Source organism: Zosterops lateralis (assembly GCF_965231275.1).
Source record: "Zosterops lateralis genome assembly, chromosome: 17".
NCBI classification, from domain to species: Eukaryota; Metazoa; Chordata; class Aves; order Passeriformes; family Zosteropidae; genus Zosterops; species Zosterops lateralis.
The window spans coordinates 9996052-10102725 of record NC_139777.1 but is presented as its reverse complement, the minus strand read 5'-3'; the positions used below and the strand labels follow the sequence as shown (position 1 = coordinate 10102725).

Here is a 106674-nt window from a genome sequence, read left to right as displayed (position 1 = left end):
CCTGCTCCACCGTCTCCTGTATAATCAGCCTCTTGTTAACCGATACAGCCCCATGCGAGGCGCTCGCTGAGGACCAGGGCACTGGTGCAGCCTTAGGTGGTCTTGGCCCCGGCAAAGCTCTGCTGAGCCTCTCCCAGCACAGCCTGGGAAGCGCTGTGATTTTATCTGGTGTGTCCCTTCCACTTCGCACATGCTCACTCAGCTTCCCCAGCCTTTCTCAGTTTACCCAGGAGCTTCCAGGGTTGCCAGAGTGGGACTCCCAAACCATGGTGCTCCACACACTGGGATGGTCCCCTCACCATGACGGTGCCCGTGCCATGGTACCCACACCACGATGCTCCCCATGCCAGGACAATCTCTGCACCACGATGGTCCCTGCACCACAATGGTCCCTACATCATCTCAGCACTTTTGGAAAGCCGGTGAGTGTCAATTTAAACATTTCCCTCCCCGAAAAATGTCAAAAATTATTGAAAAAATACATTTCCAATCAGCCATCCCATAGCAAGTGGGAAGGGTGGAAGGAACAAGGTGACAGGGGACTGTGATCCACAGCGATGCCTTGAGCGGTTTTGGGGCAGCCCCGAGAGTGCTATGGGGGAGCAGAAGTCTCTGAGGATGAGCACAGAAGGGACCAAAGAAGAGCAGTCAAATACAGTCTGTTTCTACTGGTTTATTTTAAAAAAGGTAGGGCAAGAAGTATAAAAAAATAAATATTTAAATAGTACCCCATGAATATATTAGACAAATCTTATTAATAATTATTAATTATTATTAACAATAAAATTATTAAAAGTCAGGTCTCAGTGCACTCTGGGCTTTCCACGGAGGCAATAAACAACCCTCACAGCCCGCTCTGGTGCCAGGAGCGAGCCAGCGCCACCTGCCACCGGCCTGGGGCCCAGCCTTGTGTCCCCAGGTCCCCACGTCCCACATCTATATGTCCTCGTGTCCCTGTGTCCATGTCCCCATGTCCCATGTCCTCATGTCCACTTGTCTCATGCCCCCATGCCAGGGCTGCGTTCAGCCGTGGAAAGCCCAGCTCTTGGTCGTTAGTACATTCAGAATTCTTCCAATGGGAAAAGCGCTCTCCCAAAGAAGAGGACATTCCGTGCCCCGCCGTGCCCGCGCGGGGGGATGATGCTCCACAGTGGGGTGACTCCCACTCAGGTGGCCTTGTCCGAGACAGTGGGACCCAGTCCCAGCCACCAGTACCCTCAGTTTGGCTCCTTGCAGGAGGAGCATGTCCCCATGTCCCCACGTCCCTGCCAGCCACTGCATCCCAATGTCCTTCCTCACAGTCCTTTTTCCAGGGAAGTGACATCTTTCAGACAGTGCTCAGGGACATCTGTCCGGTTGATCTCCATGATGATACCGTCCTTGGGGGACAGAGTCTGGCCCTGCCGCCAGCCTCCACAGCTCCCCACACCCCATGGGAGCACAGGGATGGCACATCCCGGGACCAGCCCATGGCCCGGCATCTCCTCAGGGATGTGCTGCCTAGTCCTGTTGGATGCTGGCTCTGCTCTGCCCGGGACAGTCCAGTCTGCAACGTTCACCCCCTCAAGGGGCAATAAAGTACCAGAGGGCGGATGGGGCCAGCGCAGGGTCCGGGTAATAAATAGGAAGGCAGGAATTGGGGAGGCAGCGGCGTGGGCCGGCCAGCAGCGGAGAGGCAGCGTAGCCAGGCAGGTGCTCATGAGGGGCTGAGATGAGGTAGGAGGACACGTGCCGCCTGCCCGATGACCTGCACGTACTTCCTGAGCACCTGGCAGCCCTGCTGCTTCTTCTTGAAGGCGCTCTTGCCCCTGGAGCTGTCCCCGTACCTGACGTCCACCTGGAAGATGTTGTAGTTCTTGCAGAGGAGGCAGGTGAGGTTGGAGATGAGGCCTCGGGTGGTCTTGGTGGTGTTGTGCAGCCGCTCGAGGAGCTCTTTGGCCATGGGGTTGAGCTCCTCCTGGTCGCGGGTGATGTTGCCCAGCGAGGCGTTGAGGAAGGCGAAGAGTTTGTACATGGCCACCATCACCTCCTTCCTCTCGCTCGTCCGGTTGACGCGGAAAGCGGGGAAGAAGATGCCAGAGGGGTTGCAGAGCTTGTCACTCTCGCTGCTGAACGGTTCTCCCTGGCACTTCAGCTGGGAGGAGAGGCAAGTGTCACCCCACGTCCCTTGTGTCCCCCCCTGCCACCGTCCCCGTGGTGTCCCCAGCCCTCTCGCTTCACGCACTCGAACCCCCTCCCGGGACCCCCGGCCGTCCCCGAGCACCACTTACATAGAGGCTGAAGAGTTCCTGGGCGGTGGCGTTGAGCACGGCCACCTGCCTGCGGGTCTGCTCCTGCACGTTGGAGCGGCACAAGCCGTGGCTGGGGCAGCCGGAGCCCGTCACCAGCAGCGCCCGGCCGGCCACGGGCCGCCGCTGCAGCAGGAGCAGGGCCATGAAGGGCACGACGCCTGTGTGGGGAGAGAGGCCGGGTCACGGCGGGGGCCGGGACGAGGCGGCGGTGGCTGATGCAGAGCATCCACCGAGGGTGACCCCAGTTCCAGGCACCCGAAGGGAGGGTGTCCAGCCGGAGCGGGGACTCAATCCCGCTTGGGTGTGCGTCCGGCTCCGCTGGAACCCCCAGACCCCCCGCTCTGCCGTCCCGGCCGTGCCGCAGCTCCCGTCCCGCTGCCGTCCCCCTCACCTGCCCCCCGGCAGGGGCTCCCCCGCCTCCCTTCCTGGCGGGGGCCCCCGCAGCATTCCCACATTTCGCAACCGGCCCGGTGGCGACCTGGCGGGTTTAATCAAACGTGCGAGAGGCTTTTTCCTCCGTTATCCCGGTCCGGGCGCTTCGGGAGCAAGGCCCCACCCCGGGCGGCTGACTCAGCGGGGCTCCCGCAAGGAAACCTGCTCTCGGCGTGCCCTCCCCTCCTCCCTCCCGCCCCCGGCCCCACCGCCTGCCTCAGTTTCCCCGTCTGACAAGCGGGCGCAGCGCCGAGGAGCCCTGGGGAGAGACGATGCAGCTGCCAGAGGCTCCAGCCAGGAAATCCCTGGACGCGGAACAAGGGGACCCTTGAGCCTCCGGCAGCTGGGTCGCCCCGGCGTGTCCTGAGAGAGGGGCGCTGCAGCCCCAATCCACCGGGACTCCCCCAAAGCGGGATCCATCCCTGCCCGGGGAGGGCAAAGCGCCTCTGGAGCCCGGCCCTGCGCTGGGCATCCTCGGGGAGGGCGGCCCGGGTGTCACCGCTGCCCGGTGACCTGGATGTCACCGGCAGGGCCCCGGCAGGGTGGGGGTCCAGTGCCGGGTGCTGCCAGGCGAGGTCCCCGGGCCGTGACGAGCGCCGAAATGCCCCGCACTTGTCTGCGCCTCGGACGGGTAATCCAAGCCTCGATTTCTTTACCCTGCCCAGGTGGGACAAGACTTACCTGGGCGTGTTCCGATCCCTGACCCGCCGCTCCCCCCCGCGGCCCCGGCTGTTCCCATGGGACGCAGATCCCCTGACCCCCCAGGAGCCCCTCCGGCTGTGTCCCCCCGGCCGCTGCCTCTGCCCGTTTCACAGCTGGGCAGGGACAGGCTCGGCACCCACGTGTGCCAGGGCCCGCCTGGGTGGGGGGTCCCAGTGGGTGCTGCCCCGTGCGACCCCCCAGAGCGGCTTCTGGGGTGGGGGCAGCTCCCCCCAGCCCCCCTCCTGCACTTGGCAGCCTCTCCATCCTTCCAGCGCTCCCGACACGGCAGCGGCTCGCGGCACCGGGAGACCCAGAAGGAGGAAAAGCAGGAGGGGGGGGAAAAAAAGTATTTAAAAGTACAAAAAAAGAAAAAAAAAAAAATCCCCCCCTCCTTGAGATTTTTTTTTCCCCCTCTTGGAAGCATTTCCAGTTATATAAGTGTCCAGATGTTGGCTGCACCGCGCCAGCGCCGCGCTCCGCTCCCGCTGCCAATTCCCAGAGATGCTCCTCCCGGGGGGGACGCAGCGCGGCGGGAGCCTCGCTCCGGCTCCAGCGGCGCCATCCAACCGGGACCCGCCTGCACCCGAGCATCACCGGCAAAAGGAGGGGAGGGGGAGGAAAAAAAGGGGGAGGGAGAGAAGGGGAAATAGTATCTCCAAAGTCTATTTTTTTTTCTTTTTTCTTTTTTTTTTTTTTTTTTTACCTGCCGGCACGAACTTCATTGTGAGTCCCAGGAGCGACTTAATAGGGATTGGTGTTGGCAGAGGAAGTTTTCAGAAATTCATGTTCATACTAGGGGATTTCTCGGGGTTTATATACCGGTCCAGCCTGTGGTGTAAGAGGGTGGAGAAGAGGAGAGGAAAGTCGGGGGAGAGTCGTTATCTTTTTTTCATTCAAACTGGAAATCAGGAAGTCGGAGCGTTTGGAAATCTTGAATGTTTCTTTGAAATAAACTAGTGAAAAAAAATTGATGTCACACGCGGTTTGGTGTCATCTTTTGTTTCACGCGCGGGGTCGGGGTGGTGGGTGGGCTGGAAGGATGAATTGAAGCCCCCCCCCCACGGGAGATGCACGTGGGCTCGGGGGTGTCGAGGCGCGGTGGCCAACGCGCCCTGCTCTGACTCAGGAGCCGCAAGATTCCATCCCCGGGTCCCCTCCCCGGGCCGGGGCTCCCCCGCTGCCTGCCCCAGCAGGCAATGAAACGAAGGAGGTAAAAAAGTCTGGTTTCGGGGTTTTTTTGGGAGTTTTGGAGAGATGGAAGGCGAGGGGAAGTGGTGGCGGGGCACCGCACTCCCCGGTCACCGTGGGGTGACCGCAGTGTCCCCCAGCCCGCCGCGGGCTCATCCCTTTGGGCAAAAGCGTTATCTCTAAAGGGTGGGTTTTCTGCAGGAAAAAGGACAAACCCACCCAGGGGGAGAGGCCGGACCGGCCCCCCCGGGTTAACCCTTCCCTCGGCGGGGCTGTCCCCGGCCCGGAGCGGGCAGAGGGTGCTGGAGCCGACAGGAGGGCTCTGGGTCACCGTCTCCTGGGGATCCCGTGGGATCAGGACACTGCGGGGCCGCTCGCTGCCCGCTTTGGGTGAAAGACATGTTAAATAGATTTTTTTTTTTTTGTCCTTCTCTGTATTTTTTTTCTCACCGGGCCGAACTGAAACTTTAATCAGGTTTAGCAAGTTTGTGCCCCGGCAGGTGAACCGGCGGTGACAGTCCGGGAATGGTGACGCAAGAGCCACCACGAGCCCGGGTGTCGTCCCTTGGCGGGGGGACACAGAGAGGGGGGACACCAAGACACCCCCACCCCCCCACCCCCCTTGTTCTGGCGGAGTTGGGCCACAGCTGCTGCGTGCCTCAGTTTCCCCACGCAAGGACCAGCTGGTTTGCCGGTGGCGTTGGTGCCCCAGCCCAGTTTAGCCCAGTCTGGTCTTAGTGGGACATCAGGGATGAGCTGGGGACTGTGGAGGGCAGGGATGATGAGCTCCATCTCCCGCCCTGCGGCCTCATCCCAAATCTTTTTGGGATATGGAGAGCAGCATCACATATTGATTGGACATCTGATGGCCTGATGCACTTAATTAGCTGAGGAATTTATCGCACTTAATTATTAGCACAGAGAACGTCCTGGGGGTGGGGGGGGGGGGGGGGTTGTGTGCAGGGCTTGACATGGATTTGACCTTTTCCTGGATTTCTCAGGAGTGACCGAGTCCAGGCTGGAGCTGAGCTGGCATCCCCTGAGGGGTGTGGGACGCCTGGTCATGGTGGGATCATCAAGGTCTCCACTGGTGTCCCCACCAGCTCAGCTCTTCTGGCAAAAGCGTTGGGATTAAAGGATGGGTTTTCTCTAGGAAAAGATAAACCCGTGGGAGAGATGCTGGGCCTCTGCAGGGGGGATGCTCGGGTAGGAAAACCCGAATTCCTGGTCCAGACAAGCTGGATAGGGAGATGGCAGAACGGGAGATGGGAGATGCCAGGGTGGAGGTACCGGAAAGGGAGATGATGCCCAGGAATATCCCCTTTCCCAATCCCTTTGGTAACAGGAATATCCCCACACGGATCCTGTGCCGATGCCCCCTGGAGAGGGGCAGCAGGAACGGGGATGCAGGAGCGTGAGGAGACGGTGACAGGGGTGGGGGCTCCCAGTGTGTCCCAAGGAGGGAGTGGGAAGTGGGGACGGGGGGAGCCAGCCCTCTCTCTCAGAAGAGACTGAGGGTCCTGTGAGGGTCTGGGGGCCCCAGGAGGGGCTGGAGCAGGTTGGTCAGGGGACAGTTGTCCCCACTGGCTCCACTGTCCCCTCCATCCCCACCGCCCACCTGCCCAGGGTGTTCCAAGGCCACCGCTGCCGTGCTGCTGCTCTGTGCCCCTCCGAGAGGTCCCCTCTGAACATCCCTGCCCGTAACTGTCCTCAGCTCCATCGCAGACACCCCACCCCGTCCCTGTCCCCTTTCCTGTCCCTATGATGCCTGTCTGCCGCATCCCTGTCCCCTGCTGTTCCCTATTCCCTGTCCCCATGCTGCTCCCTCCTCACCCTGTTCCATGCCCACTCATCCCTGCCCCTTCCCTGTCCCCATTCCTGTCCCCGTGCTGCCCCCTGCTGCCCCAGCCCAGAACTGGCCTCTCCCCATCCCATAATTGCCCCCGCCGCCTCATCCCAACTCAGAACTGATCCATCCCCATCCCTGCTCCGGAGCTTCTCCCTGCCCCTTCCCCACCCCAGACCTCTCCTCTCCCAGCCAGAATCTGTCCCTTCCTGCCCTTCCCCATCCCATAATTGTCCCTCGTGTGCCAGCCCCTCTCAGAACTGCCCCAGCCCCTCTCAGAACTGCCCCAGCTCCCCCCATTACTGCCCCACCCCATAACTGCCCCCCACGCTCCACCCTTACCCCCTCTGGCTCCCCTCCAGGTCCCCGTCCCACGGTGTCCCCGTGCAGAGGGGACATGCAGATTCCAGGGTCACCAAAAGCCCCGGGTGTCCCCCCGGAGCGGGGCTGGGGCTGCGGTGGGATGGGCGTGTCCGGGGGCCCTCCCGGGGGCTGAGCAGGGGCTGAGCGAGGCAGGTGCTCCTGTCCCGGGGAAACCCAGAGCCGAGTAACGGAGGGCACCAAATTCCCCTTTGACTCACGGTGGGGCCCTGCCGGGGCTGTCTCACCCCATCCCTGTCCCTGTGCCCCACCAGTGTCACCCCAGCAGTGCCACCCCACCGGTGCCACCCCATAGATGTCATCCACAGGCCTTTCCCATGAGTGGGCACTGGGGTCCCCTTGGGTGTTCCCCTGAGGATACCAGAGAAGCCACCACCCCCTGAGTGACACTCAACTGGTGTCATGTTTGGGGTCCCCCAGCCCTCCCCACGGCCCCGGGGGTGTCACGTACCTGCACCGTCCCCTCTGAAGCCCTCTCCAGAGCTGGGTGGGCAGCTTGGTGGTGACACAGTCACGGTCACTGTCACTGTCACCCACAGCACGCCAAGCCGGCCCAGGCTGCTTCATGGTGACATTGTCCCAGCAGGAGTGTCCCCAGAGGGCCGTGGTGGCCGTCCTGGTGGCGATGCTCCCGGGACTGACTCAGTGCCGGCGGCAGAGCCGGGCAGTGCGGCGGCACCGCACACGGCACCCACGGGAACGAGTGACTCCATGGGGACACATGACCAGGTCTTAGGATTTTTGACTCAGAGGGACTGGTGGCAGTGGGTGGCCCGGTCCCCATGGTGGCTCTGGCCGGACTGCAGGACACTGCACTCAGCGTGGCTGTGGCCATGGCCCAGACAGGGCTGTGACCTGTGGCACGAGGTGTCGTGTTGCCTGTGCCACACCCTGGCATGGCACATTCCTGGCAGTGCCAGGCCTTGTCATGTCACATGCCCTTTGCCACACTGTGGCATGTGCCACATTCTGTGCCCTGCCATGGGCCACATCCCAACATGTGCCATGCCACTTGTCACACCATGTTGCCCCACATGCCCCACTCCATGTCACATCCCATGTGCCCTGGCAAGGACATCAGGCACAACCTGGCCACCAGAATACCTGCCCACAGCCACCAGGACAGACACAGTGACAAAGGGACCCAGGGACACGATGTCTCAGTGATCCATTGGCCAAAGTCAGTACTTTATTTCCTTCTGTCATCGTACAAAAATAAAGAAGTGCCACGTGGGCGGTGGCACTGCCCTTCTATGTGCACTGCAAATATCAATATACATAAATAAATCCTTGTGATGTTCACAGTTTACACCGTACAAAAAAAAATATAATAAAAAATAGATATTTATATATTACAAATGTCCTTAAATACTTCTCAAGCTGCAGGAGTTAAATTAACCCTAATAATCAATAAATACAATAAACATACAAATATTAATGTATAAATTAGGGGGAAGGCAGTGGGAGCTGTCACCCACTGTCACAGTGCAGCGGCCAGAGCTGAATCCCTGCTGGGTACCGTCAGGATTGTGGTGGCCCCTGTCCCCTCTCTGTCCCCTCCTGGCCTGGGAGCGGGGGGACAGAGGGGACAGGAGTGATGGAAGTATGAGAACACCCAGCGTGCAGCAGTGAGCCTGGGGACACTGGGTGCATGGGGACACGGAGCACAGGAATGTGCAAAGTGACACTGAGTTAAGTACAGAGGGACACACTGTGTAGGGACACAGGATCCCACTCGCAGTTGCTCCCTGGGAGCAGAGCCGGCACAGGGCAGGCAGGGAGTGACAACACCGGTGACAGTCGCCGGTGGCAGCAGCGCTCTCCGTGGCCCGGTGGCGGGTGCTGGGCGAGCAGCTCTTAGTCAGGCTGTGTCACTCGACCCATTGAATCACTGGAAAATCCAGCAGGGCTCGGGGACGGGGAACAGCACCCGGGGGACACCCGGCCCCACTGGGGCTACCTGGACCCACGGGGAAGTGGGGCGGGATGTGGAGAGCCAACCAGGGCTGTTGTGCAGCCGAGGGGCGGCACGGGGACAGCAGGGTCCCCACGAGGAGCCGGGGCGGCGGGAGATGCGGTCAGTGCATCTGAGACCTCTGGGGTGAGAGGGGCTCCGCGGTGCATCCCGGCCATCGGCTGCATCTCCGTCCGTCGCACGGGCTGGAGATGGTGGAGATGATGATGGAGATGATGAAGGTGCAGACGGGATCCCCGGTGCCGGCGGGGCTGCCCTAGGGCCGTGAGTCCCGGTGCGATCTCCGGCGCGTCCGGCGCCTCCCGGCGCCCAGCTCGGCGCTGCGCTCGGCCATGAAGCGGGCGTAGCTCCAGAGGATCCGGCACCCCTGCAGCTTCTGTCGGAAGATGCTGAGGGATGCCGCGGGGCTGGGGAGGGGCCGGCGGCCGGGGCGGGGGCTGGGGGCCGGGAAAAGCCCCGCCAGGTTGTTGAGGAGCGCTCGCACCTGCCAGTGGGTCCTGCTCAGGCGGCGGAGGATTTCGGCCTCGGGGTGGTGGAGGTTGCGCTGCTGCCGGATGATGCCCTGCAGCGCCCGGTCCATGTGGATCATGGGCCTCCTCAGCCTCCGCAGCCCCCAGGGCCCCTTCCCCGGCCTCTGCAGCCACTCGGGGGTATCGTTGGTGCGGCAGATGTTGTGGATGGTCAGGTGCTGCTCCTTCTCCTGCCCAGAGATTGGAGAGGGAGATCAGGGATGTGGAAGCTGCACGGGGACGGCCCCCCAGCTGCCCTGTGGAGGGACAGGCGCGGCCCCTTGCCCGGGAAGGCGACTCACGTAGAAGGTGAAGAGCTGCTGCGCGTCCTCGGCCATGAGCCTCACCAGCGCCTCTGTCTGGGGCACGGTGGGGGCCAGCGAGGGCCTGCCCCCCTGGCCCGGCACTGCCCAGAGGATGAGGAGCCCTTTGGCGACAGCTGGGGAGGAAGAGGAGGGAGTCAGGGGCCGCTGTGGCACCGCTGGGTGCAGGGACACACAGCCCTCTCTCACAGGGTCACCGCCCCCGCCTACACCGCAGTCCCTGTCCCGCTCCAGGCATTACCCAGCCCTGCGCCAAAATCCTGCTGGGCACCCGGCGGGGAGGAGGAGGAGGGTGCTGGAGGTGCTGTGGGGCAGTCAGGATGAGCAGGGAGCTCCAGAAGCTCCCCCTGCCAGCGCGGGCCACCGCAAAGGAGGGACAGCAGCGACACTCCTGGTTCCAGTCCCGCTGTCCAGCTCCGGCCGGTCACTGTCCCAGCCCCGCTGTCACCCACAGGAGTTTGGATATGGCAGCGGGCTGGCACACAGCCTCTGTCCCTCGGGGTAAGCTGCCTCCTGACCTTCTGCCACTGGTCCCCAGACTGTCCCCTCCTGCCTTCCCCTCCCGGCATCCCCTCTCTCCCAGGCTGCCCATTCCCAGTGCTCCCCGTGTGCCACAGCTGGGAACGTCCCCGTCCCCGCCGGCGCCCGAGGGAGGCGACACCGCGGTGGCACAGCCCGGGTGCCATCTGCCACCGCACCGCCATGGGCGCCCCGCGGCCGCGCTCCCACCGCGGCTCCCGGCCGGGGCGAGCGAGAGGGGACAGGGGACAGGGGACACGGGGACACGGCACACACGTACCTGCCAGCACGCCCCAGGGCCGCCCGTCACACCGCATGGCCGGGGCAGGGTGTCCGCCCGGGGCTGCCGGGTGCGCTAAACCACTTCCTTGACTGCTCGGCGAGGGGGAAGCTCGGCTTTTAAGCTCACCCCAGCACAGAAGGGGGAAGCCAGCGAGAAATGAGGGCATGTCCAATGAGCAGGGCAAGAGCAGAGGCGGGAGCAAACGGGGCCGGATGGATGATGGGCATTTCTTCGAATATGTTCCTCGAGGGAGTCCGGGTGGGTCCGGCCTGGAAGGCTGCGCTCCCACAGCCCATCCCGTGGTGGGACCCCGAGTTCTGGATTCTCGGGAAGGAGACTTTTTGATTCACGCTGATGTCACCGCTCAGCACCCGACAGGTTGAACTGAAACCGGCGCCGGCTGCCCCGAAACCCCAATGCAAACGAGGGCAATGGCGGCTGGCAGCGGGGACAGGGATGTCATCCATGTGCCACCACGGGGTGTTTTGCATCCCAAATCCAGCTGTGGAAGGCAAAAATCTACCCTGGCAAGGAGGGATGTGGAAGCGCGGGAAGTGCCGGGCATCCCAGCACTGCCGGATGCTCTGGGAGATGCCCCATCTGCCTGCTCGTACTCACCCACAACTCTGGGTGACAAATTTGGGTGCTGAACCAAGTGAGGGACACCAGGCTCACCCCCTGTGTCCGGCAGTTCTCCTCGTCCCCCCGGCTCCCCCCGGCACCGACAGGGGGTTTTCCCATTCCTGAGAGGTGAATGTCTCCGATCAGCGCTCTGAGTGTGTCGCAATCCCGTTGATTTTGGTGACCCTCGCTGAATTTACGCATTTGGAGAGTTCGGTGGTGGCGCAGGGGGACAACCCAGAAATTGCAGCTCCTTCCAGGAGGAAGGATGCAGTGGTGACTCACTCCTAGAAATGCTTTCTTTTCCCAAAATTTCGCTGCCTCGACCATGCCATGACCTGCCCAGTCTGCTTCCTCCACCAGCTGCCTCTGATGACGACTCCTCTTCCTCCTCCCCGGGGCCTCCCTGGCAGAGGTGGCGGCCGGGATGGGTTCCGTGGGGTGGGCAGGGCTGTGCCCAGGGCAGTCCTGGAGAGGTGGAGGAACCAGGAGAAGATGTTGCTCACAGCAGTTTGTCCATCCCTCAGGCTGCCTAGACAGGTCCACCCATCCATCCACCTGACAATCCACCTGTGTGTACATCCATCCACCTGTCTGTCCACTTGTCCATCCATCATTGGTGCACCCATCCAAAATTCCTACACCTATTCAGCTATGCATTAACCTGTCTGTCCATATGACCGACCATCCATCCATCCATCCATCCATCCATCCATCCATCCATCCATCCATCCATCCATCCATCCATCCATCCCCTTCTCCTTCCCATTCCATTCTTATCCATCCCTCCATGCCCTGCCATGAGGATGGTCAGGGCTCCACCCTCAGCTCTCCCCTGGACACAGGTGGCCCTGGCCCCTCCATATGGCACCGTCACCCCCGGGGCTGGGCCAGCAGGACACCATGGTGGTGGCCACGCCACTGATGGCAAGTGGGTGGCCAGGGCTGTGCAATACCCAAGAGGGACAAAAATAGCTCCAGTGATTGCATGGGCCATTTCTTCACCCTCAGGAGCACGTCACCGGTGTCCCATGACTCGGAGAAGGGACCGCGACAGGAAAGAGAGCACCCAGAGGGCTGGCAGGAAGCTGGTGGCTGCAAGTGTGTGGGGCTGACGTGGGCAAGACTCAGTGTGCCAGGACCAGGGCACAGTCCTGCTGGGAACGTGGGAGAACAGGGGATGGATTTTGGGGACAGGATGGGAGAGAGGTTCCCACCACGCTCGTGCTGGGTCTGGCTGAGGACCAGGCACCCCCTGGAGGCACCCACTGGCTGCAGCAGCCCCGGGCAGGCACAGCCCCCACCCCGTGTACCCCACCTTGCCTCAGAATGCCGTGCTGCCAGCAAGGGAAGAGGACATGGGGACACAGTGGCAGTGTGACAGGGACATCCCCAGGCCTGGGGTCAAGCTCATGCCGCAGTTTCCCCCCAGTCTGACCCAATGTAGGGCAGGAGGAGGGCATAAATGTGGGCCTGGGTTTCCTCAGGGTTGCAGCTTTAATCCATTTTTTTCACCTAAAAGACGCAGCAGAGAAAGTGGCCATGTCCCAGTCACCTCACAGGGGGAATCTGTCTCCCTGTCCCATCCTAGCCCCTGCCACGAACACAGGGACCAGTTCTGGGTGACCTCCCTGGGGTACACAGAAATAAAAATAATAAGAACTTTATTGACTTATCAAAAACTGTGCGAAAATACAACTTGTGAGGGGCTGGGTGTCACTGTCACCCCTCCATGACAGGTGACAGCCAGGGCTGGTGGTGAGTAAGAGCCCCCCTACCGCCCTCCTTGGAGATTTTTGAGGTGCCAGGCCCCAGCTCCAGGAATGCTCTCCCCTCCCTGGGGCTGGTCCAGGGGTGTCCCTGAGCATCGTGGCCACCCCTCCCTTCCCAAGGGGACACACACCATCAGCCCCAGGCTGCCCCCTATAGCACCATGGTGACACTTCATTGCTCTTTGGCATGTCCCCTCTCCATCCCCTACACCTGGACACGCGCACTCTCCCCTGGGCCACCCACCCACACAGGGCTAGAGGGAGAGGATGGCACACAGGGACTGACCCCCCTCCTGTGGGCCAGTGCCCACTGCCACAAGGCCACCGTGTCCCCAAAGCCACCACATCCCCAGCACAGAGGGAGCAATGCTGTGCCCTGTCCCGTGCTGAGGGATCATTAAAATCAAAAATTAATGAACAGGGGTGGGGAGGAGGGGAGACACCACACAGGGACAGTCAGTGTGGGGACAGCCGGCTGCTATCTGCCACTCTCCTGCCGTTGCTGCAGCAGCTGGATGACCTCAGAGATTCCCTCCTCAGGGACCTGCCGGGGATAGAGGGGTGTCAGCCTCAGGGGACACCCCAGGGCTGGCAGGGGTCCTCGGGGAGGGGCAGGGGCTCACCAAGGCGTGATCAAAGTTGAAGGTGCTGATGTAATAGGCTGAGATGTCGGCGGCTGCCAGTGGCTCCGCGATCTGCGCCACGATGCCACACTCGTCTGGGGGGAAAAGGAGGTCTCAGATCCCTGCCATGGGGACAGCAGTGCCCCAGAGCACCCCTTGGGTGGCAGTGGCACAAGAGGGGACACGGCCACCATGGCCACACTCACCGAAGCCAAGGGGCTGTCCCCCGATCCGCACCATCCGCCACAGCTCCCCTGTCGAGCTGGTCAGCAGGAGGTCACTGGGGAAGCTGAGGGGGATGAAGCCAAGTGTCACCCCCTCCCTGAGCCCCCAGGGACAGGGACAGAGGGACAGACAGCCCAGGGATGGCACCTACCGCTTCTGGGTCTCGGCATCCATCACGATGGAGATGTAGCCCTCGATGAGGGAGAAGGAGAAGAAGGTGATGGAGTCGAGGTCCTGACTGCCAGTGGCTCCATCCCATGGGGGACTGCTGAGGGGGAAGGGCACACAGGGAGAGGTCACAACCCCCAGAATGGGGAGGAGGAGGACTTAATGGTGGCACTGGGTGTCTGAGCATCGTGCTGGGGTGCTGCAGGGTGGGGGGAGAGGAGACAGGAGCAGGTGGTCCCCCAGAGGGTCTGCAGCTCACAGGTGACACCAGGTTTTGGGTCATTTTCAAAAGGCCACAGTCACTCTGGAGCAGGAGCATGCCACCAGAAGGGACCCCATCCCAGGGGACACGGGAGGACCCAACCAGGAGCATTCCCTCCCCCCAGCACCATCCCAGTGCCTTTCCCAAATCTACTCTGTCCTGCTTTACAGTCTTTCCCCTGGGATTTGGTACAATGGTGGCTTTGTCCCTTGAGTCACCTCAGGGTTTCTACCCCTCACGGTGCAGCTCCCAGGAAGGCAAAACCAGTTTGGAAAACACACCCAGAGTCTGAAAACCCACTGGGACCAATGGCAGGGACCAATGTCACCGCAGTTCAGGTGGCACCAGGCAAGAGGCCACCCCCATGTCCCCATCCCCGGGATTCACCTGTGGGAGTAGAAGAGGACGTCGATGAGCATGGTGGCGATGGCGGGCAGCGTGTCGGGGGCCACCGTCAGGACACAGAAGCGGGTCTGGGGGCTCTGCACCGGGTGCAGCATGGGGCTGGCGGCTGGCAGGGGAACGGCCGCGCGTCAGGCCTGGGGACAGCTCGGGGACAGTCCCGCAGTGCCACCCCGTGGCCACCGCGCCCACAGCCCGCAGTCTCTCAGGGAGCAGAGGGGTGGCCCGGGGGCCCCAAAGGATGTGGGTACCACTGCTGGGAGCTGGAGCATCTCGGTGGGGACAGGGTGGCCCTGGGGGTCCCCAGACGGGCATCTCCAGTGAGAACTGCAGCATTTGGTGGGGTCTCCCAAATACCTAAGTACCACTGGTGGGAGCATGAGCACCTTGGCAGGGACTTGGGCAGTCCTGGGTGGCCACGGGGGTCCCCCAGGATGTGGGTTCCACTGGTGGAAACTGGATCATCTCGGTGAGGACTGAGTAGCCCTGGGACAGGGTGGCCCTGGAGGTCCCGCAAGGATATGGGTAACACCAGCTCTAACTGGAGCACCTTGGTGGGACTGGGTGGCCCCAGGGGACACAGAGCCCAGCGTCACTCACATGGCTTGGGCTTGAGGAAGCCGTTGCTCACGTCATCTCTGGTGACAGGGACACACTCGCCGCTCTCCTCCTTGTAGATGTCGAACTCCCCGGCCAGCGTGTGGATCACCACGGGCAGGTCCCGCTCCCGCACCTGCCCCAGGAACAGCATCAGGGCCTGCACTGCCACCCCTCCTGCAGGGCACAGAGGGACAGCCAGCCAGGTGTCCCCGTGCCCGGCACTCACCAGGATGAAGTCGGTCTGGTACGTGGAGAGCATCAGCACCGAGACGTGGTGCTCGGCCAGCGGCGCGATGACCGACCGCGCGATCTTGGTGACACCGGTGGCCTGGCAGCCGGGCGGCTCCCGCCCGTTGGAGACGACGCTGAGCACCAGCCACGTGGAATCTGCCACCTGCATGAACTCCGAGGGCGGCAGCTCTGCGAGGGACAAAGGACACTTGAGGCAGGTACTCAGCACAGCCGGACACAGAGCCAGTGCCAGCTCGGGCACTACATGTCACACTGTCCCCTGGGTGATGAGTGGACCCAAGACAGGATCAGCCCCAGGTGTGGGGACACTGGTTTGGGGGGGCAGATGAGCCCCATCCACAGGTGGAAAATGAGCAAGACAGGGCTCAGCTGCCCCACACAGGGATTTGCCTGTAGGGATGAGGGGGGCCAAGGCTACAGCCCCCCAAATCCCAAGATGTGTCTCTACTCCCTGTGCCAGCATCCCAGGTTGGGTGCATGGGGGTGTTGGCATTGCATCCCATAAACAGCACCACCAGGGCCCTGGGGCCGCCCAGCTCATCCTCTGCCCCCCAGGAGCCCCCAGCCCAGCTGGGGATGCTCACGGATGCACATGGGGCACTGGAAGGGACAAGGGGAGGGTCATCTCACTGTCCTGGGGGTCCCAGAACCTGGTGCCAGCCTGGTGGAGAGAGCCCAGGCTGGCAGAGGGCCACAGCTGCTTCCCAAAAACCTGCTGGAGTTGGCAGGTGGGCATATGCCAGCTGTTCCTGCCTCCCATGTTCCTTACTCCCACCCTCCTGCCCAGGAGAGGGGCTGGCACTGCTGGGACACCGCAGGACTCGGCCAGGCTGCCCCCTCCTCTCTGGGCTCCCCTTCCCAGCAAGGGACGGGCCAAGGCACCCAAGGGGTCTCCAATCCACTCCTCCCATCCAGCAAAGGTGGGAGCAGCTCCCATGGGGGATCACACAAACCCTCGGTGGGCATTCAGTGCCCAAGGCCAGCTGAGACCCCAAACTCATCACACCAGTGGTGGAGGAGAGGCCGCACGGGGAGGGTCCGGCGCCCACTGAGGGGGACCCCATCAGGGGACAGGCTCTGTACCCCACTCCCAAACTCGGCCCGGGGCAGGGCGGGAGCGGGGCCGGATCCAGAGCCTCGGCGGGTGTTCCCAGCGCCTGTTCCTGTGCAGGAAGCGCCAGAACGGCCTCGGCTCCGGCCCAGGGCCCAGTGCTGGGAACAGGGGGGCGGGACAGGGACTCCGGGACATGGGGACCTGTCCCAGAGCTCAGCGTTTAATTGCTTTTCAACACCACCCTGGGCAGGGCTAAATGCAACAGGACCCCGCTGTCCCTGTGTCCCCACCCCAGGGCTTAATCCTGATCCCCAAGGGAAAGGGGGGTGCAGTTCTCACCTGCTGGGGGTCCCCTCCAGCCCAGCAGCAGGGGGACATGGCAGCCCCCGGCCAAGGGGCACTGCCAGGCCGCAGGCTCGCAGGACCATTGTTCAGCACTTCCCGCCCTCCCCTCGGGATTGAGGAACATTTGTCCGCAGGCCCCGAAATAAAACAATACATGGGGAACAGCTCTGGCTCCGGGAGCGGGGAGAGCCCGGGACACGGCCCCGCTCCCCAGCAAAAGGAGGTGAGCCTGCGACCTGGCCGTGAGTGCCCGCGGCCGGAGCGCTGACCCTTGTTCCTTGGGTCACGGCCAAGCTCCCGCGGCCCCGGCAGGAAGGTCTGGGCGTGGGAAGCCGGCCCGGGATCCGGGGCCTGTGGCCCAGCCCGCCGGGCCGGTAGCCCCGGTAGGAGCGGCGGGGAGGGCGATGCACGGCCGGGTCACCAGCGCTGGGGACGTCACCAAATCCCTGCGAGAGGGACTGGCTTGGGATCAAACCTCCCAGGACACCCCAAAAACTGGACCCTGCTGCCGGACAGGGCTCAGCCCCGCCAGCCCGGCCGGGCCCGTGCTTTGCCCTCCTCTGCCAAAAGCTCCAGTCGGCCCTGGGCGGGCGGAGGGACGGGATGAAATCGGACACGGGAATGATGACAGGAGAGGAGGGGAGGGGAGGGGAGGAGAGGGGAGGGGAGGGCTGCCAGGGCCTGGAGCGCTGCCCGCGGGCATCCCGGGAGGTCTCTGCGCCCCGCCGGGAGCACCCGGGCTCCGGTGCCGGCTGTGCCCGGGAGGAGCTGCCGGAGCCAGGGCAGCCTCGCCGGGACAGCCTGGGCCGGGCAAGCCCGTACATCCCCGGCGAGGCGCCAGGGGCCGGGCCGGGCATGGCCCAGAGCCCAGCACAAGCCGGGACTCGCCCCTCGGCCCGGGCACAGCCCGCCCTGCCGGGAGCCCCCGCTCGGTACCTTTGAAACCCTCCTCGTCCAGCATGACCGTGTAGTCCTCGGGGGTCTCCGTCAGGCTGAAGAATTTGCATCTGAAGAAGAAGAAATCGGTGCTGCTGATCCCAAAACCGCCGCCGTCTCCCCGGGGAGAAGGAGGAGGAGGGTGGAGTGGGGGAAAGGCCGGTACCGGCAGCGCTGGGGCAGCAGGAGCAGCTTGAGCAGCGGGTGGGTGTAGAGCCAGAGCCCGCGGCGGGCCAGGCTCAGCACCCGCACCCGGTGCTCCAGGATGTGCAGGTCCATGGCGGCCGCGCCGCCCCGGGAACCGCCGCCGCCGCCACTATAAGGGCGGGCACGGGACCGCCCCGGGACCGCCCCGGAACCGCCCCGGGACTGCCCCGGGACCGCCCTGGGACCGCCCCGCATCGCCCCGGGATCGCTCCGGAACCGCCCCGCATCGCTCCGTCAGCGCCCTGTGACCGCCCTCATCGCCCAGGGACCGGTCCGGGAACGCTCCGCATCTCGCTGGGACCGCCCTGTGCCCGCCCGCCCGGCCCGGCACCGCCAGAAAGGCAACGAGCCGGGCCCGGCGCTCCGGAACAGCCGCAGTTCAAAGCCCCAGGGTGCTCGCACTGGAGACCCGGGATAGCCGCACCGGAGGCTCAGAACCAGCCCCAATACAGAGCTCCATGGTGCCCGAACCAGCCCAGTTTCAGCGCCCCGGGGTACCTGGAGCAGCTTCAACTCAGAGTGCCGGGGTTACCCCCGAACTGCAGCCCTGGGGGTGCCCAAACCAGCCTCAATTAAACAAGCCCGGGTGTCCAACCAAGGGAGACCCTCTGGGAGCCACTGCCAATCCCACCCTACCCCCCACCCCAGCACCCAACCGGGTCCTACACGCTCAGCCCCAACACCAGGCCTGGGGAGGGGATTCACCAAACCAGGGCCACCCCTAGCAGAAAGGGGTTTCTGGTGGGAGGAATGGAGGTTTGGGCAAAATTCCTGCCTGCAGGAAGCAGGAGAGAGATGGCCTGGGCACCATTTTGGGGTGGGAAGTTGAGCTCTGGGGTGTCATGGGATTAATTAGGCGCCCTCCGGGTCTGTTAAAGCCACAGGAGCTGTGACAGTGGGAGAGGGGAAGGGCCTGGGTGCTGGGATGGGAATGCTCCCCATGGCACCCACCAGGGCCTGGCAGCCACCACTATCACAAGCTGGGGCAGGTCTCAGCCTCCTCCCATTCCACTTCAAACGGGCAGCCCCAAGGCTGGGTGAGACAGCAGGGCTGGGCCACTCTCTGCGGTGACAGAGCAGTGACAACAACATGGCCCTTCCCAGGACACTGCCCAGCACCTGCCCTCCAGGACAAGGGCAGCCAGGGGAGATGGGTGCATGCCAGGTTCAGTGTCCAGTGTAAATAGGATGCAGGGAGTGCTCCCTAATGATAGAGAACCATGGGTAGGGTCCAGGTCAGTGTGTCCCCCAAAGGGGGTACTGGTGCAGCAAGTGGGACGTGACACCCTTGCCTCCTGCCACCCTCCACCCCCATCCCAGCCCAAGAGAGGTGGGAGCCAGGGCTGCGCCTTTACACACTCGCTTTATTGACCCCTTTGTACAAAACTGCTTTTCCCGCTATATTTTACAAACCCACCACCCACCCTCGGGGAGGGCAGGGGGGGCAGAGGGGACCCCACAACCAGGGAGCACCTGGCTGCTGCTCACCCACCCCATCTCACCTGCACTGGGGCCTGGGGGGGGTGGCAGTGGTGGGGTGAGCCCTGGCAGGGTAAACACTCCCCCTGAGCTGTGGGGAGTTTGGGGATGGGAGGGGATGGGATGGGGGGGCTTTAGCCCCAAAACTCGGCATCAAATCCCACTGCCTCTAGCACATCCTGCCTCGGTCCCTGTCCTGCCTGGGAGGAATAATAAATAGGCTCAGTGAGTAGGTAAGTTGGGTACTACATATAGGGCTACAGCTTGATATATCCTCACTAGATGAGAGGGGGCGAGGGGTCTCCCGGCTCCTCGTGTACCCCCAGTGCCCTGCGCCAGGCCTAAGTGCTCGGGAACTGGGGCTGGGGCTGCCCGGCTGGCGCAGGGTGGGGTCTACAGGAGGGACCCGGGGGGTGATGGGTCGAGGGGCTCTGGGAAGGGGAGAAGGGCCCGAGGGGCAGCCCAGCCCCCCAGTGTGGGGAGGGAGCTCGGGTGGCTCAGCCACCCCCTGCCCGGGGGCTCCCACCGCTCGTGGTGCCAGCACCCTGCGGGGTGGGCACCCAGCGCAGACCCACGGTGTCCCCTTTGGTCACCACACCTGGCCAAGCCCCACGGATGCCCAGAGAGGGCCACGCTGTTCTCACGGAGCCGCACAGCCCCCCTGTCCCATCCCTCCAGCTCAGAGCCCCCAGCGCCGGGTGCCAGGGGTCCCCCTCGGTGTCCTCGCGCCCGGGTCCGTGCGCAGCCCCGCTGAGCCCGGCCGCCCGGGGTGTGGGCCGGGCCCTACAAGTACGTGTCCTCGCTCTCCCGGGAGCTCAGGCTCTCCTTGGACTGGTGGTGGGGGGAGACCTGGGGGTGCAGCAGCTCCCGGGTCGTGCCGGGCGCCCCGTTGCCCTCAGCCCCGGGGCCGTTGGCAGGACTGGCCGAGCCCTTTTCCCGGCTCTTCTCCTTGCTCTTTCGGGCCTTGGGCACGGGGGCGGGCCCGGGGGAGACGATGATGGAGGGGACGGGCTCCAGCGCCTTGCGCGGCGCGGGCTCCGCCTCGCTGATGGCCTTGGCACCGTGCAGGCGCGGGGGGGACTTGCACTGCAGCTCCCCGTGCGTCTCCCGCCACTTCTTCAGCTGGATCAGGTGCTCCCGCTCGATCTGACGCTCCGTCACCGGCAGCTCGATGACCTGCGGGGACACTTGTGCCATTAGTGACAGTACCACAGGGGCTGGGTGTGGGATCCCCCTCAGGGCAGAGGACAGTGCTAACCAAGCTTTTAGGGGGCTGCTCCCCATGCTCTGCCCACCCAGGGACAGCCCAGTCTGGCAGCACTGGCCAGCTGGGTGGCACTGGGCCCCCAGACCGTCCCCAGCACCTCACCTCCTGCACCAGGAAGGCCTCTTGCATGATTTTGGGGCTGAGGGCCCTCAGCCTCTCCATGGTCTCATACTGGCCCTGGCAGGATTTGAGCTTGTCTGAGGAGCCCAGGGTGTGTTTGAGCAGCACCAGGCCCACCCGGAAGATGATCTTCACTCCTGCAAGAGGAGACATGAGGCAGTGAGTACCAGGCAGGACAGGGTGACACTCCCACCATGTCCCTCAAACACTTTGGGGCAGCAGATCCCAGTCCCACTAACAGTCAGGACATGCAAGAAAGAGGGTGAATTTGGGACGCACATGCCTCCTAACCCTCAGGAAAACAGCCCATCTCCACCCCAGGCATGTGGCTGCCCCAAACTTGCCTGGTTACAGGTCCCATGGCCATGGGGAGTGCAGTCACCCCGGGAGGAGGAGGATGGTGGGGAGCTCCTACCTTCACAGAAGAACATGTCCCAGACGCGCAGGACGGAGCTCCAGGGCAGCGTGCGGGAGAAGGCGCACATGAACCACTCTGTCATGTACAGGATGGGGTCAATCTTCTGCTTGCTCAGGTGCTTGTAGGCCACAGGAGAGACCTTGTGCAGCAGTGAGAAGAGGATCTGTCCATCCAGTTGGATGGCTTCCTGCAGGGACAGGGACCAGCACCTCAGTGAATACCCCAGCCCTGGGATCAGCCCCCAGTGCCTGGCCCCGGCAGGGACAGCCAACCCTCTACACCTGATATGAGAGCAGAGCTGTGTCCCATGGATACTACACTGAAGCCACCCAACCCTCAATGTGAAATGCTTTTGGGAGCCACAGAACAACAGGGAGACTGTGGGAATACCCAGCACCTCCCCAGACCCCTTCTTTCCACTGGGTGAGGAGCTGGACAAGTTTTCAGCCTGGATATGCAGAACTGTGGAATGGCCTGGGTTGGAAGGGATCTTAAAACTCATCTCATTCCACTCCATTGCCATGTGGCACCTTCCACTATCCCAGGTTGCTTCAAGCCCTGTCTAACCTGGCCTGGAACACTCTAGGGATAGGGTAGCCACAACTGCTCTGGGCACCCTGTGCCAGGGCCTCATCACTCTCACAGGGAAGAAATTTTTTCCAGTATCCCATCTATCCCTGCCCTCTAGCAGTGGGAAGCCATTATCCCTTGTTCTGGCACTCCACGCCCTTGTCCCAAGTCCCTTTGCAGCTCTCTCTCCTGGAGCCCCTTTAGGCCCTGGAAGGGGCTCTGAGCTCTCTCTCCCTGGAGCCTTCTGTTCTCCAGGTGAGCACCCCCAGCTCTCCCAGCCTGGCTCCAGAGCAGAGGGGCTCCAGCCCTCAGAGCAGCTCCATGGTTTCCTCTGGACTCTCTCCAGCTCCTTCCGGTGCTGCTGCCCCAGGGCTGGGGCAGCTCTGCAGATGGGGTCTCACCTGAGCGGGGCAGAATCCCCCCTCCCTCGCTATCCATGGTTTGGGATCAACCCAGGACACTCAGCCAGGGCATGGCCAACCCTCACCAACCAGCATCCCTGAATCCTTCTACCCAGAACTGCTCTTGATCCCTTCATCCCTAACCCAGATTGATCCTGGGGTTGCCCCAACCCAGGTGCAGGACCTTGCAGGTCCCTGCCACTGCTGAAAGCACCATGAGCTCACCAGTTTCTCGCTGTAGTAGCCAGGGAGGTACTTCTCACAGATCTGCACCAGGCACCAGAACGCTTGCTGCAAGCCAAGGGACAGCAGGTGAGCACCTAGAAAACATCACTGTGGCCTCCTCCCAGGGGCCATAGGAGAGGGTGGGAAGCAGCAGAGCACCCCTGGGGCACTTTGGATTGCCCTGAGGTGGACACCCCACTCATCAGCACCCCAAAGGGCCCCACACCCTCGAGGAGGTGCCAGTCTGTCCCCTGAGCCGTGTGCCCGTACCTCGGCCGGCATGTGCATGAGCAGGACAGCGGCGATGGGCGCCTGCGCCTGGCAGTATCCCTCCTCTGGGCGGTACAGCGTGTACGCCTTCAGCACCCGGAACAGGTCCTGCTGCCTGCGGAGACACCCGGCACGCACCGCTGGGCATGGCTGTGGCCTGCAGCCTGCCCGGGCATCCCAGGCATGATGAGCCTGCGTCAATCCCCGGCAGGCATCCCTTTTCCACACAAACCCAGAGCTCTAGGAAGCTCTGCCCACAGAGCACACATCCTGCCTGGATCTGGGAGGGGAGGCATGGAGACAAGCATCCCGCCCAGAGGGAGCCACGGACAGGCAGGGACCCAGCTGCAAGCACAGGGGCACAGATGCTCCCCGACACATTGGGAGCAGCATTTTCCTGGTGAAACAGAGGCCGCAGGCTGCCACCTGCTCCCTCTGCCCTCCTGCCATGGCAATTCCCACCCCACTCCATGTGAGAGCTTGTCTGAGCCAACCAGTGGATGCTCTGTGACCCTGGGAATGTTGGAGGAATGGGGAGGACACTGGGGACATGAGTGTGGCTCCATGAGCTGGGATAGACAGTGCCCACCCCATCCATGGCTGCTGAGGGCTGGACACACAGTAGCTCCACGTACCCATGGCCTCCACGTGAAACAAACATCTCATGGAAAGGGAACTGCCGATGGAGATCCCGCTCGATCACATCCAGCCACTTCGGATCTCCTGTGAGGAGGTCCAGTTCCTGGGGAGGGGAAGATTGGGGTGAGTAACACCCTTGACACCCCCACAAGATGTCTGAGATCCCAACATACACCCAAGCCTGAGCAGGAGCCCAGCACTGCCCCCTCCCTGGTGGTGCAGGAGGGTCCCCGCAGGACTCACATCAAACTTGCCCATGTTCTGCTCCAGTTTGACCTTGCTCCCAGAGAGGTACTGCCAGGCACGGCCCCGCAGCGAGGGCGGGATCCCCTTCTGGCACCGCAGCCGGATCTGCAGGAGAGACACAGCCATGACGGGAAAATCACGGAGCACTGGGAAACAAAGAGACTCCGGGGGCAAGGTGAGAGCCAGGCCAGCACCACGGCCACAGGCTGGTCCCCTGCTGCTTCCCAAACAAGGAAAAGTGTCCCTGAGCCCCTGGGATGCAGGAATGGCAGTCAAGGCTGCACGGGGGAGCTGCCAGAAGCCCAGCAGAGGCTTTGTGGCTTGCAAACAGCTCCAAACAAGCCTGGCACTGCCTCAAAGCCAGATCCTGCTGGGAGCTGGAAAAGCAAACATTGGAGCCAAGGTGGGAAGCAGGTGGCTCTGTCCACATGAGAAACACTGAGGACACAAGGGAGGCACCCCAGCCCCCAGCCCAGCCCCCTACTCCCTCATGGGGACATGGAAAGCAGGGATGTGCACCCTAAAGAGTGTCTCAGCCTTTCCACCTGCTCATCCTGGGCAGAAGAGTAGGTCTGGTCCTATCTCCATGCATGGCCAGATCCTGAGGCCCCTGGGGCCAGCTCCATGCCCACAGTTTCCTGTGCCCCTGGTTTCCTTGGCACTGGGCACCAGCCAGGACCAAAGTCCAGGCGAGGCAGTCGGTGCCTACCCTGTGTGGGGAGCTGAGCCAGCTTAGCCCTGGTGCCTCCTGCACCAGCAGGAACCAAACCAGAGCCCCCAAATCCCACTCCAACTCCTCATCACAGCAGCAGCTCCAAATCACAGAACGATGGAATGCTTTGGGTTGGCAGGGACATTAAAGATCATCTCATTCCATGGGCAGGGACACCTCCCACTGTCCCAGGCTGCTCCAAGCCCCATCCAGCCTGGCCTTGGACACTGCCAGGGATCCAGGGGCAGCCACAGCTGCTCTGGGCACCCTGTGCCAGGGCCTCCTCACCCCCCCAGGGAAAAATTCCTTCCAAATATCCCATCTCTCCCTGCCCTCTGGCAGTGGGTAAGCCATTCCCTGTGTCCTCCATCCCTTGTCCCCAGTCCCTCTCCAGCTCTCCTGGAGCCCCTTTAGGCCCTGGCAGGGGCTCTCAGCTCTCCCTGGAGCCTTCTCCAGGTGAACAGCCCCAGCTCTCCCAGCCTGGCTCCAGAGCAGAGGGGCTCCAGCCCTTGGAGCCTCCATGGCCTCCTGTGGACTTGCTCCAGCAGCTCCACATCCTAACGTGTCCTTCTCCCCACAGTCCTCAGCCAGGGCATGCAGCAAAGTGGGCCGCACAAGCCTGGTGCTTTCAGCACAGTCACCTCCTACAACACCCTGCAAAACCTCAGCACAGCCTCCACTCCTCATGTCCCTGCTCAGGTGGCACATGCCAACTGTGCCAGGGCTCTGAGAGCAGCAGCCAACACTCCCAAATCTTCCCCAGGCCTCTCCTGCCTGCCCAGGGCTGTGTTTCAGTGTTTGCTGGAGGAACTGCAGAGCAGGTGGTTGTTTCCAAGCACAGTACCATCATCTCCCCAGGGGGTTTGCTGCTCCCTCACTGGTTGTTTACATGGTCCCTTTGTGCTGGCAGGAAACACAGTGGATGATGCCCAGGGCTGCTGTGGGCAGCTCCATGGCTGCTGAGAGCTCCCATTTCCAGCCAGCTCCCCTTCCTGCTGACTGAGCTGCCAGGAAGGAAACCACCTCACTGGGTTTTGGTTCGGCAGCCCCCCCAGCTGCCTGGGCCCAAGCAGCTCATCCCTTTGGTCCCACATGGGGTCCTGCCATCACCCCTGCAATCCCACTGTGATCTTCCAGGGACTGGGAGTGTGTCTGGGCTGAGGGATGCTGAAAACAAGCTGAAGTTAGAGTGCTGCCCACACTGGGAGAGCAATGGGAGCTGCCCACCCACACGTCTGCCCTCCATGCAGCACGTGGTGCTGGCACCGCTCAGCACCATGAAGGATGTGGGGTCAGACACCGCTGGGATCTGGGCCAGGCAGGGAGTTTTGGGATGCTGGAGTGCTGCAGGTGTGAGCAAGCCCAGCAGGAGCTGGCCCAGGGATCCTTGGGCTGCCTGCCAGCCCTGGTGAGGCAGCCAGAAAAGTACTGGGGTTTTTCAGAGGCTCAGGGAGCTCCCCCAGAACAGCAGGGACCTGCATCAAGCAGGCTCCTGCCAGACCAAGGATAATTGACAGCATCCAAGGCCAGGCCTGGCAGCCTTCCCTGAGCAGCCCCAGGGATCGTCACTGAGCAGCATTCTGGAGCAGCTTCTCCAAAGCTCCAGGCATGGATTTTTGCTGCAGGACAGATTATACAGCACATCAGTCCCATGGAGACTCCAAGAGGCTCAGCCCAAGCACAAGGGAGCTGCTGTGGCAGGCGCAGGGCTGCTGGAGCACTCACCCCATCCTGGAGGGCACCCTGTGGCACACGGCCGGAGAGTGGCAGAAATTGCCTGTGGAACAAAGCGCCCGCCTGCCGTGGCCCAGAAAACTCTCCCAAATCCTTTAAGAGCAGCCAAGAAATAGATGAGGGATTCCGGTGTCATTCACCAGGCACTGAGTAGAGACAGCACTCTGGCACACTGAGGGGTGCCAGGAGACTCTGCCAGCATGGAGGAGAAGGAGGAGAAGAATGCTGTTCAGACACTCTCTGGCACTGCTGTCCCATGCCAGCAGCCTCACTTTTCCCAGCAGACACACAGCAGCAACCCTGGACTTGCTGCATCCCAATTCCCACCTCATCTGTAGGCTCAGGGGATCAAGGAGCACCACAAACTAAGCCATGGAGCCAGCACACCAGGGACCCCAGTTCACAGACCAGTGTCACGCGCATCAGGCTCAAATATTTCCTACATGGAGCTTTTTTTGGTCTGCAAGACGCTCAGAACAGAAGTTTCCATGACCAAAAAATTCCCATGGCTGCCTGCAGGCAGCCAAAGAAGCCCTAGGAAAGCTCCAGCCCGGCAGGGAAGAGTTGGAGGCAGAAGTGGGCTGGCATGGGACCACTCAGCCCTCCCAGGCTCCAGTTTCCAAGGGGAATGAACAGCCTATTTAAGCCAACAGAATCATCCAAAGGTATACAGACTTTGGGGAGGGAGTCAGTGACACCAGGCTGCCCCAAAGGGACACCACTGTGCCTGGCTGTCCCTCGCTGCCATCTCTCAGAGGGGACACGGCTGTAACTTACCTTTTTATGTTTCTTGGCCATCCACTTGTCCCAGTTGTTGAGCATATCCAGCCACTTGGACTCTCGCTGCCGGAGCACCTCCAAGGGCACCTCCTCCAGCCTGTGGGACCGGGAGGAAGAGGCCGGTCAGTGGGTGCCTGGCCTTCCATATGGTGCTGAGCCCCCTGGCCTCCTGAGCACCCTGGGTGCCCCCCATGCCCAGGTGGCTGCACCCCTCAAGGCGCAGGGCTCAAGACACACTCGGCAGCACCGGTGTCTTGGCAGCTGCCGGAAGCACTCGCCACCCATGAGTGAAGTCACTGCGCCAGCACAGCAGCTCAAACCTCTCCAGAGCAGCCTGCACTGCACACACCACGTGCTGCAGCATCCCCAGAGACATGCCAGGAAGGTGAGGGATGAGCGAGATCTGATCCCTGTGGCAGGGGCTGGCTGCACACGGAGAGAACCGGGGCCATAAGCATCATGTCATCCACACAGCTCCAGCCACACTGTGCTCCCAATGCCTGGCGCTGCTCCAGGCCCGGCGCCGAGCCCAGACCAGGGTCCTTTAGGAGGGAGGGGAGTGTTTTCCAGAAACGGCTCAGCCTAGGCAGGGAATCTGATTTAACCCTGCTGAGGCAGGAGGGATGCTGCTGCGATGCCGAAGCTGGCACTACAACCTCCAACCCCTCATGGCACTGCATCGGTGCAGAGATGGGTGACAGGCAGCTGGGGCAGGCCCAGGCAGGGACACCCAAGGAGAGCAGACACTCCTTCAAGCCACCAGCGAAGACTCAATGCCTCCCCAGGCTCTGCTCCACACTGTCCTGTGGCCACACCAATCTCAGGAAGAGTCAGGGACTGTCCCCTTCCTGAGGACCTGAGGACAGTGGCCTGGTGCTAAGCATCCTCCAGCAGCCAGCCCCACTACAGGACATGCAGGCCCTGCCTCCTCTCTCCACATTCTGAGCCGGAAAGCGAACGGCACGGCGAGTCCAGGGCCGCATCCAGCTGGCAGCACTGCCCTGCGCCCTGCCCAGCCCTTCCCCGCCGAGTCCCACCCACCGCAGCGGGTCGGACGGGGCGAGCGCGATTGTTCTGAGAGCAAACTCGCTCCCAAAGGATCTGCTTTGCTTGGCTCCCCACCCTCCCCAGCACGGCCAGGCATGGCCGGCAGCTCCCCAGCCCGGCACGGGGATGGAGGCAGCGCTGGCCTCCAGCCGGGGCTCCGCGAGGCGTGGGAAGCTCGGGAGCGCGGGACGCTGGATACAGGAGCTGGCTGTGGGCCGGCTGGAGCCCTGCCAGCACAGACTGGAAGCTGCTCCCAGCTGATGGCTGCTTGGCAGCGGGCAGGGAGCGAGGACCGGCTGCACTGCATATGGCCCAGGCGGGAGGGTGGGGGCACTCCAGGCGGGGAAGTGACAGGATGCCCTATGCCAGGAATGTGCTCCTCTGCATCCATGCTGTGGGTGACATCCCCACAGCTCGGTCCTTCGCGGTGCCCCCAGACTCTCCATGGATGCTGGGATGCCCTGCCTGCCCTTCCTGTGCTTCCCCTCCCAGTAGGGCAACCCCAACTCTGCCAGCCACAGCAGCAAGTCATGTATTCTTCATCTGCTCCTGGACAGACAGTGAGCCAATAAACCCCTTGAGCAGGACATGACTGGGCCCCAGCACACCTGTGGGGTGCTGCAGGAGGCTAAGTCCCCAGAGACTGCAGCCACCACACTGTCAGCACCCTTGGGAGCAGCCACCAGCCTCCAGCACCACGACCTTCATTCAGAGTTGCTGCTGCCTGCTGCAGGGCCAGGGACACTCACCCCGGGGACAGCCACAGGAATGACATCCAGGACGAGTGTCCCCTAAATGAGGTGTGTGGCCAGGACAGGGTGCAGCACCATGGGAAGGAGAGGTCATACCACTCCCACAGTGCCGAGAGACAAGGTTTATCACCCGGAGTGATGCACCTTGCCCAGCGCCAACATTCCAACCTCCGGCACCTTTTCACCCCACAGACCCACCCAGTAACACCCACAGGCTATGGGGGATGAACATTCTGCTCCTCACAGACAGGGAAACTGAGGCACAGCTGGTACCAGAGCACTCAGGTGGGCAAAACTCAGGGAGCCCGCCCCAGGTGATGTCCCAGCAGGAGAGGAGCTGCCATACGCTGTCCCCACTGCCATCCTGACTTTCTCTGGGCGTTGCTGTGAAAGCAGGGCCAGGAAGGCAAACACCAAACACGCTGCTGAACCAGCTTGACAGCAACAGCACATTCCTGGGTGTCAGCACCGCCCTGGGGCCCAGCGCCTCGGGTTAGCCTCACTTCCTCCAAGGGTTTCCTCCGCGGAGTCGGTGACCACGGCACCTTTGCCAGCACTACCAACAAGGGGTCCTTGGCATGACAACACGGCCTGGCCTCCTTGGCTTGACAGAGGCCCAAAGTCCACTGGAATCAGCGCCTGGAGCTGACCAGACACTGACCTCGGTGTGCTGGCAGCTCCCGGATGGGGTGGACACCACTTCCCAGCCATTCCCCCTCTTCAGAGGGAGATGAGAGAGCTGGAGCAGCTTTTAGGGCTCTTCATAGAGCCATCAAAAACATCATGGAATGGTTTGGGGTGGAAGGCATCTTAAAGCTTATCCAGTGCCACCCTGTGCCATGGGAAGGGACACCTTCCACTATCCCAGGCTGCTCCAAGTCCTGTCTAGCCTGGCCTTGGGCACTGCCAGGGATCCAGGGGCAGCCACAGCTTCTCTGGGCAACCTGTGCCAGGGCCTCAGCACCCTCAAAAGGAACGATTTCTCCCCAGTATCCCATCTATCCCTGCCTTCTGACAGAAGGAAACCATTCCTCCTTATCCTGTCACTCCAGGTCCTTGTCCAAAGTCAGGAGTCCAGTTTCCCTTGCAGCCCCTTTAGGCACTGGAAAGGGCTCTAAGCTCTGCTCGGAGCCTTCTCTTCTCCAGGCTGAACACCCGCAGGTCTCCCATCCTTACTCCCTTGTTCACATCCCGACCGCTGCGGCCTCCGCCGCGGGCACGAACGATGCCTGACACTGGTCCCGGGCAGACCCCCGCCCAGGCCGGGGGCGGCGGAGACAAACCCCCCGGGGCGGGGAGAGCCGCGGCCGGCCCGGCCCAGCCCCAGGCCCGGCCCTGCGGGGGCCGAGCGGCCGGAGCGGACTGGGCCGGGCCCGGGGCGGCTCCTCTGCGCCTCGGTGCCCCAGTCCCCCCCCGGCCCCTCACGGCCACGGCCCCGGCCCCCCCTCACGGCCCCCACTCACGTCCCCTCGGCGCCGCGGCTGCCCACGATGAAGCCGAACTTATCGACGCGCCGCTCCTCGGGGCCGCCGCCGTTGATCTCGGAGTCGGAGCCGAGCGAACTAAGCTCATCGCCGCCAGGGTCGGCGAGGCTCTCGCGAGTCCCCGCCAGGCTGCGCCCGCCGGGCGAGCTGGGCCCGCCGCCCCCGCGGCTCTTGGCCATGGCGGCGCCTCAGCGGCGCGGCCGCTCCGCCATGCCGGGACACGGCGGCGGCAACGCCCCGCCCCGGCCACGCCTCCCTCTGCACAGCCATTGGGCGGGAGCAGGGACTCGGCCAATCAGCCTCCAGCATTGCGGAAAGGAGAGTCCGCCCCCGGAGCTGATTGGTCGAGAGGACGAGGCGAGCTGTCCGTCAAGCATCGGCGGGTGTCGGTGGGGGGCGGGGCTCCGTGCGCCGGCAGTGGGGCAGCGCCGGGTGGGAGGTACTGGGACCGGTAGGAGACATAACGGGATGGACTGGGACCAGTAGGAGATAGAAAGGAGGCTGTGCTGGGACGAGTACGAGATATAACGGCATGGACTGGGACCAGTAGGAGATAGAAAGGGGCTGTACTAGGTTCTGCATGAGATATAAGGAGCTCCCTTCGGGCCAGTATCTGCCATAATGAGCTGTACTGGGACCAGTACAGGCCATAACACGCTGTACTGGGTTCTGTGTGAGATACAACACAGCTGTACTATGGGGCTGTAGTGGGACCAGTGTGAGATAACATGGCCTATACTGGGACTGGTATGGGCGATAGCAGAGCTGTACTGGGACCTTTATAAGGGCGCTGTAGCAGGACCAGACTGAGCCACAGTAGGGCTGTGCTGGGGCTGTACTGGGATGGCACTGGCATTCCAGGAAGGCTGGATACTGGGACTGCAGGAGGGTTGTGCTGGGAAGCACTGGGGCATACACCAGGATGGGACAGTGGTGGGATGTTTCCCTCTCTAAAGCTGTCCCTGCCCTGCAGATCCCACAGCCAGACCACTGCTGCATCACCCCGAAGTCCTCATCCACAGCACCTCAGACAGGTAAAACCAGCCTGGCTCTCCCAAAAACAAACACCAAAGGATCTGCAGGAGACTGGGATGTGCTGGGACCTGTCTCAGTAAAACCAGGGGCAGGTCCTCCCCAGGGGCAGGTCCATCCCACCTTCAGACGCTTCTCCAGAGCCCAGCTCTCCATTTCCTCCCTCTTACAGCACAGAACAGGGGGTTACTGGAAGGATCCCTCTCAAGGTGGTACCATGCCAAAGGAAGAGGGAATGAGGCTCCTTAAAATCAGCAACTCAACCTACTTCCAGATTTTTCTGGCAGCCAAGCCCTGTCAGTCCTTGCCACTGAAGTGGAAGGCTCCGATGGCGCTTGTTTTGTACCAGATCTCCACACACACAGTCTGTTGCAGCATTCATCCCTTGGATTTAGATGGAAACAGGCTGGCAAGGCTCCATGCAAGTGATTTCCGGGGGTAAGTTTTCTTGCTGGAGTGCCGGTAAAGGGGCTTGGCTGAAAATGTTACCGAGGGAATAGAGGGAACAGCTCCCACTGGGAAGCTCCGTGGGCACCACGCTTCGAGCACGGCAGGAGGAGGAACACAGGGTGACCTTCAGCACAGCCCAGCACAGCCGGGCCCGGCCCCGGATACAAACACAACTTCTCCATTTTCTTGGCAGTTTTTTTCTATCCGCTCTGGAAAACCCCGCTCACTGCCTGTTTTCTCCAGGATTGTACCTATTGTCTGGTTTTGAAGGGTAAAGGGAAGTGATTATCCCGCCTTCCTGCGGGGCAGGAGCACCCTGCATCCACCATCCAGCCACACACTCCAGATTCCTGCAGCAGGGAGGGGAGCAGGCTGTGACAGGGACATGTGGGGACCTGTCAGACAACAGATGGACACTGTGGCCAGGGAACACTGGCCACCTGGGCTGGGCCAGTGCCAGCCATCTTCCCCACAGCCACAGGGCTTCCTCAGGATCCCAGGGGAGCACACCAGAGGCAGGAGGATGACGGCTCTTCCCTCCTGCTTCATCCCTCTCTCCTCTCCTACATATGGACTAAGGTAAACAGGATGTTCCTGCACTGCCTGACCATGACTAAAAATATATCTATAATAATAAATCTATGGCTTTGGGTTACCCAAAAAAACAGAGGTACCCAAATGCCAGACACCTGCCTCTTCCTGGGCACCTAATTCCATGGATTAACTTTGCTGTGTTGTTTTTCTATGAAACTCTGACTGAAGGCCCAGGAATCATCTGTTTTCCAGACCCAGGACCAAGAGATTCCAGCTGCAGGATATAATTGTAAATCACATTTTCCAATAAAATTCTTGCTAAGTTCAGTGTATTTTCCACCCCCACCCCCCCACAAATAGACATAAGCATTCCTTCAAGAATGACTGAAGAGCACCAGGGAAACTTCAACAAGCCCCTTTTCTTGTAGCTTTTCCCTGAAAATAAGAGGATTTCATATTGTAAACTGCTTAATTACAAATCCTGATGGTATTTCCCCATCTGAGCACTACGAAACCAGGCACATCTCCATTGAAAAGCCCAAATCCAAGGAAGGAGAGTTGCATGTTTATTAAAACAAATATCAGTCTGTCCAGAGCAGACCCAGACCTCCTTTATCACAGGAACAGCAACACAAACCCATGCCGAGGGAGGAAAAACCTCCAAGTCAGGGTCAGTACAAGATCCAAGACAGGGAAAGAACAAGAACAAGGGGGTTAATAAGTGTGTGGAGAAGTAGTTTTCAATTAGCAGAAGGTTAAATGAAGCAGTGAGTGCTGAGGGCAGACAGATGATGCTGCTGGCCACTATAAATCCCTCAAAGATGGATCTAAACTAAGCTGGGCGTGACCTTGATGATGTCTTTTCCCGAGGGGATTCAAGGGAGTGCCTGCACTCTAGCAAAGCATTGATCACTACAGACTACTCACTACACAGACACATTTCTCCTCTTTCATCAGTGGGGGTCAGGGTCTCTGTTCAAACTACTGCTGGGGGGCAGTGGGTGCAGCCACAAAAGGCCAGAATTGAAATAGGATTGGGAGTGTTGGGGTTACAACACGGACACGTTACGTCTCAGGGCTCCACACCTCCTATTTCTTCCTGCCTCCTCTCTCTTTGAGGGCCAGGTGAATCAGAGAGCCACTCGTCATGTTGTAATAAGCCAAGGAGTTGGAATCCTTGATGAAGATGCCCTGAGGGGAGGAGAAAAGGAAAAAAAGGCACAAAAGAGCAGTCAGAGCACAAACCTCAGTGTTGCCTTCCCACAGAATCCCACCCAGATCCCAACCAATCTGGCTGTACACTCAGAGCAGGGCGATGACAGAACACTGCAGGCTTTGAAGACCCCAGAGAGATTCCAGTGTCCAAGATGAACACTGGAGGTGGGTACAGAATCCTAGAATGGTTTGAGTTGTGAGGGACCCTAAAGATCCCCCCATTCCACGCCCCTTGCCATGGGCAGGGACACTTTTAACTAGACCAGCCAATATCGACAATGTGGCTCCTACAACACACAGATAAAGAGTCACCACAAGAGGAGTTATTCAGGCTCCACTCTCCCCCCACCTCTTTTTTTTCCCCTTAAAAATAATCATCTCAGCTCCCTTTCTCATTAAGCGTTAACACAGTATCTGCCCACAGATGAACTCTGAGGAGGTAAGTGCACAAAGTTCACTGCTTAGGCAGCAGGTTGTGCCTGCCTGGGCACATGCATGACTGGAAATAAGTCATTAAAAAGGAACGGGGCCTTTCTCACAGCTCTAGCTTCGAGAGGAAGAGAGAGAACAGAGAGTAAGCTCTTCCCCTCCCTGTTCTGAAGAAAGCCTTCCCAGAGCTGCCAGGGTTCCAAAGCATGCTCGCCCACCTCCCAGAGCACATAGCAGAGTTGTGGGAGCTGGCTGCTGCAGTTAAATGTCAAAAAACCCCAAACTAATAAAACAACAGGCTGATTTCAGACAAAGCCACATTAAGTTTGGAGGACTCATCTGCAGCAGCAACCATGTGAAAATGCACTGATTTAATCACCTACTAAAAGCCTGTCCTGCTGTAACAGAGGACAGTTCTGTCACAGCTGTGCTGTACAGGCAGGAAAAATAATCCCTTTGCTCTTCCAGTATCTCATTGTGCATTAAATTATACATTATAATTTTTCTTTGTAAAAAAGTCGTGTGAGAGAATGCACTGAAGAAACAACCAGCATTTGAAGGGCTTATACCCACCTCATACTGCAGCTTCTGCTTCCCAGCTGGCATCCCTGTGGCCTCGTGGATCTTAACCTTTATAACAGACACCTGGAAGGATCAAAGGGCTCCTTTAGTGCTTTTGTCCCAGTCCTGCTCCCCAGCCCCGTGGGCAGTGTGGGGGGCAGGCTGAGCTCCCAGCTGCTGCTCTCACAGGCAGCACGTGGAGCAGGGCAGGATGGGACAGGAGGATGAGGTACATGCCTGGTCTGAGAGGGGCAGGGTGAACACCAGCACTTGGCCATTCAGCTTCCATTCCGTCTTGTCCTGCATGTTGGGAACCTGGACTTTGACTGTGACTGGGCCCTGTGGGAAAACACAGATAAAGTCTCTCAGGGCTGTGATAATACAGCACCAGATGAAGTATTTATTTCCATATCTTGGCTCCTCAGTAAACACACTGAAATGTGTTTACCAGTTACTCCACTGCCCTGACAATAAAACATTTAGTTGGATTTCTCTTCCTTTTGTGTGCCATCTATCGAGCACCGTGTGCACTGACAGTGTCACAGGGTGAAGGTGTGAAGCACTCAACAAGAGATTGCTTCTCTGTGCACAAGAAATCACAGACTGGTTTGGGCTGGAAACAACCTTAAAGTCCAACCAGCCCCACCCCTTGCCATGAGCAGGGACACTTTCCACTATCCCAGGCTGCTCCAAGCCCTGTCCAACTTGGCCTTGGACACTTCCAAGGACACGGCAGCCACAGCTTATCCAGGCACCCTGTGCCAGGGCCTCTCCACCATCACAGATAACAATTCCTTCCCAGCATCCCATGTAAATCTCCTCTTTTACTTTAAATATTCCCACAAAAACCATACAGCCCTTCCTAAGGATTTAAAACTCCTCCTGTGACACTGGCACTCCTCAAGAAGGAACTGCAGCTCACATTTAGTTCACCTTGTTATGGATACACCACATTACCCTACTATCATGCTGGCATTGATACTCTAATCTCTTTGCATCTCCAGCTTAGCCCTCCTCTCCTTAAAAGCTCATTAGCAACTTTAGTTCTTCTCTGCATTATAACCTACCTCTCACTGCCCTTAATTACAGAAAAGCACTATCCCACTCTGTGTAGCTTTTCCCAATGAGAGACAAAGGGGTTTGGTTTGCTCAGGAATGACAAAAGAAAGGAGACACTTCAGGAAGTCCCTTTCTTGCCAGGTATTTTTGCACCTCTGTGCAGGAATTGGTTTTACAGCCCCTTTGGAGCTGGAGTGGAGCAGTCCAGGACTCTGACCCACACATGTACCTTGTTCCTGCGCAAAAATTCCTCCTCTGGAATCAGGCTGTCCTCACTCTTCAGTTTCTTGGAGACTGGCTCATCCTCCATGGGTGGCGGGGGGTGAACAGGAGGCATCGGCGCCGGCGACGGGACCGGAGCCACGGGAGGAGCAGGGACAAAGGCTGGAACAGATTGGGGACACACAACACAACCACAGTCACCCCCTGAGTGCACAGCAAACACCCCCTCACAACAAAAACGCTTTGAGCAGAGCAGCACAGGCTGAAAATAAATGCCACAATACATGGAGGAAGTTACAACCAACAGCAACATGCAAACTTCAAACATTGAGAGCTCTTATATTGGGGAGCATTCCAGGAAGAGATAACAAGGCATGAGAGCTTCCTGCAGATCTTGCAAAAAAAGAACATGCTCTCAGTTTGGCAGGCAGCAGTGCCAGCTCCTCCAGTTAGGGAAGAAAAAAAGATGAAAAAAAGGAAGAATTGCTTCTTACATCATGGTTTTTAACTTCAAAGCACCTAATGAGGAAAAGGGCCAGCAAACAGCTTTTCCTCCAGCAGCAGCAGCTTCTGTAAGGAGCTGTGACACCCACTGAGGTGCTGGCAGCTTCTCTTTACCCTGCATTCTTAATTCTCACCTGGGCAGGCTCCTGGGGCCACAGGATTCCCTGCATTTCATGGTGCAGGAAGAGCCTTGAGCCCAAAAGCAGGACTAGATAAGCCATACCAAACACTCCCCAAACTCTTAACAACACAACTTAGGGCCTGAAGTCCCAGTTACACACCAGTACCAGGGCGCAGGAGAAAAAAAGACTCCAAGAAGTCCACTATAAAGGAATTACCCAACAATTTCCCAGGAAAAGCTGAAGTCACTGACCTGTGGGGACTATCATGGGGGGCGGGCGGGGGCTCATGATGGGGGGAGCAGAGGGGGGCATGGGGACCACGTTGATCCGTGGGGTGTGGATTATGGGGGGCATGGGGGTGGCGATGACGGATCCCGGGGGCAGCCGCACCACGGAAGTCATGGGGGGACGAGGCATGACCGGAACTGCAGAAACCACGGCAGCACGGACAGGAGGAGGCATCTGGGGAAACAAGGTGAATTTCCTTAGCAGGAATGCCTAGGGCTGGCCACAATCCCAGCTAAAATAACAAGGAAACACAGAACCACGTGTTCTGCTGCCCAAAGACTCGCAGAGAGCCTTAGTGGCCCCACCATATGGGCAACCCAGGCTGCTCTGAACAGGCACAAAAGCCTGATTAACCAATTAAAGGGGTCTTCTTTCCCTCCCCCTTCGGGATCAGACATCCAAGCACTTAGTTCCTTTGCTAAATTGCTGTTTGGGACTCATAGCAGATCCCTTCTTACCTTGGGGTGCTTTTGTCCAATATCACTCTACATATACAACAGCCCCCAGCCATCCCTTTTTTAGCCATATTCTCTGCCTCCAAGATCCCACTGCCCAGCTGATCCCAGTCTTTTTGATACCCCTAAGGTTAAAACTCCACCTAAGTTTTGTAATCCATTTTGAACAGCAAGTTCAATAAGGTTCTTCTAATATTTCCAAACTACTCATAACATAAAAACTTCCCACAAAATCCTCTTCCATGCCAGCACCTTTGCCCTCCATCAGGACTCCTCCTAATTAACTACAGCCCCAGTAATTGGCTTCTGAGAGCCCGGACACTCACAGTGGGGGGACGAGGTACAGATGTGATGGGCTGGGCACTGGCAGGGGGGTTGGAGGCTGAGGAAGGAGGGGGTGGCTGGGGTATCTCATTGGGTTTGCTGGGCCCGATCTTCTCCTTGCTGTCATCCTCTGGCACCAGTCCCTTGGCCTTATGGATGGCTTCAATTTGCTCTTGCAGAGTGATATTGGCCTGAGCAGCCTGCTGTGTGCGGGCCATGCTGCCTGAGTGGCCATCCCAGGTCACCTGAGAGAGTAAAATAAATCAGATTAACCCAACCTGGCCAGACTGCTGAGAAATCCAGAGAGTAGCTTGATAGAAATAAAAAAATTCAAGACTCAAGTCTCTGTAGCATTCACAATGCTACAAGGACCTATTATTAAAAAAAACCCAACTAATCAAACAAAAATTCCCAATTTCTACTCTACCTTTTCCTCTGGTTTCTGAATCTCTTCTTCACCAATCTTTTTACCAATGGCAGTCTCTTCTACACCAAAGATATCAGTACGACGCTCTGCCAGCTGCTTCAGGCTGCTCTCAATATCCAAACCTGAGGGAAAAAGAGCAATTCTTATTTCAAGGAATATAACCAAGCCTCTTACTGATCTATTATTTGACACCTAGTGGCTAGAGTCATGCATCACCTAGATTGATGCTCTTTTACACAGAATATTCTGAGTTGAAAGGGACCACAAGGACCATCAAAGTCCCACTCCTGTCCCCTATTTTTTTTTTTTTTTTTTGAAAGATATTGGGCAGCAACAGCTGACAAACATACCCATCTCATGATCACAGAAAGGGCATCACACAGAGCTACATTTCAGAATGCCCTGATCAGTGGGGCCGTGAGGGGCTGTGCAATCAATGCTCAAGCTGACCTGGGGCATAGACCTCGTCATCACTCTGCTTCTCCCGGATGGATCGATCCCGCTGCTCCAGCCACCGTGGATCCAGGAGCCCAATCCTCATGTGTTCCTGCATTTTACTGGCGGGAATCTTTTCTCCAGTGATGGGAGACACAAGGTACTCATCCGGAGCCGGGGCGGGTGGTAATGGTTTTGAGGCTAGGAGAATAAAACCACAATGTTGGTTCAGCCTAGAAACAAATGGTTTGGGATTCTTCAGGAAGAAATAAAAGCGGTTTTTTGGTTTGATTTACCTTTGGGATCATAATCTTTCCGCACAATGACCTGATCTGGTGTGGGAGGGAGTGGGGGTGGCATCGGGGTTTCTGGAGGAGGAGGAACCTTCTGACCTTCATCTTCATCATCTGATCCCTTATTGAAAAGGAAACAAAAATCATAACCAAGTGGTCAAATTCCTTTGAGAGAGACATAAAATCCTACACAGTGCTGGAAGAACAATTATGCAGCTTCAAAGCAACGGAGCTGTTTTGGACACCTAAGGCATAGTGGTTCCTCTGGACCATGATTCAGAAATTTAGCAGTCCCAGAAAGGAAGCAAATATTCCTCAGCTTCCACATTACAGCAGCTTTGCACACAGGGGCTTACAGTTAACCACACTCTTGTTCCCTGTTACCAAAAAAAACAGCTTACAGTGGGCAGAGCCTAAGATGAGTCATCTTTCAGGGCTCCAGACTCTGGGCACAAAAAAAGCCTGAAAGACTTAAAACCACAGAAATATAAAACCCACACCACTGGGTGCCAAAATTACTGAATTTCTCTCTTGGAACTAGCATTATCACAGAAAACATTAATAAAAACAACTATATTCCAGCAGTAACAGGTTGTTTGGAGATTTCAGCAGAGGGAAATTTCATTTCCTCAAAAAACTGAAGAACTATTTACAGTGAAATTGGGACTATCATAAACCATATGAACTTTAGGGAACAAAATCCTATTGTCCAGTTACCTCATCCATATCCTGCACTTGAGTGTCCTGATCCAGCTGGGCTGGAGGCTCATCTGTTTTCTCTTGCTTTTCATCTTCCTCATCTGATTCCACCTCCATCTCCACCTCCTCACTTTCCCCAAACTTCTCGTAACGCTCCTGGATCAGGATTCGAGCTCCCAGCTCTTCTGGAGTGGTGGGAGGAGGGAAATTCCCTACAATGCAGAAAACAGAGCTCCTGTTTCTCTATCCCATTTCATTACTCAACACACACTGACAGAAATACCAATTCTTGAACAAAAAGCAGTGGCAACAAAATCCTTGGCAGCCAGAGGATATGGAAGGGAATGGATGAGTCTGTACAAACACCAGCATGACATACGAAGATAAAGTGACTTATAAATGGAAGCACTGCTAGAAAGTGGGACAAACTCTGCTGTCCTGGTGGAAGTGGAAAAGTGGACACTACTGCTGTCCTGGATTTCCTTCAAGGACAACATCAGTGACTGCAGAAAAACACAACAGCCCTGCAAAATGTCAGTGTAAGGCTCTTCTCTTCAACTCTGAAGGATAAAAGGCTGTAAACTCCAATGTCTGCCTTAAAACGGCACTTCAGGACACATTTTCTGCACAAAGGGGGCAGTTCCATAGAGGTGACAACATTTAACATCAGTACCTTGCTCATTGGGCTGGAAGTCAACTGTTTCCACAACCACAAAGTCATGCCAGTCAATCTGGGCATAAGCAACACGCTCCTTCTCCTTCTCCTCCTCTTCCTTCTTTCTCTCTCGCTCCTGGAACTTGGCCCACTCCACTCTGTAATAGACCTGCAGGAGCAGAGCAGTGTCAGGCAAGGAACAGCACGGTCATCTCACAGTTGGTTTGCAAATGAAAGGAAGAACAGCTGGAGCAGCATCAGGCTGGAGATCAGGAAAGGCTCTTCCCCCAGAGGGTGCTGGCACTGCCCAGGCTCCCCAGGGAATGGGCACGGCCCCGAGGCTGCCAGAGCTCCAGGAGCCTTTGGACAGCACTGCCAGGGGTGCCCAGGGTGGGATTGTTGGGGGGTCTGGGCAGGGACAGGGGCTGGGCTGGATGGTAGGAACCTTCCCATTCAGGATATTCCAGGATTCCACTGTGTAAGCACCTGGAAATGGGGTTGTGCAGTATCTCTGTGCTGCCACAAACTACTCTCAATACAAACACCAGCTGCTGTTTGAATCAACTTTGAGCCCCCTGTACTCATGTGACAGCAAGTGACACATCCATTTTATTCCCTATTTGCTGCCAACTTGCCAAGAACATGCAAAGAGGAAAAAATTCAAAACATAACCAAAATGCTGCAGCATTTTTGGATTTTTTTTCTGGAATACCTGATCCAGGACTTCTTTGGGATTTTCAGCTTCCTTCTTGAGCTTGAGGAGTAAGCCCTTCGGTGGGATCAAGATCTGAAACACATTTTACATGACAGTTGGTGACGATTCTTTGTACCAAAGCCTCTTTCAGAGCAATTATTCTCCTTCCACACAGCTAAAAATACCAGCAGACCCCCAGGGCTATATCCCATTAATTCTACTGCAGCCTTCTCGCTACTTACTGCTCATCCCTGCCCTTCAAAATATTCACTTGTGGCCTTCCAATTATCCTCTGGATTAAAAAGAAACAAACCTTAACTGAGATTACAATAGTGTGCAGTACATTTAGGTGACAGCCCACTGTGTACAGCACAATATAAACTCCGAAGAGTAGGGTTTAAAGGATGGATTCCTGGATCTATATTTCCAGCCTGGCTGGTTTACAGGGCTTCATCAGCCCTCCAAACCCATTCCTGCTGTGGAAGAAATCAGCCTGGAGTACCTTTGTGTACTGCTCCACCAGCTTGGTGAAATAGTTGAAGAGGCTGTGCTGGGGGCGAAGGAAATCAAACTGGTAATTCCTCTGCTCCTTCTGCATGAGCTGGGTGAGGAACTGCCTCCCGTTGCGGGCCACGAACTGCGCCGTGAGCTTCACCACGTCCAGGTCGAAGGCCGAGATGGACGGAGGGTCGGCGATGAACTCGAACTCGGGCGGGGGCTCCTTGGGCACCACGGTCTCCTGGATCACCTGGGCCTGCACCTGCAGGGGACAGACACAGCTCAGAGACCTCCTGCAAGGAACAGTCACCAACACCCAGGAGAGTCTTGTTTTCCTCCAGCTGCTGCAGGAAAGCAATGCCAGCTGCCATTCTGACAGGTGAAAGGATGAGAAACCATAATTTAATACTACTAAAAATGTTGCTCCAACAGCAAACAAATCTGGAAAATATCAGGACTTGGCTGCAGCCCTCCTAGGGCCACCAACACCACAGCGTGGCTGCTGGCATGCCAAGCATGGAAAAGCCCTGGATTCACTCCATGCCCTTTCCCCAGCCAGTATGTTTAAAGGCAGAGCTGAACAAGGTGAGCAGCATTTTGTACCCCTTCTTTTAAAGAGGAGGTCGATTCTTCTGGGAGGAAAAGTTTCTACAAACAGTGCATGGCCAAACAGAACTCCAAAGGATTCCCAAGGCTGGCCTCTGCCATATCCAGTCCAAGTGATCCCTAGTGTAAATATTTTGTCAGTCAATACGAAGCTAAACTTAATTAAAATAGACCAATTAAACTGTATATTGGCAGTTTCAAACAACCCTCAGTTACCAGCACCTGAGAGATGCACATCTGCACCAACACAAAGCCCCAGACACTGCTGGCATTTTGACAAATGTATAACCAACTGCTCCTTCTTGACTTTTGAGCCTCCTTCCTTCTCAACCCCAGGCTGTGACACCATTCCAAAGTGGACAAATTCTTCCCCAAAGTGATGAAAAGGAGCACTCACCTTCTGTGGGAGCTGCTGCTGGGCACTCTGCTGCTGCTGCATGACCTTGGGGATGGCAGCCGAGGGCTCCTGGGCTTTGCCCTCCTTGAACTCGCTGACCTTGTGCCGGTAGTAGGCATGGTAAGGGTCGTTGGGGTTCAAAAAGTTGAACTTGGGGTTATTTATTTCATTCTGACGAATTCGGGCTTCAAATTCTGGACCATTTCTGAGGAGCAGCAAGAAAAATTCTTTAGGTCATCAACTTAAGTGGAAATGTTTCTTTCAGACTAGGACGTGTTGAGGCCTCAGCCCCTTGGAAGATCATTTTCCCTCTCACATGGGAGGAGTTTCTCTCCCAGCAGCTCACACCCAGCTGGACACGCACAAGTTAGAGGCAACTGTCCCCCTAACTTTGTCCTTAATGTGAATATTAAAAATTCACATACACACAAGAGTTCCACTGTCACATCTGTCTGCACTCACAGGTCATTTCCACCACTGACTGAAGTTTACAGTTATGAAGCATGAAGTTTACAAGTTCCTTACTACATCAATTTTATCTGCTCTATTAACATGTTTTCAAGACTAATTTCATTCCAGAACAATCATATAAAGAAAAAAAACCAGGTAACCATCAGCCTGTGCAGGGACTGACCAGCCCAGAGTGCTGAATTTAGGAGCCCCAGTCCAGGTAACACTCCCTCCTTCCACCTAAAGCACAAGCCAGTTATTTCAGGGCAGTTTGAGAAAATTCCCAGCTGCCACAGGGTGTTCCTCTTCATATTGTCTGGATATCTCCCAGTCTCATTGGAACATTCCACCTCCTCCAAAAGAGGAGGTCTCTACAATCCCAAAGGATAAACACAGTCCCTTCCTTATGCTCAGAAGCAGCCAACACTCCTTGGCAGCACTTTAGAGATGAGTTACTCAATAAGGTTTTGACTGGAGCAGTATTTAGTAATTTCATGAAACCAAAACCCACCACATCTTAGCCCTAAAACACAGCCATGATTCCTGTACCAAGGCTCCCTTTGCACCTGGAATTTGGTTTCCCCTTCAGATGATTCAGAACAGGCCCTGTTACCCAGTTATTGCAGCATCCACTGCACATTTGAAAAAGGACTTTATTTATTTACTACCAGTTTCTCTAGCAAAGGGTGTCTTACACCCTCTTCACTAGAATATTGTTGTTTCTTTTCCAGTCTCACTGGTACAGCCTCAATCCTTAAAATCCTTCATGCAAAACCACAAAACTGGGACCTTCTTGAGCTTCTGGAGCTGCACTGAACAGCAGAAACATGAAAATCCCAGGAAAAAGAGACACCAGCAGTGCCACTTACCTGGCTACGAAGCTGGCAGTCTTGTCCACAATATTCCTGACCTCTGGTGGAGGGTAAATAATTCCCACCACAGGCTTGGCCGGTGCTGCTTCCTCTTTAGGCTCCTCTTCTGGCTGTAATAAAGACTTGTTTCATTACAAAAGGTGAAGGGGTGTCAGGATTAGGCATTCCAAACACAATCCCAATGGCTCACAGGAACATTTATCCATCCTCCTCCTCAGCACCTCAGCCACTGAATTGGTTGAACATTTGGATGATCCATCCCACCAATTCCTTGGCTTTTCAGGGTGAGACACAACCTTTTTCTGCCTCTCAGGGGCACCTGCTGCAGGGGCAGGGACAGCAGGACAACAGGGAAGGTGCTTCCATGGGAACCAAAACAATCTTCACTAAATCAGCCTTGACCCCAAAGATGTTTTTAAATGCTGAGCCAAGAGGCTCTAGTAACATTTCCAGGAATATTTCATCATTGCTCACTAGGTGTGGAAGTTCTGGATGTTTCTAGGGGCCTGTGGGACCTGACTTATTGACTCCACATAAATAAAACACAGATTTAATGCCATTGTAGTTGCAACAGAAGCTGTTTTGAAGAGAAAATCTCCAACAGTGTTTTTTTTCACTCATATTACAGGAGGATCCAAACCAAAATCCCAGAACCCTCCCTGTGGATGGCTCTGTACTCCAGTAAAACCAGAAGTTGTTTTTGCAGGACACTAAAGATGCTGGTTTTCTTTCCTCACCAAGCAGCTTCCAAGAAAAAGGTGTTATAAACCAGGAGAGATCTGCTGGAAATGTTTATAATCCTAACAGGGACAGGGATAACTTAAAATCCAGGTAAAGCTCCCAGATCTGCCAAATCCATGGAGAATCAAAGGCAGAAAATGTTCTCAAGTCAGACTGATCCCTGGCAGTGCCCAAGGCCAGGCTGGACAAGGCTTGGAGCACCTTGGGGCAGTGGAAGGTGTTCCTGCCCATGGCAGGGGTGGGATGAGATGGGCTTTATGGTCTCTTCCAATGCAAACCATTCCATAAAATACAACCTTAATAAAGTGTGTTAAAAACACCAAGAACACTTTTAGGTTTTATTCTCACTCCCTCAGAACATCACCTTGAGGAGCTGAAGGATGAGGCAACATTACACTTGAGATGTTTTATTTAACAGTGATGCAGAGTTGCCTTGGTAACATCTGTGCATGAAAGTCACTTTTTTGGGGGAAATCACAATTTTCCAAGGTTCTCAGTGAGATCAGCTCCCTGTCAGCTCCAGGAGTGCTGATGGTGCTGTGTGAGAGTCAGGACAGCAGCTCCAGCTCTGTGGGAGCTCTATTCCCATCTCGGGAAGGCTGCAAAGAACCTGAATATGGCCAAGAGAGAAAGGATCTGGGAGGGTACTGGGATACACTGCAGGCACTGCAACTGCCCTCAAACTTTTAATCCTTCCACACATCATTCCTGGAGCCAGGGCGGCTCCCACAGCTCCTGGTAACCCCCATAATCACTGGAATCACAGCCCTGGGGCACTGCCAGGGAAAGGCTCGGCTCCTGCCCAGCCCCAGCAGGAACCTGCTGTCGCAAAGAAATCCTGGAATGGCTTGGGTGGGAACAAAACCGAAAGCTCATCTCATCCTGCCCCCTGCCATGGGCAGGGACACCTCCCACTGTCCCAGGCTGCTCCAAGCCCTGTCTAACCTGGCCTTGGGCACTGCCAGGGATCCAGGGGCAGCCACAGCTGCTCTGGGCACCCTGTGCCAGGGCCTGCCCACCCTCCCAGGGAACAATTCCTGCCCAAGATCCCATCCAGCCCTGTCCTCTGGCAGTGGGAAGCCATTCCCTGTGTCCTGTCCCTCCATCCCTTGTCCCCAGTCCCTCTCCAGCTCTCCTGGAGCCCCTTTAGGCCCTGGCAGGGGCTCTGAGCTCTCCCTGGAGCCTTCTGTTCTCCAGGTGAGCACCCCCAGCTCTCCCAGCCTGGCTCCAGAGCAGAGGGGCTTCAGCCCTTGGAGCATCTCTGTGGCCTCCTCTGGAGTCTCTCCAGCAGCTCCAGGTCCTTCCTGTGCTGGGCCCCAGGGCTGGGGCAGCTCTGCAGGTGCGGTCTCACCTGAGCGGGCACAGGGGTCAGTGCCGCGCCCCGGACGAAAGTGCAGCTCCCCCAAGCCCAGCCCAGCCCGGCCCGTGAGGGGCACACTCCCAAACCCCCGCGGTTCGCGCCATTCATCACTTCCCTCCCCTCCCTCACCGCCCCCCCTCCCGAGCCCGCACCGGTTTGCTCTCGGCGGGGGGCGCGGGCTGCGCCGGAGGCACAGCCTGCACGGGTCCGGCGGGCATGGCGCTGCCGGGGCCGGGGGCTCCGCGCCGGGCGGGGCCGATCGAGGGGCGGGCGGGGTTCGGTCCGGACCAGACGCGGCGCTGGCACCGACTGGGGCGAAATGGCGACGGCGGGCGCCGTGCCGCGCGTGCGCGCCGGAAGTGACGCAGCGCAGGCGGGGGCGCAGGCGCAGATTCCCGGGGAGTGTGTGGGCACAGAGCGCGCGCGCCCTCTGTGGCATGTACCATTAGCGCCCCCCGCGGGGGGAGGGGAGGCAAAGCAGGAATGCACCACTGCGGAGCGGGAGGGGCGCAGTTGCCACAGCGACAGGGCTGGGACGCCGAGGCCTTGCACAGGCCCCGGGCCCGGCGCTTCTTCTCCGCGGCTGCTGCTGATTGTTCCGATCTCCCCGGTTCCCTCCGCTTCCCCAGCACTCCTGCGGACCGCCGTGGCGGCCCCTCTCCAGCAGCCTCTCCCTGCAGGGCGTTCCCTCCATCCCAGGCTCCGTGACCCCATCGGTGCCCGGCCTGGTGGCCCCGTTGTTCCCAGGCCGTGTCCCCCCGCCCCGCACCATGGCGCACCTGCTGGGCCACCGCGGCTGCATGGAGAGCCTGCGGGCCGACCTGCGGGACCTGCAGGCCGCCATCGCCGACGTGGGCTCCCGGGCCGGCGCCGTGCGCTTCCCCTCCTGGAAGTTCCCCGACAAGGTGTCCTGCGAGCTGAACATCCCGCTGCTGCTGCAGCGCTACAGGCACAGCGACAGCGAGCCCGAGTTCAGCCAGCACGCCCATGTGGTGCTGCTGGAGCTGCTCATTGACAGGTGAGAGGCCCCAGCACCCCCGGAGCGGCTCCTGCCCCGCGGGGAAAGGGGAGCTGTGTCTGACGGGCTGAGCTTATCCAAGTCCTGGTGAAAGTTTGGGCACCTCAGCACAGGAAGAACTTAAAGCTGTTAGAGAGTGTCCAAATGAGGGCTGAGAGGGTGATGAAGGGCTGAGGGTGACAGCACTTGGGTCTGTGCAGCTGGAACAGAGAAGACTGAGGTCAGACCTCACCAGGGCCGCAGCTCCTCCTGCGGGACAGCTCTGGTGTCTGTGATCAGGGGTGGGATTCAAAGGAATGGCTGGAGCTGTGCCAGGGAGCTTTAGGCTGGATATCAGGAAAAGGTTCTTCCCCTAGAGGGTGCTCAGGCACTGAATAGGTTCCCCAGGGAATGATCACAGAATCAGCTGGATTGGAAAAGACCTTGGAGATCATCATGTCCAACCTATGCCATAACAGCACCTTATCAATTAAACCGTGGCACCAAGCGCCTCATCATGCCCCCCAAGGCTGCCAGAGCTCCAGGAGCCTTTGGACAACGCTCTCAGGCACAGGATGGGATTGTTGGGGTGTCTGTGCAGGGCCAGGAGTTGGACTGGATGATCCCTGAGTCCATTCCAGCTCAAGTTAACCCATGATTTTATGAAGTATTTTGGATGCTTTGTTTTTCCCATGTATTTCCATGATGAGCAGTGCCAGCACCTCAGCCTCATGCCCTGCTAAGCTATAAAGCTCAACTCCTTTCCCTGCTTAGAGCTCCCAGCACAAACTGGCCACAGAGCAGCAGAGCCAGACATGCTCCACCCAGGAGCTGAGGTGGAGCAGATGGGACAGGCTCGTTAAACTGCCTCCCAAAACCTTGGAAACACTTGGACACAGCTGCATTGACAGCCCTGGGAGGCCAAAGCCCCTTTTGCACTCTGGGTGAAATAAATACAGCTCTGGTTTAAAAGATAAGCCATTCCCGCTGAGCTGTTGGCCCTAAAAGTCAGGATTTGCAGCAGCATGGTGCCCCAAATCTTTGGGGGCAGCTTAATCACAGCCTCTTGAAGTGGCTGCTCCAGGAAGTGATCCATGGGGAGTCCCGGGAGCCCTCCTGCATCACACCGCTATGTCTGGGCATGGGAGGGGGCCCACCCCCCTGCCCCAGCTGCAATTCCCAGCTGCCGTAGCTCCAAGGCGTGTTTTCCCATCGGGACAGGCTGCTGCTGCTGCTGCAGAGCTTCACCGGGTACGCGGAGACGGTGCTGGGCGGGCGGGCGGTGCCGCCGGCGCGGGGCCTGGGGCCCTGCATGTCCGCGGGGCTCACGGCCAGGACCTTCTGGAGCACCATGCTGAAACTCGGCGCCTTCTGCCAGCAGCTCCGGGACCAGGTGGGACATCCGGGGACGTCCCATGAGCTGAGTCACTCCCCTCCCCACAGAATCTGGATCGTGATCCTTCTCAACACCCTGTGGCCACGCCAGATGTGCGTGCACCCTTAGAGTGCTGGCCCCTGTGTCACACATCTGTCCCTTCCCAGCCTGAGTCCCTTCCCTACACCCCTCCCAGCAGTGCGACTGTATCCATCCTGCTCCAGGATTTCGGGATGAGTGAGTTGGGCTGCCTCTAGAGCTTGGAAAATATTTTCCTTGTGCCAAAATGCTGCAGCTCTGCTGATCCCACTGTGGATCTGAGCTGCCTCAAGACAGTGAAATAATTTGTGGTAAAAACAACCTCCCGTGCATTCTCTTTTCTCCCAAATGATCTTCCTCATGGAAAAGTCTCACAACAATCCATGTGGCAAAACCAGGAGGCAGTGCAGGGGGTGGGAAAGAAGGGCTGATGGGGAGTTGGGGAGTAGGTTGTGCTGCTGAGGCTTCCCCTTGGTCACTGTCCCTTGGCTGCATTGCTGTCCTATCTCCACACCCGATTTAGGCTTTTATGGGTCATTTCCACTTTGATCTGGGCTCTGTTTTTGTTCTGTGCTGTTTCCTTAAGGAGAAGGATTGCAGGTGGGAGATCCCCACACAGCAATCCACTCCCCCCTCTGCTCCCCAGGCTGAGAAATATCAGGAGCACCTGAAATGCTTCTTGCCAGATGTTTTGGAGTCAGGAACTGCCCCAGAGGCTCGTTCTGCATGCCCGTGTCCAAGTGTCCATGTGCTGGGCAGCTCAGGCAGCTCCCAGCCCAGGGCTGGCCCCAGGCTGGCTCAGAGCACCCACAGTGTCTCCACACAGACCCCAGAGTCACCCCTGGGTTCCTGTGACACCTGCTCCAGCGCTCAGGCCAGCCTCTACGAGGTGGGCAGAGCCATCACCAGCATCTGTCAGAGCCAGAGCATCCCTTCAGCTCTCAGCAAATTCCAGGAGGTGCTGGAGGACAGCACAGGGAGAAGGAACCTCTCTGCAAAAGACATGAGCTACTGGGCCTCGGAGCAGAGCAAGGACCTCTCCCGGATCAACAAACACCTCCAGGGGCTGCTGCAGCAGGTGAACCCCCTGAAGGCTGAGCTGCAAGAGACAGGCAAACAGAAGAAGAAGCTGCAGAAACAGATTGAGGACTTTTCCAGGAAGCTGCAGGCAGAGAGGGACACTCAAGCAGAGCAGCAGAGGCAGGCTGAGCAGAGCCTGAAAGCCAAGGACAAGGAGCATTCCAAGGTTGTGGCCAGGTTGGAGCAGGACAAGGACGACCTCCAGAGAGGTACAGAGCTGTTCCCAGTATCCCCTCCCAGGCTCAGGGGCATTTGCAGGAGAAGAACAGAGTCCATGGGCAAATCCTGCCCCCACCACAACCAGCAGGGCTTTTTGTAGGTGCTGGGGAATTTTCCCTGCTCAGTGGGAGCTGGTTGTCTGTGTCCTATCGCTGCCTCCTCCCTGGTAGCACAACACAACCACTGGATGAAAACACTTTAGTGTGGCTCTTTGCTGCCCCTTGGTTTAGGGTTTTTTTTTTGGGAACTGATTAATGAGAGGGTTTTTGTGCTGGTTTAGGAGCTGCTCTGCTGAAGGAGCAACTCTCGGCCCTGCAGGAGGAGCTGGCAGCGAAGCAGGTGGCTGTGCAGGAGCTGGGTAAGGGGCTCACCCAGCTCACACATCTCCACCTTCATCCTGAATTCATGAGTGTTTCACACCCATGTAGCCCCCAGCACCCCGACTGGGCTGTAGAGCTGGTGGGGATGGGCAGAAGATGGGCCTCCCTCACAGCAGCACCCCAAGACCACCCAGTGCCAGAGTGATGCTGGTGGAGGTTTGGGGGGATCACAGGCCTCCCGTTAGATCTGCCTCCCTTTGCCAGAGTGTGTGGAGGGCATTGGGTGCCCCTGAACCACAGAATCATGGACTGGATTGGATGGGCAGGGACATTAAAGCCCTTTCCATTTCCACCCCCTTCCCTGGGCAGGGACACCTTCCACTATCCCAGGGTGCTGCAAGCCCCATCCCTTGGATATTCCCAGGGATCTAGGGACAGCTGAAGCTTCTCTGGGCACCCTGTTCCAGGGCCTCCCCACCCTCCCAGGGAACAATTCCTTCCCAATATCCCATCTAACCCTGCCCTCTGGCAGCAGGTGATGTTGGGATTCCCCCTTGTTTTGTCACTCCAGGCCCTTGTCCCAAGTCCCTCTCCAGCTCTTTTGGAGCCCCTCTAGGCACTGGAAAGGGTTCTTAAGTTTTCTCTGGAGCCTCCTCTTCTTCAGGCTGAACATCCCCATCCCTCTCATCACCTCCATGGTCCTTCAGCTTCTTGCCCCTGCCCAGGCTGGGCCACAGTGGCTGTGTCTTCACAGAGCTCTCCAAGAGCACCTTGCTAGAGGAGATAATGACCAACATGGTGGCCCGGACCCAGGTGCTGGAGTTGGAGGAGAAGGTGCAAGTGCTCACAGGCCAGAGGGACAGCCTGGAGAAGGAGCTGAGTGTCACCAGCATGCAGCTGGAGAAGGAGAAGGTCTGTGTGGAAAGCATGTCCCGGCACGAGGAGGTACGGCCGGCTCCGGAGCAATGGGAACGGCTGAGCTGCTGCCGTGTGTCAGGGCTGTGGGGAGGGGGTGCCACAGCCCCACACAGGCTCACCTCCCCACCACAGTCCCTGCAGGCAAAGCAGAGGACCCTGCTGCAGCAGCTGGACAGCCTGGACCAGGAGCGTGAGGAACTGCAGGCCAGCCTGGCACAGGCCGAGGAGGACAAGGCCCAGCTGGCGGAGCAGCTGGAGCAGAAACAGGAGCAGAGTGGGAAACAGCTCCAGGCACAGCAGGTGAGTGCTGGTACCCAGGTGTGGGACACAGCCTGTGCCACAGGGCTGTCAGGAGCCACACACTGCCCTGTCCCACAGCCAGTTTTCCCAAGAGGGATACTCTGGGGCCTAGGGTGGCATTCCCACATGGCCACATCCTCATGGGATTCTCTGGGGAGGAGCCCTCTCTCTCCTGTGCCAGACAAGTCTCTGGTTGAGTCAGGGCAGAGGGGAGCAGCAGGAAGGGACATCTTGAGGTGCTTCCACAATTTCAGTGTTCTGTTCTCGGACACCCTCCACACTTCATTGGTGCTTCTGCTTCCAGCACACAGAGGGATCTCTCAGCTAAAACCCTGCACATTGTCACTGTCCACTTCCCACTGCCACAGGACATCCTTATCATCAGGGAAGAGTGGGAGCTTTCCATGAGGGGCTGAGTTCTCACTCTTGCAAACTTCATCTCCTCTCCGCTGTGCCATGCAGGAGCTGCTGGACACACTGCAGCAGGAGAAGCTGGCACTGGAGCAATCCATCCTGGAGCTGCAGGCAAACACATCCCAGCTGGAGGAACAAGCACAGGAGCTGAGGGAGCGGGAAAGGCTCCTGGTGTTATTCCCTGATCTCCACGTCCCCACTGAGACGCAGCTTGAGAGTAAGGGAGCAGATGGCAGCACAGTGGGTTTGTGCCTTGGGGTCTCCAGAGCTCCCAGGGGATCCTGCTGGCCCCAGACACTCTGTTTGTTCCACTGATATCCAGGAAAGGGCAAAGCTGTGACCATCCCAGCCTGCTTCCCTGCATGGGTGCTGTGCATCCCATGTCTGGGGCAGGATACACAGCAGGACCAGGACATGGCAGAGTTTCCTTTGCCCACAGGGCTTGGGGTCCCAGCTGCCACTTCCTGGGGCAGGCTCCTTTCCTTGGAAGGCAGGAGGGGTGCCCACACCTCTGGGCAGGCAGGCAGCAGCACCAGCCTGGGCTCTGCTGGATTTTGTTTGCAGGCAGTGGGAACTTGACAGAGGACATGGAGAGGCAGCTCCAGGCCAACACCCTCCGGATTGAGGTGCTGCAGCGGGAGAATGCGCAGCTCCAGGCTCTGCTTGCTAAGGTGAAGGCAGCAGCCGAGCAGGGCGTGCTCAAGGTGAGCTGGGTGCTATGGCAGGGTGCTGTGTACCCCAAAAACAGCCTGTGGCTGCCAGACATCCTCTGGGGACCCCAGGAGGGCCAAGCCCAGGCTCCACATGCTGCTGTGAGGTCACTCTGGTTCAACTTGTGTTGCCTGAGGTGCCCAGGGCTGGTTCCAACTCCTTTCCCTCACTGTGGCCATTGTGCCACCAGCTGTGGTGGCTGAGGAATGTGACTGCACCTCAAGCCGGTGGGGGGAAATTTCACCTCCTCTTCCCTTCCCCAGCTCATCCCAGAGGCCCAGCTGGGGTCCCACCTCCACAGGGAGGCTGGCAGGCAGGGCACTGGGTGAGTAGGAACCCAGAGAAAGGGGCTGGGGGCAGGTTCCCTGCTCTTCCTCCCCTTTAACTGCTCCCACCCTGCAGGTGGCTCAGGAGTGGAAGCAGCAGGGACAGCACAGAGATGCTGGGCTGCATTGACAAGGGCTGGCAGGGAGCTCCCAGCAGCCAGCACTCCAAGCAGCTGCAGGGAGAGCCCATACTCCAGGTCAAACCCTGCCTAACACTCCCAGTGCGACGCCTGGGGCTTGGCCTCCCCTCACACCACACCAGGGTTCACCGCAAATAAACACGGATCATCTGAATTTCCTAAGAGAAATTGTGTTCCACCAGCAACCACCTGCCCTGCCCAGGAGACCTCATTACTGGTTCTTTGAGTGTCAGGAAGGGGCATTCCCTTGGGAAACCTGGGCTCTGCCTGGTTCCTTGGGGAGCTGCTCCTGGGACTTTCCTGGGCTCAGTCACCCATGGCTACACTGCTGCTGGAGTCTCCAGAAGAGCCCTGGGCTGATGCCAGGGCACAGCATGTGCTAACTCCTGCCAGGAACCATTCCCAAGAGGAAACTGGGATGTGGCCACACTTGGAAGAGGAAAGCAGAGCTGGCCTGGGATGAGAGTAGTTCGAGCTGCCTTCAGCCCACCAGCACAGCCACAACCTGGGAAAGTCATTCCCCTCTCCATTAGCACCCGGAGAGAGGGGCTGGGAACCACTGAGCCACTGATGCAGGCCCTGACCTCTGAGCTGCCTCCCCAGCACCATGAGCCCTGTGCAAGCCCCACACAAACCACACAGCCAGTCCTTGCTTCATGTTTAATAGGGATGGACACATGCCGTGTTGCAGCCCGTGGGGCAGGACCTGGGCAGGGCTCACGGCGTGTCCCCAGTCACTGTGCTGGGTGAGCTAAGCCCTGTTAGCTCTGCAGCCTACTCATGCCATCCTTTCTAATAAGTTATTATAAATAAAGCATCTGACCCCTGCCCTCCCACAGTGAGGCTGTGAGTGACCCCACAGCCCTGCCAGTCCCAGCCCTGGCAGGTCTGTCACCCACCTCCTGGAGGGACTGGCACTGCAGCCAGGCTCTAACAACCCTGCCACAGCCACCAGCAAATAGACAAAAAAATCAAGTCTTAGAAAAATTGCTGTGAGCAGGGCAAGAACACAGCAGGGCCAAGGCTCTCCCTGCCCCAGCCCCCACCCCGTTACACCCATGGGTGCCCCAAATCTTCCCTCCCCAACACTGCCCATCTGTACCCCCCACCCCTCTACTCACACCTGGCAGTAGAGCCCCGAGTCCTTCCCTCTCCGAAGTCTGGGCACTATGACAGGCACAGCCACACCAACCCTGCTCCGGCAGCAAGCGCCGCTTGCTGGGCACCCCCTGCCCCCATCCCTGTCCCTGGAGCAGCTGTGGGTCTGTCCCTGGACTGTCCTCAGGCCCGTTAGCTGTCCGTGCAGCAGTTCCCTGCAAAGGAGGACAGAGAGCCTTGGCACGGGGAGCCTGGCAAGCTCCAGGTCCTCACCAGCCCATGCCCCAGGGTCAGCAGGGACTCGGCTGGGTGCCAGGGCGGTTCTCACCCAGGATGTTGCGCTTGCAGAGAGGGCAGGTCTGCTGCAGCAGGAGCCAGGGATCCACACAGTCCCGGTGGAACTCATGGGAGCAGGGCAGCACCCGCAGCCACTGCCAGCAGGGAAGTGAGGGCACATGTGAGCACAGCTGGGTGACAGGGACATGGCCCAGACCCTGGCAAGGACACCCCAGCCCCGGCCAGCGACCGGAGGGTCAGCCCAGGGTGTGTCCCAGTCCACCCAGTCCCACCTGGCTCTTGTGGAACTGGTCCAGGCAGACAGCACAGCTGTCGATCTCGCAGGCCCGGCTCCGGGGTGGCTTCCTGGGGTGGTAACGCCGGGTTTTCAGCGCCAATAGCCGCCGACGGATGTGCTGCTTCAGGTCCAGCTGTGGGGGCAGAGCCGAGGGTCAGAGCCCACCCCACAACCCCCAGCATAGCACACAGCGGAGACATTCCCACATTCCCACCTCGGCATCCTGCTCCGACAGGTCCTGCCGCGACTGGCGCTGGGCCTGCACCATGACGCCGGTGCAGAGCAGCAGGGCGATCAGCAGGATGGTGTTCCACAGCTGCTGCAGGTATTTCTGTGGGGACAGGGCGGTGGGGATGGCAGGCGGGGACCTGGACCCACTCCCAGCCCCGCTCCCGGCCCCACTGGAGCCCCAGCACCGTACCTGGACCTGCGAGCTGCTCTCCCCGGGACAGATGACCCCCTGCCACTCCCCGTAGAGGCCCCCTCGGGACAGGCCACAGGTGGACCACAGCGTGAGGGTCACTCCCTGCAAGGCAGGACACAGCATTGCTGAGGCCACAGCAGGGTCCAGCAACGCAAGAACACGTGTCCCTCCTTCTCCTCCACGGGAGGAGGAACAGTGCTGCCAGCTGCCCGGTTCCCACTGGATCCCTTCCCTGCTCCCTGCAGCTGCTTCTCATGGATTGGGGAAGTCTGGCTGGGCACAGTCATGCCCTGCTCTCCCACTGGCAGAAAGAGGAAGAGGAGGACAGACAAACATACCAGATTCTCCAGCAGCACTGCCTGGTATGTGATCTTTGCTGTAGCCCGAAGCCCACTGTGAGCAAAGAGAAAAGTGTTAATGCCACAGACACAGCAGGATCCAGGAACAGCTCCCCAGTGCCAGGGAGCACCCCCTCCCCACAGGGATGGGCAGGGACCAAGAGGGACCAGAGGAATTACAGGGGAGGTGACAGCAAAATACAGCTGTGCCCAGCCCTCAGTGACCCTGCACAGGCCTCCTCCTCCCAACCTCATGCCTCAGTTTCCCCACATGTGACACTATGGCAGCAATCCCAATGTCCCACACGTCAGGAGGATATCGACAGGGTCCCACTGCTGCTGGTGGTGAGAACAGACACCCACAGAGGTTTGTGGAGATGCCAATGCCATGATGAGAACCAAGTGGTCTGGATAATTTCTACTGAAAGTCCTAAAGCTCTTGGCTGAGGCCACTGTCATACCTGCCACCACTTGGGAAGCCAAGAAAGGGCTCCAGCCCTGGGGAAGGGCTGGATCTGACCCAGATCTCCCCTGGAAATGCATCTTAGCCCCTGCTGGCCTTGGCATGGTGGAACACCACCCCAGTGACAGACCCCCAGGGCAGTCCCTGCCAAGGCACAAGGCAAGGACAAGGTAGTGACAAGGCCCTCCCACAGCCCAGCCCGTACCGCAGCAGCGCTCCCAGCAGCCTGGTGACATTGTCCGAGGACTGGATGACGATGACGGGCTTGGCGAGCAGCTGGGACACGTCCAGCTGCAGTGGGAAGGAAATGGATCCATCAGCGGGGCACAATCCCCGCCCGGCCCCACCGCTGGCACTGCCCTACCTCACGGATGGCGTTCTGGTTCAGCGCCAGGATGAGCAGCGCGGACGCCCCCAGCACCAGGGCCCGCTTCATCTGCAGGGACAGCGGGGACACCATCAGGGGACAGCGGGGCTGTGTCCCCGACAAGCCCCTGTCCTGCTGTAGGAAGCACTCAGCAACTCTTTGCCAGGGCAAAGGGTCACAAGGGACCCAAGAGGGGTCAGAAGCTGTCAGAGACCCCCTGGCCACCAAGCACAGACCAGGACCCCCAGATCTGGCCAGGAGACACCCCAGATGACACCCCTGCGGGTTTGTGACCTGCAAACACCACGGCAGCCCTCAGGCCAGGCAGAGAGGACAGGGTCAGGCAGAGGATCACCTTGGTGACAACGGCAGTGGTGAAGGACTCCTCCTTGGCACCCCGGGGGCCCTCAGCCGGCTCCTCGGTGCCAACAGGCACCACCCCGATCCAGCTGTCAGCAGCGCCCAGCTCCGGCTCCACGTCACCCACCTGGGGATGTGACAAACAAGAGGGAGAGCTGGGATGGAGTGCAAGGTTCAGGGCACCCCCAAAGCACCCCTGTGCCCCCAAGTGTCCCGGGGAGCCAGGCACTGTGTGGGGACAGGGACAGCAGCTGGGGTAACACAGGGAACACGGCCTGGCCCCCACTGCCCCTGTGTCCCCGCCCGCCCCTCCTCTCTGCTTCTGGCCACACCTGAGCAGTGGGCTACCTGCCCTGGTTCACCCCCGGTGTCTCTGGCCTCCCCACCAATCCCCTAGTCCTTCCAGGGCCTTTCAGTTCCCACTCCTCCCCTGCCTCATTCTTTCCCAGTGCGCAAGGACTCACCCCAGCACCCACTGGCTCACAGTGCCCACCGACCCCCGCTCCCTCCCACACTGACCACTGCCCTGCCAATGCCCACCGGTCCCGTCATGTCTCCCAGTTCCCACTGCTTCCCGCTCATCACTGCCACCCAGCACCCACGTCCCCAGCCCCACACCCAGTAGCCCCTCAATGTCTCCCAGTGCCCCCCAGTTCCCACTGTTCCCCTCCCTCCCTTGCTGCCCCCTGCCCCGCCAATACCTCCCAGTGCCCTCCAGTTACCACTTCTCCCCTCCCAATCCCTCTCCAGCGCCCACAGCACCCCTCAGCCCCACTCCCCGTTTCCCCGCGCTCACCAGCACCAGGCGGCCTTGGATCTCCATCTCCTCCCGCTCCCCCCGCGGGCCCCCCCGGCCCGGCCCGGCCCGGCCGCCCCCCGCTCCCAGCACGGCCCCGCGCAGCGTGTACGAGCCGCCGGGCACCCCGCCCGCGCTGCCGGCCCCGCTGCCGGCCCCGTCCCCGTCCGGCCCCGCCGCCCCGGGCTCCGCCACGGCCACCTCGACCCGCGCGGGGGTGGCGGGGCCCGACCCGGCCCGGCCGAGCGCCAGCAGCGGGGCGAGCAGGGCCGCCCGCACCGCCGCCATGGCTGCGCGCCCCGCGCCCCGCAGCGCCCCCTGCCGCCGGGGAGGACCCGCCGTGCCCCCCACCGCCCCCAGGGGGAGCCCGAGAGCCCGGGCCGGCACTGGGATCGGGACAAGGGCCGGGATAAGGACAGGGATAAGGACAGGGATAAGGACAGGGATCGGGATGGGCATCGGGACAAGGGTCGGGATAAGGACAGGGATAAGGACAGGGATTAGGACAGGGACAGGGATCGGGATGGGGATCGGGACAAGGGTCGGGATAAGGACAGGGATAGGGACAGGGATAAGGACAGGGATGGGGATCAGGACAAGGGTCGGGATATGGACCAGGATAAAGACAGGGACAGTGATCGGGATGGATACCGGGACAGGGATCGGGACAAGGGTCGGGATATGGACCAGGATAAAGACATGGACAGTGATCGGGATGGGGACCGGGACAGGGATCCGGATAAGGACCGGGGCAAGGGTCAGGATAAGGATAGGGACAGGAACCAGTGCCGGGAGAGGGACAGGGATGGAGATGGGGATGAGTATGCAGACCAGGATGAGGACACAGAGCAGGAGAGGTACAGTGACACGGAGCGAGGACAAGGACCATGACCAAGATGGACACTGGGACAGAGCAGGGACAAAGTAGGGGACAGGGACCAGGAAGAGGATGGGGACCAGAAGAGGGACAGGGAATGGGACAGGATGGAGTTCAAGACAGGGACAAGGGTTGAGACTGGGATGGGAACCAGCGCTGGGACAGGGATGGGGGAAGGGCAGGGGCAGGGTCAAGGATGAGAGTGGAATGGGAACAGAAGCAGGAACCAGGTAGAAAACAGGAACAAGGAGAGGGACTGGAAGAACAAGAGGGAGTGGGACCAACACGGGGACAAAGACCAGGACCAGGACCAGGATGGGAACAGGGAGAGGGACCAGGAGGAGAACAAGAATCAGGAGAGAAACAGGGGCAGGGACTGGGAGCAAAACAGGGACAAGGGCTGGGGCTGGAATGGGAACCAGCAGCAGCAGCAGCAGCAGCAGGTCAGTGATGGATGCAGGGACCAGGAAACCAACTGTCACCAGGAGAGTGACAGACACAGGAAGAGACATGGGGACACAAATATCACATCTTCCACATCCCCATGTGTGGATACAGGGACACGTGGGGACAGAGGGACACGTGTGCTCTGGGGGAAGAAGGATATGGGCACACCCCTACCCCAAGGTGACATGAGCACACCTGGGTGACACAGACACACAACACCCAGCTGTTTTGAGTACCCCAAAACCCAGCTGTGCCCCACACTGGACACTCCTCAACACTCCCAGCTTGGTGGGTGCCAGGCAGCCTCCAGTGCCACATCCTGACCCCTGGGTGCCCATCTCAACCCCTAGGTGCCACATCCTGGCCCTGCTCTGGCCACGTGTGCCCAGCACATGTGCCTCTGGGGGATTTGCTGGCTGGATTAGCCGCGGCATGGGCCTAGGCTGACCTGCTTTTGGCAGGGGCCACACTGGGGACGGGACTCGGGGCTGTGGGACCCAGCTCCCGTGGCTGCAGAGGGCCGTGGAATGGGTCTGGGTGTGTCCCCGTGTCCCTCCTGTCTCCATTCATGTTGTAAGTGTGGGGGTGTAATCACAGGGTGGGCACTGTCCCTCCTCCCACGGCTGCAGCCAGAGCCGGTTTAACCACATGGCAAAACATCCCGATTGCAACGGGTCTGGATGTGCCATAAAAAACAGCCGGGAGCACGGCTGGCTCGGGAACCAGCCATGTTTGGGAACGGCGAACATGGATGTGGGAGACTGTGTGGATTTGGGGGGGAGCACTGAAATGGAGCCTGGGGATGGCTGCTGCCAGAGCTGCTGCATGGAGGGGACACAGCAAGGGGTGTGAATGGCTCCGTGCAGCATCCATAGGTTCGTGGGATACAGATTGCTTCCTGAACACCTGCAGCTCCAGGGGACACATACGGGTCCACAGAATGTGGATGGCTCCATGGGACATCTATGCATCCCAGTTCCAAGGGACACATACAACTCCATGGGACATAAATGGCTCCTTGGGACATGCACACGTGGGACACAGACGGCTCTGTGGGACATCCACCGCCCCAACAAGGGACATGTATGGTTTCATGGGATGTTTCCATGGGTTATCCATGGACATGTATAACTTCATAGGGCACCCACGGGACATCCACAGCTTCATGGGATAAATATTGTTCCATAGGACATGCAGAGCTCTCTAGGACAATTGTGCCCATGTGGGGCACAGGGCTCTGTGGGACATCCATGGCTCCATGGGACACACACAGCCCCACTGGCATCCTGCTCCTCATCCCCATCTTCCAATCACTGCACTCAATCTGTCCCTGTCCCTTCTACTTGGCACCCTGCCCCAGTCCCTGCCCCACTTTCGATCCCTGTTCCCACCTCTGTTCCCTGTCCCCACCTCCTATCCCTGGCACTGTCCTCATCACTGTCCCCTCTCCCTGACACCTGCCCCATATCACCATCTCCCATCCCACAGTCACATCTCCCTCCAGACCCCAGTGTCCTCCCACACCCTTCTACCCCACTGCATCTCCCAAACTCTCATAGGGCCCCCACATTCCTGTAAACTCCTTGACCCGCAGAGCCCCCTACACCCATCTCTCCCTTGCCCCCCAAATCCCAATGTTCCCCATGCCTCCCAAGGGCCCCTGTGTCCCCACATCCCCTATTCCCCATGTACCCCTGCCCCACATGTCCCCTATAGTCCTCACATCCCCCCAAGTCCCTCATACCCCCAAGGCCCTTTATGCCCCCATACTCCCCATACCCCCTAAGCATCCTCATGCCCCCATATCCCCTATAGCTCCCATACCCCTCCATGCCCCCCTTATCCCCCATAGTTCCCATAACCCCCAAAGTCTCCCATACCCCCCTATAGTCCCCAAGCCCCTCTGTGCCCCCATATTCCCTACGCCTCCATCACCCCCATCCCCCATGGCGGGGCGGCAGCGGGCGCTGACCGGGCGGGCAGGGGTCGGGCAGGGTCCAAGGCCACGGGGGTGGGCGGGGGGCCGGGCCGGGCCGGGCCGGGCGGGGCGGGGGCGGTCCCGGGGAGGTGCTCGGAGCCTTCCCGGCCGGCGGGGCCGGGCAGAGCCGCCCGCAGCGCACCATGAGCGGCCGCGTCGGGGACCTGAGCCCGCGGCAGGCGGAGGTGCTGGCCCAGGTGAGCCGGGACGGAGGGACCGGGGGCTGCGGGGAGACAGGGCCCGGGGCCGGGCTGTCCTGTCCTCCCCGCTGTGCGCCCGCATCCGCCACGGGACCGGCATCACCCCCGCCCCGCACCCCAAACCCACCGGCAGCGTTTCTGTTTCCGGCCCCGGGGGGCTCCCGCCGCCTCCTCCAGCCCCTCATCCCGGGCTCCAAACTCACCGGCATCGCCGCCGCTCCGGGGGGCTCCGCACCCCAAACCTACCGGCTTCACCCCCATTTCTGGCCGCGGGGACGTCCCATCGCCTTCAGCCTCCGCCCCGCCCCATAAGTCCGGCCCCGGGAGGTTCCCGCTGCCTCCATCCCCCATCCCGGACCCCAAACACCCGGGCCGAGCCCCACTGCGGCACTGCCCTCCAGGGCAGGGCAGGACCGGCCTGCGGGGGTCCTGGGGGCCCCTCCCGTGGTGGGCCGCATCCCTCTCCCATCCTCCCCGGGGCTTGGGAACCTCCCGCCTCACTGCCGGGCCCTTGGGACCGTGGTTTTCTGCCGCTTCCATCCCACCCTGGACCCCCCGGCCCCGAGCTGAGCCCCCCGTGGTGCTGCCCACCGGGGAAGTGAACCACGGGTGTCCCCCCAGACTGGGCACCGCCGGGCCCCGTGTTCTTTCACCTTTCCCATGGGACTGGAAAACTTTGTCCCGTCACCGCCGTGATTGCGGGCCCGGGGACAGCCGGAACCGGTGACTGTCACCCAGCACGGCCACCTATCTCTGCCAGCCGCTGGTGTTTGGGTGCCAGCCCTTATCGGGGTTCAGTACACCCCAACCACGAGGGCACCCCCGTGCCTTTATCTTATCGCTGCCTTTCAGACCCAGCCAAATTCCACGGGCGGGCGATGACCCCGCGGGGTGCCAGCGCGGGGTGGGGGGGCAGAGGCAGGCGTGGGGCACCGAGCCCAAACCGTGCCCGGTGCCAGCCGTGCCCGGGCTGCCTGAGGGAGGCGAGTGGCCCAACCCGTTCGTCCACCACCACCGGCTTTGTCCCAGGGTGAAGGAGCTAATCCCGGGTTTAATTACCCCTAAATTCAGCGGGAGATAAGCTAATCAGGCTCATTAAGGGGAGGGCCTCGGCTGGTACGGAGATTTGAGCCGTAGCCTGGTTGGGGTGAGCGGGGCCATGTGGAGAGGGGACCCTGGGTCCCCCAAACCTCCTAATCTTGCACCCCAATAGCCTCCTGCCTGTGCTAGCAGGCTGTGACCCACTAGGGGTGTCACTGAAACGGGGACACGTGGTGATGTGCTGGTGCCTGGCTTCATCCCAAGGATGCCATTGGTGGGGCCTGGTCTGCCTGGTGCCTGCAGGACCCCCTCTGAGGGCGGGGGGGGGGGGGGGGGGGGTTGGTCCCTGAGCTTTCCCAATGCCCCCAGTCCTGCACCCTGACACCCTCCTGCCTGTGCCAGGGGGGCTGTGACTTGCTGGGGTGTCACTGGAGCAGGGGAACACACAGTGACTGCCCCCATCCATCCCAAAGGACACCCCTGGAGGGGGCTGGTTCACCCACTCCCTGTGGGACCTTCCGGGAGGAGCGGAGTGGTGACAGCCCAAACTCACGCCTTATGCAAGAGCTTGGGGACACCTTGTGCTGGGGGACACCCAGAGCAGGGCAGCTGGCCTGGGGACAGTCCCCTGCCAGGTGACCACTGATCCCAGCTGGCTGCACGTGGGACAGGGAGGGGGCACAGGGTGACCCTTCTCCCCTGGGAGAATGTCTCAATACTGGTGGACATGTTTTTGAGGGGGACAAGGAAGAGACAAACCTTCAGCCTTGAGGTTTTTGAGGAGGATCAGGGATCCCTTCACCAACTGCCCCTCCTGTCCCCACAGTTCCGGGAAAAGCTGCAGGACGTGCTGCCCTCCCTACCCTCCCAGGACGACTATTTCCTCCTGAAATGGCTCCGAGGTAACCCCAAAGTGGTAATAGCCCTGGTGAGGTGGGAGCCCCCGTGGGGCTGGCGGGGGGCTGAGCTCTCTGCTCTCTTGCAGCACGCGCCTTCGACCTGCCCAAGGCAGAGGCAATGGTCCGCAAGGTGAGAGGGGCACCCTGCTTTTGGGGGGACCCCGCTGTGCTGGAACATACCTGGCGTGTGATGCCCTGCCGTGGGCCAACAGCCCCAGCAAGGGGGACCTGCCCATGGGGTTCACCTTGTCCCAAATCTCACCCTGGCCCGCTCTGCCCCACTGCAGCACATCGAGGTCCGCAAGCACATGGATGCCGACAACATCATCGCCTGGGAGCCTCCTGAGGTGAGTGTCCCTGGCCTCCTGGGGTGGCCCTGGAGGGGACCGTCCCCCTGAGTCCCCTGGGGTCTGTGTGAGGTGCCCTGAACCCGCCGTGCTCCTGCAGGTGATTCGGAAGTACATGTCAGGTGGGCTGTGTGGCTACGACCGCGAGGGCAGCCCGGTGTGGTATGAGATCATCGGGCCGCTGGACGCCAAGGGGCTGCTGTTCTCCGCCTCCAAGCAGGACCTGCTCAAGAACAAGTTCCGGGACTGTGAAGTGCTCCGGCACGAGTGTGAGCAGCAGAGTGAAAAGGTGGGAACCTGCCCACCCTCTGCTGGCCCCAACACACCTGTGGGACCATGTCCCTGCCAGCTCCACTGTACCAGTCATCATCTTCCCCAGCGCTGTCGGTCCCTGTCCTGTCCATTCTCCTCCGTCCATATTCCTGCCAGCCCCATATATGCATGTCCATTCCCACAACTCAAAGTCCTCCCCAGCACGTATCTCGCCAGCTCCCCATCTCTGGTACGTGCTTACCAGACAATGTCCTCACTTGCCAGTCCTACAGGTCCAAGTCCAGTTCATCTCCCTCAGCCCCACAAATCCATGTCCTGTCCACCCCACCATGGACCATGTCCCTGCCAACCCTGTATGTCCACCTCTGGTTCATCCTCCCATCCCACAACTCTGCATCCTGCCATCCCACCAGTCCATGTTCCTGCTGTCCCTCAGCCCATGTCCCTCTCCCAGCTCCCATGAAGTCCCTTCTGCCCACACTAAACTTGGGAGGTGGCTCTGGCTGGGGCAGCTAGCCTGTTGGGGCCACCCCATCCCTGGACCTGCCTGTGAATCCTGCCTGATCCTCTCCCTCTCCCCATCCCAGCTGGGCAAGAAGGTTGAGATGGTGATGATGGTGTATGACTGTGAGGGCCTGGGCCTGAAGCACCTCTGGAAGCCAGCTGTGGACACATATGGGGAGGTGAGGGCTCCTGCCCACCTCCCTGCTGGACCACAGGGGTCTGGGATGATCCCTGTGTTCTGGGTGGGGTCCTGGTGGATGACCTGAGCTCCCCCCGTCCTGCAGATCCTGGCCATGTTCGAGGAGAATTACCCTGAGTCCCTCAAGCGCCTCTTTATTGTGAAGGGTGAGTTCAGCCCCAGGGTCCTGCTCCCCTCACCCAGGTGCTGACACCCCCTAATGCCCCCCTCTGCCCTCAGCCCCCAAGCTCTTCCCCGTGGCCTACAACCTGGTCAAGCACTTCCTGAGCGAGGACACACGCAGGAAGGTCGTGGTACTGGGATGTGAGTCCTGATCCTCCCCAAGTTGTCCCAAATGGGGGTGACACATCTCTGCACCACTGTCATCCCACCCAGGGGAGATACTCCAACTCATAGTCCCCCAAACCTGCTGTCCTCCCCTCTAGCCAACTGGAAGGAAGTCCTGCAGAAATACATCGACCCCGCACAGATCCCGGTGGAGTACGGGGGGACAATGACAGACCCTGACGGGGACCCCAAGTGCTCCAGCAAGGTAGGAGGAGCCTCTGCTGGGTTCTTCAGGGGTGCTGGGCGGTTCTCCCAAACCCACATCCTCCATCCCTTCCAGATAAACTACGGGGGGGACGTGCCCCAGCATTACTACGTGCGGGACCAGCTGGCACAGAAGTACGAACACTCGGTCGTGGTCAACAGAGGCTCGTCCCACCAGGTCGAGTACGAGATCCTCTTCCCCGGCTGCGTCCTCAGGTGAGCAGCAGCTCCACACTGCGGGGAGAGGGTGACAGCCACGGTGTCCCCACACCACCACAGCACTGCCCTGTGCCCTGCAGGTGGCAGTTCCGCTCCGAGGGCGCCGACATCGGCTTTGGGGTGTACCTGAAGACCAAAGTCGGGGAGCGGCAGCGGGCTGGTGACATGACCGAGGTGCTCCCCAACCAGCGCTACAACGCACACATGGTGCCCGAGGACGGCTCCCTCACCTGCTCCACGCCCGGCATTTGTGAGTGCTGAGCCCTCCCCAGGGACCTGCGGGACCCCCGAGGTGTCCCCCGTGTCCCTGACACCCCTGTCCCCCCGCAGATGTCCTACGCTTCGACAACACCTACAGCTTCCTCCACTCCAAGAAGGTGAGCTACAGCGTGGAGGTGCTGCTGCCCGACACCGCCTCTGCCCAGCAGATCCAGGGGGAGTCCCCCAACCACAGCCCCTGAGCTCCCCGGGCTGCACCGCGCCCCCAGGATGGCCCCACGGGAAGATGGAGCTGGGGCTGAGCCCCGGAGCTGCTGGACTGAGGGGGGGCCGAGTGGGGCCGGACGGGGCCGAGCGCCTGCAGCCCCCCCAGCTCTGTGCCTTATGTGGGCCCTGCACCCACCGCTGCTGCTGCTGCCTGGGGTGGGGAGTAAAGGGATGGACTGAGCAGGCTCTGCTCCGGTTTGTGGCTCCCCGGCGCCAGAACTGCCCCTGCTGCCCCCCTCAACCCTACAACGGGACCGGCTGCCCCCAGCCCCTGAACTGCCCCCTCAGTCTCGTAACTGCTCCCCCCAGCCCCTGAACTGCCCCCTCAGTCTCGTAACTGCTCCCCTCAGCCCCTGAACTGCCCCCTCAGTCTCGTAACTGCTCCCCCCAGCCCCTGAACTGCCCCCTCAGTCTCGTAACTGCTCCCCCCAGCCCCTGAACTGCCCCCTCAGTCTCGTAACTGCTCCCCTCAGCCCCTGAACTGCCCCCTCAGTCTCGTAACTGCTCCCCTCAGCCCCTTAACTGTGCCCCCAGTCCCACAATTACCGACCCAACCAAAGAATGGCTCCCCAGCCCCAGAACTGCCCCTGCTGCCCCTCAGCCCCATAACCGCCCCAGTTGACCCCAGCCACGTAACTGTCTCCCCAGCCCCACAACTGCCACGCCAGCCACATAACTGTCTCCCCAGCCCCACAGCTGCCACCCCAGCCACATAACTGTTCCCCCAGGTCCCTAACTGTCCCCCGGCCCCACAGTTTCCCCACAGCCGTTCCCGCAGACCCGTCACTGTTCCCCAGCCCCAGAGCCGTCCCCGTGACCGCCGGTGACGTCAGGCCGCGGGGTCACGTACGCGGCCAGGCCCCGCCCCCGCCGCCATCCCGCGGCCCCGAGGGGCGGGGGCAATGCAAATCTGCCAAAGTGGGCGTGGTTTCGTGACGTAGCAGGGGGCGGGGCATGCTGCGGGAGCGGTGGCGCGCGCCATGGGGCAGGAGGAGCCCGACCTGTACCGGGACACGTGGGTCCGATACCTGGGTGAGCACCGGGAACCGGGCACCGGGCACTGACACCGGGAACCGGGCACTGACATTGAGCGCTGACCCCGGGAAGCGGGTACCGGCACCGGGCACTGACATTGAGCGCTGACACCGGGAAGCGGGCGCTGACATTGAGTACAGAGCACTGACACTGGGTACCGGTGCCGGGAACTACGGGAGCGCCGGGAACCGGGTACCGACATCGGGTACCGGGTACCAGCACTGGGCAGTGACGCTGGGCACAGGCACGGGGACCTGAGCAGTGACATTGGGCATTAACATCGAATACCGCCACCGGGACCTGGGCACTGGTTTTGGGCACTGACATCGGGTACCGGCTGCACAAACGGGGCAGTGATGCCGGGCACCAGCCCCGTCACACGGTATCGACACCGGGAACTGGCCGGTGACAGCGGGCACTAGCCTCAGGAAGGGGGCAGTGGTGTTGGGCGCTGAGCACAGCACCGAGCACTGGTACCGGGTACCGACGGCAGGCACACACCGGGAACCAGGCACTGACACCCGGCACTGCTTGGGGAACATGACACCAGAGACTGTGTCAGGTATTGGGCACCACACACCAGGCACTGCACTGCCCTGGGCACTGAACTCCAGTATTGGTACCACAGAGTGCACTGGGCCCGTGGTATTGGGCACAGAGCACCAACACCCAGCACTACGCACTGCACAGGACACTGAGACAGGGTTCTGGTAGCAGATATCAGCACCACACAGCAGGCCCTGGCACTGGGCACAGCACACAGGGTAACAGCACTGCACACCAGCACCACGTATGTGTCCATAGCACTGACACTGGCTAGTGGCACCATCCACCAGCACTATGCAATGGATACCAGGACCAGTTATGGGCGCTGGGCAGACACAGATACCAGAAGTGGGCACTGTCACTAGCACTGGGCAGTCACAGACACCAGCACTGGCACCGGTCACCCCCAGTCCAGCTGTCCCAGTGACGGTGGGTCCAAGGAGACCCAGGCATTCCAAACACCCCTGTGCAAGATCCATGCAGTGACATTGGGACACCCTGGACAGGTGACGTGGGGACAGTCAGCCCCTGACCCTACCATCCCCTCAGGTTATGCCAACGAGGTGGGCGAGTCCTTCCGCCCGCTGGTGCCCGTGCCGGTGGTGTGGGCCAGCTACGGCGTGGCCACCGCCTACGTGACCGCAGACGCCATCGACAAGGGTCGGAAAGCTGCCGCCGTGAGTGCCACCCCCTCCTCACCCCCCAGCCTCCCCATCCCTGCCCTTCCACTGACCCCTGTGTCCCCCCAGGCCCACCCGCAGGACCCCACACGTGTGGGAGTGGCCGTGGTGGACACCTTCGTGTGGCAGAGCCTGGCCTCGGTGGCCATCCCCGGCTTCACCATCAACCGGCTCTGTGCCGCCTCGCTGGCCCTGCTGGGCTCCCTCACCCGCTGGCCCCTGCCCGTGCGCCGCTGGACCACCACTGCCCTGGGGCTGGCTGCCATCCCCCTCATCATCACCCCCATCGACAGGTAACAGACACCGGGACACCCCTGGGGCGGGGGGACAGGCAGGTGCCACCACCCCATCCCCACAGCCCCGAGGGATGGAGCACATTTGTCTCCTTGGAGACCGGTCCCAGAATGGGCTTGGGGCTGGGAGCAGAGGGTGCTGATGGGATGTCTCCACGCCAAAGGGGCTTTGCTGGGGTCCAGCCAGGACACGTCCCTGTCAGGGTGGGGATTATCCAGAGCTGAGCCGGGATTAGCACAGTGAGGCTGTGCTAAACCTGGTTTTGGTGGCGCTGGTGTCTCAGGGGATATTGAGGACAGCCCCACCCATCCCACATCACATCCACTGCCCCAGAGACCCCCCCGGGACCTCACTGACGCCCTCTCCTGCCGCAGGACTGTGGATTTCCTGATGGATTCCAGCCTCCGCAAGCTTTACGGGACACCAGGAGAGCCCCCGACGTCCCACTGAGCACCACCCCGTGCACTCCGGGGAAACTGAGGCATGCTGCTGTGACCCACCTACTGTGACCTCTCACTCTGGTGACCCCCAGAGTGGCCCCCCTGCTCCACACTGGTCCTAATAAACCATTTCAAACATGACCCCTGATGGGTGATGCTGAGGTGCCACCATGGCCAGGCTATGTCCTCTCTTGGCAGACATATGGATCTGGGTGGGTCCAAATCCCTCAGGGGTCTCCACCTGGGAGAAGGGGTCTCTTCCTGCCCAGAGCAGCCCTGCTGTCCCCCACCCTGGAACCTCTACATCACAGCCTCGTGGGACATCCTGGGGCCTGTCCCCAAGGAGCTGCCACCACATCCATGGTCTCCAAGGACATGAAATCCACCCAGCCAGGAGCCACGATCTCCAGCGCCACAGGCTGGGACAGTGCCACAACACCTGGAAGCCACATCTCCAGCTACCTGGGGGGAACCTGGACATGTAGCTTGCCAGTGTAGGGGCACATCTCCATCCCTTGGTGGCGTCCACACACTACCAACTAGGAGAAGCTTTAGAGAAAGCAAAACCACATTTATTAGTGAGAAAGAGGTTCTGGTCCCATCTTGCCCTGTGTCTCTGTCTCCCTGAGGACCAGGGCCCCCACCACACTCTGCAGCTCAGCCTGGAAGGGACATCTCTGCCTGGGTGGCCGCTGTCCCCGCCGGGGTCTGCCCAGGTGCCAGGGGGTCAGGGCCAGCCCCAGCAGCCCCCCCAGCACAGCGACCACTAGCACAGCACTGCCCACCAGGGCCAGCCCAGCCAGCAGGAGCCTCTTTGCTGTCTGGCACAGTGCTGGGAAAGGCAAAAAAAACACACCTGGGGGTCAGAGGGGAGTTCAGCACAAGGGGTGGGGGTTTTGGGGACATGGAAGAGGGTTGGGGTGTCCCTCACCTTTATACCATGGTACCTTCTCCTTCTGCACCAGCACTGGTCCAACTGTCTCCCGGTGGAGAGTCCCCTCTCCTGGGAATGCTATAGGAGGATATGTCCAATGCAGTCCAGCCCAGGTCCAGGAGCCCTCCCAAGACCCCAAAACAACATGGGGCCACCCTGTCCCACCTCTGTTACCTGCCATGTCTCCACGGAGGTTGTCAGCAGCGGGACAACCGGTGTCACAGCAGTGGCATGGGGTACTCTGGACAGGGTCCTCTGCGTTGTGCCAGCTGGGAGAGGAGAGGGCAGAACTGGGTGGGGCAGCTGTAGGTGTCCTCAGACTCCACCACGAGACCCACGTGGTACCACCCCAGAGGAGATGTCTCCAAGCACCTCCCTAACATCTGCAGCATGAGGGAGCTGGGACCTGTGGCAATGCCACCAGCTGCCATTGAATAAGAGGTGATATCCAGACCACAGTGGGGTGGCTTGTTCTTCCCAGAGGTGGGTTCTGCCCCCAGCACACCCATGGGGTGCTCGTTTCCCTGGACACCCAGCATACCTGGCTGTGGTGTGGCTGTAGAAGCAGGTTCTGGTGGCATGTCCTTGTCCCCATGCCATCAGTAGGCAGTGCACATAGACCTGCTGAGACACCATGTCCTTCCTCAGGGACCCTGCTCTCCTTCCACATGACCTCATGGGGCTGAGGCCACCCCAGCAGGAGCTGGGATGTCTCAGGATGGACAATGTTTTGAGACACCCACATTATCCCCCTCCCTAAGACCTCAATCCCACCACCAAGGGCATCATCCCCACTTCACCTGCTCTTCCTCAGGCTCAGTCTCCAGTGTGGGGGCCAGGATGGAGAGGTGGAGGACAGACCCCCCTCTCTGGTGCTGGACAGACACATTCCTCAACTTCTCCCCATGCAGGCATCTGTGGCAGGAGATTGACACAGGACATTCCAGGGCTGTCTCCAGGCTCTGGACATCCCTTTCCATCAGGAGGTCCTGCAGGACCCCAGAGTGGCTGGAGAAGGAGCCCCTACTTCCTGCCTCACCAGCACTGACCCATGGCTGTTCACCACCATGAAGACTCTTCTGGAGTGTCCTGGCTGCCCTGTGGTGGTCGCATAGCACTGATCCACATGGATCTTCATGGAGATGCTGGGACTGAAGTGGATACTGGCTTCCAGGTGGATCATAGAGCCAGGGCTGAGCACTAGTGGCTTCTCTGGAGTGACACTGGAGTCCTCTGAGAAGTGTGAGTTCAGTGTGACACCCCCAAACCTCTCCCACCAGAGATGGGGGTATCAGACACATCCCAGACCACCATCCACCAGTGTCTTGGCCCCCATCCCTTCAGCTTCCCCCTTTCAGAGCCCACCCCCTGTCCTGGTTCTGTCCCCCAGGCCTGCCTTCCCTTCTCCAGAGCTACAGCACCTTCCTGGACCCCCCTGGAGCTGAGAGGGACCATGTCACCCATCAGGGGCAGAGCCGATCCCCAAACCCCACTGTGGAATCAGACACAGGACTGGGAACATCTCAAAGCCCTACAACCTCCACAAGGAGAAGCAGGGAGTTCCTGCAGGGACAGCCACCTTTCCGGGTGGTCCTAGTGCTGGGGCCAGCCAGGAGAAGGCACTGACTTGCTGCTGGTTGAGCCCAAGAGTCTTGGCTGGACCCATTCCATGGTCTCACTCCCCAGCATTGTCCTGCAGCACCCCCAGAGCACTCACCATCCAGGAGCCTCAAGGTGAAGTTCATGATGGGCTCCTCAGAGTGGGGGTGAGCAGGAACCCTCCCAGTCTCCATGCCTGAGGACATCACTGGAGCTGTCACCGTGTGACCAGGGGGCTCTGAGGCAACTGGAACCGTGGTGGTCCCTGCAAGGGGAGGGCTGAGCCAGCAGTAGCATGTCCCAGACACAGCAGAGACATTCAGGTGCTCAGGTGTCCCCAGGACTTGTTGGGGACAGGTGGCAGCAGCAAAAAGGCAGGGAGCGCACCCAGGAGGCATCAGGGGCTCTTCTGTCCCCAGCCCAGCAGGAACTCACCTGCACTACATTTACACCAGGAATACACCAGGAGCACTCCCAGCACCATGACCCTGCCCAGGGCTGGGGACAGACCAGGAGCTGTTCATGGGGTGGGACACCACCATCAGCAGCCACAGACCCCACCAGTGCTTCTGATCCCCCCCCCCACCCCAACTAGGCCCCACCAGCCCTGCTTGGACATTGGGAGCCCCTTGCCCCAACCCTCAGAGCTTGGGATCATTTCAGGAAGGCTGCTCTCCCCCAGGTGCCCATCAGGAACCAGCACTGGGAAAAGCAAGGGGCACCCACCACCCACCTCTCCCAGTGCAACCAGCAGGAGGACTGAAGGGGGATCCCAGCCCCACTCACCTGCCACCTCCAGCATAGCCCCACACACCACCACCAAGAAGCACAGCTCCATCCCCAGGGAGCAGCATCCCCACCCCACCAGCTGGGGATCTTTAAGGACTTGGGGCTGGGTGTCAATGGGTCCCAGCTGGCACTGATGGGGTCGGGGGCTTTGCTTGGTCTTGGCATCCATCGGCAGCCCAACACCTGGGGCTGGTCCCACCCCTCACACCTTCCCAGTCTCACCACAACAGCCTGTGCTCATCTTCCCATCCCCATTCCATCTCACAGTCCCAGTGCCATCGTGCAGACTGCTCCTGCAGTGGTGGTCCTGAGCATGATCCCATACCCACCAGTTAGTCCTGGTCCCATACTCACCAATCAGTCCTGCTCCCAGGTGTGGTGCTGGGTCTCCCATGTCATTGTTGCTCCTCAGCAAGGTGCAGATCCCATCACAAGGTCCCGTCCCCACCAGTTAGTCCTCATCCTGTGCATGGTGCTGCTCTCACTATGTCATTTTACTCCTGCACATGGTCCTGATCTAACCAGTTTGCCCTGATCCCATTCATCACATGGCCTGGTGCCATCACTCAGCCTTGGTCCCTTGGATGTCCCTTGGATGTCCCTCATGGCTCCTAAGCCCACCACAGTTTTCACCCCACCATTGTCATGATCCCATGGCTGATCCTGGTCCCACCAGAGAGTCCCAGTCCCTAGCCCCCTCCTTGTCCCATCACAGTTCTGCTTCCAGCTCTGCTGGAGAGGAAAACCACCTGGGAGGAGCAGTTTGGTCACAGCCAGGACAGAGACCTGGTGAAGTGCTTGTGTCCCTGGGTCCTGCCTGTCTCAGGTGTCCCCATCACAGCCCCAACACCCCACCACAGGCCTCCTCTGAGTGGGCTGAGCTGGTGGCCTGGGTGCAGAGGGACAGGGAGCGTGGAGAAGTCCCAGTGCAAGTCTCATTGCCACCCCTGAAATGGGGTGTCCCCCCATCAGCAGCAGAGCTGGAATGTGGTGGCACAAGTGGTTTGTGTCACCAGTGATGGCTGGTCCCACGGCTCTGGTGTCCCAATGAAGCCAGTGGACCTTCCTGGGGGCATTCGCAACACCATGGGGATGTCCCCCAGCACCCAGCAGGGACACTGGGAACAGACCCAGGCACCCCACTTGCACTGAAGGTCTCATTCCTCAGCACTGCCTGGGGGACACGAGCCCCCCACCCTCAGGACTGATGGGGACTGTTGTGCCAGGAGCAGGGACTGGCTGAGAATCCCATGGTGGCTGTAAGAACATCCTCACCCCATCCATCCCATCCTGGAGAAGTAGGAGATGGCTGGAGACCAGCTGGATGATCCTTATATCAAAAAACTACCAAATATAAAATTATATTACAAAAGTAAATAGTTTTTTATTTCTGCTCTTTACAGAAGGAGCTGAACACAGGTGGGGAGACAAGGGGGTGCCTTTGCTGGGGGGGGGGGGGGTGGCTCAGCCACAGGTGCCACCTCTGTGCCCAGCCAAGGCTACTCTCAGTGGGACACGGTGTCACCGGTGTCATCCAGCCCAGCTGGGACGCACGAGGTTTGTCCCCAAGGCGGGGTGGGGACTGGGGATGGCCCCTGCCCTCAGCAGCCCCACCGTGCCCAGGATGGCATCACGGGGACAGTCCCACTGCACCCACTCCCATCTCCTCCCCATGCCAGTTGTCACCAGACCCTGATGGCCTTTTGGGATGTCCCCTGTGGGGACCAGGGCCACGGGGCCCTCTAACTGGGATGATGGGGTGCAGGGAGAGGGTGCCCTTTGCCACGGGGACCTGTTGATAAAGGCTGAGGCTTTTGGGGTGGGTTTTCCAATCTCCAATTGGCTCCAGATGGCTCTGGGTCACAGCCTGGCATGGAGTGATGGCTGTGGGCAGGCTGAGAACATGCTCCACTCATCACACCCATGAGCTGAGGCAGTGGAGCAGGTTCTAACATTCCCACACCCCAAAAACAGGGCTCAGTGGGGTGATTTGAGGAGATTTGAGGAGAGTTGGGTTCCCTGTGGGCATCTCTGCCCACCCTGGCCAAGGGAGACCCTCTACCACTGCTGTCCCAGCACATCCCTGCCTGCACCCAGCAATCTAGTGATGGATGTCCTGCTCCCGCTGTGACGAGCCCACATCCTTCATAAATCCCTCCTCCAGCTTTTCCATGGGGAAGGAGGAAGTGGATCCTGCAGGAAAACACCACCCCTGAGTCCCCAGTCCTTGACCCCGGTGATGGAGGCAGAGTCTCCACTCTCCTGCCCAAGTTGGGGCTCTGCAAGGAAGACAGAGGATGCCCCCCAAAAGTTCCCAGGCTCCAGAGCCTCCAGCCAGTTCCAAACCAAGAGAACCATGAGTAACAAAAACAAAAGCACCTGGTTCTTCCCCAGAGAAGCGGAGCACCTGCCAGCCCCTACCACTTGAGGAAGTCCCGCACGTAGCTCCACAGCTTGGTGATCCAGAGGTTGGCCCCTAGGTCGGTCAGGTACTGTATTTCGGGCGTCAGCATCTTGCGGCACAGCTTCTGGTGCTTCTTGCTGATCTTCTTCTTCAAGTTGTAGCCCAGGATGGTCTTCTCCCCCAGGGGCTGCCAGGGCTGCATGGAGGACTCCTGGATGGCGCTGGCATCCACGGCGTGTCCCCCGTCAATGCAGATGCTGGACATCTTCTCGTTCTCCCTCTGCAGCTCGGCCACGTCCCTGGCCATCCTCTCCCTGCCGTAGGCCTCCACCTTGCGCCAAAAGGTGGCATTGAAGTAGCGGTAGAGCTTGGCGTCGATGAGGTTCCAGGCGGTCGCCTGCTCGTACAGCTCAGGGGTCAACCGGGATACAGTGGAGCCCTTGCGGGCGTTGAGCTTGAAGTAGAGGATGTCCTCCAGCTGCCAACACAGCAGGTCCTTGAGCAGCACCAGCGACTCATCAAAGTACTCGAGCAACATGACGAGGTGGAAGCGGCGGTCGATCTCCTGGATGTGCTCCTCCACCAGCGGGCTGTCGGCGTCCATGCTGCTGTCGTAGCCCAAGTCAAAGAACAGGAGGTTTTGGAGGTAGTGAGCGTTGAACCCATTGGGGTCATAGTAGTGCTGGGGGTCCCGGAGGAACTCGTCCAGCTTATCCTCCCCCGTGATCTTCCAGGTGAGGGGGATGATGGGCCCGAAGTAGTGGAAGGAGGACTCGAAGAGGTAGGCGGGGTCCCGCAGCACGGTGACGAAGGTGGTGTCGGGCGGCAGGAGCTGGCGCACCTCCTCGTAGTGGAAGCGCATGTGGTTGCAGATGATGTTGAAGCACACCCCGGGGCGGTAGTGCTGCACCTGGCTGCGCTCGAAGAAGGACGGGTAGTAGAAGTCGTTGCGGCCGTTGGGGAAGGCGAATTTCAGGCGATGCTTCTCCCCAAAGCGGAAGAGGATGTTGAGGATGGTGCTGCTGGCTGTTTTGTGGGTCTTCATGAACATGACATTGAGCTTGGGCCGGCAGCTCCAGCCCGAGGCGCTGCCTGTGCCGTTGGACGGGGACGGAGCCTGGACGGGGGACAGGTGGGAGGAGCAGGAGAAGGGCACGGGGATCCTGGGTGACAGAAGAGGTGGAGCACCATGGTGAGAGTGGCATTGTCACTTTGAAGGCTTAGGGGATATTCTGTGCTGGAGGAGCTGGATCTGGGGATGGGTTCTGGACCTGGGAATAGGTGCTGAACCTTCGGAATATATGCTGACCTGGGAATGGGTTCTGGAAATGGGAATAGGTGCTGGAAATGGAAATAGAGCAGGGGGTCTCCATGGGCATGGCCATGGTGGTTCTGGTGGAGGTGATGCCAGGAAGTGCATTAAGGGGAGCTCTCCGTGGCCACAACTCCACAGATAACATTCTTATGGGGTATGAGAGCTCTCAACCCTTTGTACCATCTATGGAGAAGGCCTGGGAGCTCTCAACCCCTTGTAGGAGTCTTGGGAGCTCTCAACCCCTTGTAGGATCCATGGAGGAGGTCAGGGGTCTCTCAACCCCTTATAGGAGTCATGAACTTGTCATGGGATCCATGGAGGAGGTCTGGGAGCTCTCAACCCCTTACAGGAGCCACAAACCTCTCATGGGATCTGTGGAGGTCTGGGAGCTCTCAATACCTTGTGGGATCCATGAAGGATCCAGCAAGGGAAATAATTCCAGAGCCTGGTCCCACAGATGAGTTCATGGGCTCTGGAGGAGCATGTGAAGACACACAAAACATTATTTGAGGTACCTGGGACAGTGAGCAGAGCCCACAGAGTCGAGTGACTTTGGACACCTGTAATGAACTTGCCAAATGGATCCTTAATAAGAATCCCATCCAACAGCACACCTGTCACAGCTGGGAGCTGAGCACTGTGGAGCTCTAGCAGTGAAAGAACCCAAGACCCGGACTTCTTTCTCTCTCTCTCTCTCTCTCTCTCCCTCTCCCTCTCTCCCTTTCTCCCTCTCTCCCTCTCCCTCTCCCTCTCCCTCTCCTCTCCTCCTTTCTCTTCCCCTATCCACCCAGGGGTGGTGAGTGCCAGGGTGTGTCCCCAGCCCTGCAGGGGGTTGGGGGCCACTTCCCCCCTGGCTATGGGACAGGGTGCAGCCTCCAGCAGGAAGGGGACATCTTGGTGTGAAGCCACCAGGGCCTGGAAAGCCCCAGGGCCATCTCCATGTCCCCCACCTCCAGCTGGAGGTTCCTGGTGTGGAACAGGGAGGCCGAGCTGCAGAGGGAACACGTGGGGACCCCAGACTCACTCAGTGACGCTGACTTGCAGTGGGGGGACGGCGTAGGAGTAGAGCAGCAACATGAAGCTGGTCAGGAGGGTCCCCAGGACCAGCCCCTTGCACATGGACCTCCAGGGCTTCCCATGCCACAGCATCCTGGTCACCTGCAGCCAGAGAGGAGAGACGTTGGTGCCAGGGACACGGGGACTGGGGGGTGTGTGGCTCAAAGGAGGCACGTGGACATTCCATGGGCATGGCAATTCCCAGGCAAGCATCTCGCTGGCGCCTGGCATGACCCAGCCATGGGCACAGCAGATCCGTGGCCCAGGCCCAGCAGCTCTGCCCGCCCAGCCAAGCTTTGCCCGCCCTGGGAAAACCGAGTGACTCCCAGGGTGACTCCCAGGCCCGGTGGGAGAGGCCGCAGGGTGGGACTGGGGGAAGGGGGAGCTGGGCCATGCACAGCCCAGGGGCTGAGAGGGCAGCTGAGGGACAGAGAGGCCGTTCTCCACAGGGACACCACCAGCACCGGTAGGAGCTCCCTGAGGGCGCTGCGATCCATTTTCCCAGGAATTCTGCAGGCCGGAGCAGGAGCTGCAGCAGCTCGGGATGTTTGGGTGCTGCAATACTCTCCCAGTGCTGCCTCTCCGGCCCTGACAGCAGCACTGGGGGGCTCGGGGGACACTCTGGCCACGGCAGCTCGGGCTGGCCCAGGGTGAGGGACACGGAACTGGGGACACAGGGGTGCAGGCAGGACGGCACCCCCAAACACACACAGTCACACAGGGCACACATAGGGGCACACACAGACATCCCCATCCCCTCGCGTGCTCGTGTGTGCACCAGGACACGCACACATTAATGCATGTTCATACAGACACAAACACGTACAAAATGTGCACACACATCAGTCCTGTTCTCACGCACACACACAGGTGCACACACACACACAGACAAAAGCTCACAGCGCCCTTGTTCCCGCTGTCCCCAGCGCTCCCCCCATCCCTGTCCCCTCCCTCCTCCCGGGACGCGAGGGTCACCCTCACTGTGACACCGCATTGCAGCAGGGCCGTCCCCTGCGGCAGGACACGGGACACGGGGACACGGGGACACGGCACCGTGACCGCAGCCCTCCACAGCAGAGCTCCCCGCCCGGCAGCCCCCCCGAGCTGGGGCTGAGCCCCCCGGCCCCGCACCCCCATTTAGCGGCGGGAGCAGCATCACCTGCCCGCCCCAGCTCCCGCTGCTCCCGCTGCTCCGCATCCTCCGGAATCTTTTGGCCAAGGCTGGCTGCGCTCCCACTGAATAACACCCCCAGAATAAAAACCCCGGTACCCCACCCCGCCTCGCATCACCCCCTCAGCACCTCAGACCTCCCGCGGATATTCCGGCGGGATGAAATCCCGCTGCGATGAGCCGTGGATCGCAGCCCGGCACATCCCGCCCCCCGAGCCCCCGGGCAGAGCCCCCCGGTTCCCGGCTCACCCCCAGGGCCGGCGGTCCGCCGCGGTTACCGGCGCCCGGAGATGCCGCTGCTCCCCCGCTCCGGCCCCCCCGGCTCGGATCGCCTCGTGCTGCCGAGATTTCCAGCTCGATGAATAATGAATGGAAAATGCAACCGGAGCCCCGGGCTGCGGCCGGGCGCTGGGCACAGCGCCGCGGACAGGGGGGGAGCTGGGAGAGGGGCACCCGAGGCACCCGAAAAGCTCATCCAAGTCCCCCCTCACTTCCCCTGGAGCCGGGACCGCTGGATCAGGCAGGGCTGGTGCATCCAACCTCCTCCCGAGTGGTTTCCATGTGGATGTGGGGGTGCACGGTGTCACCGCGGGGGGAGCAGGTGGCTCGGACCATATCCCAAAACCACCGTGTGGGTTTGAATGCCAGAGGGCTCCATATGCCCGGAGCAGCAGGAGTTCGGTTTTACACGGTGCTGTGATTCCATCACAGTCACCACCTGGCACCACCTGGAAAAGCCACTGGACAGGGCTGGGGAGACACCCACTTTTGTGGGTGCTGCCAGGTGAGAGCGGAGCTGGCACCAACTCCACTGGAGTGACTGACACGGCACCATGGGCCCCTCTGATAAGCCCCAATGGATCCCAGTGAGTCCAGATGGGTCCCAGTGGATCCTGATAGATCCCTATGGGACCCTACCAGGCTCTCAGGACCACACGGCACCCCATTGTGGAGCTCTGGGATGCCAAGGGGATGCCTCACTCCACCCTGCCTGCCTCCCTGGGGTGGTTCTGGCAAACACTTCCCAGCCAAATACTCTATTGACTTTGCCTTCAGTGAGCAGCTTAATTATTAATAGCTTGTTAGGAGAACCGCGGTGTGCTGGGTGCTCTCCTGGGGCTCCCACGGGTAGGAGCTGCCGCGGCGCCAGGCGGCTGAGATGCCCAGCCGGGCTGCACCCACCATCTCCTCCAGAGTTACTCGTGGGCCACGCAGCTCTGCAGCCCCACCTCCATGTCCCCCAGCAGCTCCCCACCTCCATGTCCCCCAGCAGCTCCTCATCTCCATGTCCCCCAGCAGCTCCTCATCTCCATGTCCCCCAGCAGCTCCCCATCTATCTCCCTGCAGGCATCCCAGACTCTGCTTTTGGGTTTTCCCTACAGGTTTAAGTTTTTTACGGCCAAGCCACTGCCATACACAAGGCACATGCACCTGCTTGCTCCTGATCCCACAAACCCATGGACACACTGTTTTCCACAGGCCCCATCCCACACAGGTGTGGTGCTTCCCTCCCCTCTGTGCTCCATGTGTACAGAATTCTCCTCATAGAGCTGTTTCCATCCCACTGCCCCCCCAGCATCCCAACACACCATAGGTATCTCAACACCCCCTCAAGCATCCCACTACCTCCTTATCATCCTGCTGTCTCCTGTAGCATCCCACTGCCTCCCAAGCTACCCAACAAGCATCCAGCTGCCCCCTTTCCATCCTGCCACCCTCCAAGCACCCCGCCACCTCCCCCAGGCATGTCGACCCCTCCACCCCCGGCATCCATCACCTTTTCCTCTGCCTGCACCGCTGGCGCTGGGCCGTGCCTCTGCTCTCCTGCGCTGACCGGGCTGCCAGGGGAGCGGGCGGCAAGGGGCGAGGGTGCCGATGCTGCTCCGACATGGAATAAGCTCTTCCCGGGCAGCTCCCCGCAAGTGCCGGCTTTTCCAAAGCCTCCCCACTGCACCGCGGTGTTTATGGCATCACGGGGATGGCGGCCCTGGGAAGGGGGAAGGGGACAGGAGTGGGAGCGGCTGGCGGAGGGGCGCGGGGCTGCGGCCGGGCACTGCCCGGCTCCCCGGGGCCGGCCCTGGGTGCCTGCGGCCGCCCCGAGCCACCCGGCCCCCGCTCACTCGCTGCCCGGGCACAGAGGAGCCATTCAGCCCGCGCCGGGAACAACGGGGACGTTTGTCTCCATCTGTGACCGCGGCCTCAACGGGGACATTGTCCCCGCGGGCCCCACTGCCGGCCCCTCGGCTCCCCGCCACCCGCCCGCCTTGGCCCCACAGCCCCGGGTGACGACGGCGGGCCCCGGGCGGTGGCACCCACCTCTCGCCAGCCACCGTCCTCCTCTTTGTCCCAGGGGACAGCTGGTGGCCTGGCTGTCACCTCCTCAGCCGGAGCTCACCTGAGCGTGGGGAGCTGGCTCCCGCACCCCGTCCCAGCCGCCGGCTCCCTGGGGCACCCTGGTCACGCATCATCAGCTCCTCTTCATTCTCCTGCAGCCTCCCCGCCCTCCTTCCTCCCTCCCACTATGTTTCCATGGATTTATGGCCCTGATGACAGTAATATTCTGGCATCTCCAACATTGGTGTGACAACTGTGGAGTAACCATGATGCCACCAGCCTTTCCACCCTCCTCTAGTCCTGCCAGGTGACTGAGTGTCCAGGGGGTGCCCTGGCCATGCCAGGAGGGCTCAGCCCTGTCGCTGGTCCATCACCCGGCATGTGGCGGGGTGAAAAAGGGGCTCTTGTGCTCCTGGATCCAGCCTTGCCTCTTCCTGCTGCCTCCAGATCTGGGTCTCTGTCACTAAAGGGTCGGCCTTGGGTCCCCAAGCAGGGGGTGACCACCTTGGCCATGCCTGTGACTCACCATCCCTTTTGGAGGTGTTTGGGGTTCAGAGCTTGCCCCTACATGATTTATGAGCATCACCTTGCAGTGAGCTGGCACTTCTTGCCCCATTCCTGGAGGCTGTCCCATCTTGCCTGACCTCATCAGGACCAGCTCCCACACCAAGGGTAACCTGTACAACCCTCTGGGATGAGGAAAAGCCAGAAAAGCTCAGTTTTCTTCATCATCTTCATCATCATCATCATCGCAAGAGGAGGGGGAAGACAAGTGACCACAGTCACAGGATTTGCTGTGGAATTGGTGGTGTGGGAGGAGGCAAGGAGCTGTCCCGCCCCTTCTCTGCAGGGCACCTCTCCTAATTCCAGGTTTCTCCCTCTATTTTGGGTCACAAAAGGATTCCACATTTCCCCCTTTTTGGGGGTGGGTCATAAGGGATTCCAGGTATAAGGGACTCCAGGTTCCCCCCACATTTTGGGGAGGGATGGATTAAAAAGGTTTTCCAGGTTTCCCTTTTTTTTTTTTTTTTTTTTTTTTTTTTTTTTTTTTTTTTTTTTTTTTTGTGGAATGCGTTGCAGAGTGTTTCCATGTTTGTTTTTTGGGGAATGGCTTGTGAAGGATTCCCAGCCAGAAGAAAGCTGCAGTGGCCGGTATGTGGCAGTTCAACCATGGAATGCTGGATGTGACCGAGCCGGGAAGCCACAACACCCCATGTCCCACATCCCACGGGGAGAGGGGTAACCAGGAGGGCTCCACCACCTCATCCCCACCCGATTTGGGGCTACAAAGCAGCACTCACTGAAAGCTGTGGGTCCTGAGTGGCTGGTGAGGAGCCGAGAGGGTGGTAACACCGAGGGATCACACGTGGCCAGACATGCTCGGCCCTCATGGGCCTTCCTGGGCCGGAGGGGCTGTGGCCACCAGCACCGGCCTGGCCCAGGCCCCGGGCCCGGCTTGGGAGCGAGGCCTGGAGCTGGGGTTTGTTTGGAACCGGGGTTTGCTCAAAGTGAGCCGGGTTTTTTGGTAGCTGGGGGTTGCTGGGTGGGAGCTGAAGGTGGTTGGAAACCGGCGGGTCCTGGGGCTGAGGCCGCGTTGGGGGTCTCCTGCTCTGAGGGGAGCCCCGGCCTCAGGAGTGCCCCAGGGGTCAGTCCTGCTCCTCTCAGGAGAGAGGAAAGGGAAAGCGAGGGGAAAAGCATAAAAGGAAAAGCCTTTCAACCCTCTGAAGCGGAAAAAAGAAAACAAAGAGGGGGAAGGAGGAAAATAAAAATGGGAGGGAAAAAAAGGGGGGAATGAGTGAAAGGGAAAAATTTTTAAAAAAGGAAACAAGAAATAAAAAGAAATAAAAATAAAGTGAAGAAAAGGAAAAAAGGAAAAACAGAAAAGAAAAAAAAACTGAAAAAATGGAACACAAAAGGGGAGAATGGAAAGGGTAAAATGAAAAAAGCACTTAATTGAAAAAAAAAAAAAAAAAAGGGAAAAAATATCTAGGAAAAGAAACTAAATCTGAAGGTCCTTTGAGTTGGGCGTTCCCAGCTGTTCCCTGTCTGAGCTCACTCCCTTCCAGGGACTGTCGCTCCCTGGATCCTCCGTGTCCCTACAGCAGTGCCACAGGTGTCCTCCAAAAATTCCTCAGAGTGAGACAGAGCCTTCACCACATTTGGGGGTAAAGGTTTGCTCATAAATCCCATGAGACACCTTGTCCCCAGCTGTGGTGTCTCCAAGGTGTTTTGGGGGGAAACCCAGGATTGATGGGTAACTGCTGATGCCAGAACAGATCCAGCACGATCAGCAACCCTGGCATCAGCCATGGATCTCCATATCCACCCACATCACCCCCTGAAGTGCCTCCCCCATGTCCAGGCAGAAAGGGCAGACAACAAACACCACCAGGAAAGTATTACCTTCTTTAATTAACAATAAAAATACATGGGAATATGGTTTTCTGTGTGGATACTGGGAAACAGCTCCAGGCTCTGCACTCCTCTGGCCCAGGGAGCTCCTGGGAGCCAGGAGCACACCCAGGGCTGTGCAAATTCACACAGAACAATCCCAGAGCTCTCCTTGGCCTCCTCTTCCTCACGCAGAGGTGGCACCAGCACGGAGAGGACAGTCCTTGTAACACCAATTCCACAGAGGGGACCAGGGCAAAGGCAGAGCAGCAGGTGTATTTACAGATGGGAAAAGTTTCAAATACAGACTTTCTGTCCCAGGAGCAAAGCCAAGGGTTTTCCACCTGAAAGCAACAGTGGAAAAAACTCCGGGAGCCCCCGGTCCCGTCACACTTGTCGCGCCTTCTTGCTTTTCTTCTTCTGCTCCTTGAGGGCTGCGTCGTGGGCTTTCCTCTTCTCAGCCAGTTTGTTGGCCTGGGGAGAGACCCCCGAGACCTCAGTCAGAGCAGGACAGGGGCTGCAACCGCCCAGTCCCACCAAAGCTCCTGGTGCACGTGGAGGATGGACCCCACAGCACCAGGATCAGGGGTGGGATACGGGGAGCAGCCACATGGCCCCAAGGGGGCACAGGGAGCTCTGCCCCACCATGGGGCAGCCTGGGGACACTGGGAAGGACCTCAACACCTTCACCAGGGACAGGGAGGTGTGGAAGAAGCAAGTGGGTTTGGGAAGAGCCCGTCCCAGGGTGTAGGTGAGGGGCCCAGTCTCCGTACCTCGCGGATTTTGCGCTTCTTCCCAAACATGATCTTCTTGTAGAGGTACTTCTCCCTCTTCTTCATCATCATGATGGCCAAACGCTTCTCTTCACTCTGCTGCTCCTGCTCCAGGCGCTGCTTGTCCTCCACCCGCACCTTCCCCGCTGTCACCTTCACAGGAAGCACCTGTGGGGAGCCAGGGAGCTCAGGATACTGGGAACCCACTCTCCTTCCACAGGGATTGGCATTTCCAGCCCTTTCACTGCGGGCCAGGGAGAGCCACAGCTCCCTCTGGACCTGTGGCAGGCCCTGACAGGGATGGGAGCTGCAGCTCATTGATGGAGGGCCAGCAGCACCCCTGGAACTGTTCCAGTCTGGTCTTGGAGCAACCTGGGACAGTGAGAGGTGTCCCTGCCCATGGCAGAGTGTGGAACAAGATGAGCTTTAAGGCCCCTCCCAACCCAAACCACTCCATTACTGTTTGAGTATCCCAGTGGTCCCAGGACAGGGACACCCCTCAGCAGGGACAGTGACACCAGAGCTGTCTCCTTGGGCTCCCACCTTATTGGTCTGAGACTTCTGCTCTTCTGTCTTCTGCTCTCCCATCTTCTGCTCTTCCATCTTCTGTAATTTCATCTCCTCTTCTTTTTCAGACTCATCTTCTTCTTCCTCCTCTTCTTTGTCATTGTCACCTTCCTCTTCCTCTTCTTCTTCCTCCTCCTCTTCACTCTCTTCATCTACAAGGAGACACCACCATTACCCTTGGGATGCTCAGGAGCAGGCACAGCCCAGCTCCCAAACTCTTCTGAGGGCTCCCAGCACCTGGATTCTCTCCCCTCTGCAGTGCCAGCAGCTTCAGCTTCTCAGGAGGGACGTAGTCACCCTCCTTCTCCATCACGAAGGGCGAGAGGTGCGGGGGCAGCAGGAGCCCGGGGAAATAATCGGCCACGGGCAGGCACAGCTTGGCATTCACAGAGTCAAAAACCCACTGGGGCTGCAGGTAGTACCTGGGTGAGGCACAGGGGTCCCACCTCAGGCTTTGCAGGCCATGGGACAGCTCTGGGATGGCTGTTCCAGGGAGGTTCCCCCTGCCTCACCCACCTGCCAACCACCTGCTTGTCCACGCGGGGCCGGTCAATGATGTGGTGGGTGATGGACGGGTCGGTAGCGTCGTAGGTGGCACCGATGCACAGGGACTTGTCCCAGGACACCTGGCCACCAAAGCACCTGTGGGCCACGCCAGCAAGGAGTCAGGCAGGACCCTGGGGGTCACCCCACCCCCAGGACATCAGGCTGGCCCCAAAAGTCCTGCCAGATGGGGAGGCCAGGGCTGCCGAGGGTCCCCTGCCCATCACGCACCGGATGACGAAGGCCAGCGGCTCCCGGGGCACCTCCCTGTTGAGGAAGAAGCGCAGCCCCTCAAAAAGCTTCTTGTGCTTCTCCAGAGCCTCCTGCTCCTTCTTCTTGGCGTCCATCAGCTCTGCTGTCTCCTGCTCAGAGCAAAGCCCTCAGCCTCCTCCCCTCATACAGCCCCGGCCAAGCTCCCCTTGGCAAAGAGGGTTCTCAGGAGCTGTCCCCAAACTGCCTGCCTGGGCACAGGACAGGATCCTCCAAGGCCAGGGATGAGCCCCCCACCACAGTCTTACCCCCTCCACTGGGAATTCATCCATCTCCACCTCATCCTCATGGGCTGGAGCCACTGCCCGGGCCAAGCTGGCACTCAGAGCTGACAGCCTCTGCAGGGAGAGGACATGGAGTCACATCCAGGGGATGGGAAAAGGGGCAGCCTCATGTGGGAAGGGGATTTCTCAGAGCAAGAGTCCAGAAGAGACAGGGCCTGGACAGAACTCAGCCCCCTCCAGACACTATTCCCAGCATGGGACTCTGGGAGGTCCCTGGCCATGCAGGGGAAGGCTGCTGGTGCCCAAGGCCAAGCCCAGCTCTGCCCTACAGGAACAGGGAGTTTGGGATCAGCCCACTCCACTCTACAGGGAGTTGGCTCTGTCCTTCGGTGCCACACCAGGAGGGCTGGGGGCAGGACATGAAAGCCACACAGTGTCCCCATGGGCCACAGTGCCAACAGTGTCCCTCACCTCCAGGTAACTCTCTGAATCCATGGCGTATTCCTTGCCCTCTGCAGGCTTCAGCTCATCCTCAGCCTGGCTGTCGATCTGGGGAGGAAAAGGGGTGTGGAGGCATCTGCCAAAAACAGATATCCCAAAAATCCCCCATTTCCACCCTCCCTCCCGCCAATCTGGGCTGCCACCACGGCAGGGTGGGACACGGTGACCCCGGGCTGGTGGCCTCACCTTGGGGGGGTACAGCAGGTTCAGGGACTGGTAGAGGCGGAAGTTGACGAAGCCCAGGAGGGTGGTGTAGAACTCGGTGAAGGTGGCCATGACCCGGTAATCCACGTCTGTGGGGTGCTGCCAGCACATGGCATGGGGGGACACAGAGATCACACAATATCCCCATTTAGGAAGGGACCCACGGGGATCATCCAGCCCAGCTCCTGGCCCTGCACAGACCCCCCAACAATCCCACCCTGGGCAGTTGCTGTCCAAAGGCTCCTGGAGCTCTGGCAGCCTGGGGGCCGTGCCCATTCCCTGGGGAGCCTGGGCAGTGCCAGCACCCTCTGGGGGAAGAGCCTTTCCCTGAAATCCCACCTAAAGATGCCCCAGTCACAGAGATGTCACAGCCACCACCAGACCCTGGGCAGGGAGAACTCTGCAGGCTTCCCCCAGGGTCCTGCTGCCACCCCTCCATGCCTGGATACATGGAACACTTCATCCCATCATGGATGGGGACCTCGGGGTTTGGGCCAGGGACTCCCAACTCTTCAAGGTGAAGAGTGCAGGGTATGGCAGAGCTGGACAAGAGCAGGATGAGGAAAGTGGCAATGGCTTCGCCCTGCTGGAGAGCAGGGCTAGATGGGATATTGGGAAGGAATTCCTCCCTGTGAGGGTGATGAAGCCCTGGAATGGTTTTCCAAGAGAAGCTGTGGCTGTCCCCTATCTGAAGCGTTCAAGGCCAGGTTGGATGGGGCTTGGAGCCACCTAGTCCAGTCAAAAGTATCCCTGCCCATGGCAGGGGTGGAATGGGATGGGCTTTAAGGTCCCTTCCAAATGAAAACATTCCAGGATTCTGTGATTCAGAACCACAAAACCACAAATCCTCAACGCAACCATGCCCAGCCCTGGAAGTCTCAGGAGTGAATGGAGAAGACCCTGCTGTGCCTGTGAGCTCCTGCCAAGGCTCAGAGGAAGCTGTCCCAGCACAATGGGGACCTTTCCTTGCCCTGCTGCCTGGGAGACACAGCAGAATCCCCTGGGGGAGGCTGCAGGATCTGACTCATCCCTTTCTTCCAATCCATAAGCTTTGTTCCCGTAGGTTAATCTTTTATAGCTGATAAAGGAGCACATTAATAATTGAGGACACGAGGAACAGCAGAGACTGGTACAGGCAGCCTCGGGGAATCCTGAGGTGACAGAGGACTCTGTCTCCATGTGCCTCTGCAGCAGGTCTCACCACAGGCTGGGCACAGCCTCATCAGCCATGGAATGTCCCTCATCCCCTCCCTGGTGATCCCCCAGGCTCTTCCCAGGTACTCACATCGTGGGAGAAGGTGTAGGGGGTGATCCAGGTGATGGGCTGCCCCAGCACCTCTGCCTGGTAGTAGATGCCCTTGATGGAGAGGAACACCTGGCAGGACAGAGCAAAGGCTCAGTGGGAGGAAGGCTGCTGTGTCCCTGTCACTGTCACCCCCTCCCTCCCTTGGCAGGAGATTCCTCCTGGAGTGCCAGATCCCAGTGGGATCTGTGATGTGACATCCCAGTGCCCCAACCCAGCCCCCAGGGGGGTCCCAGGCCCTGGGCAGCTCCCACCTTGCGCAGGGAGCGGGAGGCGATGACATAGTTCTGGAATTCCACAGCCAGGCGCCGGCACAGCTGGATGGTCTGGACGTGGCACTTGCCCGTGCGGGGGAAGGTGGAGAACAGGAAGCACATGGACAGGGCATCGTCCAGGTCCCGCAGGGCATCAATGAACGTGGGGTACCTGTGCCCAGGGGGGACAAGGGGGGTCACACCCAGCCCCAGAGCCCTGCAAAAGGGGCTGGGGGAGACCCCGAGTGGGAAAAGAATGGGAACTGTGGAGCATCCACCTGCACATCCCAGCAGAGCTGGTCAGAAAATGACAGAATATCCTGATTTAGGAAAGGACCCACAAGGATTATGGGGTTTCCTCCCTCCTGTGTCCCCTCCTTACTGTCACCAAATTCACCAAAGCCTTGGCAACATTAACCCTTCACCAGTCCTCCAAGAAAAACACTCCACATGGAGAGCAGGGGATTTCCCTGTGTAATCTAAAGCTCCCAGGAGGCATTCCCCGCTCTCTCATTTCTTCTTCTCCAGCCCAAAACCACAAAATTCCATTAGTAACTCCAGAAATTACACAAGGTAGATTCTCAGAGAGGGATGGATGTGGTGAAAGATCAGAGAATCCCAGGACAGTTGGGGTTGGCAGGGACATTAAAGATCATCTCATTCCACGGGTAGAGTCATCTTCCACTGTCCCAGGCTGCTCCAAGCCCCAGTGTCCAACCTGGCCTTGGACACTGCCAGGGATCCAGGGGCAGCCACAGCTGCTCTGGGCACCCTGTGCCAGGGCCTGCCCACCCTCCCAGGGAACAATTCCTGCCCAATATCCCATCCATCCCTGCCCTCTGGCAGTGGGAAGCCATTCCCTGTGTCCTGTCCCTCCACCCCTTGTCCTCAGTCCCTCTCCAGCTCTCCTGGAGCCCCTTTAGGCACTGGAAGGGGCTCTGAGGTGTTCCTGGAGCCTTCTGTTCTCCAGGTGAGCACCCCCAGCTCTCCCAGCCTGGCTCCAGCCCTTGGAGCATTTCTGTGGACTCCTCTGGACTCTCTCCAGCAGCTCCAGGTCCTTCCTGTGCTGGGACTCCAGAGGTGGATGCTCCAGGTGGCTCTGCTAGGGCTGCCTCACCTCTCCTTGACGATATGGTCGAGTTTGTAGGTGGGTTTGTTGTCCTTGAGCCGCTCTACAGTGCCCCACTCACTCTTCCCGTATGCCTTCCGCAGCTTCCGGACAAACACCTGGGGGGACAGGGGCACATGGGGACTCTGTGGCACAAGACGAGCCCCAGGGCCCCTCGGGGGGGACAATCACCTTGTACTCCCGGAATTTGTTGACAATGGGCTCATGGAGCAGAAATTTGATGTCCTTGAGCAGGTAGAAGGTCCTGGGGGCGGTGGAGCCCTTGTTCACCTTCTTCTTGTGCTTGGGCTCGTGGGGGTAAATCCCCTTGAGGATGCAGAGGCGCCTGGGGACAGGGACAGGGCTGGGACAGGGGGGCCACGGCACCCCGTGTCCCCTGGGACACCCCAGGCCTTCCTTTGGAGGGGGAATCTCAAACTTGGCAGCCAGAAACCCAGGACACACAGGACACTGTTCCATTATCCTGAGGGAAAGGCCCGCCCCAAGGGCCACCCCTTTGGAGAGGAGTTCCGGGTGTCCCACGGCCACCCCACAGAGCCAGCACAGCCCTCAGTCCCTTTGCTCTCCCAGGGGGCTGAGGAGTGAGACCAGTGGGGTCTGGATGGGCAGAGCTCAGGGGTTATGGGGCGCCTTGGGGGAGGCAGGAGGACTGGGGAGTCTGAGGGCAGTTCAGGGGTCCTATGAGGGGATCCTGGGGATCCGGAGCAGGGCTGGGGGGTTTAGGCTGTCCTGGGGGGAGTTCAGGGGTGCCCGGGAGTTCCAGGGGACAAGTTTAGGGGCACCGGCAATCCCGGGGGAGGGGTCCCGGGGCCTCCCCATCGGCACTGACCACCGGGTCCATCTCCCATTGCTCTCCTGGGTGGGAACGGGGAACCCGAGGCAGTTCAAAGGGACTGGAGTGTGGAGGGATGCGAGTTCAGGGTGTGGGGGGTCTCAGGGGGTCCGGACGCACCTGAAGTCGGGCAGGCTCAGCTGCAGTTTCTTCCGCGCCCGGTTCCGGGTGATGTAGTTGGTGGCGGCTCCGCGCTCGTACTGGGGAGAGACGGCGGCGTTGGGGGAAGCTCAGGGGTGCTGAGGGACCCCCGCAACCGCCCCAAGGCCACCGGGACTCCCAGGAGTGAAGAGGGAGGAGAAACGGGAACAGGGGGACGGGGGGCTGGAAGAGGGCACCAGGCAGGGCCAGCGCGGGGGGCAGGAGCGGAATCGGGCACCGGTGGAGGGGGCGAGCACCGCTACCAGGGAGGGCTGCAGGGACACGACACGGCCGGAGTGGCGTCACCGGCACCGAAGCGGGGGGAGCAGCCACGGACCGACACCGGAGGGCACGGAGGAGGAGGAAGGGAGGGAGGAACGGCACGGGAAGGCACTGGGCGGCGGCACAGGCCCCGGGAGCGTCACAGCGGAGGAAAGGAGGGGTCGGGAAGGGCTCGGTACCTTCTTCTTCTCCAGCCCACCCATGGCCCCGCCGCCGCCGCCACCACGTGCGCCCGCGTAACGCAGGACCCCGCGCTGCCCGCGCCCCGCCTGTGCCCGCGGCCGGGCCTGCGCACACCGGAGCGGCCCCGCGCTGGGCAGGAGGGCAGCGCGGACACCGGGAACAGAGCGGGAAGAACGAGCGGCGGGCGCGGGCGGCCGGGCTGGGTTAGGCGGCAGAAGGAGCTCGGTCAGGCGCGCCACGGACAGCCCAAAGCCCGGGCATGAGGGGTCCTGAGACGCAGAGCACACTGGGATACTGCGGTGCCGCGTAGGGCATGCCGGGATATAACGGGGCAGGAGCTCAGCGTATAGCGCGGCCTGGTAGCGCGGGGCATGCCGGGATGTGCAGGGGTGGGGCTGCGCACGGCATGCCGGGATATACCGAGGCAGGTGGGGCGTGAGGCATGCCGGGATATACCGAGGCAGGTGGGGCGTGAGGCATGCCGGGATATACCGAGGCAGGGTTGGCGCGGAGCACGCCGGGATGCACCCTGACGGGGCCGCGCGGGGCATGCCGGGATATACCGAGGCAGGAGGGGCGGGCCGGGGCCTGGTACGGGGCTGGTGCCGGTCACACACCGGGGCGGCGGCCGTGGGTCCCTGCCCGGGCCTGCGGGTCCCGCTGCCCTCCCGTGGTCCCTGGTGCTGCAGCACCTACCGCCGGCCCCGGCCTGGGGGTGCCCGGCCCTTGGGGCCACAGCGGGGCGTGTGTTTGGGGAGCACAGGCACTGGGGGGTCTCCGTGGCAGGAGCGTCCCCAGGCCCGCCTCCCGTGCTCGGGTGTCCCCAGGCTGGCGGGACCGGTGCCCCGGGATCCCCTCCTGAGCTCGGCGGGTTCGCTTTTGTATCTCAGGACTCCACGTCCCCCCGGCAGGGAGGGCTTTACCTCTTGGGGCTCAGGACTGCTCTCCCCCCGGGTTTAGGGATTTATTTTTTGGGGTTCGTGCTCCCTCCCCGCCTGTCCTTCGGCTCCCGGGCGGGGCCGATCAATCTCCGTTTTCTCAATTAAATCCTGGCTCGAGGCGAGCGCGGGAGTTCTCGTTTCCAAGGGGGCCGGATTTGGCCGCTTTCACCCTGGGCTATTTTCGGGCTGTGACCGCCGGTGTTGACCCGGGCAGCGGCACCTCGGGTCAGGCTGCCCCGGGCACGGTGTCCCGGGCTGGCCGGGCTGTCCCCGTTCCCCTGTCCCCGTTCCCCTCGGCCGCGCCTCAGCCAAAGTTCTGCCCCGTTTGTGCTGACTCGGCCCCGGCGTGCGGAAACGGCCTCTCGCCACACCTTCCCCGGCTGTCCCGGCCCGGCCCGGTTCATCCTGCCGCTGCCGGCGGTCCGGCCGGGCTGTGCCGAGCCGTGTCACCCCCGTGTCCCCCTGTCCCGCTCCAGCATGGGGCTGCCGCTCGTCCTGCTGCTGCTGCTGCCCGCGGTCCTGCCCGCCCGGTGCTGCGGTGAGTGCGGGCCCGGCCCCCAGACCCGCCCGGATCCCCGGGCCGGGGGCTCGCCCTGAGCTCGGGGGGTCCCCGAGGAGCGGGGCTGGGGGCGATGAGCCCCATCTCCAGACCCTCGGACGGCGACTCGTAGCAGCCCTCGGGGACAAACTCTGGGGCTGAGCTCTCCACAACCCAACCCCTGCAGCCCCTTCCCCTGCCCGGAGCCAGCCCGTGCCCACCCCCCCCACGGGTCCCTGGGGACAGGGCTGTCACCCCAGCCCCCTGCCACCCCCTCGGGTTCTCTGTGCTCCTGCTCCATGTCACATCTCTTTGTTTCTTCCTCTTTTTGGTGGGAAATCCGGAGGTTATGGGATCTGGGGGGACGCGGAGGGTGTGGGGTGCATGGAGGGGGTGGGTGCTGGGGGTCCCACACAGCCTTGGGGGGCTGTGGAGCCGCAGGGCCGTGCCTGGGGAGGGTCTCGGTGCCCGCTGACCTGCGCTGCCTCTCCGGGCCGGGGCAGAGCCCCCGGAGGGCTCTGCGGGCGCCGTGCGGGCGCTGAGTGCGCGGCTGCTGGGGCTGGCGGGGGCCCCCGCCCGGGAGCCCGACCCCGCCGTGTACCTGGCCCTGCGCCTGGCCCGTGAGCACCACCCGCGCCTGGAGCGGCGCTACCTGGAGCGCCTGCAGGACGCCTTCCAGCACCCCTACGGCAGGTGGGTGCCCGGGGGTCCCCCAGGGGCCTTGGGGGCCGCCCCTGTGCCCCAGGCTGACGCCCTGTCCCCGCAGGAGCCTGCAGGACCGCGGCCGGTGGGACGCTGAGCGCAGCATGTAGGTGTGGCTGTCCCGGGGTCCCCTCGGGGCAGGTGACACCTCGGGCGGTGTCCTGGGAGGTGACCGGTGCCTTGCAGGAGCGCGGCGGAGCCCCCGCAGACGGGGCGGCTGGCGCTGTACCTGCTGGGGCTGCGGGCCGCCTGTCCCACGCACAGCCCCCATCGCTCGCTGGTGACATGGCTCAAGTACTACCTGGAGGAGGACTGGACAGGTGAGAGTGTCCCTGCCAGGTGCCCACCTGGCACCCACGTGTCCAGCCGTGAGGCACCGGCTGTCCCTGGTGACCCCGCGCCTTGTCCCCAGGCTCCCGGCGGCACGGCCGCCCCCTCAGCAATCACTACCAGTACGGGCTGGGCGTGCTGGCGCTGTGTGCGCACCACAAGCGGGTGCGGGAGGAGGTGATCCGCCGGCTCCTCACGGCACAGCACCACGGAAGGCTCGGGCACGGTGGCAACGCCGTGGGTAAGGGCCCGTGGGCACGGGCGGTGGCACCCCGGCGGGTGTGTGACTCTGGGGTGACACCGGAGTGTCCCTGCAGACACCGAGGCCGTGGTGGCACTGGCCTTCACCTGCCTGGAGCGGAGGAGGTTGGTGGGGAAAGAGCTGGCGGCCGAGCTCCGGGAGGCTGCACACGGGGCCGGCAGGAGCATGGCCAAGGCCCAGGGCCCCGACGGCCTCATCGGCAACATCTACAGCACCCCCTGGGCCCTACAGGTGGGTGTCACCTGAGGGGACGTGTGGGCTGGCACTGGGAATGGGCATGGGGGCAAGAAGGGCTGCAGGTGTGGGGTGCAGATGTGGGGGCAGATGTAGGGTGCAGGTGTAATTGTAGGCTGTGGGTGCAGATGTGGGGTGCACATGCAGTTGTGGGGTGCAGGTGCAGATGTGGCTGCCCAGGCAGGGACAGCTGCCCCGGGGCAGGTGATGCTCAGCAGTGCAGTGCCCAGGTACCCAACCCTCCTTCCTCTTCCCATCACTCCATTGCTCCCTGTCCCAGGTGTTCCTGGCCACAGGCATGTGCCAGACAGAGCCAGCGTTTGGCCAGGCCATGGCTGCACTGCTGGAGAACCTGGAAGCCTTCAGCACCGCCGCCACCATGGCCCAGGTGCTGCCGGTGCTGCACGGCCGCTCCTACTTGGACATCGCCTCCATGCACTGCCAGGAGGAGCCAGGTAGGAGCCAGGGGCCAAGGGTCAGTGCTGGTGTCCCCACAGGGATGGCTGGGTGTCACCGGTGCTGTGGTGGCTTCTTGCAGACACACTGACACCCCTGGACATGGAGGCCCTGGCTGAGGTGCCAGGGAGCAAGACGGTGCAGCTGGTGGTGGAGTGTCCCCTGCCCTGGTGCTATGACCTCAAGCTCTATGACCGCCACGTGCCCGTGCCCGCCGCCGCCTCCCTCCTGGATGTGCTCCAGGCGGCTGCTGTGCTGGAACCCCGTGACTTCAGGTGTGTGGGGGTCACGCTGTGGTGGCCATGTGTCCCTCACCTGTGCTGGGCTCGCTCCAGTTCCCAGCACACAGCTCCCTTGGGAGCAGCTCTGCACCAGAGCCAGCAGTGCCGAGGTCGGACCCTCACCCCCTGACCCCACTGTCCCAACCCCCAGCTTCCACACCCAGGACACCCTCCAGGGCCCCTTCCTGAAGGAGGTGCTGGGGCTGGAGGCCCGGCAGGACAAGCGGAACTACTGGCAGCTCCTGACCGCACCCAACATCTCCCTGCAGATGGGTGAGTGGTGGGTGGGCATCCCTGGGGAGGTGGCAGGGGTCCCCCACAGCCCCATGGCTGCTGTCTCAGCCCAAACCCTTGTCCCTCTCTCCACAGGTATTGCTGACTACAGACCCCGGGATGAGGAGATGCTCATCCTGCGCCTCAGCGAGTGGTAGAGGGTGGGGGATGATGGCAATGAAACCCCCGCTGTGGGCACAGGATCTGCCGACTCCTGCCTCCTCCTTTCCATGGGCCAGCACCCCAAATCTGCCAGGGGCAGGAGGAGGGGACACACACGATGCCCTGTGTCCTGCGGGTGCAGTGGGATGGGAGCACCCAAACCAGCAGCTCCTCCAGCCCTGGTCCCACTCGGGAATGGGGCAGGCGGCCGTTGGGAGCAGCCGTTTTTGGGGTGTCCAGAGCATTTTTGGGATCGCCAAAGATTTGGGGAGCCCGAGTCAGGGCTGTTCATCCTCAGCAAGGTGCCAGCTGGGATCCTCCTCCTCTGGAACCCTCTGGGGGGCACTGAGCCCCCACTGTCCCAGGGCTCGGGGACCGCGGCGCCCGAGGGGGACCCCCGGCTGTGCCCAAATCTGCGTGATTCCCCCGAGAGTTTAATCCAGCGCTCAAAATCACCGGGGCGGCGGCGGTTTGGGGGCGATGGCGCCGGGGGCCGGGCGGGGCTTGGCGGCGGCCCCGCTGTGACCAGGGAGCCACCGCAAGTGACGCGGGCCGGGGGCGGCGGGCGGCGGCAGCGCTGGGTGTGACCCCCCCCCCCCCCCCCCCGGTGCCCGCGGCCGCCGCGCCCCGCCCGCCCGGCAGTGACGCGCGGGAGGAGCGCCCGCCCTCCGCTCCCGCCATCACCAAACTTTGCCCCGGCCCCGCCGCCGCTTCGGCACATGGCACCGCCAGCCCGGCGCTGAGCCCCGCCAGCAGCGCCCCCCGGCCCGGGAACGCCGCCGCAGCGAGCGGGGACAGCGCGGCCGCCCATCGCGGGGCTCTCGGGAGGACGGGGCAGAGCGGCGAGGGGCGGCCGGAGGCGGCGGGGCCGGCGCCCATGTGCCCGCGGTCGCGGCGGGGCGATGGGGGCGCGGCGGGCGCCCCGCGGCCCTGGAAGCCCGACCCGGGGCAGGCGGAGGGCGGGCGGCCGCCGGGGCCGGCGCTGCCGCTGACCCTCAGCGTGCTGGCCTGGCTGGGCACCGGCACCACCATGGCCGGCCTCAACAAGTGGATCTTCGCGGCGCACGGGTTCCGCTACCCGCTGCTGCTCTCGGCGCTGCACATGCTGTCCGGCGCGGCCGTGGGCTACCCCCTGGGCTGGGCGCGGGCACCGGGGCCCCGGCCCCGCGCCAGGATCTACCTGCTCAGCCTCACCTTCTGCACCAGCGTGGCCCTGGGCAACCTGGGCCTGAGCTACGTGCAGCTGGACGTGGCCCAGGCTGTGGCCACCACCACGCCGCTGGTGACGCTGGTGCTGGGGGCGCTGGGGGGCCGGCGGCCGCACCCGCTGCAGTGCTGGGCCATGGGGCCGGTGTGTGCCGGGGCCGCCTGCAGCATCGCCGGCGGGCTCTGCTTCTCCCAGCCCGGCTGCGGCTTCCTCCTGGCCGCCACCGTGCTCCGCGCCCTCAAGTCCATCCAGCAGAGTAAGTGCCACCTGTCCCTGTCCCTGTCCTGCATGTCCGCCCGCCCCTGGCACGGCCCCTGGGGCTCAGGAGCGCTGGTGTCACCTTGGTGCCACCCCGGTGCTGGGGCTTCTCCCTGCTCGCCCTGCCACCCGCTGCTCAGCCTGGTGTCACTCCAGCCCCAATGCCACCCCACCCTATCACTGGTGCCACCCCGCTGCCACCTTTTTGCTGTTGACGCTCCCTGCCCACCCTGGTCACAGTGGCACCACACAACCGTTTTCACCCCAGCCCCGGTGCCACCTGCTGTCCCTCTTGGCCCTGGTGCCACTCTTGTATCACTCCAGCCCCAGTGCCACCCCTTGCCCACTCTGTTTCTGGTGCCACCCCAGAGCCACCCTTGCTCCTCTCCGGGCTGTGTTGTGCTCGTGGCCCTGAGATGACGTGACTTTAGTTTGTCAGTAATGACAGCATTAGTGTCATTAGTGTGGTGTCCTTGGGCCATGGGGGTGGAAGTGCCCTAGGTTGGCACAGGGTCACCCAGCCTGTCCCACCCCTGTGGGCTGCTGGACTCTCTGCGAGTCCCCCATTCCTGGGGACTCGAGTGGCCACGGTGCCACCCAGGCCATGGTGTCCTTGGCAGATGGCAGCGAGGAGTCAGCTGGAATGTTTTTGGCTGGGAAGGGAGTGTTTCCTCTGGAGCCTGTGCTCGGGGCACCGTGGGGACAGGCTTTGGCACAGGGCCCTGTGCCCACCCCAAGGTCTCCATGGCTGCACTGGGTTGCTGTGGCCCCACAAGGGACACCACTGGTCATTGTGCCACTGCCCTGTCATCTTTCCACCCCTGGTGGGTCATGGACAGTGGCCCTGGGGAGGGTAGGGGCATGTCTGTGTCTGGCAGCCAGCCCTGCTGTGCCTCCTGTCCCCACTGTCCTCGGATGACTTGGAGGGGGGAACTTGGGGACAAATGCTCCAAAATGGGCTGGGAAAGCTGCCCTGTCCAACCCTCCCTGTGGCACCCTTGAAAGCAGACACTCTGAATCAGAGCATCCCCAGAGTGTGACACCCCCTGAACCAGGGCACCCCTAAAACAAGGAATCCCAGAAATAAAGGACTTCTGAACAGAGACACATCCAAAACAGGAAACCTCTAAACTGGGACCCTCCTGCCAAACCAGGTCACCCCCAGCCCATGGAAGGAACTGCCCCCCCCCATTTTCCCTTTCCCAGTGACATTTAGGATTTCTTTACTGCTTGGTCTCGTGTTGGTGGGTGTCTCCTGTGGGTGCTGGGTGTCCCTGCGGTGGGTGGGTGTTCCTGTGGGATGTCCCACTGACTGTCCCCTGTCCCCCCAGGTGTGCTGCTGCAGGAGGACCGTCTGGATGCTCTGACCCTGCTCGGCCTGACGTCCCTGCCCAGCTTTGTGCTGCTGTTTGGGGCGGCTGTGGCGCTGGAGCTGGGCCCCTCATGGCAGAGCGTCCTTCGCCCTGACGCCGCGCTCTGGGGCTGCATCCTGCTCAGCTGCCTGGGCTCCGTCCTCTACAACCTGGCCACCTCCTGCCTCCTGTCCCTCACCTCGGCGCTCACGCTGCACCTCCTGGGCAGCCTCACCGTGGTGGGCAACCTGCTGCTGTCGTGGCTGCTGTTCGGGACGCAGCTGGGCGCGCTGGGCTACGCCGGCGTGGCGCTGACGCTGGCCGGGATGGTGCTGTACCACCAGCCCCGGCTCCTGGCCGCCTGCTGGGGCCTGCGAGGGCTGCAGCGGCACCCGCGCCACGAGTAGGGACCCACGGGGGGATCGGGGCCAGGAGGGCTCTGGGGGGAGTGCTGTGCACGTGTGTGCCAGTGTGTGACTCTGCACGTGTGTGCCAGCGTGTGTGAATCCACACATGCTGTGCCTGTATGTGCCAGTGTGACTCTACATGTGTGTGCCAGTGTCTGTGACTGTGCACGCGTGTGCCAGTGTGTGTGAGTCCACACATGCTGTGCCTGTGTGTGCCTCTGCATGTGTGTGCCAATGTGCACAACTCTGTCTGCACACACAGGTGCTGAGTGCACACGTGTGCATGGCTGCGTGCACCTGTGTTTTCTGGTGTGCCCAGATGTGAGTGTACATGTCCTGCTTTGCACAGTGTACATGTGTGCTGGTGTGCACACAAATGTTGTGTGCACAGCTGTGAGCACATTGTGTTGAATTGCACACTCTTAGGTGTGAGTGGGTCTGTGCACAGCTCTGTGCTTGTGGGTGTGCACAGGCTCTGCAAGTGTGAGCATGGCTCTGTGGGACGTGCGTGTGTTGATGACCCTGCACACATTGGTGTGCACAGATCTGTATGCATGTGTTGGTGTGCACAGGCTCTGTGTGCAAGCAGGTCTTGTGCTTGTGGGCACATGTGCATTGGTACAGACTGTACATAGGTGAGTGTCTGTGTGGTACATGTATGCTGGTGTGCACAGGTTGGGCGTGCACAGGTCTGTGTGTGTGTGCAGGTGTGTGCTGCTGGCAGGTACTGCTGTGCACAGGGGTCTGTGCAGGTGAGCAGGTACCTGTGTGTGCACTGGCTCTGCACGTTTCTCTGTGTGCACACACGGGCTGGGCACGCCCAGGGACGTGGCTCTGGATACATGGCTCTAGATATACAGCTCCATGCATCCAGCTGCTGAGTCACCTGGGAAAACAGATGTGTGTGTGTGTGTGTGTGTTTGTGTGGGGTGTATGTGTGTGTCACTACTGAGCTCTGCTGGCTGGAGTGGCCCCTGGTTCTTGTGGCTGAACTGAATGCCCAGGACAGGGCGGGTGTGTGTCCCCTCTCCTGTCCCCATCCCCACCGTGTCGTGACAATCCCACAGGGTTGCCGGTGGTGCTGCCAGTGTTGTCTTTGTCCCCACCACGCCCCTGAGCCCCCACAGCTGTCCCCACCCCTCCCAGCTCGCTGCAGACTGGCATCCGTGGCAGAGATGGTGAGAGCCCAGCCAAGGGGACGGAGCAGCCTGGACCAGCTGCCATTGCTCCGGGACAGTGGTGGGCTGTGACACAGGACAGTGCTGGGCTGTGACACAGCACATGCTCACCATGGCAAAGGGACAACCCAGTGTGTGTGCCTGGCACCGCTGCTGGGGTCTGTGGTGGCTGTTGCCACATTTGTATCTCCACGCTGGGGCTGAAGGACCCAGCTCCGATTGCACTTGTCCTGAAATAAAGCTCTATTTTTGTTGTACTCCACCCTCGGCTCCCAGTGATCTCCTGGCCAAGAAGGAAGGAAGGGAGGGACATTCAGTGTAGGGATAGGAAACTGAGGCGCAGAAATGCCTCAGGATGTTCCAGCTCCTGGGAAGCTGTGTCCAGCATCTCCAGCTCCAGCAGGGACAGCTGTGGTTTGGCAGCCCAGGCTGGTACTGGGACACCCCACAAGGCATGGGAGGGATGCAGTGACAGGGAGAGCAGTCACTGACCACAAGTGTCCGGAAAAGGGCTGGGAGCTTTGCCCTGCCCTGGGGTGGTATGACGCTGGAGCATCCTGAGTCATGGAATCATGGAATATCCTGGGTTGGAAAGGACCCACAAGGATCATCTCGTCCAGCTCCTTGCCCTGCACAGGACAGCCCCAAAGGTCACACCATGTGTTGCTTGTCCCACCCCTCTCCAGCCTGGTGACTCAGTTGAACACAAACACAACCTCACTTCCCCTGGAAAATCCCCACTGGTTCCCTGCCCTCTTTCCCAAACAGTGATTTTTTCCATTATTAGGGCAGTGATTTGAGGCTGCTTCCAGCAGCACCTGAGGAACGGCTCCTTCCCGGCACACAGGTGAGGGGTGGGCAGCTCTCCAGGGCGTGCCCAGCATGCCACTGCTGCTGCCACCTTTGCCAAGATGCCCCAGGCATGGCTGGAGTGGTGCCCATCCCAAAAAGGACACAAAGGGCCCGCAGTTATCAGCCACCGGCCCCTGCTCTGGCCTGTTTGCTTTCTGGGCTCACATTCCAGAGGCTTTTTCATAGCGAGGAGTGTTTGAAGGGAGGAGTGAGACCTGCAAACCTTCCACCTGCAGCAACACTGGCTCAGGAGCCCTCTCCCAGAGAGCTCCCTGCCTATCCCAGCCCCCTGACTCATTTGCTGGCACTGGGGTCTGCCTGGACCCTGGCTCCATCCATGGCTTTGCCTTTTCCACCTTGGATTCAGTGCCTTGTGGTGCTTCTGGTGCCCTGCAGCTCCAGGGAGCATGGCTGGTTGTGGCCCTGTGTGTCCCTGTGCAGTTGTGGCAGTAGCTGGGCTGGTCATGGGGATCCCAAGGGCAGCATTCCTGCTGGGATTGGGGTTATGTGGCCCATGGAAAACCCAGCAGTGGCAGGAGGGGTGGCTGGGGGTGCTGACCCTCCCTCTGGGTATTCCAGGCCATGATCTCAGTCTGGTATTATCCCTCTGCTCCGGCCCCAGGAAGGATTGGGTTTCCCACCACACTGACAGCTGCCTGTGTGCTGAGTCCAGTGCTGCTGTGGCCAAGCTGGAGGAGGGAAAGGCATCCCAGCCCTGGGGTTTTTCAGGAGGGGAACAGAGGGGACCCCTTCCTGGGGAGCAGCCCATGGCACAGGGCAGGACTAGCCCAGGTGGAGCAGGGAACAAGGGGCACAGCTCTCACATGGGCATGGGGAAGGGTGGCCCCTTGTGAGGAGGGTCACAGCTCTGAGGGATGGGTGGCATCTCCACAGCCTGACAAAGAATCATGTCAAGATGGTTTGGGTGGGAAGGGAACTTAAAGGTCATCTCATCCCATCCCTTGCCATGGGCAGGGACACCTTCCACTATCCCAGCTTGCTCCAAGCCCCAGTGCCCATCCTGGCTTTGAACACTTCCAGGGATCCAGGGGCAGCCACAGCTGCTCTGGGCACCCTGTGCCAGGGCCTGCCCACCCTGCCAGGGAACAATTCCTTCCCAATATCCCATCCAGCCCTGCCCTCTGGCAGTGGGAAGCCATTCCCTGTGTCCTGTCCCTCCACACCCTTGCTCAAAGTCCCTCTCCATCAAGGAGCTGCAGGTGGAGTGTGAAAGTCCAAGGTGGGAGAAATAAATCCGTGTCCAGTGGGACAGAGTAGTTAATGACATTGGGCCAGACAGTTTTTCATGAATCTGCTGCTGAACCACTGCTGAACGCTTTCTTGGAAGTGGTGATGGAACATGCTGGGGTGGGGCTGGAGCAGGAGCAGCCTGTGCCTACGCAGGGGAGAGGAAATCCAGGGTGGATTTACTGTGTGCCTGGGAGCACAGGGTGGAAATTATCTCTGTTTCAGGACAGGGATTAACAGGATTGCCCTGGGGCCCGTCGGGAGCTCACTGCACTGGCACAGCAGGGGAAACACTTGCTAAGCTGGGGAGCCTGAGCCAGGAAATTATATCTTTCTGGGATATGCTGGGCTGTACTCTCAAACTTACCATATCCCAGTCCTCAAATAGTGTCAGGGACTGTCCTGGGTATGGAGCTGGAATTATGGCAAAGCCTTTTTTAGGGTAGATGTAGGAAGATTGCATTTTTCTTTGTAGGACAGCCTAGCCCAGAGCACTGAGGGCATTTGAAGCTGCCCAAATGAGACTGGAGGCCAGGAGCTGGACAGGATCACCCCTCAGACTCCCTTCCAGCCCCACAGCCTCTGCTCCAGCACCCAAAAATCCCCTCCAGGCTTTGTCCTCAACCATTTAGTGGCTTCACTGCTCTGTGTCACAGGCTCCTGCCCTGTGCTGAGCAGGCTCTTGGCTGAGTAGCTGAGTTTCTAAAAGATGAAATCACAGGAGCTTAGAGACATTTTAAAAGTCTTAGAATTAGAGGAAGATGGAGTGGTTAATGTTGGATATGCTCTCTAAGATCACTAAGTCAAACTGTTCCCACGTCAAGGTCAGCCCTAACCCCTGTCCTCAGGTGCCACATACTCACATTTTTTAAACATGGGGATGGGGACTTCACCACAGCCCTGGGCAGCCTGTTCCAATGCCTAACTACCCTTTCTGTGCAGAATTTTTCCCTAATATCCAACCCAAACCTCCCTTGGTGCAACTTGAAGCCATCTCCCTTGTCCTGTCTCTTGTTCCCTGGGAGAAGAGCCTGATCCCACCTGGCTCCAAGTCCTCACATCTGTTGGGGCTATGGGACTCCACCAAAGAATGGGGTTCTTCACAATCAAGGAGCAGCTTGCTCAAATCATAAGACATGGGATGATTTGGGTTGGAAGGGACCTTAAAGTTCATCTCATTCCAACGCCCTGCCACAGGCAGGGACAATAACCATGGATCACCCAAGGCATCTCCTGAAAGAGTTGTGGCAATCAGGTGGGGGAAGAAAAAGGGCTGTGACATCTTTGGGGCTCTCCCAACCAGAGATTCTGGACCCTGTGCTCTTCCTTCCCTCTCTGGAAGGCAGCAGATGACGGGACTTTGAGTTGCTGTCTCAAAACCCAAAGCTGTATCCCAGTTAGGAAAAACAAGTGTTGGTGATGTTCCAAGTCTCCTGACTCACAGCAAATTGCTGTCCTGCCTCAGCAGCACATTTCGTGCTGGAATAAAACAACACTCCCTGAGCACGTGGTGGTCTCTGAGTCCCTGTCAAGGCCCTGGTACAAATGAGAAGTGAAAACTGTGCTGATTTTATTAATAGTAAAATTCACTACTCGCTGGGGTATCTCAAATCCTCTGTACTTTCAGCAGCACAGACCATGTTCCAGCTCTTCAGATGTGAGTTTATTTTCAGTGCTCCAGCATGGATCTGGAAAAACTGCTGCTGGCTTTCCCTGGATTTCTTGCCAAGAGGTCACAACAGCTCGTTTGTACTCAGAGCAGCAGTTTCTCCTACTTCATTTCCATAAACATGGGGCACCATCCTGGCCAGAGAGCTGAGCATCTGGACCTGCTGATGCTGAACTTTGCACTGGCCTGACCTGACCCTGCTGCCAGGAGCTGTTGAGATCTCTGCTGGGATGGCAGGATTTGACCTTGGAGAAAGCCACTTTGAGCTGGGCTGATCCTCCGGCATGGGCAGCAGGGGAGGCGGGATTCTGCACCTCTGCCCATACAGGTGAGACCCCACCTGCCTGGGGCCTGGCACAGGGAGGCCATGGAGCTGCTGGAGCAAGTCCAGAGGAGGCACAAGATGATCAGAGGGATGGAGCAGTTTTGCTGTGAGGAAAGACTGAGAGAATTGGGATAGCTTGGCCTGGAGAAGAAAAGGCTTTAGGGTGACCTAATTACAGCCTCCCAGTATCTGAAGGAAGTCAACAAGAAAGACTGAGAGAGAAAGAACGATGGCGAGAGACTTTGGACAAAGGTCTGGAGGGACAGGACAAGGAGGAGTGGCTTCAAACTGAAGAAGAGTAGGTTTAGACTGATTATTTTGAAGAAACTGTTCCCTGTGGGGGTGGGGAGGCCCTGGCACAAGTTGCCCAGAGAAACAGTAGCTGCCCCATGCCTGGAAGTGTCCAAGGCCAGGTTGGATGAGACTTGGTGCAGCCTGGGATAGTGGAAGATGTCCCTGCATTGGGACAATACACTGGGCTGGGGGCCCCTCGCACTCCAGGAGCAAGTCCATGGGCCTGTGACACAAAGTGGAACAAGATGAGCTTTAAAGTCCCTTCCCACCCAAACCATTCCATGATTCCATGACTCTATGGTTCTATTCCTGTAGGGGACATGGAATGGTGCTCCATTAGGCCAAGCAGCCAGTGGGGACTGACCCACCCTTGTGTGTCCCCACACTGTGGATCCTGGTTGTCACTGAGCCCAGCAGCTGGAGATGCAGGCAGTGGGGGTGTCCATCATGGGGACACACAGCTGCTCCATGCCGGGACAGAGCCTGGTCATTGCTCCAGGCAGACATCAAGGATAGTGCTGGGGCAGTGGGTAAAGGGCAGGAGAAGCTGTTGGGACCATTGTGTCACTGAGGTAGAGTTTAGAGGTGACTTCTGACAGGCCACCTGTCAAGGTCTCCATGACGACAACTGACCATCAACAGCAGAGACAGGAGATCATGGAGGAGCAGAGCCAAACAAGGCCTCGTGTCACTTTCTTTGCACCACCCCAGAGCCAGATCAGCAGGCCCCGGTGCAGGACTAGGGAACCCTCACACTGTTCTGGGGCTGGGGGCCCCTCACGCTGTTCTGGGGCTGGGGGACCCTCACACTGTCCTGGGGCTGGGGGACCCTCACACTGTTCTGGGGCTGGGGGATCCTCACGCCATCCTGGGGCTGGGGGACCCTCACACCATCCTGGGGCTGGGGGACCCTCACACTGTCCTGGGGAACTCTCACACCAGGCTGGGAAATACTCACACTGGGCTGGGGGCCCCCCACACCCTGGGAGCAGGTCTGTGGGCCTGTGACACAAAGCCCTTTCTCACCCTGAGCAGCCCTGCAGATTGGGACCGTGACCTGGACTACCCCCTGCCCACCTCCAGCGGCCTCACCAGTGCCCATGAGCTGCAACTCCTGGAGGAGCAGGTGAGGTCTCCTCTTCCCTGGGACAAAGCTCATGGACCCTGTGGCACAAGGAGGCCTTTAGGTCTTCAGCCTGCTGGATCAGGAGGGGGTGCCAAGGCTCTCTGCAATGGTTGAAAGAGGCAGTTGTTGGATTTGGGCCACCTTTGACACGAGTGGTTGTGCCTCCATCCTAACATCAGGACACAGCTGCCATATCCTGTCTCCAAGTCACCTGTGGTTTGGAATATGCCACAGACATCATTGGCCATGGACTTAACCTGGACTCAGACGTTGTTCCAATGATACCATGGAAGAGCATAAGTTTAGATTGGATATTGGGCAGGAATTGTTCCCTGGGAGGGTGGGCAGGCCCTGGCACAGAGTGCCCACAGCTGTGGCTGCCCCTGGATCCCTGGAAGTGTTCCAGGCCAGGTTGGCTGGGGCTTGGAGCAACTTGGTCTGGTGAAAGGTGTCCCTGTGGATTGAAGCAAGATGAGCTTTAAGGTCCCTTCCAGCCCAAACCATTCTGTGATTCTGTGATTCTGCATATTGGAGCTTTTTGCTTGGAAATCACCTTGGTCATAGTGAGGGATGTGGCGGGATCTGTCTCTTCCTGAAGACAAGCACCACTTTGGAATTCTTTATTTCATGGCAGAAGAGCATCAATAAGGTCTTATGTTTGCTCTCACAAAGGTACAAAGATTTGACAAGGCCAAAAAGAAAACTCATCATTTCTACAAACAATTACGGCAGCAGTTCTTGAAAGAACAGGAGAGAAAGATGGCATGGAGGAAGAAGAAAGTTGAACAGTTTAAAAAATCCCTGGAAGTGTTCGATCGCAGGAGTGGGAAGGTGCCCGGTCCCTCCTCCCGTTTGCCTGCGGATGAAGCGAAGTCCTCGGAACAGGCAGTTGCTGCCGACAGAAAAGAAAGCGAGAGACACGTTTAGAGAGCTCCTCCTGCAGGCCATGCCCCGGCTCCGGCCACGGCTTCCAGCACACAGATATTTTAGGAAGTCAACGCTTCTTTTACAGCAATAAACCAGTGCAATCCATCTGGTGTTGCTGCCCTTTTAAATCGATGGGAATGGGGTCGTTGGAGGGCCTGGGCTGGGAGAGAGCAGTGAGGCAGCTGCGGGAGGGAAAGACCTCTTCAAGGGACTGCTTTCCTGTGAGGGAGTGGGAGAGTGATCTGAAAGGGATAGAGTTTTTCCTTGGCTCATGCCTTGGGGGTGGCTGGGCACTGCCCAGGCTCCCCAGGGAATGGGCACGGCCCCGAGGCTGCCAGAGCTCCAGGAGCCTTTGGACAGCACTGCCAGGGGTGCCCAGGGTGGGATTGTTGGGGGGTCTGGGCAGGGGCAGGGGTTGGACTGGATGACCCTTGTGGGTCTCTTCAAACTCAGGATATTCCATGACTCTGTCCTGGTTTTCTAGTCACCACTTCAGTGTTTGGATTTCATAACATAAACCTTTTCTGCTTGAAATGAAGCTGCTTATTGTTTATGCTTCCCAGTGACCTCGAGGGAATAATTGGACCTTGGAAGACTGCTTCCACATCCTCAATCATGTCACATCCTCAATCAAGTGTTTCCTTCACTGGATTGAAAAATACTCAGTACCTTCAAGCTGTGCCCCTCAGCTGGGATTTCTGAAGGGAATTCTCAAAACTGATGAGAGAAGCATAGCTCAGACACCAGGACAGGACAGGCAAGTCACACCTCAGTGCTCAAAAATCAGGAGCCATCAGGCCTTGGCAATAAAGTATTTTTTAAAATTTACTTTAAAAACCGTTATTTAAAGAAACACAAAACTTTCCCCATACCCCTCCATAGACATAATTCAAGTAGTGCAAGGCATTAGAAACACTGCATGGAAAATCAGGGTTTGGCACCTGAGTTTGCTTCAAACCACAGATCTATCAAGTCTTGCTTTTCCAGAGTATTTAAGGTACATTCTTGTCTTTCCTCCTCCCACCTGTGATAAATCTGCCCTGCATCCTTTCCTCTCCATGGACAGATCCTTCCTTCTTGATCTCAGTTTTTGCCTGCTGGGCTTGTCCAGGAAAATGAGGATTTGCTGTTCACCAGATGAACTGGATGATCTTTAAGATCCCTTCCAACCCAAACCATTCCAGGATTCACTGTGACAGCTGCTGGACAGGACAGACAGGGAACACCTCTGGCCATGCGGGCACCAGTGCCAGGCTGGTGTCCACCTACACCAGCTGGCTTGGTGACTGAAACCCAAGAAGAGATGCATTGAGATGAATAAAAATGAAATGCCAAAAAGCAAACAATGTCAGAAGTTTTTAGAGAGGAGCCTGGAGTTTATCACCTAGGGGTGACCCACGCTGGCCACGCTGGGGTTTTCCTTGTGGGAAGATGCTGTGGGAAAAGGAGTGATTTACAACCCAACAGCACCCACCCTGCACACTGAGGGGGGTCCCCAAGTGGTTCCTGGCACGCAGCAGCACCCGGGGGAGCGGGGGATGTGTCCCCCTCCTTGCCGTGGAGATAGAGGGGCTGCAGGGCTATAACAGAGCTCCTCTGTGTGCAACTTACAGAGCTCAGCCCCTCTGAGCCCCTCCCCGTCCCCCCCGTGCTGGGAGGAGCCTGTCACCCGTTTCTCCGGTCTCCCAGCTCGGTGCTATCCTTCGTGCCAGCATTTCCATGGCAGCCAGCCCTGGCACGCAGCAGCACCCCCGGGATGAACAGCCCCAAGCCTGGGTGATGCCTGTCCCCCTTTGCCCTCTCCTTGCCCCTCCCCAGCCCCGTGGCCTTGAAGCCTCTGGAGCTGCTGGAGCTGGACCGTCCCCCCGGGCAGGCTGGGCACCCCTGGGTGTTGGCACCCCCTGGGCCTGGCTCTGCAGGGGCTGGGTGTCCGTGCTGATCGAGACCTGCGTGTTCCCACTCAGCAGAGACAGGAAACAGCTTGCTTTTGCCTGGAAGATGGAGGTTGTGACTTGCTGCAGAATGACAGAATTATTAAAGTTGGAAAAGCTCTCTGAGAGTATCAAATCCAACTATTCTCCCAGCACTGCCAAGGCCACCACTGACCGATGTCCCCGAGTGCCACATCCACATGGCTGTTAAATCCCTCCAGGGATGGGGACTCCAGCATTGCCCTGGGCAGCTGTGCCACCCTGACCACCCTTTCCAGGAAGAAATGTTCCCAATATCCAACCTGAGCCTCCCAAGCCCAGCCTGAGGCCATTCCCTCTCCTCCTGTCCCTGTTCCCTGGGAGCAGAGCCCGACCCTCCCGGCTGTCCCCTCCTGTCAGGGAGTTGTGCAGAGCCACAAGGTCCCCCCTGAGCCTCCTTTTCTCCAGGCTGAGCCCCTTTCCCAGCTCCCTCAGCCTCTCCTGGGGCTGCAGCTCCTTCCCCAGCTCTGTTCCCTTCTCTGGACACGCTCCAGCCCCTCCAGGTCTCTCTTGTCATAAAGTGCCCAGAACTGGACACAGGATTTGAGGTTTGGCCTCAGCAGATAGATTAGGACCAAACTCACACACTCTGGTCTCCGTGCTCTGACAGCTCCAGGAACATTTTCCTATGCCACAGCTGTCCACAGCTGGCTGTGTCCCTCTGCACTCCTGCTCCTGCCACCCAGCTCCAGCCTGGTGCTCTCAGAGCCAACCCAGCACCTCCAGCTCTCTCATTTTCCCTGTTGGGTCCTTCAGCTCAGAGCTTTCATCAACCCCACTACACTCATTCCTTCAGCAAACTCTGCAGGGACTCCCTGGTTTCTCTGTGCCCTGCCTGGGCCTTCC

At 60.0% G+C, this 106674-nt stretch overlaps 12 protein-coding genes across 18 annotated transcripts; 5 read left to right on the top strand and 7 right to left on the bottom strand.

Annotated features, from left to right (window-relative positions):
- Nucleotides 1-890: 890 nt before the first annotated feature.
- Nucleotides 891-4147, bottom strand: LIF (LIF interleukin 6 family cytokine; the record flags this gene model as incomplete). The annotated part of the gene is made up of 3 exons (XM_083874168.1): nt 891-2134; nt 2271-2449; nt 4129-4147. 3 exons carry the CDS (start codon nt 4145-4147, stop codon nt 1697-1699), a joined length of 636 nt encoding a protein of 211 aa, XP_083730294.1. The 3' UTR covers nt 891-1696.
- An 8570-nt stretch (nt 4148-12717) lies between these two features.
- Nucleotides 12718-18002, bottom strand: CASTOR1 (cytosolic arginine sensor for mTORC1 subunit 1; the record flags this gene model as incomplete). 3 transcript variants are annotated; one of them, XM_083874062.1, is made up of 9 exons in its annotated part: nt 17876-18002; nt 17710-17780; nt 15349-15542; nt 15123-15255; nt 14508-14631; nt 13842-13958; nt 13672-13754; nt 13466-13560; nt 12718-13386 (listed from the first exon to the last, which is right to left on the bottom strand). In XM_083874062.1, the coding sequence occupies exons 1-9, from the start codon at nt 17986-17988 to the stop codon at nt 13321-13323; spliced, it is 996 nt and encodes a 331-aa protein (XP_083730188.1). In that variant the 5' UTR covers nt 17989-18002. The 3 variants fall into 3 exon arrangements, with proteins under 3 accessions (XP_083730188.1, XP_083730189.1, XP_083730187.1); XM_083874063.1 differs by having other exon boundaries at nt 13842-13955; XM_083874061.1 differs by having other exon boundaries at nt 13379-13560; nt 13842-13955.
- A 1265-nt stretch (nt 18003-19267) lies between these two features.
- TBC1D10A (TBC1 domain family member 10A) lies at nt 19268-30239 on the bottom strand (the record flags this gene model as incomplete). The annotated part of the gene is made up of 9 exons (XM_083873995.1): nt 19268-20571; nt 20765-20919; nt 21198-21387; nt 22397-22462; nt 22667-22781; nt 23302-23408; nt 23549-23656; nt 26775-26874; nt 30040-30239. 9 exons carry the CDS (start codon nt 30237-30239, stop codon nt 20179-20181), a joined length of 1434 nt encoding a protein of 477 aa, XP_083730121.1. The 3' UTR covers nt 19268-20178.
- Nucleotides 30240-32629: 2390 nt separating this feature from the next.
- On the bottom strand, nt 32630-45654 carry SF3A1 (splicing factor 3a subunit 1). Its single transcript, XM_083873872.1, has 16 exons — nt 45535-45654; nt 43279-43391; nt 41960-42164; nt 40961-41218; nt 40477-40551; nt 39783-39933; nt 39128-39321; nt 38414-38531; nt 38133-38318; nt 37683-37804; nt 37258-37500; nt 36440-36650; nt 35570-35724; nt 34519-34620; nt 34294-34365; nt 32630-33267 (listed from the first exon to the last, which is right to left on the bottom strand). The coding sequence occupies exons 1-16, from the start codon at nt 45598-45600 to the stop codon at nt 33166-33168; spliced, it is 2373 nt and encodes a 790-aa protein (XP_083729998.1). The 5' UTR covers nt 45601-45654; the 3' UTR covers nt 32630-33165.
- Nucleotides 45655-45893: 239 nt separating this feature from the next.
- CCDC157 (coiled-coil domain containing 157) lies at nt 45894-52257 on the top strand. Its single transcript, XM_083874167.1, has 9 exons — nt 45894-46400; nt 47601-47772; nt 48440-49082; nt 49373-49450; nt 50167-50357; nt 50463-50630; nt 51093-51261; nt 51609-51748; nt 52158-52257. The coding sequence occupies exons 1-9, from the start codon at nt 46153-46155 to the stop codon at nt 52209-52211; spliced, it is 1863 nt and encodes a 620-aa protein (XP_083730293.1). The 5' UTR covers nt 45894-46152; the 3' UTR covers nt 52212-52257.
- A 610-nt stretch (nt 52258-52867) lies between these two features.
- On the bottom strand, nt 52868-56929 carry RNF215 (ring finger protein 215; the record flags this gene model as incomplete). Its single annotated transcript, XM_083874113.1, has 10 exons — nt 52868-53534; nt 53648-53750; nt 53889-54026; nt 54108-54224; nt 54315-54419; nt 54656-54710; nt 55324-55409; nt 55483-55554; nt 55841-55972; nt 56642-56929. The coding sequence occupies 10 exons, from the start codon at nt 56927-56929 to the stop codon at nt 53512-53514; spliced, it is 1119 nt and encodes a 372-aa protein (XP_083730239.1). The 3' UTR covers nt 52868-53511.
- A 3137-nt stretch (nt 56930-60066) lies between these two features.
- SEC14L2 (SEC14 like lipid binding 2) lies at nt 60067-64895 on the top strand. The gene is made up of 12 exons (XM_083873996.1): nt 60067-60140; nt 62011-62086; nt 62170-62213; nt 62371-62430; nt 62531-62719; nt 63291-63386; nt 63492-63552; nt 63626-63709; nt 63832-63938; nt 64014-64153; nt 64237-64406; nt 64487-64895. The coding sequence occupies exons 1-12, from the start codon at nt 60087-60089 to the stop codon at nt 64615-64617; spliced, it is 1212 nt and encodes a 403-aa protein (XP_083730122.1). The 5' UTR covers nt 60067-60086; the 3' UTR covers nt 64618-64895.
- Nucleotides 64896-65589: 694 nt separating this feature from the next.
- On the top strand, nt 65590-67766 carry MTFP1 (mitochondrial fission process 1). Of its 2 annotated transcripts, XM_083874067.1 has the most exons (4): nt 65590-65674; nt 66773-66900; nt 66973-67196; nt 67572-67766. In XM_083874067.1, exons 1-4 carry the CDS (start codon nt 65623-65625, stop codon nt 67645-67647), a joined length of 480 nt encoding a protein of 159 aa, XP_083730193.1. In that variant the 5' UTR covers nt 65590-65622; the 3' UTR covers nt 67648-67766. The 2 variants fall into 2 exon arrangements, with proteins under 2 accessions (XP_083730193.1, XP_083730192.1); XM_083874066.1 differs by having other exon boundaries at nt 66773-67196.
- Nucleotides 67767-72345: 4579 nt separating this feature from the next.
- Nucleotides 72346-79356, bottom strand: GAL3ST1 (galactose-3-O-sulfotransferase 1). Of its 3 annotated transcripts, none has more exons than XM_083874258.1 (3): nt 79301-79356; nt 75703-75836; nt 72346-74526 (listed from the first exon to the last, which is right to left on the bottom strand). In XM_083874258.1, the coding sequence occupies exons 2-3, from the start codon at nt 75825-75827 to the stop codon at nt 73377-73379; spliced, it is 1275 nt and encodes a 424-aa protein (XP_083730384.1). In that variant the 5' UTR covers nt 75828-75836; nt 79301-79356; the 3' UTR covers nt 72346-73376. The 3 variants fall into 3 exon arrangements, with proteins under 3 accessions (XP_083730384.1, XP_083730385.1, XP_083730386.1); XM_083874259.1 differs by lacking the exon at nt 79301-79356 and adding an exon at nt 78683-78785; XM_083874260.1 differs by lacking the exon at nt 79301-79356 and adding an exon at nt 77155-77240.
- A 2276-nt stretch (nt 79357-81632) lies between these two features.
- PES1 (pescadillo ribosomal biogenesis factor 1) lies at nt 81633-88882 on the bottom strand. Of its 2 annotated transcripts, none has more exons than XM_083873632.1 (15): nt 88833-88882; nt 88351-88430; nt 87570-87723; nt 87387-87496; nt 86270-86441; nt 85998-86087; nt 84695-84811; nt 84479-84556; nt 84032-84121; nt 83745-83875; nt 83487-83612; nt 83187-83392; nt 82947-83107; nt 82404-82571; nt 81633-82104 (listed from the first exon to the last, which is right to left on the bottom strand). In XM_083873632.1, exons 1-15 carry the CDS (start codon nt 88854-88856, stop codon nt 82018-82020), a joined length of 1794 nt encoding a protein of 597 aa, XP_083729758.1. In that variant the 5' UTR covers nt 88857-88882; the 3' UTR covers nt 81633-82017. The 2 variants fall into 2 exon arrangements, with proteins under 2 accessions (XP_083729758.1, XP_083729759.1); XM_083873633.1 differs by having other exon boundaries at nt 82947-83122; nt 83208-83392.
- Nucleotides 88883-90150: 1268 nt separating this feature from the next.
- TCN2 (transcobalamin 2) lies at nt 90151-93418 on the top strand. Its single transcript, XM_083873572.1, has 10 exons — nt 90151-90315; nt 90819-91008; nt 91082-91123; nt 91204-91337; nt 91430-91588; nt 91665-91840; nt 92124-92298; nt 92382-92574; nt 92732-92853; nt 92950-93418. The coding sequence occupies exons 1-10, from the start codon at nt 90255-90257 to the stop codon at nt 93009-93011; spliced, it is 1314 nt and encodes a 437-aa protein (XP_083729698.1). The 5' UTR covers nt 90151-90254; the 3' UTR covers nt 93012-93418.
- Nucleotides 93419-93892: 474 nt separating this feature from the next.
- On the top strand, nt 93893-97679 carry SLC35E4 (solute carrier family 35 member E4; the record flags this gene model as incomplete). Its single annotated transcript, XM_083874294.1, has 2 exons — nt 93893-94478; nt 95812-97679. 2 exons carry the CDS (start codon nt 93893-93895, stop codon nt 96237-96239), a joined length of 1014 nt encoding a protein of 337 aa, XP_083730420.1. The 3' UTR covers nt 96240-97679.
- Nucleotides 97680-106674: the final 8995 nt, after the last annotated feature.

Excerpts from the sequence above, each read along its gene's own strand:
- SF3A1 (XM_083873872.1), bottom strand. The coding sequence starts at position 45,600 with ATGCCCGCCGGACCCGTGCAGGCTGTGCCTCCGGCGCAGCCCGCGCCC. Across the intron at positions 42,165-43,278 it reads ACTGCCAGCTTCGTAGCCAG|AAATGGTCCAGAATTTGAAG; the intron begins GTAAGTGGCACT and ends GCTGCTCCTCAG. Across the intron at positions 34,621-35,569 it reads AATTTTTGCGCAGGAACAAG|GGCCCAGTCACAGTCAAAGT; the intron begins GTACATGTGTGG and ends GTTTTCCCACAG.
- CCDC157 (XM_083874167.1), top strand. The coding sequence starts at position 46,153 with ATGGCGCACCTGCTGGGCCACCGCGGCTGCATGGAGAGCCTGCGGGCC. Across the intron at positions 46,401-47,600 it reads CTGGAGCTGCTCATTGACAG|GCTGCTGCTGCTGCTGCAGA; the intron begins GTGAGAGGCCCC and ends CCATCGGGACAG. Across the intron at positions 49,083-49,372 it reads CAAGGACGACCTCCAGAGAG|GAGCTGCTCTGCTGAAGGAG; the intron begins GTACAGAGCTGT and ends GTGCTGGTTTAG.
- SEC14L2 (XM_083873996.1), top strand. The coding sequence starts at position 60,087 with ATGAGCGGCCGCGTCGGGGACCTGAGCCCGCGGCAGGCGGAGGTGCTG. Across the intron at positions 62,431-62,530 it reads TCGCCTGGGAGCCTCCTGAG|GTGATTCGGAAGTACATGTC; the intron begins GTGAGTGTCCCT and ends GTGCTCCTGCAG. Across the intron at positions 64,154-64,236 it reads TTCCCCGGCTGCGTCCTCAG|GTGGCAGTTCCGCTCCGAGG; the intron begins GTGAGCAGCAGC and ends TGTGCCCTGCAG.
- MTFP1 (XM_083874066.1), top strand. The coding sequence starts at position 65,623 with ATGGGGCAGGAGGAGCCCGACCTGTACCGGGACACGTGGGTCCGATAC. Across the intron at positions 65,675-66,772 it reads CACGTGGGTCCGATACCTGG|GTTATGCCAACGAGGTGGGC; the intron begins GTGAGCACCGGG and ends CCATCCCCTCAG. Across the intron at positions 67,197-67,571 it reads ATCATCACCCCCATCGACAG|GACTGTGGATTTCCTGATGG; the intron begins GTAACAGACACC and ends CTCCTGCCGCAG.
- GAL3ST1 (XM_083874258.1), bottom strand. The coding sequence starts at position 75,827 with ATGCTGTGGCATGGGAAGCCCTGGAGGTCCATGTGCAAGGGGCTGGTC. Across the intron at positions 74,527-75,702 it reads CTGCAAGTCAGCGTCACTGA|GATCCCCGTGCCCTTCTCCT; the intron begins GTGAGTCTGGGG and ends TCTGTCACCCAG.
- PES1 (XM_083873632.1), bottom strand. The coding sequence starts at position 88,856 with ATGGGTGGGCTGGAGAAGAAGAAG. Across the intron at positions 88,431-88,832 it reads GTGGGCTGGAGAAGAAGAAG|TACGAGCGCGGAGCCGCCAC; the intron begins GTACCGAGCCCT and ends GTCTCTCCCCAG. Across the intron at positions 87,724-88,350 it reads CTGAGCCTGCCCGACTTCAG|GCGCCTCTGCATCCTCAAGG; the intron begins GTGCGTCCGGAC and ends CCCTGTCCCCAG.
- TCN2 (XM_083873572.1), top strand. The coding sequence starts at position 90,255 with ATGGGGCTGCCGCTCGTCCTGCTGCTGCTGCTGCCCGCGGTCCTGCCC. Across the intron at positions 90,316-90,818 it reads CCTGCCCGCCCGGTGCTGCG|AGCCCCCGGAGGGCTCTGCG; the intron begins GTGAGTGCGGGC and ends GGGCCGGGGCAG. Across the intron at positions 91,124-91,203 it reads TGGGACGCTGAGCGCAGCAT|GAGCGCGGCGGAGCCCCCGC; the intron begins GTAGGTGTGGCT and ends GGTGCCTTGCAG.